A 144,179-nucleotide genomic window follows, 5' to 3' on the forward strand; every position below is an offset into this window, starting at 1 on the left:
ACTTCTTGTTAAATTGGTTGTCAGATGTGGCGACTCCATTCATCTTCAGGGGCAGATTTGGCCTCTTTGTTTCTTGTTGTAGATGCTCAGCATCTTTGGCCAGGTTGTCAGCATTTCGGGATTACCTGGGTGTAACGTTCCCAGAATAAAATCTTCCTAATTGCAGTTTTTACTGAGTTCACAGAGGAAAACTCACACACAACTGTAGCTTGATTTATTCTATTTTTAGCTCCTTTGACACACTTATGTGGTTGAGTTCATTTTACAAGTCTTGATATCAAACAGCGACACGCCCAGCAAATACTAAAAGCAGATTTCAAATTAAGATTTAATTTATAAAGAGATAAAAGCTGCCCAGACCAACCTTGACTTGCATGAAAAAGTGTTTTCTTCAGATCTCGTTTGCCTTGCTCCTGCTGAAAGAAAAAAAGAGTTCATATTTTTAAAAAAGCAAACGAAAAAAAACATCTAAATTACCCACAATGCTTTCTGAAAAATATTTTTTGGTCTGATGATACAAAAATAAGTTGTAAAACTATGCAGCATTTTGATTGACTTAAAATGGGTGATATATCATACAATATTTCATTTTTCATAGACTGCTTTGTCATGAATCACTTTAAAAACAAATGGACATCAACAGAGGGATGAGAAGTTGGGTGTTCCTGTTTTTATAGCCTAATTAGATCATTTCTTGTTTGATTAAAAAAGACATTACTTAAATGTTGCTGACGTACAAAGAGTAATAAAAGGAGATCACATCCAGAATAAAATGGAAATTTGTTCCCTCTTACACATAAAATGCCTAATTACCAAACTCCATCTCATATAAGAGATTTGATAGTTCCACTTCACACTGAACGTTCAAGTTTATAAAAGTACAGGGTGATTTTCAGTCACCTCTTTTGTAGAGCCGCGTACCAATGTTCACTTTTATGACTGGACTAACTTTTTTTTTTCTTTTCGATAAAGAATGTACTTAGTGTGCTTTTTCCCCCCCTGCATCTTTGTGTGTTTTGTTACAGGCCTGCTATCTGGTCAGAAGGCATTCCGGTTTCAACACATTGAATACTTAAAATATTTTTGCATGTGCGCTGCTCGTTTGAAACCTTCCAAAAGTTTTACACTGATTTATGCTCGACAGAGACTCCTCCACCGCTTCACTCCGGCGCTGTCCTTTCAGCAAGCAGAGCGCGGGAAAGAGAGATGAGTCCTGTCCTGAACCTTGTCCAAACTCTGCAGGTGGCCTCGATGAAGGGTATGCTTTTCTTTGTGTGTTTTTTTTCATCAAGGTCTGCCAGCTAGGCTATCCTGACAGTCCCATCCTCTGCCAAAATTCAAAGACTGAGAGAGAAAGAGAGGAGAAGAACAGAGGAGTCTCGTCTGGTCTTGCGATATATTTATGCAACTCTTTAGAGTAAAGAAGAAGAAAACTTAATTAGAAGAGAAAACGTGTGTGTATATGAGCAGCTTGAAAATCTTTACCCGACCATTCTGCGCTCTGTGCAGTAATAGAGCAACACCGGCAAAGGAAATGAAGGCCGTGACGCATTGTTTGGCGGCGTACTGTAGTGCTTACAAGTCTGGACAGGTTGTTCTATTGTTATTGATGCTCTTATTTGGGTGAACATAATTTAATTCCAAGAAACAGTATCACTCATTCATCACGTCGAGGGTTGACATTTCTATCAGGCTTATCGATGCACAGTCAAGTGAATTTAGCAAAGTGTAAAATCATACGCAGATGTAGATGGGCTGCCGTTGACGGAAAGTGATCATCTTGCATGTTGGAGGAAACGCGGAGCAGTCGCGTACACGAGTCGAACCGAAATGCGGCCGGGCTCTCACAGCCTACACGTATAATCTGCAGCCGGTTGTGGAGAAAAGCTGTTCAGAGCTTCATCATACCAAGTCACGTTTCGAGCCCGGCCGGTGGCCTCTGACCACAGCTGAATCAGTGGTGAACTTCTGGCTCAAATCACGGGCACCGAGGAGGAAATGTGACAGTTTGTTGCAAATGTTTCAAATTCTGCAAAGCGAGTGAAACCCAAAGCACCTTTTGGAGGTTTAAAAGTGAAGGTGAGAGCGCTGCTGAATCATTTTTCTCAGCCTCCGACAACGACGCATGGTTTGTGCTTCATCTTTGACTCAGTGGCTGTTTGATAAGTTCTGCAGGAGCCTTTTTTTTTTCTTTTTTTTGCCTGCTTGAGTGTGATAACAATTACAGGCCTGTCTGTGTTGCTACATATCAATTGCCTCTTATGGAAGCGAATGTCACATTTTCATTCTTCTATTGATCCCTGGAGGCGCCAGTGTTTGGGAGGGGTATATATCCATCTGGGCTTGCTGACAGGGATTGGAGACATGGGGTCTGTTAAAACCCTCAACTTTGGAAAAAGGGTGAAAACTCATGTAAATCAGGATGGGTCAAACTGACAAAATGCTATATATATATATATCTGGGGTTAGAATGAAATGAAGTGTTGTCATTTTCCTGTCACATGAAAAAGTCTGACTCAGCAACAAGCAGAGGGACCCAATTCCCCGTTGACTGCACAAACATATGAACAATAGAAAACGTGTTGAAGGCACAACTTGTGGATAGATTATGTTTTTTTGCTTCTGCATCTTTCCTTCCTGATGACACCCCAAAAACTGTCACAGCTCTGAAAGAAAACACCTGCAGAAAGTAAAATCCATCCACCCATCATCGTCTTCTGCTTATCCGATATCGGAGCAACAGGTCCAGCTAATTCTGGGGGGGAAAGTAAGCTCAATAAAAATAAATATAATATAATTCTACTCGTAATCAAAATATCAAGCATTGAGTAACTAAACGATCCTATGAACATGCACCTCAACATTTGCATGCGAGATCAAAACACATGAAGAAATATTTTGTTGAATGAAAGTTGGGTTGCCGACCACCTGCTATTCTTCTCTCTCAAGTTTGCATTTCATAGCACAATCAGTAGCTTTGCTTGTGGATATACTTTCAACCAGGAAGTTATTCAACACCATCGCCATCAACAGAAAGCTTAGTTTCACTTTTACATTTGTATTATAGAAGATAAAATGCTCTGCTACTGTATTTATTCTAATTATCGTGTCCTCTTAGATGGTGTACCAACATGGAAAATTGCTTTATCATTTACTGTGTTGCAATTTTTGTTTCATATTAAAAATGTGTATACTCGGGGTGCTGTGGTGGTGGTGGGGTTAAGCACAACCCACATATGGAGGCCTTAGTGCTCCATACGGCGTCGCAGGTTCGATTCCCGGCCTGATGACCTTTGCTGCATGTCTTCCCCTTTCCCCACCACTTTTCCCCTTTGACCTCTACTATGTGGAAACAGTACAACACTGACCCAGATGTTCCTGAAAACTCAGTCTGATACTTACAATGCTTGTTCATAATCACATTCCTTCTTCCTTTTTTTGTTTTGTTTGTTTCTTCCTTTGGTTCTTTCTCTTGTAGCTCTTTCTTTCTTTTCTCTTTCTCCCTTTTTTCAGGGCCGCCTTAAGTCAAGCTAAGTGAAAACATGGACTGAAGCAAGGTGCACCTGAGGGTGTTGCCCCTGGTCAGATCGCCCAATCAACAACTCCAGTGCCTCTTATAAGTTTTACTTCCATTTTGAACATGTGGGAAATCACCGATTCCCCCCACAAATGAAGCACCATGGTGATGCTCTGCAAAACTTTAATGCAGTCATTAAAATAAATAAATAATAGAAAAATAAAAACTTATAAAAAGAAAACATAAACTATACCTATAGACCATATGTCGTGGTCATTTCTTGGTAAAGTGATTGGATTCAGCTGTGAACTCCGAATCTAGCTTCTTATTTTTCATCCCCGGAAACTATAGTTCAAAACTAACTAGTCACGATCTTGGATGCTCCTCCGTCTTCCCGCCCGGTCCTGGACACAGAGCCCGGTGCTGATCGGACCTGACAGGGGGGTGAGGACAACTGAGAGCGGCGGCGCACCGGGGAAGTTGCACCGCCCCGGTTCAGGTAGCTGGACTGGAGCAGATAGAAGCTGAGATAGTGATTGAAAGTGATGGTAAAAGGATTTAGCCTCGGCATTAACACAGAGAGAGAGAGAGAGAGGGAAAGAGGGAGGGAGAGAGAGAGGAAGAGAGAGAGGGAGGGAGGGTGATATTTTCCATAAAGCCCTTTCCACCCCCCTCCCCTCCCTCTCTTTCTGCCCTTGAGCATCCGGGGTAAACCCGAAGCTTGTAAAGTGGGAACAGGAGGAGGAGGGACGGAGGAGGAGAGGGGGTGGGGGGCTGATCGGGGCGGGCTCAAGCCTTTCTTCAAACTCAATATTTTATACTTTTGATACTCCCTGACGGTGGAATTCATTCCTCTTTTCCCGGCCGATCCCAGATCTAGGACACCGCTGAGCCATCAGCGCGCAGACATCTACGGTGGGATAAAAGAAAGATCTGAAAATAGGAAGAAGAAAAAAAGTATCCGGCGGACCGCAAATAAGAATAAGAATAAGAATTTTATTTTATTTTTTTAAAGCAACAAACAGCGCGCAGGGCAGATTGATATCGGGAGTACAGTGAGGAGACGGCGGCGGGGAGCGAGTACAGTGGAGGATCGGAGGGGATTTATAGCGCTGACTGGCCTCAGAGAGACGCGTGCAAGAAGTAAGTGCTCTATCTGGTCAAGCATTTCGCAACACGGTGCGTTTACATTGCCGGACGTATGTGCACGCAAAACGGAGCACTGGGGGAGCGAGGGGTTGTGTGTCGGGAGTGGACAGACGGCCTCTTTGAGCTTTAATCTGAATCAGTCAGAAAGAAAAGGCAACGAGTCAATAAACAGTTTGTGTGCGGTGTGTGTGAGCAATGCTGCACTGTCGGGTGCATAACTGTGGAAACTGACACACCCCTGAATGATCGGTGCCGAGGGGGGAAAACCGCCCGGGCTACTTGTCAAGTGGACAAAGTCTGCGTGGGTCGGGATGTGCTGTTCGCGGACCGGACTTCTGTCACAAGGCGGGTGAGGGTCGGATTACAATCCTTGGAAATGACAACGGAAGCGTAATCTGTGGTCTCATTTATAAATGCGTGAGGGAGGGGAAATAAATTAGAGTTGAATTAAGTTTGGAGTTTCCGCTTAAAGTTGGTTGCGCTGTGAAATAAGAATAGCTGAGAGGTTTCTCTAATGCACCCGATGAACCTAAAAAATAATAACTTTCTGGCCCCCACGGAACCACAAAAGATATTCTTCCAACTCTGCATTTTGCACAAGCTCCAGTCAAATAATAATAGTGATGATAACGAGAATAATAAAAAAGGATGACCCAAATAGATGTTGAGTGGTACTTTTTACAGTGCAATCGTGGTTGCAACATCTGTAGCCCACTCTGCAGCACGAGAGGAATTACACGCACCGGACAGCAGCACGTGTTTTTACGCACAAGATTAAGGTGCACAGACAGGCGCCTTTTTGGCGGGTTTTACATGCCCAATAATTTTGAAGCGCGATGCACCGCAGGTTAGAGAGGACGACTTCAAGTTTAAACTCTCAGTGGAAACAAAGAAGTAGTGTGGCAAGTATGTGTGGTATGATGCATTTCGTTCATAAAAAAGTTTCTAGGCTGCACAACAAGCAGTGTCAGTAAATAATGTAATTCTATGCTGTTGGTTTTTTTTTTTTTAATTGAACTTTTCCTCTTACTGTCGTCGCAGCGCTCCAGATCTACAAGAGGAGTCCAGGCGGTCTGAGCCCCTTCAATGGATCTAGCCGGAGACGCAGCCGCTGCTTTTTCACCTTCCCCTCCCGGCGCCGCTGTTCCGCTGCAGGACCCCTCTCTCTGAAACATGGATTCCCGTGAGCATCTCCCACCCAACTCCCTACAACATTATGGTAAAAGTGCACACCGAGAGTCCTCTCAGTAACGGTATCCGCCCATCCGTTCCCGTGGAAACCAGCCGTCCCGAGCAACAAACCTCTTTACCTCTGTCTCTCTCTCTCGTCTCTCCCCCGGGGGACGTCAGTGCACTCAGTGTCAGGCGACGCTGAGTGAAAGTTGCGTATCTACCTGTCTCCTTTCACCTGAGGGATTCCAATCCAACGCTGAGAGGCGAGTCCTTTTAAAAGTCGCGCGGTGGTCAGGATGCTCACGTTCTCCCTGTGATCACCCCTCCATGCGCTTTACCTCTCCTCTGAGCCGTGTGGCCCCCTCACCCTGTGCCGGACCCTGCTCCATACGCCACTCCCCAGGCCTGCCATGCTCCTCCGGGCCGCGTTGTTGCTGCTGCTGCACTGTTTGGCCTCCGCCCTCGGCCAGTATAACATGTGCAAGTCACTGGTGAGCACGGACGAGGGCTCGGTGTGGGAACATTACGCATGCCAGCCCAGTCCCGCGTCCATGAAGGACTACATGCGGATCAAGGTGGATCCTCCCGGAATCACGTGTGGAAACCCACCCGAGAGGTTCTGCACTCTGGTAGGTTGAGTCACGCACCTGTGATTTTTATTATTTATTTTTCTCAGTGTATCAATAAGTGAAGGGTGCTGGTTCGTGGCAGAGTGCTTGAAAACTTTTATTCAGGTTGTGCCAGACAGGACTGAGATCACGTGAAGCTTGAAGGGGTGGCAGGAAAAGTGACAAGCGAGAAGTCAGAGCAAGATTGACACTTAAACGTTTGACCTTGAAAAGACAGTGACGTTTGCACCTAACATGAACTTTATGACCTTCAGTCAAACTCATATTTAGACTCATAGAAAGAGCCCCAAATTATTCTGGATGAAATGCAGATAGCAGGACCTTTCACTTCCAAGGACACTACAGGATGAGCTGAGGGAGAAGAAAAAACTCGTTAAAATGTCTCCTAAAGCCTGCAGGCCAGTCCTGGCTAATGAAGGTATAATAGTTTGAAATAAAGGTAATAAAGTCTCAATCATAAGAATGCAATTAGGTTTCTCTTCCTTTCTGTGCTCAATGAGAAGTTTTCTATCTGAGCTTTGACTCATGTCTTGACTCACTGTGTGTGAGAGACGAGATTTGTTTGTATTTTTTTTTCCCTTGACAATTGACCCGCTGTCACTGAACGTCCACTCACTGGCGATGACCGCTGCAGAAGGCGCCAGACGTGTCTCCACAGCCGTGACTCAAAATCTCACAAGCAGTGTTAGAACCGATGTGTAGGACTGTCTATGTCATGTTATATAATAATGCAATTCTGTTAACTGTCCATTTTTTTTCTAAGTTAGAAGATATTTGCTACTTTGGGAGAATTTTTACCTTCTTCTGGAATAGGCTGATAATTAACAGGTGAAGTCGTTTAAACAGGAACGGATAACGCGTACCTCGGATACCTAATGGTTAATGACTTGTTTTAGTAGCGGAAGGCGGCGTTGTTTTGAGTGAAACCTCTCCGCTTAAGAGATTAGATGGACCTGAGTGAGGCATGAGGTGAAGTGATGCCTGCTGCCATAACGTATTGACGTCTGCCCCCTAATGGCCCGGGCCTGGAAACTTCTATAACTATGTTTCTGAGTGAGCGATGATGAAATATTGATGCAGCCCTTAATGGGCTTCCTTACAAGGGTTGGCTGGCGACGCTTCATTCCAAGGATCCTGAGTGTGCTGCACAGCTGATGAGACAGAAAGAAAGAAGGGTGATGGAGGGCGGGACAGGAAGGAGTCTGGGCTTAGTCAGCACTTTCTTGTGGGATGGGATGGAAGCTTTACGGTGGAAAGTTCTGGTTCCCGTAAGGTCATTTGTGGTTGTGGGGATTGAAGCAGGTCCCAGACTGCTCTGATTAGGGGGTTTAGATAGTAAGGTTTACATGAGAAAGGAGGGCTGTCACCTTAATATTCCAAAATGCTCTGACTATATTTCTCAGAGAGGCTATTTTTTTCTGAAGTATAACCGTTCACTGTGCATGTGAGGGTTCCTTTGCCTCAAGTCTTCTGCAGCGTGACAAGTGTTCATTCGCTGACTGCTTCCATTAGAGACACCAAATTGGCATTGCCGATCATTTATTAATATGCACTAGGCCTGGACGATTATCAATAAAGACATTCTGAATATTCAAAAAGCTTCGAAACGCCTGACTTTTCCTATCACGCTATTGCTGCTGATTGTAGACATTTCATTTCAGTGCCACTGAAAGCGTCGGTGTGGCCAGCAACACCCTCACCTGTGCAGAATAATGCAGCAAGCCCCATCCCCCACTTGTTGCTAGGCACTGCTGGTTGAAAGAAGACTACTACATTTTCTACATTTTTAAACTTTCCACAGAAAAGAAAGTGAATTCAAATGTGGAATATTTCTGGATGTGACAAACAGGAATAATCATGGTATTTACTGAAATATTTTAAAGCTATGGCAGGGTGTTTAATCTCTTTTTGTGTTCTGTAAAAATGTAACATTTAGACCAAAGTCTATGCTATATTATGACAAATGTAACACTTGTAACGTCATGCAGATCTCTGGCTATTTTACTGCACACTGCTGGTCAGCTTGCTAAGTAAGAGTTCTAGACTTTTACACTAATAAGACAGTTTTAGCTGTTTAGAAACATTCCCATACTTGTGATATTTGTGCCACTCAATAAGGAGCAGAAAGGGAGAATGGTATTGTTTACTGTGTCACTGTGTGAGGTTCTATATAGTCCATTTAACAGAATGTGCTTATTATAACTATTAATTTCCTGTTTTAAATTTAAACAAAAAAAGGAAAACTTTTGTTTTGCTATTTCGTAGAAAAACCACAAAACGGTGGCATTTGCCTAATGTGCACATCGTGATTTATTTTAGGGAAGCATCTTTTTTTTCCCCCTTCTTTGCCATGTCTAGTTTTAGCAGCTACACAGAGAAGTCAGTATCATATCTAATTGGTTTACTTTTTCAGTCACTCATTCAGAAACGCCAGAAATCAAGAGTGAAATTCTTCTCACTTGGGAATATATATATATTTATATATATGAAAAAAGTCTTTACATCCCAACGCGCCAAGTCGTTCATCTATAAAAAGACTTGAGATAAGCTGCGGAAGATGCAAAGTACTTTTTTCCCCCCCTCCATCTCTCACCCTACAGAATGAGTGTTACTACACACTCTGGGAGAATTCACTTTTTTAAAGCATAGTGGTTTCCATTGCTTCCATCACTTTACAGTAAGTTTTGCTTCTTCCTGCTCTATAGGGATCTTTTTTTTCCCTACTCCATTCATCTAACTCGTTTCTTGGGAATGCAGTATCGTGTCTGCACAGCCAACGCAGCCAGCATCATGTTGGCTTCTTTCAACGTGACACGCTTCCAGCACTTTGAAAAAGATGCTACTGTCACCAATGCTGCATGAGGAGCTTCAGTAGTTTTTTTTTTAAAGTTTTTTCTCTTGTGTGTGTGTGTATCTTCATTGTATAATCTACTATAGGGTTTGTAGGGAGTGATGGAGCAAAGATATTCAAGGCAAGAATGCTGCAGATAGGCAGCTAATGATGAGAAAGAGGCGGGCCAGATCAAAGCTGAGGCATAAAGACGAAACCCTTCTACTGTCCCGCAAAGGCACTCACAGCGCCTGTCTTAAAAATGCTGCATTTAGAAGGGTTTGGTTTTTGTTTGTTGCTGTGGTGTTTTTTTTTTTTTTTTTTTTTTTTGGGTTTGAAACCAAACCTTCAGTCAGCCATCTCCCTTGGGTGGAGAACAGAGAGCAGTCGAATGCTAATGGGAATGTGCATGTGTCTCGGAATGTGGCATTAACAGGGACCGGTCAGGGTTTGAGAAACATGTGGACGGGTTGGCTGAGAGTGTGCGTTTAGTATGTCTAAAGGAAGACCCAAAAACAACAACCAAAAAAAAAAAAAAACACACACACACACATATACACCTTGCTGTTCCACAACACATTTGCCCATTTTAGAAGCTAGAAATCAGCCAGCTCTAAAAATAGACATGAGAGGAGAGAGGAGCCGCGCAGCAGCGGAAGGGGAGCATGCAGGAAGGGGAGAAAGATGGCAGCTGGTAGTGTGGATCAGTGCATCTCAGACTGGGCCCGTGGCCATAATTCAGGCTCACTGCATGGTGTAGCCTTGCCAGACCCGGATGGCCTGCCCTGCCCAGCAGTGGCCCATCAAGGCCACACGAGAGGACGGGGTGGGAGGGGGCATCTAAATCCAGCAGTGGGCCAAATCTTGATGAAGCTGCTTGGTGCAAATGATAGCCCAGGTGGCCAGTGTCCTGATAAAACTCGACTGGGGGTGAATACGGGAGCTGGTCTCACGCTGCAAGGCGTACAGTAATTGGCGAAGGGAACGGATAGTCGAGGAGAGCGGGCAGCGAGAGTGAATGTACAAACAACGAACATGGGGGAGGGTGCAGTGATGTAATGGTGTGGCTCGCTTTCCCATCAGGACACGGTTGAAAGTGATCTGAGAGTGTTTAGATGTGTTGGCAGAACGGGAGGATAGTTTTAAGTGAGATTTATCCTTCACTGAGGTGTTTCTAAGAGGGATTGGCCGCAGGCGCTTAAACAGCCTGAGGTGGACTTAGTAAACCACCTTATCAACCAACCAGGATCTCTGGACAGATACCTGTTTGAAGAGGAGGAAACATATGTAGGCGCTATGAAACAATTTGAGCATGATTACGAGTGTGAGGGATTCAGTAACGCAGACGGCCAACGCAAAGCAATTTTTATGAGCAGTTTGATATTTTTCTGCTCTAGATGTGGTCATAACTGTATGCTTAGCAAATAAATGCAAGGTTTCTTTTAAAAATCTTAGCTAGAAAAAAAAAACCTTGGTGCAACTTTTTGATTTGAAGTATTAAAAAGCCTTTGAAGGCTCTCATTATTTCTTCCACTTGAGATTTATTCTGTTCCAAAAGTCTTTTCATTATGTGGTTTATAAAAAAACATTGAACAAAGGAAAACCCAGATGTCTTTGGCTTCCTAAAAGCATTTGAATATACATATTTCTCAGAAACATCCTTGTTTTGTTTTGGTTTGAGTCAAAATCAGGAAATTTCCAACATGGCTCCAGATCAGGAACGTCAGAACTAGGCTTAGACTTTAAAGCTGAACAGGAGAGTATTTAAGATTCATTCTGAAAATTGAGAAAAATATTTTTGTTTTTCTGTCTTCACTATAAAAATAACTCCAGTTTAATTACGTTAAAACAGTCATGCAATAAGTATGTTTGAGTAATTTAGAAGCTGCTTTACTAAAGAAAGAAATATTTCCTGGATAACAAGTGACTGTCTTCCTTTTTCAAAAATGCTATTACTTTTAAACAAATTGCCTTCTTTTTACATTTTTTTTTACATTGGATAATATGGCTTACATGTAACATTTCACATCTCCATTTGGATTTAAAGTCTTTAAATGCTGAAAGATTTACCTATTGGTTTGTGTTATGTCTTAAAAATATATATTTTGTTTCAGAATAAAAAAATGAAAGTATCTGACTGCTATTTTAAAATAATAATAATAATAATAAAAAACTAGTCTTAAACTTCTGGAGATCCATCACAGGTCCACAAAGGGCGGCAACATGAGAGTCCTCAACCTACCCTGAAAAGATATGATTACAGGACTCAAAATTATTATTAAAGTGTAAGGATTAGGAAAAAAAATGTCAGAGGTTCAAAGTAGCAAAGAAATGAGGTGCAACTCCCTAGGTGAAGCAATGACAAACTTGAGGCTGTATGAGGTACTTTAATTAAACCTGGTGTCAGTCCAGTGACATCCTGTACAGCTGCTGTGCTTTACCAAGAGGAATAGTGTTATTCTTTAGGTTTGTTGCTCTTCCAAAATCTAGCAATAAAGAAATAACTTAATATTTTGTTACACAGTCCATATCTCAGTTGATATATATAAGGGGATAATAAAATCCCCTTTTCTTGCTCCTGCTTTGTGGTTGGCTTCAAATTGAAAAACATCAATAACATATAGCTGCTTTTCTCTGAATTCAGCTCTTAAGTGCTTACTGAGAAAACAGCAAGTGTTTTCTCTAAGAATGTGGTTCTCCCAATGAAGTGCATCTGCTGCAGTCTAAGTTAAGTTTTGAATTTTTGCTTTTTAAATAACATGTCCAGGTCCAACTGTGGGGACTTTAGCAAGATGAGTTCAGCTGCTGCTGCTTTGGAGCGGCATGATGTCTCTGCTCTGTCCTTCTCTCCTCTTCCTCCTCCTCCAGTCACACATGCCTACAGTAAACATTTCTTCTTCTTCTTTTTTTTTTTTTCCTTTTTCCTTGCGCACACACACCCCCACACACACACGCACAAACACACACACAAAGACATAAACAACACCTGCCCACGCAAACGCACACCTAAGATACATTTACACGCGCCGAGGAGCTGTTTGGTGACGGGGAAGGCATTTCACAAGAAACCAATAAACAGTGTTTCAGGTAATTAAAGCAAAAAAAATAAAAAAAAAAACCCTAGGACATTACGGTATGTGGTGTTTTATTCATAAATATACCAGCAGCATGCGAGAGTTTGGATAAATCGAGATAAAATGATGTCTGTTAAAAATAGCAAAATAAGTCAAAGGTGACATGCTGTTAATATGGAGTTAGAGATAAAGCATTTATTTAATTTTGATGCTAAAGCACTTATTTTATAGATGAAATAGAACAGGTACTGGAAGCATACCTTTAAGCACTCTGCCTGGTTAAGTCTTACCATCAAAGGATTTAGCACCTACTTATAGCACTATGATTACTTTTCCCCCTTGGCCTTTTAGTTTTTATTTGAGCGATTTTCACCAGAACTGTTGCCAGTTTCTCAAAACTCTCAAAGCTTTGGCCAGCTCAGGAATCACAGCTATTTTATGGAATTGTGTAAGGTTGTGGCAATACGTAGAATTAATTAAACTTTGATGGGGATGATAAATGCTTTGCTGCAAATGAAAGCGGAGAACACTTTGTTAATTTTTTTAAATACCTGCTAACAGTGAGTATTTATTGCTTTTGTTCAGACTAAACTGAAGTTGCGTCTTATTAATCTGTTCCTCTTTCACTTGTGCAGAACTTTTCACCTCAGCCATCTGTGATTCCTTTTTTTCTTATTTTCTCTTCCTGAATTCAAATAAAATCAAATTTTTTAAAGAGGATTGTCACTTAAAGCAATCACAGGGCAAAATATTGAATAAAATAAAATAAGTGTTAAAAAAGAAGAAAAAGAAATCCAGCACAGTCATGCAGCTCAGGGTTTGTATCTGCTTAGATGAATTTTTAACAACATTTCATTTATTTTATTTATGGTTGCCTGAACAAGTTAGGAGTTACTGTGCAGCTCTAAAGCAGAGGTGATCCCAGTCTTTTTGAACTAAATGTGCATCTACTTGAAAAAAAGTAAAATAAATTAGTGGGTGTTGGAGCATCAGACCAAAAACCAGAATTGTCCACTTCTGCTTACCAGCCACTTTCCTAAACTCCACATTTGTTTCATTTCAGTCCTTAAAAGATAGAGAACATCTGCAGTCACACTTTTATGGTACTTGAAGGGACTGTTTTCTTTTTTGTTAGGGATACCCAAATGTTTGTATTCGCCTCTATGCACGTGCAGATTTGTCAGGCAATATTCAGACGGAGAGGAACCACCATCGCCCTCCTTGAAAAAGAACTTCCAGCGTGACGGAAAGATGTCATAAGTGAAAAGCAATATCCCGTTCTCATCCCTTCTGTGGCCTTTTTAATGGGAAGGTCGTTCTGTTTGATGTTTCCTCAAAACATAATAAATTGTGTTGCGTGTGTGCCTGCCTTTATTCCCCTCGCCACCAATATAAGACAAAAACTTCTGAAAGTGGAAGGAGACGAGAGAGCAGGAGAGCACAGCGACATGTTTCGAGTGGAGAGAAATGAACAGGAAGGGCGATGAGAAGCAGGTGAAGAACAGTGATTTCCATGTAAATACATGTTGGTAAAGTGTTTTACCTGGAAAAATTAAAAATCTGTTTTTCACTTTTTTTGAAGTAATTAAGAGCAATAAGTCACATTGACAACATTCCTCTTGTAAGGTGATATTTAGGAAGCAGGAAAGCATTGTGTTTTTTCACACTCACAAGACGCTGTGTGGTAGAAAACGAATATTGTGAACATTATACCAATGATGTTACACCAGCCTTATGCTACAAAATTGGTGATGGTAGCATCATGCTATGAAATTGCTCTTCTTTGGCATGGTCAGGAAATTGGTCAGAGCCTAATTCAGTTCAAATGCTATAAACATTCACAAAACAAGGAGTAAACTACAGGGGTGGACAGGGCAGCAAGGCGAACAAATAACTGCAGCATAAAACACTGCTGTGCAAGATGGTGAGGACTAAAATGAATATAATGATATAAAAAATTTGGCTTTACAATAACTGAATATTGCAGGTGTCCAGCTCAACTTGAGTTAAAATCTGTGGTGTGTCTTTCAAAAAGATTTAAAAGTTGGGTGAGTCAGGGCAACTTTGATGTCCTTGATGGACATAGAGGTAGATGAAATGGTTTGAATAAAAGGACATTTAAGTGTCTGTGGGTGGAAACGACAAATTGAAATTATAGTGAAAGGTGGATGCAAAAAAAGGGGGGTTCGAATACTTTTCCTTATTGTCTTGGTTCCCATTGTTGTCCCGCGAGTCGAAACAAGGATTCCACTCGTCACTGGGGCATAATGGCAGCTGTTGTGGTGGAGGCAAGAGCCCAGTGAGGATAATTGCTGGAGGAGCTTAGAGACATGGGCCACCTGCTGCAGCATTAGGCCTGGATCACACAGAGACAGAACGTGTTTGCAGGAGTTTGTGACTGTACTTGCGCAGATATGCCAAGGAGCAGGGACAAAGCAGTGGCAGGCGGCGGAGGGGGATAAGGAGGACAAGGTGCACAAAAGGACTTAGGCATAACCTCGCGTAAAGCTCTTGCGGGGGATGAAAATCTTCCCGCCTCTATTATTGTACAGTGCGTATCACCTCTACTGTTGCTAATCCCGTAGGGCTCTGTGAGGTCAGAGCAAACTGACGAGCAGCAACATGCAGCTGTTTGACACAAGGGCTCCAACAAAGTGTAAGAAAAATCGCATGAACTTTTATTTCCATTGCTGCTGACGCGGCTTCGCCTGCGCACAAAGCCGCCACACAAAGGGCGACTCCTCTGTGGGAGTGCGAGGGCTAACCTGGAAGGAGTTCGCTCTGTATCTGGGACAGGATGACAGGGCGGTCATTTTCAATAGGATTTGTGGGGTCAAGGGTCATCTCCAGAACAACAGCGTTCTAATCTCCGCTTCCAAGTGTGTAAACATTTGTCTGGAGCGGGGTCGGGAGGCGCGCTAACATGAGCAGCTGGACCTCCAACAGGGCAGCCACTCGCGCTCCCAACATCCTCAGCAACTCGCCTCACCTGACTCTAATTGTCTGTTTGCAGTTGTTTGCGTGCACGGTAGATTATCATCCTAAGTGTGTTTGTGCTGACAGTGATCTCTATCCGAGTCGCTGCAATGGGGGTAATTGGGTTATCAGGTGGTAAACAACACTGTGATGTGGCTTCAGTGTGAAGCAAGATGTATCATCTGCAGTTCGTGGTGTATAGATAGTGTCGCTCCACAGCTGTGTCTTCACATGCATTATGAGCCCAGCTTTCCTCAGCACCACCTCAGCGTTTGCTTTTGTTTAGAGTTTTCCCGCTCTGCGCTGTCACCACAAATCAGATGATTTATAGCGATAGCCTCACAGGATTCCAACTTCTTCCTTTTCGGTGTTACTCCGCAAGAGTGGCTTTGAGTGACTGCTCACTTTCCCGCCGAGCAGCACCGACAGACGCTGCCCCTCACTGGCTCCGGATGTGAAAAAGTGAACGTCTGCAAAGAAGCAGTGACACATGATCTACGCTCGCACGGTGCATCAATATAATGCGGTATTGCTTTCACGTTAGAGCTTACATCATAAAGAAGAAACTGCTGTTTCATGTGATACTCCACCAAGATCTTTTGAAAATTGACCGCTCAGCCTCCGCGGAACTGAAAGGAGGCAATAAAAAGTTGAAATTCACAATAGTTGCAAAAAAAACAACAACAAAAAAACAAACAAAACACCCCTAAAGTTGTCCCTTTTCTGGCCATTCACACAACTTTTCTCCATCTGTCTGCTCAGCATGTAGGAATACTCACATTTCCATGCGAAACCTGCACTGCAAACAGATATCTGGAAGGCTCATTAGCGTGCGCTTTGGATTGAGCAGGTTAAAACGCCCTGCTGGTTTCTGCCGCCATTTAACCATCGATGATGTGAAAGGAAACGTTGCATCCACCTTTTAAAGGCCGCAGGGGGTTTGAGGTTGATGGTCAAAAAACAAATTTTGGTTGAAAATGTCGGCAGTCAATTGCAGCTTCATGAAATGAAAATTAACTTTGTTTGTACTTTTAGATTAATAGTGCATCAGATTGTGATCCAATATTTATCAAGCTGTAACTCACACATGATAAAATTGAACTTTTTTAGCTGATTTAATGACTTGTGGTGCTTTCTACGCTTTTTTCACACAGTCCAAAAAATATTTGACTAGCTTTTTCTACTTTTCTATGTCTCAAGTGTGCAACGTAACTTAAAGACAATACTTTCCCATATGTTCCATAAAGTTCCACTTCCCTCAAACATCAGGCAACATATCGGAAAAAAACATAAATTGTGTTAAAGGTTTGTTTGCAACAAGGGCGAACATTATGCACATTCCAAGCTTAGGGCCAGGACTTTAACACACTCTTTTTGATTAATTGATTATCAAAATTGTAACACAATTTTTATTTATTTCTTTGCATACAAAAGTTCTGCTAGAAGTACCTTTTGACAGCTATTAAACATTATTTTAAACAAATTTCTGCACAAATTCTGATGTGATATTGTAATCTCAAATGTCTTCTTTTCATTACATGGGAAATCATTGTAATTAACGAAAAAACAAGATTTGAAAGCATCAGTTTCTCTGTGTTCATATTCAGTCAGCTGGCTGCCCCTCCTCCACTTTACGTGATTTCTATAAAAAAAATGTAAAAGCCTGTGTCTCGGTGTATGGAAGGAAGCAAGAAGCCACACTGTTCCTTGGCAGCTGCCATGAACAGCCTTCTGAACTTCCTCCTCACTTAAGAGATCACTTCATAATTAGTGAGTCATAATAAAGCTGCTATTCTTTTAACTGCATATCAAAAGCAAACACTCTTAACTGCACTGCTGTCTAGCTGCCATTGTTTCTTCACTTGTCTCAAAGCTGATATTTCTTTGAATATTTGCAGGATAATTTGAACACTTCCTCCAGCTTGTCACTTTTTTTGTATGTTTTTTGTTTTGATATGCTCTACTGAGTCTGTGAATTTAATTGTTTATTTAAATATTTATCTGGACGTCTTTTTCCCCAGCCTACTAACGTTACTGTGTAAAAACTGCTTTTCAAGGTGGGCTTGTGACATTTTTATACATTGGAATTAGATGTAATCGTAATTTTTAGACAACAAAAAGAAGAACAAAAAGTGGAGAAAGAAAATGAAGAATGACATTTTATTTGCAAACTACTGTTATTGATCATAATGTAATAAAATTAAGATTGACCATTTATATCTCATGTGATGAAAGAGGAGGACAAATGACAACGTCAAAGAAAAAAAATATATTCTGGACCTAAACAAAACATGTAGGTGAAGTAAATACTTGAGAATTTAAAGTTCAGAAATATTAACATCAATACTCAATCATTTTATATGGATGAGTCAGTTCCTATGAAATGTATGAACTGACTCTTTCGACAGACAGCACGACTTTAATAAATAGGGGAGAAAATAATAACCCCTTTCAAAGTAATTAGTGCTTCCTGGGGGCATACAATGAGCCTTCTGTATGTAATACAAACCAAACAGAACCCGAGCTGAATTTAGCAAATTAAGCATCAAGAGAGATGAACGCAGATCTCTGGGAATTCTTTGTGCAAATATTTTGACTCCTGTTTTGAATGGATTGTCAGAAATCTGGCAGATAACAGTCTAGCTATGTGAACGCGAGAGCTAATCTGAGCCTTTGTGAGCGTTTCAGTCACAACCCCCTGTTAAGTGAATGTGCAACGTGTCACACTTCAATCATAAAAAAGTTGTTTTCGAAAATAATTTATTCGGTGATTATGTTTGTGACCGTAGCGGTTAGATTGCCATTTCGTAACAGCGTTCTGGCATTTCTACAGACTCGTTGCATTTTGGGGGTATGCAATTATGAGTGAGTGGCTGACGAAATAGTTTTCCATGTCGCACAAGAAGATCTCCAATCAGAGTAAAAGACATTTCTTACAGCGGGTGGAAAGAGGCTTGCGGGGCTCTGTGAATAATCCTGTTGACTTTTGCTTGTGTGGCAGGGCAGCAGTTTCAAAGTCTTGGCATCGGTGGAAGTGGAGGATCAATCCTCTAGAGTTAAAGTGCAGCAGCACTCTGCTGCCCATGCAAAGACGGTGATGATGCACCATCCCCCTGACCTTCACACTTCGTGTTGTGTTGTTTTGCAAGTTTACTTTTCAGAGCTCCCAAGTGTCTTGGCAGGGTCTGCCTCACTAAGACTTTTGTTTTTGTTTTGGTGGAAAAATGGGTTACTTTCTATTCTATTTTTGGACATTGTTAGAGCAAGGTCATATATCTAGTCACAGGTAGCATGGCCTTGGAGGAGAGAGTTACACCTAAAACATACCAAAGCATTTTGTACTTCAACTGAAAGTCATTTTAGTTTTTTTTTATAACTTTGTCACATAGGTGACACAGCTGAGTGCATAATGAGTCATTGCTTCCTGAAAACATCCTAACCTGCACTTCTTGTCAATAGCTTAATCGAAGTAGCACCAGAAGGTTTTGGTTATTTACTGACCTTTCTGCTTTGTCTGCATCTCTTTTGTAGGAGAACCCATATTTGTGCAGTGACGAGTGTGATGCCTCCAACCCAGACTTGGCTCACCCTCCTCAGCTGATGCAGGACCGTGAACGCACCGGCCTAATCACCTACTGGCAGACGGTGACCTGGGGTCGACATCCAGAGCCCCTACTCGCCAACATCACCATGTCTTGGAACAAGAGTCTGGAGCTCACAGACGACATCCAGATCACGTTTGAATATGGCCGTCCCACAATCATGGTGCTGGATAAGTCCATGGACCACGGGCGCTCCTGGCAACCCTACCAATTCTACGCCGACGACTGCCAAGACGCCTTCAACATGCAGCCCAGACGAGTGCGCGACCTCTCACCCACAAACCTGACACGGGTCATTTGCACTGAGCAGTACTCGCGCTGGGTCGGCTCCAAAAACGATAAGAACGTGAAGTTCGAGGTGAGGGAGCGCTTTGCTCTGTTTGCAGGCCCCCGGCTGCAGAACATGGACAACCTGTACACCCGCATGGAAAGTATGAAGGGACTGAGGGACTTCTTTACCTTCACCAACCTGAGGATGAGGCTGCTACGGCCTGCGCTCGGAGGCACCTATGTCCAGAGAGACAACCTGCTAAAGTACTTCTACGCAATCTCCAACATTGAGGTTCCTGCCAGGTGAGGAGTAACTGTTTTCTTGCTTGTTGCACCTTAACCATAACAGGTTCACACATTTAATCAAACAGAGTCTTATTATGTATCAAAAGCCGGCAAAAATGTTTTAGATATTTTAAATGGAATACAATTTAATGAGGAAGAAGATGGGGATGTTGCTGGTCATTTTGCCGTTTTGTACTTTTGCAGTTTGGTCCTAATAAGGCATGAAACAAATGACTGTGTAAAACGATTTCTTTTGTGTAAAAAAGTGTTTCTACATGCTGCAACTAGATGAACTGATGATCTGTGTGAAGATCAGTGACAACAGCCTGGTTGTCAATAAAATGCCCTTAACCATTCCATGGTGTTCAGGCGGGGCAATTTAGAGCCTACGGGTTTTTTTACTCTGTGCGCGGTCCGGCAGTGTCGCGCTGACCCTGTGTGCACTTTTGCAAGACTTTTTTTGGGTGGTTTCAGAAAGTGCTGGTTTGACAGGACACCTCTCTCTCCCCACTTTCCCGACTGTCCGATCATGACATTGTTGCACTCCTCCTGAGCGGCTTGCTACGACCACAGGAGGGTCGATCTTAAAATAACCTTTGAGATTGACAACTTGCATGGATGTGTTTTTGGTTTTCTCCTAAATCTCTTCAGATATATAAGAATTTATCAAAGATATATGTTTTATTACTTTGTAAGGGTGAATAGAATTTTTTGTGTGACCTGTCTTTGCTTTATGCTGTAGAAAATAGATAAATCTTGTTTGGTTGAGACTTGTTCAGCTCTCTGTCGCTGTCCCTCACACCCAAAGATACACGCACACACACACCCCATATTAATACTTGATTAAGGGAAGAAAGAAAGCTTGTAAGGTTACAGTGTTGCCGACTTAGCAGTTTCTTGCTGCTAGATTTAGGGTCTTTTCAGGCTCTTTTAGCTCACTCTTTAAATAGTTAAATAAGAGATTTGTTGTTAGAGGTATTTGGATGCCTTTGCAGACTAACAACAGCATCTTGTAAAACATTCAGTTGTAAAAGTATATAAAGGCTTTGCTTCTTTACCTAAGCTACAACAATAGCACTGTAAAAACCTTTGCCCATATAAACAGAAACTCTTCAGTGTAAGAGATATTTGATGAAACTCCTAGGGATTTTTTTTTTTTTTGACTCTTAAAAACTGATCAGTATCATTTAGAAACAAACGTTTCTAGTCTGATATTTGATTAAAATCACTGCAGTGCATTGGGGGGTTCTTCCGACAGTGATGGGTACTTTGTCCCAATCTTAGATTCCACAGAACAAAATGCTATAACAATAATTGGTTAAGAAAGCTGCTATCAAAGTGTCAGACAAACTGGTAAACAAAACTTTTTCATCCATTTACCTAACATACACAGCTGCTGTCTTCAACAAACTGCTGTATTTGTACTGTTAGGTTTTAGTTTATTGATTTGCCAGGCTGACATTTTTTGCTTTCTGTTTTTATAGGACTTATTGATCATTCGACCCATAATATGCATCAGGAAAAAAACTCTAAGATGATGTTTTTCGTCCACCCCATGAACTAATCCTTAGCTTAGATCATTGTGAAATGTATTAATTTCACATTCCCATCCTGAAGCCAGCCTCTTCAGCATGGCTGGCTTTATCAAGAGACTTCGATAAGAATCATTTAAAAATACTCTGATCAGATAGAAGATTAGGAAGGATTCATCCTGATGTTTCTAGTGAAGTAAGCTTGTTTCATGATGGAAACATTCAGAAAAAATGAATAAAAAACTACCAAAAACAACCCTTTTTTTTCCTTTACAGTTTGGTTTTACTAACTTCTGATAATCTTTAACGGCACTAAAGAGCAAAAAACTGCTGTTACCTTGCAGAACAATTACTCTTGGTTGATTCCAGTCATTTACTCTCACATCTGGTGAAATCAGACCAGTTACCACAACATATCTGTTTACTGTGCAGTAACCACTGCTTCCTTGCTGCACAGCGGATACAGTATGTGATTTGCTCTATTTCCTCCCATCTAGACGACCACTAGTTTGAATCTTGATCGGGGTGCTTGTGTGCAAAGTTTGAAAGTTCTCCTAGGTTTTTCACGCACTTTTAGCAATCCCTAAGCATGAATGTTTGGTAAACTGGAGATCCTTTAAATGGCTGTTAGGTTTTAATCTGTGTATGGATGATAAATTAGTATCTTTTCCTCTTGCCTGTGACCTTCTGGTGATTCTGAACAGGGTTAACTGGTGACAGGAAATGTATGGATGAATGGATGGTGTCTGAAAAGCTATGCTAACAGAAATAATCTATGCACTGCTAAAATTCCTGAAAAGCAAAGTACAAGTTAAAACACACAAAAGCAATTACATCTTACATCTCATTACACTTTAATCTTTTACAATGTATTACTAACTGTTTAATAAGCTCTTCATGAAATCAGTATCTAAAGCTCTGACATGAATTCAGAGGAGTTTGCTGATGTAGGGCATGATAAGATATACAAATGAGAAATACTAAGAATCTAGCGTATCAGTTTTGCACTTCAGTGAAAATAAAATCCATAAGAACATGGATTGCATTCAAACTCTGCAAGCTGTGCTGCTGGAACGTGCTAATATATATCTTTTTTTCTTGCAATCATACATGACAGGAAGCAAAAATCAGCTGGTGGTGAACATACCCTCTGGTTTTGACATGCACACACAGCAACCGTGATCAGAGGGCTCTCAGAATGACCCCACTCTCAGCATGAATCCGGGTGTGCCTGTCACTGAACAATGATTAATGACAAAAATAAAAGGCCTCGGTGGTCGAACGTAAACCCTGATCCACATTCTGCCAGGGGATCCGGAAACCCTTACATGGCAACTTTGTGACAGTGAACGATGTTACGGCGATCATGCACCTGCTTAGCATCAACAAGCCATCTCTTCCTCCTTTCAGAGTTATTATTCCAATCAATACGGCGCCGCTGACATTTGAATGGTATTTAACATCCTTGTTGGGACGGGTGTGCAGTGGGATGAATTTGTGTATGCAAGAGGACCTGTGTGTGCGTGACTTTCAGATTGCTGAGCAAGAAGGTGGAAAGAGGAAAATGAGCGTCTGAGTGGGGCGTTGACCGATGTCGGTGTCTGTAAATGCGTGTCTGCGTGTGAGGAAAAGGTGTGTGGAGTGTTTGATGAAGTCCTGAGTGGATGCTGACACAGCACACATATAGACACACACACACACACATATCCACAGACACACCAGCCTTCTGGCAGAGGGCCTGCAGGTATTGATCACAGACATTTTTCTGGCTCAGTGCAGAATCAGAGCGAGAGAGAGAGCAAGAGGTTATCAGCCCAATATTCAGGGGGGCAAACCTGAATCAAAACCCAAAATATATTGTAACCATCCACTGAAGCAATTTTGTTTTTGATTCTTGGCTGTATCCGCTATCATTATGTAATATTCAACCAGATGAAATGACCCGGGGCTGGAATTTATTGATTCCACCGTCATTTTTACTTGGTGATAGGAAACTGATTGATTTCAGTTTGATCTTCCTGGTTACTAGCCACTCAGAAAATTAAAAATTAGATTTTTCTTTTCAGATCGGTGGCGCTTACTGAAGGAACAAGACACACAGTAAACCACTTACAGAACAAGATCTGTCATAAATTAACACAGAAACCACAGATAATGTTCAAAGTGTGTGAAAAATGAGAAGACTAGATTTTCTATGACCTGTCCAGACATCGTTCCAGTTCATTCTGAATGCAACCGAGAGACTATCATCAAATACAAGGAAGGCTGAATGCTGCAAATAGTGCAGAAAAGTTGCTTAGTTTGTCTCTATTCTTTTTAGATTAGAACCTTTTCTGTGCACCATTTTGAATTTGTGAAAAATTCAAACTTAAGACAATAATTTTGTCATTGTTTAAAAATAAGACACCACATCTACTTCTACCATAAATTATTAAAAGATGACAGGAAGGCCAGAAAAGATGTGATGAATGAATGCCCTTCTCTTGTGTTCTTATATTACAGGTCTTAAATGAGAATATCTATTACCTCGGCAGGTTAAAAACTTTACAAAACTGGTCATTGTCTCTAATGAGCTTTTATTAACTTTTTTTTTTTTTCAAGAAAATTTGAAGAATTTGTGTTCTGGTGACAGCTGGTGATAATGTCAGCTTGCTCTAGATCTGATGACAAAGGACCCAAATTTAGCCCTGCGGAGAATGACTGAGGCCAGTCCGTCTTCCGCCCCAGCCACCCGCACCTCCCGTAACATTATCACCAATCAATAAGTTATTCTGGGCAGCCGGGAGGGGTATTAGGTGATGGCGGTGGAAGGGGTCCTCAACAGTACAGTACAATCAGGAGTGTCTGATGCTTACGGCTGGGAAATTGATTCTGGGGAGCGAGACGATTAGTCAATGCTCTCTGGACAAAAGGCTAAGCTATTTCATCTCGTCTCATCTGGCCTCAGTAACATATTGGGATTTCCAATGCTTAAAATTTGAATAATGAATATTCCACTATGCCTGCGCTCCATCGGGGACAGCACACTGAAATGGGTTTTATATGATCAGGACCGAGTGGCAGTGTACCGCAGGTCGCCACGGTAATGAGATATGCCAGCGTTATCGATGGATAGAGGGTTGTAGTCACTTCCTGGCCGTATTGTCTGTCCTCGGGCTTCTGGCTGAGACTCTTGGACTCAACCTGGTTAAAAGTAATTATTATTAGTTGACTGTTCTTAGTGGTCTGAATTGAGGCTCCACAGAGACGGCAAAACAAGCTTTTTTCCAATCAATCAGCACAAATGTTCCCTCTACAGGGATGTGTCCGGCCAAGATCTAGCAATACAGCAGGGCTGAATACTGCTGTATTATCAATATCTGTAGAACCCGATAAACCATTAGGTGCAAACGCAGGCAAGATTAGGTTGATGAGTGGGAGATTTGTTGACAAGATGAAAGCGTCGAGCAGGCTGGCTCTGAGAGGGCAGCCAAAGGTGGAGCAAGTGTTTGGAAGTGGACAAAGACAGAAGAAAGGTCAAACTCAGACCAATTCAGATTGGACCGAGTCAACAGAAAATGACTCAGCATCGCTCAGTTCTCTCAAGGTTAAACGGGATGTGCTGAAGCACTGGCTCCAGAATGAGCTCCAAGCAAAGGTGTTTCAGTTTTTAAAAGCCAAGGGAATTATGTTCATTTCGCAGGCTGGATTCAAACTGCAGATGAGGGTATTTCCATATCACCGCTGGACCATATGAAAGCTATCTCCGACCATCAAAAGATAGAGTAGCAAAGTCTCAGTTCTATCATCATTTACATCAGTGAAATGATATTCGCTGGGAAAGGCTCACTCATAAGTACGGCTCTCAAATTCTCCCTTATCCATTTGACCTCCATCTCTCCATGCCTGCACCCTTCGGTCCCATCTGTCCGGACTGCGGTGCAGACTATAGCAGCTCACTAGTCTGCATTATGGATTAGACAAAGGGTCATGGATCGGGCCACTTTTAATGAAATAAACAGCAAATCATATGGTGGGTCTTTATAATGGAATAAAGCAAAGGCTCCAAGCTCAGGAAGAGCCAACTAAGTGGATTAAGGCCAAGAGAGAGGAAAGGAGATGGAGCAGGATGAGGAGCTAGACAAAGTCTGCAAATTTTTTTTGTTTTGTTTTGTTTTACCCCCACCTTTCCAGGCTTGTAATCGCTGCAGCATCAAGTTCTCTTCTCCTCGACTTCTAAATTTGATTTGATTGGAGAAGATGGCATTTAAGAGAAGCCAAACAGTCTGAGTGTCTCTTACTGTGTTATGGCAGTTAGCTGAATCAGGTGTAAAGAGCAACAGTCAGCAAATGTGCCACATTACACCACTGATAATTCTTCCATTATGGCAGACGATGCCAGTCTGGTGCAAGCCAGGCAACGTTCATGAAAAAATATTCACAGAATGTCAAAAAGATTTATTTTTTTCCTTTGAGCAATATAGATTGTGTATTAAGATAATATGTTTTTCATATATTGACATCTGCTGAGTGCAGAAGAAAAGAAATACAAACAAGGCACTTTGTGAGTGACTCTGGACAGAGATTTGTGCTCTGTGTAATCTCAGAGTTAGAGAGCAGTCTCGGGTCAACCTGAAGTGGCACACTCATTGATGAATGCTCATTGATAAACTCATACCAGACAACTTGCTGCCTATTATAGAGAGTGCTGCGTTGAATTTATTTGTGTCAATTCAACGCTAATAAAACACCGTGCAAATTTCACAACTTTTATTTGAGGAATAATCTACTGGATTATTTAAAAATAGGCGGAACACCATCATTTGTACCATAGCAGCTAAATCACAAAGCAGTGCAGTGATTGGGCTCTGAAGGTTTAATCCCTAATTACACTCAGTACGCTCAGTCTTGCCTGAAAGCAACGACTAATTATTTTCCAGTGGTGTGAATTAGTCGAGGGCTGACCAGACGGGGAGCGAGGTATCCAAATATTATACCTTTTCAAAGTTTCTCTTTTTCTTTACAGGCATGTTGTTTCACTTGTTTATCCTCTGTGTGTCTGTGTTTCTCTCTGTGCTATTCTGGCCCCCTGCTGATTGAGCTAATGTGCTGAGAGGTTTAAGCTCTCCATCTCCTCACAAACTGGCACAGGAAACTTTCCATCAGTGTTCATCTTTGTTTGGGGCTTACACTCCAGACGTAAGCAGAGCCACTTTGTAGTACTTTATCCAGTGGTAATATTTTTTGCTTCCTTAAGCATATTAAACTTAGATATGAAATTTTGAAATATTCTAAAGCATCACTAGTACCATTTATAATTCTATATAATGATAACTGCTGGCCATTGGGATGTTAGTGCCGATATTCAGTCAGCAAGTCAGATCCACAACTTTGGCTCTGAACTACAGCAGCATCTGTTCATCTTCAAACTTCATTGTTGATTAATAAAAACATTCTTGGCAAATCTTCCCACTTTCGTTCATTTTGCACCAGTCCAAGAATTTCGCCCATCAGTCCATCTTATTATGGCTTCATGTTCAATTACTCAAACATTTCCATTATGCTGGTTGGAAACAAATGTTCAGATATAAAGATGGAATTCAACACATCCAACGATGGGTAGATTAAACTTTTCAAGCGACGTGTCACTTTAAAGTGCACTTGTACTTCGTACTTGTTCTAGCTGCCTCAACTACTTTAACCTTAACATTTCTTAAGACATCAGCAAAATAGTGTGAGATTCTCATGGTATGGAGTCCTTATGGAAAAAACTAGGGACATCCCTTAATATAAATGAATTAATCACAGAAAAAGTGCTGACACCATTAATCGCAACTTCTTCAGTTTTCTGTAATCTCTGGCTCAACACTGAGGTGGTGGTAACACACATGAAGTTTGCCGGACGGCGAGAAGATTTATTGGATGCCCCTCAAAACTGATCTTAAAGTATTATCACAATGGGAAACACTGAGGTGATATTTAATGAATACTAGATGTTAGAGATAACAGCCAATCACAGACGAGATGGTGGGTTTCAGAGCCAGAATAAGTCAACATTTCACATGACTGTTTAAGTTCACATAATTTGTTAAGTCATCCACTAAAGTTTGCTCAAAATAAAATAACTTGTCAAACATTGCTACTTGTTAAAACTGTAATCACTCACATGAAATATGAATTAATAATAGTATTGAAAGTTTCTGAGCTCCAACAGGAAGGCTGTCAACAGTGACCAACTGCTGCAAAGTGTCTGTGACAAACTCTAGATCCCACAGTGGAACTAAAACAATAAAACCAGCTTAAAAAAAAAAAAGATGTAGTCTCAAAAAGTCCACTACAGAGGCTCCTTTCATGCCAGCCCACAAAAATGAATGAAGCCTCTGTTCTGTTCAAAGGGATCCTGTAGAAACAGCAGCTTCTCTAGAGACCCATGCATGAGTGGATCTGCCAGGTTCACCTTCTGCTTATCACAACTCAGATGTTCACATGCTGCTCACTGTAAAAATGAAAAGAAAGCCAAACTGATTATGCACTTCTGGGCATTCCAGAACAAGTGGTTGTTATTAAAAAATAACTGATGTAAAATGTTCCTAATTTTGTTTTATAGGCTTTACTAAAGCAGCAAATTGTGTTGTCTAAGTGCAGCGTAATTATGACATGCAAATCTAATTTAGTTTTGAATTGTGGTTAAAATAATCTCAGGTAATAAATTTCAGGTAGCACAGGTGTGTATAAAATCATCTTTTTAATTGATTTTAGCATAATCTCACTCTTAAACTCCAATCTTTACCTTGACCAAGTTTCAAGGTAGAAAATGCTAATTTTTATTTTTTACAAACTTACTGCTGCCAGTAAGTACTCATGTTAGGACTTTGCACAATCCCACTTTGACAATAATGCAGCACTTAGTTTTCTGCTATAAACTCTGACAAGGTTCAAGTGCACAGTAATAATGATTTTGAATGTCTTTTTGCAAAATCTATTTATATTTATAACTTCAGGCTCCTCTTTTATGTGCTTGTCTTCAGCTCACCTGACCTAACCATTTCTCTGTTGCCTTATCACAGAGCATGAGGCGTTCTCAGCATACTTCACTCTTTGATTCACACCTGAATCATGTAAAATTGCTTGTTGTCGAAAAGTCCAAACTTCTGGTGACAGTCAGAGTTACGTTTGGCTGTCTTCACTTTTCCTTTTGCAATGGTCCAAGATCGGTTTAATTGTTGTTTCTTACATTTTGGTAGCTCAAAAACACTTTGGAGACTTATTTCCCTGCTTTAATGTCCTATTTGAGAACATGGCAACAGAAACAATGGTGTAATTCTTCTTATTTTTTTTTATTATTTTTTTTACAGTATTATGTTGATTACCAAGATGTCAGATACTGGCAAGTTTGGGCAAGTAGTTTTTTTGTTGTTGTAGCCCTTCCTGATTTGTAAAAATGAACATGCTCCTGTTTCCATGTTCTCCTGTCATTCCCATTTTGAAGAGTCTCTGAACCACATTACTTTCTTATCCCATGGAAACAAGAAGTCTGGCTGCACACAGCAGGTAGAACTGTTGCTTTGCATCGAGAACATCTTGGGTTCAGATCCCAGGATGTGTTGTTACATGGAGTTTGCATGTACTCCCTGTACATGTATGTTTTCTCTCCAGGTACTCCAGGTTCCTGTCACGGCCCAAACACGTGACTTGCTATGGTCTTTCTAAATCTACTGGAGATAGGCAACAAAAGCTTCAACCACACCTAATTTCCCCTAAAAGGGCAATGTATTGACAATTAATAACATAGCATATTTTTAGCAAATAAAAGTTTTCTTTCAGTTAGTATTTTTATTTTAGAAATGTTCAGACTGCCAAAAAAATAAAATAAATAAAATACTCTTCAGGGATTTTACCCATCTTTGCCATAGGTGCTGCATCTTCATAAGTTGAGGAATTACTCAAATCACACATGCAAACAAAGTAAAAGCTTAACATTTACGGCCATTTATTAATAATAAAAATAAACTGTTGCGGAAACATGCTGATTTAAACTTGCAAATCACCATTATATAACCCTTGTGCAGCAACACTGTTTCCTAAGGGAAGGACTAATTAGACCCTTAATGGCTTTCTGCTGCTAATCCTACTTGTACAAAGGTTTATCGTTTCAGTGGAAGCATGAATGAGATAGTGGAGAGTCTCTGTGACTTCTGGGCTTGCTCCACCGCTGCACAAGAGAACAAGGAACGGATGCCTGCTCTCTGCCCCCCACACTCACACCCCAGCTTTTTGGGGCCTTCAGGTTGTGTGCGCGTGTGTGTCTCAATGAGCTTGTTAGGGCGACTTTGACTTTGGAGACTGTCCCTCTATTTTTGAATTACCCCAAAGTTTTCTTTTTTCGTCCTTTGCAGACGGAAGGTGAACGGATGGGAGGTGTAAGCCTGGATAAAGGAGAGAAAAGAGCTGCAGGCAGATGATGGATTAATGCCTAGTTTCTGGGGACTAGCTGGGCTGTGTGATTTTGTGATGAATGATGTGCAGTGCGACGCTCTGTAAATATTATTCACCAGTTTACATGGCCACCATTTGCCCATCCACACAGCTGAAACCTTGTATCGTATTGAAGGAAAACTCCACTTTCTGTTTCATTACTGACGGACTTTGCTCTCTGCATGATTGGATACGGAACCTTGTGAAAGTATTCACACCTGTGGAACCTTTTCACAACTTGTCACATTATATTTAGTGATTTTATGTAAATAAATACAGGGCAACCATTTTAAAAAAAGGCTGTTTGTGGCTGTAAAAGTTTTGAGACAGGTTACTTTGTTACAATGAAAACAAAGTCCTCACTTAAATATTCTGTCACAAAACCTGAAAATTTCTCTGCATGGACCTCTTCATTTAACTGACTGAGAGTTATTCTGCAAAAAACAAATATTGGTCTCTAAAAGGAAACAGCATTGGAAGAATAAAACCTTGAAACTGCAACGAAAGACAGTTCTAGACAGTATTGACTCGGGCGAGCAGAATAGAAAATGCACATTAATACTTTTAGATTTTTATTCTTAAAACAATGTATAATTTAACTAGATTTCCTTCTATTTCACAGTGCTTTATGATAATCTGTCTCATAAAACTGCAACAAAAAAAAAATACATTGAAGTTTGTGATGGTAAAAAAAAAAGTTCAAGGTTCATAAATATTTTTGCAAGCTCCAGTGTAAATAAATACTTTATATGTTGGCTTCTGGACAGGAAAGCTTTTCCTTTGGCTCCTCCCACCTGGCTGAGGCTCCTCCCTCCTGAGTTATTTCCCTTTGAGGCAGCTCAGCCTTGGAAACAGATCACTTTTTAAATCATTCATGAGCAATCCCCGGAAAAGAAAGGCACGCAGAAAGCTGTGGAAACGCAATGAGGGATGCGTCATTGTTTCTTTCATATGCAATGATTTATGACACGACGGTTGTTACTGATTTGATAATCACAGTTTATTTCCTCTCAGAAAGGAAGAAAGTTATAGTCAGCAATTTTTGCCTTTTTTCCTTTCATTTCTTTTGTCTCTCAGATGATTTTTTATTTTTTTTTTGCTTCCCCACTCTCCTTGAAGACATTTCTCTTCTCCTCTTCCACCTTCCCTACTGCGTCACACCCATAAACATCCTTTTAAAAACACAAACACAGAAAATGAATAAAAGCGCTTGCACTGTGTCTTTCCTTACATCTGGTGAGGGGGGGAATCTCTTGATACCATAAGCGTGCTCTAAAGCTGAAAAAGCGCGCTGGGAATTGCAAGTGGGAGAACATGAGGTTCAGGGAGGGCGTCCTTGAAGAGATAGCTTGTTCTCAGTCAGCCACATTAATTAGCATAGCATTATTACAGGCCTGGTGTGATCAAAAACACACTGCCATCTTTACTGCTGAACTGTCTCTGTCATTGCAGCCATGTTGATGGGTACGGATAAACAACTCTTTAGCTGGGGCCTGAATGTGCCACATTGAGAAAAGGCTCATGTGTTTTAATGAGATGCACTCTGTCTCTTACTGTCAGCACTGTGTGGTTGATGCCTGAGACTTTCTCTTTTCACCAAAATCTGGTCCCATCATGGACCTCGGAGAGATGACAGACAGCAGCCTTCGAAGACGGCCAAACAAATCTGTCGTTGACACATCACCTCTACTCTAGTAGCTTATTTGTGAATAGTTAAGAACCGTGGCTCTCGTTGAGTTTCAGCACTTCCGGCTGTCGGTGAAGGTTGCCTGAAAAGTTGAGCTTCATGGGACATTTCATCCTTACGCTTTCAGTTTTTTGGAGCTTCACTCATGCATGCCACATCAGCAGATTTTGGTTTTTCTTTTTTCCACTGTTGTTTAATCAGATGTAAAATTTACTGCAAGCAGAGATGAAATTTAAAAACCACAGAAGTGAGAGGTGAATTTCTTGATACCATAAGCATAAGTGGTTACAGAAGAACCATTTAAGTAAAAATACTAGACGTGATTTTACTTTACTTTATATTCATAGACTAACACAAGTTAAAAAAAATATATATATTTATATTCGTACTTATACATACATATATGTACAATGAAAATGATAATCACAGTTTATTTCTTCTCAGAAAGAAAGTTATAATCAGTGATTTATGCCTTTTTTCCTTTAATTTCTTTTGTCTACACACCAATTGCTTTGCCATGAGTGAAATATGTCTCTGTATAAATATACTCCCTCCAAAGGGAGGTGCTATTCAAACAACTCAACTTTTAAGGTGCATTCAGTGACAGATAATGCAGTAGTAGTCTAAACAGCTTCAAAAATATGTTCATTTTGTTTTATTCACAAATATTACCATAGTCTGATTCAAAAAGTCCTAAATAAAACCTTGATTATTTTAAGGTGGTGTTACTGTTGGAAAATGTATCCAGGGATTTGTTCTACCTGATTACCCATACATAATTGGAAATGATCAAACTAAAACTCCACACAGTTTTTCCTCATAGCCTCTCTAAATTATAGTAAAATCCAAATATTTTCACAAATTTGAAAAATTATGTTTGTTGCTGAATGAAGAAAAAGCAAGTGATGTTCTTCTCTTGATCAGCTCATGTACAGAAAGCAAAATGGACAGAACTGTCACTTATAAACATGCAGAATAGAGATTTCTGTCTATATTTACATCTCTGCTCAACATTGATTAGTTGAAATATGTATAAACCTTGTTTCTGTTTGTAAAAAAAATGGCATTCTCAATTCTTTTTGGCATTTGGAGTGAGGCATGATACTTATGTTCTACAGTGATAATAATTACTTCAAAAGACAAGTGTGAAATCAATATGAGAAATATAAGTGTGAAAAAGAGCAATCTTTTTCTCAGTATCATTTTAGTATTTTCTAGATCTAGCTTTGGCTGATTTTTGGTGGGACATTAACAACCACTGCTTTTTGCAGAAACACCTTTTTTTTATAAATATGCATGTCTTTTTCTTAAAATTTGCCATTAAGTTGTTATAGCTGTCTGGGATGCCAATGTGGAGGGAATACAACAAACACAGTCAGGCGTCATTTTTTTGTATTTATCCACAGTTTCAAATAATTTACAACAAGTTGTAATTCTCATGATATCGACTTTATTTAAGGAGTAGAAATAACAGAAGAAAATATTTCTTCTGTAACTTTCTAATAAAAAAACAACAGAGGCGATTTCATTAGCTGTAAGATTACATAGCCCCTGAAGACAACAAAAAACTTTTGCAACACAAACAAAACCAGTGTAGAAGTTCCAGGAAAATAACAATTACTAAATAAGGTGCAAGTTCCTGTTACCCTTCATAGTGAAGCTAAACAAAGTCCTTGCTTTTTTTCTCTCTCTCTCTCTTCCTCAGCTCAGACCCTCAAGTTTTAGTCCTTGTGCTAATTGTCTTGCTAAGTGCACAAGTGGGTTTTGATGCTCTCCTTTTTGCCTTCCCCTCCTTCTTTCTTCGCCTCTCCCCTGGCCCTGCAGCTCATGTAGCTTTTCACCCGCTATGACTAATGATGTTCTCTCAGTCTCAAGGTTTTGGTAGGATAATTATATTAACCCTTGTCCTCTGAATGATCCCAAGTCGGTTCCTCCACCCCAGGCATCCCCCCCCCCCCCCCCCCCTCGTGGTTTCTTGGGAATTAAACTGTAACTTCAACAATGGATGTAAAAGAGCCATGAACACTATTGTATTCATGTGTGTGTATGTGTGTGTGGGGGGGAGTGTGGGTGTGTGTGTGTGTGTGTGTGTGTGTGCGTGCGTGTGTGTGTGTGTGTGTTTGTCTGCATGCATTTCACTGTACATTTTAGGGCCTTCCAGAAGATTTCACGCAAAAATGGTTTCGTCGTTCACACGAGGCAGACTGCAAATATGGCAATCACTGAAAGTATTTCACAGTCAAGGGCAACAGATCCAGGTGTGCTTGTGTCTTTAACTATTAATAATCTATAAAAAATACTCCATGACACATTAGAGGTTCAAAAGTGCATTGATTAATTTTTTATGGTGAGGGAAACAGACATCAGAGAAAAAGACAAAGCGATCCTGCGTGGTCTTTGATTCTCATCTAAAATGGTTGCTTTTCATTTCCTTCATTTCATCCTAATACATAAACAAGAAGTTGATATAGATAGCCCACAAACAGTTATATCACCCTTCAGGGGTTTAGATGCTCTGCGGGGGAACAGAGAACAGGAAGGATCTTCCAACGAACCCCATCCCGTCCCAAAGTTTCTGCCTCTTCATCACTTTTTTTATTCCTCCCTTTGCCTCCCGTCTCCCATTACTACTTTCTCCGCGTTCATATCTTAAATAAGAAAACATATAACAACCTCCTCTCTGCCCCCTCCCTCCATCTTACACCCAATTTCCTCTCACCCCAGGTGTTACTCTTTGTGAGAGTGTTCATTAAAACAAATTCAGCAGCAGTAAGGAGTCTGCAGGGAGGTAACATTCTAATATCAAGCACGGTTTTTATGGTGATTTCAGGACTTTTAGGGGAGGATGGACCGAGGCTGGGATCCTCTTCAGTGGAAGCGGCGTTAAAATGCATTGACGTGTCTGCCTCAATGAGACGGTGTCTGCAGCCTGTGTCATTATTCCCCTTGCAACGCGATTACAATTCATGCCGGGTCTATAATTATCACCCCGCCGCCCCCCAGCAGGGTGAGCCTTCACAGTGGTCATTTGCTTCTGGAGGTGCCTCCGTTAATGGGTGATACATTTCAGCAAAAATATATTTTAAGTACAACTTTTCATTAGCATCATGGGGTGGAATTGCTGACACGGTGCTTTTCACGCAGCGTCCCGCATCCCGCTGTAGTCTAAACGTGAACAAAGGCGGCCAGAAGAGAGAGTCAGATCCTTTCATTGGTCGTTTTCAACCTTAAAATGTCCATAGTGTGTATTTTACATGTAAAAGAGATGAATCTGGCAGTCAGGGGACCTTGGCGATATATGTAATTATAAATTACGACGTTAATAATGAACAAATGAAGATGCTTGTAAAACAGTAAAATGAAGTTACACTTTTGTAATCCTATATCTGTTTGGTACTGTTGTTACAACTTATTGAACTTATTGAAAAAAAACAATCTACAGCTCCAAAAACAGTTAAGAGACCACTTAAAATGATCAGTTTCTCTGATTTTACTTTTTATAGGTATATGTTTAAGTAAAATGAACATTGTTCTTTTATTCTATGAGCTACTGACAACATGTCTGAAATTCCAAGGCAAAATTTTAGTATTTATTTGCAGAAAATGAGAAATGGTCAAAATAGGAAAAAAAGATACTTTCAGACCTCAAATCATGCAAAGAAAACAAGTTCATATTTATTTAGAAACAACAATACTAATGTTTTAACTCAGGAAGAGTTCAGAAATCAAAATTTGGTGGAATAACCAAACATTGATTAGGTTTTTCCTCTCCACTGTCCCAACATGCGTGATTAGTGTGAGTGTTTGCTTTAAAATCAACAACACAATGTAATCAACTGTTGACTGTCACTATATTCTTCTCCAGGAGGTGTTCATGCCTCGAGCCATGGACTTGAGGCAATCGGCTGGATTTCCTTGAATAGAAAATATTTTAACCAATTGGAATAATAAAATTGAATTTGATGTGCTGTTTGATAACTAGGATCAATTAGAATGTACGCATGACTGAATTGAAGGGACTTTTTGGTAAAGTGCCTTGAGATAATGTATTGTGCATTAGCGTTATCTAAATAAACTGAATTAAATTGTATTGAACTTGCTCCAGCCGAATGTTTTCATCCAAAGCGCTTTTCTGAAACCGCAGACTAAGACTGGTGTGTTTACTCTTTGTGTTAATATGACTCTTTGATAGTTTGACTGATAACATGTATCAAGATGCACAAACAAAAAAAAAAAATTCTCTCTCGTTCTGAACTTTATGTTTTAGAGTGAAATCTAATTTAAACTGACGATACGGCTGCTTACCACTCTTTTGTAGATATTGAAACAACCCACAAAATATGACACATGACATGGACATGGAGAACAATAGCGGACAATAAAACCTCTCTTTCACTATGACTAAAAAAACATTAAAACCTTTAGGGCTAGCGTGTCTAATGTCAATCCTCAAGGGCCGGCATCCTGCATGTTTTTGTTCTCTCCCTGGTTTAACAGCCTTGGATCAAATGATGGCTTGTTAGCGGGCCTCTGCAGAACATTGACATGCTGAGGAGGCAGTAACTACCATCAGGGACAGAACGAAAACATGAAGGATACCGTCCCCGGAGGCCTGGCTTTGGAAACCACTGCTGTAAGGACAACACAGATTTGTTAGATCAGAAAAAAAAATGTGTGTCTATAGAGTCTATGATACAGTTTAACCAAATGTGCTCGTGAAAATAGACAAATTGTTGCAAATGGCTGAGTAAAATGCAGCTGCACTGCTCAGTAAGGGTTTATCTGACTAAATCAACATACTACAGCAACAGGTTTCATGGGTGGATTTTTGTTAGAGATGAAAATTTGTGATCTGATTAGGACATCCCTCATATAAAGCGACTGAATAGAGGAGAACATCTTGTTTTAGGTGGCAGTGAAAAGGATCAAAAGTATCTACTAATACCTCAGGTCCAAAGTAGGATACATTTTATTTTTGATTTTATGTACACATTGCATTATTATGGGCAGAGTATTATGCAAGAGCCCTAATTAATTCAAATGCATGCCTGGGTGGCTTGGTATCACTAGTGCATCTTATGGAAGAACACTTATATTGGGTGTTTAAGTCACGGTCCGACACTCATATGCATGAGGCGTCATCAAAAACACAAAATCCTACTCCCTGAGAGCAACATATTACTTCCCCCTGTAGTTTGAAAGGCCAGCAAAAACAGCACACAGCTGGCATGTAACCTACACCTGAACTGCTTCAATATATAGCTCTCTCGCTCTCAGCAGGCTCCGCTGCAATCATGAGAGTGGTCCTCTGAGGTCCGGATGGGGGAACAGGACGTGCCCCGGCTCCATTATTTACCTGTTTGGTCTTGTGCATACACTGCATACTTCAGAGAGCTGGATACCTCAAAGCAAGCCCCAGTTTGCCTGCCGCTCTTTACGTGACCCAACCCAGCCAATCACAGAGCCGCTCTCCGGTTGGAGCGCCAGCTCGACATGCAATAGCCATTTATTTTATGCCGTGTAAATAATTTACTTGTGAGCTTAGTCCCACAAAAGTCTCACTCCGTCCCTCCGTCTATCCCACATTAAAGTGCACGGTCACAGACTGAGGCACTTTCTTACTGAGAGCATGCTGCGCTAAAATAAAGAATTATCCCAAAAACACACCAGGGAGTTCACACATTCACCGTCCAGCATCAGCGCTGTACACACCGACTACAAAGACACGCAAGGTGTGGATAGCAAAGACAGTGAAGGTCATCCCTCCTCTCTGAATAATTTAGGATGTCTTTTTGCTTGACGCACCTCTCAATGTTTTATCCAGGGCCAAAAACATCCAGTAACCTCTTGACATTAAATATATTTAACAAGTAGAAGCACTGGGTTTGTGTGCGTCTGTCGTATTCAAAAGAATAGGAGACAAGTAGTTCTTTGAGGCCTGTTTTATGTTTGTAGACAGTCCTATAGAAAGTCGGAGGAAGAGAGGCTCAGTAGTTGCAGAGCCCCCTACTGCTAGAGAGTTGTAATGCAATGTAATAACTAAAAATAATCAATAAGAAGAGACTGTAAAGGATAAACAAATCATATTTTGCCTGCAAGAGCCGCAACAACATAAGTCTGACTGTTTCTAAGAAAACAAAAAAGTAGAAGAAAACACCGGGGTTTTTTTGGGGGGGGGGTTTGGGGGTCGTGTTGAATGCGGACAATAAGCTCTGACCAGATTCAGAGTTATTTAGGAGTGCTCTGGAGCAGCTTGTATGCAAAATCAACAGATGCTCCAATCACTATGCATTCTGGGTTTGGATCCCAGTGCAGTCTTAATAACGAGGCGGTTAACCCTGCGTGGGGGCATTCAAGCCAAAAATGGAACAGACAGCATCTCACTTTGAAATCTATTGCTTCATAGCAGAATAAAGAGGAAAAGAGAGTGTTGTATTAATATTATTTTTAATAACGAGTAGATAATGGGTATTTTCACTGTGCAAAGCCACAGTACCATCAGCTGTAGTCATGTATTTCTCCCAGCAACAGAACTTAAGCTTCTGGTGAGCCAGCGAGGAAGAGAAACAGCATAAGAGGGAAAGCTGTGATCAGACAGTATGATCCAGAGAGCACAGTGAGGCTTGTGAAGGGGCTTTGTTAACTCATTCACTGTTTACTTTTTGTTTGGTCAGATGCAGTACAGATTATCGCTGTATGAATTTAAACAGTGTTAGTGTTTTCTGATGCATCCATGAACAACAAAATACCGCTGTTATTTTACTTATTTTTTTATTGGTGTTCTTCTTTTTTTCAGATCATAGTTTTAGCCAGTCATGCAGTGGTTTTATGGGTAACTCAATGAAAGGACACCTTGTAAGGATGCATTTTTAACTGATCTTACCTGTATGGGTTAAAAACCGAGCAACAGGTGTTCACTGTGAAATTATGACCACTTTGCACTGCATGCTTCAATTCTTGGTGTGTGTTTGTGCTCTAATTATTAAGATTGTCTGTGTTCAAAGCAAAACCTAAGTTTACGAAGCACAGAAGACATTTATTTTTTTCTGTAGGTTGTAACTACACACATTGCATTAGAACGGAATGGTAAAATGCTGTGAGACAAACGATTAAAGAGTCATTTCAAAACAGAGAAGGAGTAAGCTGGTGTTAACTTTGCAGCAAATACTTCAAAACTCCTTAATGTAGCTGTAAGAGATGAGCAGAAATCATTTAATTCAGCACAGAAGAAGAATCCCTGGGTGACACAATATCTTCCCAGTGGAAGCGTCAGCATCTTGAACATTGTTAGCGAGGGAGTCAAATGTGAAATAACCACAGTAACATAAACTTAAAACTTTGGTATTATTTCTGGGTAGCTTTCATTGTATAAAAATACTTTCTTTTCGTTCCTCATTCTTGTACCAAACATGTCAGCTTTTAATATTCTGAAATATTATTGGAATAATATTCTTTCAAAGCAATTTTGTTTTAAAATTGTGTTGCTTTGTAGCAAATACAATTAGTTTGAAGTGTTAAAATGTTGCATATTTCCTATGTAATTACTTTTTCAGCTGTGAAATGCATTTAATTGTCGCCTAATTGTCATCCAGGAGGTATTTAAGCGGTCTGCACTGAAGGACAGACTAGTGTATATTAAAAATGCATCAAATTACACAATGTTTCAAACCTTTTTCAAAAATATTTTGAGAGATGTCTGCCTACAAAATTGCAAACTAATTTTTCCCATTTTTAGATCACACAGATGTTTTCACATGTAGAAGAAAACAACCTTAATGTTGACATCTTTTTTATCAATTTGAGCTTGGCTTTTAAATGCTGCAATTCTAACTGCTAATTGCAGTGTTGAAATGGGCATCTCAAACTCTGATTGGACTACAGCTTTCTCTACTCAATAGCAAAGTTTTTAAAAATGAAGAAATGGAAATTTATCCAAGGAATGTGTGTTTTTGTTGTTGTAATTGTTAAAAAAGAAAACCCAAAAAACAGTTGATATAGAGCTGCAAATCTCCTTGATTTGTTTTTGGGTAATGTGAAAGTCTTGAATGAGCTGACAAGACGGTGAGAAAAGTATTGGAAAGCAGTGCATTGTAATCCCTGCTCCCCACAATCCTGCAGAGCAGGTCAGTTATAGATTATCTGTTTGGTCTTGAGAGACAGAGAGAGAGAGAGTAGAAACGCAGATGAGAGGATGGATGGTGGTGAGAGACAGATAAAGACACTAGGCGTGGTGGAGAGGTGAGGGAACGTTTGAAGAGGCCCCTGTTCGGCCACGGACGGCTGCGCTCGAGGAAAATCGATCTTCTCCCTTCAGAGAAAGAAATTTATGAACCTGGAACATAAACGCAGTCATGTCCAATTAGCTGCTCTGAATTTACGAGTCGAGGCGAGGGGAGGAAGTAGGAGGAGGACATGGTGATAAAGACCTCAGTTTAAGCCAATAAGGCGTGGAGCTGGTCGTTGATCTCTTTTTTGTACAAACTCCCACCCTGCTCTTGGTGTCCTCTGTTGTGCTGCGGTCACACATAGTTTGCACACTCTTCTTTTTCCCAGATGGCCAATAAGATACTAATTGTTGGTCGCTAATAATGTGTTTTAGAAAATAATTAGCAGAACACCTTTAGCATAATCTTATTATTTCATTTGTTTTTTTTAATTATTATTTTGAAAGTAAAATAATAAATATTTCATACACTGTTAAAATTGCTGCATAAGTTCAATGTATTTCTAAAATCAAAAGCCCTTCATTTGCCAAACATTTCAAAACAAGTGAAATGCCAGGGACTTTTCTCTATAATCACATTGAAACCAATAAGGTATTTCAAGCTACTTTCATGTCATTCACAATATTTGTGCTGAAATTGAACTCGTGGTTTAAAAACATCTAAATTTCACAAACAACAAATATTTTCATCGCCATTGTTTGAGCAGCTTCCACCATACAGATGCAGCTAAACTAGATGTTTTTTTTTAAAAAGTCTAAATTTGCAAAGAGGAACAGATAAAAAAAAAGACATTTCAAAAAACATATATGACTTTATATGGTAAACGGCAAAAAAAAAAAAAAAAACAATTATTAAATGCTGTAATAAAGATTTTTTTCTTTCTTTCTAATATAGGAGAAGGAAGGTAACAATTTTGTGTTTTATGAATCTTATTTTTGACTTTTGGTGGAGCAGTGATATTGTATTGTTTGTATGTTCTTATTGCATTGCAGTGAAAATTGCCTTTCTTCCATCTCTCCAGTCAATTCTGCAGCATCTTCTAGTCTTTTTGGCATCCATAGTAAAAAAAGGGACAAGGATGCAAAAGGTAAACTTGAGGGAAAATGTAAATATTTCAGAAAAATCACAGCAAAACATTCTTTCAGACTTCCTATAGTTTAACTGGATTGCGGCGTGAACACAGCAGTCTGGGAGGGAGACTCAATTATACACCAAGGCTAGCAAACGGGGAGCAGTGGGAGAGAAGACAAAGACAAACAATGCATAAACATGCATAACTAATTCAAACCAAAACATATATGACTTTATATGACTAGAACAAAACAGTAAAAAACCAAACAACCTAACAACAAAACTATTTTAGCAGTTTAATAGAGAGGCAGATTCTTTAACATCAAGTCCCAGCAGCCTGATGGTTTGTTCCACTTCCTGGTTTACCTTTCAACCAGTCATCTCCCCCAGCCAGTCCTTCAAACTCAGCAAAACAAAATAGTTAAATAAATAGTCAGATAAACATAAGGTGTTTTACTAAATGTGTGCACCCATATTAGTAAACAACCTAATGTCATTACCACCACAAAAAAAGTGAAATAATAAATGTTTACACATAATAAATATAATATGTGAAAACATTTGAATAAATACTAACACTGGGGAAAAGATGGAGGAATTTTCACAGCAACATTTAAAAAATCTTTAAAAACCCTGATTAGTGTCAAACCAGGCTCATCTTGACAGGATGCAGATTGTAGCAGAAATACCCAAAACTCTGTTTTAGAGGACCTCAGCAAAAAGTGCCTCCATAACCATGTCAATCCAACCCGGTGTAATTTCCACATGATCCTCAGTATGAAATATTAGTCTTAGAAAAATGGATGGATGGATGGACATAAAAGATAGGCGGCCGTTCTGTCATCAGCCAACCCTAGTCTGGCTTTAAGCCTTTCTTTCCCTTTAAAAAGCCATAAGACTTTATGCCCATTAGACTCGACCTCCAGTGTTACTTGAGGTTGTGGAGCCTGTTGTGAGTGGGTTTTTTTTTTCCTCCAGAGGAAGGAGGCAGTTAAAAGTGTGGAATGGTCCGTCTCAGAAACGGTTGATCGACCTCAGAGCAGAGGGGGGAGACCTCCTGTTGGGTCAGAGTTGCATCAATACAATCTGTCATCACAGGTTAGAGCACACAAACACAGACCCTCCTCCAAGTTTCATCACTGCGAGCATGACGGCTGGCAGACTGTCATGTCTCTGACACGGCCGCCCTAATCTCTGTTGTACTGACTGCTCAGCCCTCCGTATCATCTAAATCCTTTCTATTCTCTCTTTAGACCTCTCTTCTCAAGCACATGTCCACAACCCAATTTACCCAAAGCACTGCTCAGTGAACACTTGTGCAACGAGCAAGAAGCAAAGGAACTAAAAGGCTGTGGCAACACAGACCGACACGGGCAAGTCGAAGACGGACATGAAAACTGAACGTATAGAGAAGAAAAAGACATTTTGGACAAAGTTCAGTAGGACTAGATGGAAGGAGGAAAACAAGTGAATGATTTTTGAGTCCCTGGCGAGCAACAGAGGAATGCACATAAGCTGCAGTGAAGAGACAGATAAAGCCCCATTAACTGATGCTTCCAGCTGCTTTTTTAGACTCTGCCACCACATGACTCTCCCCCTTGATGTTTGTTTATCTTTCTTGTTATTTATGCCCATAATTGCTGCATTTCTGCTGTCTAAATCAGGCATTCTCGAATCATTAAGTACTCCCAGACTTTAGGGGGGATGGACTAAGAAACACATCGCGACGGGCTGGAAGGAAGAAAAAGTCCAAAGCACAATATCAGTGGAGCCTATTATTGCAGCTAACAGTGGGTTATACCACATGCTTTTATGAACTTTACATGTTTTCAGACATACTTTCTTTCTTCACAACTATTATTGTTCTTTTTTTTATTCAACACCAAATGAGAAGGAAGGCCCCTTTCATTACGTGTTCCTTTATTACATGAGCAGAAATCACATCGTTTGCTATTAACACAGCATATAATTAGATTACAGAGATTGAATAAATCTCACTCAGTTTAAAGCACAGAGCCCGTTGGTCGAATCAAATACACATAACAAAAATGCACCCTTATTATTTTTTGTAAAACTGCGCACATTGGTTAGCTGAGCTAAGCTTGCTAAGTCAGCAGTCCTTTGTGAACAGAAATGCTGCTCTTCTACAATTTTTAGTAGCTCTTTTATCAGATCATATATATTTGCATATATATTATTGTAATATCCCAATTAATTGTTTGCATATTTGCCATGTCTTTCTGTGTCATTGAAATACACAACGTCCTTTAAAAATAACGTTCCAATTTTCCCTGCCTAACTAACTAGTTCAATTATTTCATGTATAATCTCATTTCAAAATAAGCCAAACTGTTTGATATGTTAAAAAAATTTACCCAGCACGAGCCTCTCTACTCTCACTTATCATGGAAAGCGCACATGAGCACCACTGCGACAAAAGCTTCACAATTATAACGTTAATGCCACATTAATTATCTAATAGTAACGTTTCCCAATTCCATGCAAAAGTGTGAATCGCTTTATTTACCTGGACATGCTTGTTTAAAATCTAAATGAATGACTGTGCTAAAGTAGCACACCTGGTGATGATGCAGCAGAACTCTGTGAATTCTCGTTTCCATTTTGAGTGGGGTGCTGCCACTTACGATTAACCCACTCTGCTCTGCTTCTTAAGCCTCAAACTAATGGCTGAAATATAGCAACAATGTCAGGAGCTTTGGTGGCTTTCTTTTGTCACAGAAGTTTGCCTTTATATTCAATGCCTCTCACTGAAGCAATGCGACTGTTTCTTTGACAAACATTGAGCAAGGCTAACATTTCTCTTCGGTTAAAATAAGGATTAATTAATGAGGAAGTTTTCTTTTTCACTGCCTGGTCTGAGTGAAATAAATGCGGAGAAACAGCCAACCTGAAGCATCGGGCCTGTTTGTTAGATTTTTCCTTCCTGTAATGAGGGTTTAGTCAGTAATAGCCGTGAAGCACAAACGCATGCAGCAGGTTACAGAGATGTCTCGGATGCGGTTTTCCCTTTTACCATCATATATTTTGCCTCTGGGGTATAATTGGACTTTCTCTCCACTCGTCGTCTTCTTGTGGTGTGTTCGCCATGACACCCACACCCTCTGCATGTGTGCTTGCATATGCATGCAAAAGACGAAACAACATGGGAAACAGAAAAAAGAAAAACAACTGCTGCCAGTTTCACAGAAACTGCGCAGAGCAGATTGATGAACAGAAGCACTGACCTGTAATTACCACAGCTAATTAAAACTGCAATTTATGAGTGGGTTCTAATGTAAAGAAGAATGAATATTCCTTTTGTTCTGAGAAAAAAAACTCCCCATTTTCACTTCCTCTCCTCTACCTTCGTCTAATCTGCTTGCTTCCTCCTGCCCTAAGTAACTAAAAACAATTCTGATGGATCCAGCTGTCCCATCTTAACTTCCTTCAGCTCATAGCTGCACTCCTGCTTTGATGACTTTGCAGCAACAGCCGACATCTTGCACATTAACATACGATTGTTCCCATGTATTATTTGTGCGCGGAGGGACTGGAAAGAGAGGCGGGGAAAATCCCAGAGCAAGCTGTCAAATGCAAGAGTGAGAGCAGCGAGACGCATAACTCTGAGAGTCGGAGTGTCACATCAGTCAAGCGGAAGGAGTGCGAGGCTGGAAGTACTTGTGGTCTTTATCGGTGGTGCTGCGAGGTTGAGGTCAGAATATCAGGTCAAGGGGATAACACGCCCGAGTGGGAGTCAGATGTCTCTAATTATTGGATCTTGCCAAATTATTCATCCCACTTGAACTTTTTTACTTTTTTGTCACATTTCATCTCTGGACTTTTATGCATTTTATGGGCTTTAGAAGAAAACAGTCCATAATTGAGAAGTGAGAGAACTGCAATACAATACATTTTTCCTTTCTTTTTTTTCCACAAATAAATGTTTAACCCTGTAAGACTTAAGTTTCAAATGGATATTTTTGCATATTTTAACTGTAAGCAGTTCTTTAAATGTTCTGTGAGTAAATATATTTGCCCATTTATCCACAACAACTGGTCTTTCAATATCTGGCAAGTAATTTTTCCAACTTACCATCTATTCAAGAGTGCCCCTCAGATTAATTTCCAACCCTGCTACGCCGGGGTTGAAATAACCATAATAACTCCAGATTGGCTGGAAAGGCCAAAGTCTCCCTTTTTAGAAACGATTGAAATTTCACAAATAGCGCAAAATGTGGCGGGATTACAATACTGCAAATTTGGCTGGATGGTCGCCGCTATGTTAGCTCTGGAAGGGTTAAAAAGTGTCAGTGGATGTATATCTTTTCAACTTGTTGAAGTGTTAATGTCGTGCCTTAAGTGGGGTTTGTCATATGTATAATGAGCCGGACATTCTAGTTCTTGTTGAATGAGAGCTAAAAAACACAAACTGCATCGCCCAACACCTAGGAAATCACTCTATTCTCCGGTATTGATTTAAGCTGCAACTCTTAGATCCTGCACTCAGCAGTGCTTCAACTTTCAAGATGAGACAGATGAGATTTATCAGCAAAGATGCAGGAGATGAAAAGCGGTGATATGTTCGCGGCTGTCAGTCACTCAGTGCAGGCATTAGTCACAACGCATCTGTTTTTGCCTGATCTGTTGCCTGTCATCTGCACTTGCAAACAAATGCATCCCAAATGCATGTAGTAAAACCACACACACACACACACACACACACACACGCACACACCTGTCTCATTTGACGCACATTCACTCTCTCATACAGAATGCTTTCTTCTTGAAAAAGAAATTTCCAATTTCACTCTTCCCTAAGTGGACAGCTCTTGTCCTTCAAAATGCAAGCAGGAAATGAGGCTTTGTTGGTGGATGGATTCTCCGTGGCATGTCCTGTCAGAGGGAGATGGAGGTGGAGGGCCGGGGGCGGAGGGCTCATTGGACCACCGTAAGCCTCGTGATCAGAGACACAATTTTTCCGTCAACTTAGATCTTGTTTTAAATTTCCCAAGTTTTGGCAATTGTTATTATGCACTTGTTGCAAAATCAGGCCTCAGTTTGATGGGCTTCTCACCACATCCGCCTTCGAAGAAAGAAAGGAAATGAACAAATATGGAAGAGCGCCGAAGATTAGTGCGAGGAGAGAAAATTGAAGCAGTCGTCTCTCCTCGAATACGGAGGCCATTCTTTGAATATTTGATGCAGACGGATAGGTGTTCACTCCAGTGGAACAAACTGGATTGGAGTCCAGTCGCTCAACTGGAAAAGGCTGTAATTTCCAGTCATACTTGCGGAGTGTCCTTAAGATCCTCATTTCCTTCATGGCAGAACTGTGGCGTGTGGATCTGCACACCTGGGTCCTCCCCCTCTGCCAAGGTCAAGTGTGCACCTCTGCTTTTGTAGACATTTGTGAAAAGTTTGCAAAGTAAATGAATTGGCAGTGTTTATGTAAAAATGTCTCATCAAATTCCAGCATAAAGGTCAAAGTATTTTGCTTCTAAGCCGTAAGGGAATCTAATAAAAGGAATGTTCACTGTTGTGTTGCATGTCTTGGACCTCATGTGGAAATCAGATTTGGACTACTCACATTTTATTTCGTAGATGCAAAAATGACAAAATCAGATACTGAAATGCCTGCATGCTTATTTACTGTTGACTGATTGACCTGTAAATCAGTAAAAGACATTCGATTAATAAATAAAAGAGCTAATTGCGAGAAAGTGCAGGTTGTTTTTTTACTTCATTCAGTGAGTGAAGTAAGAAAGGCTGCGAGTGAAATCAAGCAGAATCAGATGGAGTGGCAGCTGTACAAACTGAGAAAGCAAACATCAAAACAGCGAAAGGATGCTGCAGTTCTGTCGGTGACTTCTGAGGCAGAACTGAATATATTTGAGTCTGAAAAGTGACAGTTAACACAATGAACCAAAACATCAAAGCAGAAAATCTGAGGCCTCTGCACAAGAGGTGTGCCGCATAAAAATCTGTTATTTTTGTAGGTTTGTAGTTTTAACTGAGTAAACCGCTCAGATGTTTCTGCAAAACTAGCTGCAGTCGGATAACCAATGTCTTTCAATTTCAGGAATCTGTTTGGTTTTGCATCGTCTGTCTGTAGTTGCCCCCGATTTATTTATATTTTTATATTCCTCTGTAACTATCAGTAGGTCACAGTCTATGTTCTCACATGTGTCGACTGTTTTCTCTGATTCTTCTCCAAGGTGTAAGTGTAACCTCCATGCCTCCCAGTGCCTGCTGACTGAGGGGAACCTCCAGTGCCAGTGTGAACACAATACCACCGGGCAGGACTGCCAGCGATGCAAGAAGGGCTTCAAAGCCAAGTCCTGGAAAGCAGGTTCCTACCTGCCTGCACCAACTGGAACCCCCAACACCTGTACGTACCTGCTTCACGCATTGTGCTTATCCATTTTAGGGCGGAGGCGGTTCTGGTCAGATGTTTGTGTCCACACATCACGGGATAAAGCGGCATACATTTTGGGCTATTGATAGTTTATTTCAAGAGTTAGCATTTTCAGGGTGGAATGATTTTTAAACATAAAAATTGGGAACAAGGTATTTCTGAAGTTCAAATGATTGAACATTGTTGTACTCCGCATCAGTTGTACTACAGTAAGACAGACCGCAGCCCTCTGAAACAAAGTTCACAGTCTTGACTTAGAATTAATTTAAGCACCATTTGTTTCTGGTTCATTCAGCCTGTGAGAGAGCAAGATTTGAACCAGATATCATGAAGGATTCACATTCATTATTTTTGTCTCCTAAAATAATTTGATGTGTAAAGATTTTGAAGGACTTTTTTGCTCTGTATTGGACTGATGAAGGCGTTACTATGACTCTCAGGTCCTGAATGAAAAGTAGAAGCAGAAGAACAGGCTGAAAAGAAAGGACGGTTTGAAAGCTTACGAGGGCGCGAAGCTCTTTGGCGTTTCTGTGACCTCCTTGCAGAGAGCAGATCAGGGATGTGCAACAGCACAGCGGTGTGTGAGGAGGAAATCCTTTTGGAGAGAGTAACCAGGCACAGCAGCTAGCGATGATAAAATAATAATCTAGGGCAGCCCCTCCCCACTTTTCTGCTTTTACACTGCCACACTCTTTATGCAATAAGAGAAACACCAGCGGAGACGCACACACTTTTACATGCACCCACACTGCAGAAAATTGTCAGCTTCTCCTCCCTCATACCCCCCATTATGCTGTTGTTTCCAACTCACTTATATTAGTACTGACACACACCTTCAGACCTCACCCCTGGCCTTTTAAAACTCTTGGATCCCATTAGTGGCATTTAAAAATTTAAATGTTTGCAGCTTCTGCTTGGTTGCAATAGAAAGCAAAATGGCCATAACTTGAAAAAAACATAATGCATTAATCATTGCATGACTATATCTAAAGTTAGTTAAAAAAAAGAAGCTTTATTTGGAAAAAAAAATAAAATAATTAAAAAAGCAAATAAGATAGACACTTTGCTGGGGAGAACAAACATGAATCTGGGAAAGGGGAAAATATGGGATAAGTGGGAAGACAGCTCAGGTCCTGTAATTACTCCGGGACAGTGAGAGGTGGTCTTCTGCAACCCTTATTTTTCTTAGCAGCTTTCCCCCACCTGAGTCTGATAAATGAGCCAGAGTCAAGTCTTTAGGCAAATTGAATGCATAAATAAACAAGTTCTCATCTCCGCTTCCTTTTCTTATTCTCTTTCAGGTACAATTGCTGGTTCCCCCTCCGGTTCCAGTAAGTAATAATGCAAAGCGAAGCAGAAGATGTGCTACTGATTTCTGCCTCTCTTCCCTTCTCGCTTCTTATCCCTTTTCTGTTGCACTGAAATTTTGAAGTTAACCATCTTTCTTCTTTTTTTTTTTTTCATCTGCATCCCTTCTAAACTCCACCTCTCTCCCCTGTGATGTTCAGCTGGCTCTCTCCAGTTGCTCGTTTCTTTTTCTTTTTCTTTTTTTTTCTTTTACCCCACATCTCTACACTTGGTGAGCCCTTGGAGCTTCATTATTAATAGATCTATCTGTCGCCACTTCCTTTCATCACAGAACATCGCTCTAACCTGCACAGAAGGAATTCTTCCACATATCTGCTTTTTATATTTAGACTAATGACAGTTTGCCGCTGATGGATTGAAGGACGGAGGAACGAGAGGAGAGGAGGGGGGCTTGTGCATATGTCGGTGCATGGAGCAGCAAAACAGAGCAGCGAGAGAACAGAGGGAGCAATTGGAGATAAGGATGTGGGCATATGTTAGTTTGTTGTAATGCAGTGTGATTCAGGGTGAGGAGAGAGGGAAGGCAGGAATAAAAGGGAATTTGATTAGGGATTCTCTCTGTGGAGAGGCTCTCAGCCTCCGAGCTGTTAGACTGAAACTATCGGCAAAGTGGCAACTTCTACCCTGACAGCACTGGGCTTTCCTCCACATGGCCCGACACATGGCCCGACAGTAAGAGACGAGTGGATAAACGTAACAATCGGACCAGGCTTCAGAGCTCTACTCTAATGCGACCGCCTTTGACAATCAAGACACAACTGAATGATTTATTTGAGCAAATAATGGCGCTGATAAAATATTCTAGATGACTGTGTGGTGTTAGCTGTGGAGAACCAATTTCAAACTCACACAGATTCATTTTTAATTTGATGGCATAAAATGTGATTTTGTGTTTTGAAAAGAAACTGTCTCTGGGATTGCAATACCTGTTTTCCACCAGTAGATGTACAAAACGTCGGCGTTGATCAAATTTTTATTTTTTTTTTACCTTAATTTTTCATTTTCCTCTCACCCAATAACTTTTTTAACTTACTGTCCTCATCATGAGTTTGATGAGTCAACAACAGTGTTTTGGGGAATCTAGTGCAGAAAGTGAGAGTCGACTCATCATTTTCATTTTTAATAATCACAGGATATTCAATCCACGTGAATACATCACAGACAGTTTTCAAAAATATGGGCCATTCGTCCCCAAAACGTCAGTTGCGAACAGAGTAAAGCATCTCTGTTTTGCAAATTATCCCCATCGCTGCAGGACCGATCCGGCTTTTGTCAATGCATCATTTAATTTGTTGAAATTTGTAAAGTAAAAAAAAAAAAATCACCTCTTTACCTTCATGCTGTATTTCTTCTTTTCCTGGAAATGAAGATAGGAAACAGGGCGAGGATGACGTTGAGGCTCAAACTGAAGCAGCAGTCATCTCTGAAACTGAACGGTCGCCGGCCGTTACACACGAGCCTTTAAGTTCTCCTTTGGAAGGTGCGAAACATAGTTTAGCCATAGATAGTGATACCGAGTAGATTTTCCTTTTTACTGTAAAAAGAAGTAGCGGAAGCCTAACCCCATAATGTCACTTCAGTCCTGTGTAGTGTACACCATGCAGTAGACATGTAGTGCTAGTTACACCAACAGTTGCACACACTGCAGAAAGAAAATGTGTCTTTGTTATTTAGTCCTAAAACACCAAATCTACCTTTGCATGAAGGTCACACCAACAGAAGCCAAGTGCTTTTATGATTTTGCAACAATAAAATGCTTAAGGCTATTTTTTTCCTCTTAAGCTCCCCCTCTTTAAGATTCTGACACTTACTTCACCAATATTTCTTAAAGAAGTGCTTCAGTATTTTGGGAAACATTCGTCTCACTGTCAGAGAGCTGGAACAGATGATTGACAACGCTCTCATGTCTGTTCCTCAGATATGATGCAGCAGACAGCAGCTGTTTAGCTCATCCAGAGACCGAAAACAACAGAAAACAACAACCCTGGCCTATGAGACACCTTAGGTTAACCTTTCCTTGTTTGGCAGTCAATATGAAACATATTATGGAACATCTGAGGACATGTTTGTTGGCTTGGCACTGTGGAGAAATCATTGAGATTTCTCCTAGGAGTTGTTGTGCAGTTGTAGAGATTTGTAGAGATTTTGTTCAGATTATTAGAGTAAGTTAAAACTGGGTTAATATGTGAGCTTCAGAGGTTCTAAATGGACAATTTCAGTTCTTGGTCTATACTGACTAATATGATTAGCTTACGAAGAAATATGTTCTCAGTTTTGCACAAGTGACAGTGCCAGAAGTTTGAAAACACTCACGGCCATAAATGTCAAATAAAGGTGTTTTGTTTTTTTTAATTTTTTCTTAAGGTGAGATTATTACACCATTAATTTATCAATAAGAACTGACTTCACACATTTGAGTTTATTGTGAAGTTCCTCCGATCAACACAGGATCTTAATTATGTATGGCAGCTAAAAACTACTCCCATCCTCCTACCCTGTTAGTCTGGTTTATTGCATCTTGGGAAATTGCAGAGAAACTCCTATCTTTTGTAGCCATCAGTTTTCTCTTATCAGACATAGTAGTGCTCCTTTACATCATTTGGCTTCCTGGAAAAGACCTGGCTTTCAAGAATAGTCCATAAATTCACTTATTTTCCCATTTGGCACTATTCCAGGAATAACACGTTCAACTGCTTTATCAATTCCCAAACCAGTTTTGATCTGAGTTCGGGTATACCGTCCCGTTGAACCATCCAATCTCACCAGAACTTTCAACACACGCGTATGAAAAGAAATAGCTTTGGATGCTTCAAAACAATCTAAGTATATCAGGTTCACTGCTAACTAAGATTTTGGAGCACCATTCTTGTTGGGGGATGAAAAAGTGGCAAACTTATGGAATAAAAATCATCACACAAAATTTGAATCGTCTCTACTTCAATCAGACCAACAGGGAGGAGATTTGTTCAGCACATTTGATTCCAAATCTTCCACAAATCTCCCACTTTTTAATGGTTACAAGGCCTTTTATAGGATTTCACACCTTTTGGGGTGCATTACGATGTTTCGACCAATGATGTCCTCTCCTTCCACTTGGCTCATTTCATACTGGAGTTCCATGAACGAATCATCCACAGCTGGGAGATTCAAAGCTGTGTCATAGCTTCCATCACTTTAAGAGTTTCTGTCTCTGAAATTCACTCTGATGACTTTAAGCTGTGAAGAGTGAAAACATAAGGAGGCAAATTGATTAAGTGAACTGATTAGTTTTTGATTTGCCAGTGACTTGATACATCAACATATACACAGTAATGCACATACATTTTCGTAGCTAATATATGTAGTAAATTGTAATAATCTGCTCATTTAAGTTTGGGAGTAGGTAAAAAAAAAATAAATTAGTAGGTAGGTTTTCCAAAGTGGAAAGCTGAATTTCCTGTTTTGAAGTTTCTCTTTATTTGATAATGAAAGCACAGCGGAGTCTTAGGAGCCTCTTTTGGTGTCTGCATATATAAAAGCAACGCCCAGAACGAAGCCTACTGTAGAAAATTAAGAAATATCAGTCCAAAATATCTGACCACTTTAATAAGTGACATGAATTTTTCTCCTTCTGGATGTTTAAATGATGCAGTCACATTGTAGCAGAAACTTCCTACACATTTGTGACAAATCCAATGTGCGCTCCTGCAGACGTGCTTATAGACTCTGACAGTCGGGGTGTTTGTGTCAGTGCAGAAATCATACATAATTCATCCTCCAACTTACTGGAGGTCTTAGGCTGAACATTGACCGTTTCTCAGGCTATTTATATCCCGAACATTAATGTTAGATGTGGATTGTCCTGTCTTGAAAGCTGGGTTGTCAAAGTGTTGTGGATATTCAGACTTTATTTGTTCTGACTGACTGATCTGAAACAACCCCCGGAGAGACGAGAAAAGTTTCTGTCAGCTGCCTCGATGTATAGTAAAGTGGTCTTTAAAGCCCGTAAAGCCCAGCTTGCCTTCATACTAAATTAAAACCTGCCATCTTGGTGAGCAGCTGCACCTTTAATGCCGTGCCAAAACGGAAGTCAAAACGTGGGATGCGCTTGGATTTCCACATCAACGTGATGTCATCGGACTTTTTCTGCTCTTGAAGGAATCCATTAAGCGTGGGCGGTTTGAACGACGCAGCAGTTTTGTTGTTTGGCTGACATAAGGAGGAAACTCAAAACAGTTCAATGATTAGCAATGACTCAGGAGAATCTGACAGGAGTTTCAACTAAGGGCCTCGTGAGCCTTTGAAAGCTCATCACGAAGGACGTCGGCTTCCGACATCATGCACGTTCCAGTTAAACTTAAGTGAAATAGAAACATTTTCTGATCTTAAACTACCTAAAGAGTGTTTCGTTTTAAGTTGTATGCTTTTGCTGTACCTTTGCAACATTAATTCAAATATCACATATTGATTTTCTGATTCAGTACCTTTTTGTGTGGCGATTGCATGCACTGTGTGCTGTGCAATTATGGGTTTTTGATGGCATTTCCCCACAGTCAAAAACATGAGTCTTAGTTTAAGGAGCTTCTCTAGCTGCCCCTTATAGAAAACTTATGAAAACTAAGGTGTTTATTTGTACTCAGACCCCTTTACTCTGATATGCTCAAATAAAATCCAGGGCATCCTATTAGTTTCGGTTTGCAGGATAGGAAGTTTAGACTTTTCAGCCAAAATGCTCTTTTGGACAGAAGAGCTCCTGTATGAAACATTGTGGTGGCAGCATTATGCTGAGGGGTTTTCTTCAACAGGGATCACAAAACATTTGAACCAGAGGAGGTGTTTCATGACTCCAAACTCACAGCTGCAGCTACATTTAGACCGAAGCATATTAGTTTTCAGATAACCCAGTCAAAGTTCAGATCCAAATCCAATTGAGAATCTGGAAAATCTGGAAACTGATGTTCACAGACACCCCCAGTTAGACTCATATTGTGTAACAGACAAAATAAAAAGGTTTTTAAACATGGATATGTATGCTCAGAGAGTAAAAAAAAAAATGAAGCTAATTCTAGAAACATACATGCTACCAAATGCCTGTATTTAATATAAGTAGCTCAAAGGGTTCAGCTGTCCTTCTGGGACACCATAATGAAAAATCCCATTCAACAGTCAACTTGTACTGCTACCTTTTTAAAAATCATGGGCTTAGAGGAGTGTATTTAGGTTTTTAGCCTGACCCTGTTGTATGTAATCCCCATTTTTGTGTGTAGGTGTGAGTGCATGTGAGAGAGTGTGTGTGTGTGTGTGCATGTTTAGATTTATGGCAGGCATATGGTGCAGTTCAGTGGAACCCATAAATCATCTCCATCTCCTCTGTGTCCTCCCGGGGATCTGAGGTCTTAGGTCCCATTCTCACCAAGCACCCACCACTACTGTTTGCACATGCACACTCTACAACACACGCACACACACCAACACGCCAAGCTTTTATGCTGCTGTGCAGCTAAGGTGCTATGATGTCTATAAGTAGTTCACTTTACACCACTAATTATCTTAAATGAAAAAAAAAAACTTTCATTTCTCGTCTTTTATGAAGCTTCAAGGTATTTGACCAGAATGGAAAGTTAGAAAATAATTGTAGCATCATATTATGGATGGACATTATTTCATATCTTAATATTTTGTGGTTGGTTGGGAAGGAATAATGAAAAGCGAAGGGATTTGTTGTTTGTTTCATGTTATGACTGCTCCCTGCCCAGATGTATCTATGAAATCCTTACAGCAAACAGTATGTATTGGACAGCCATGTCATAGTACTCGCATTCTTTGTCTTATCTCTGCCCCAGTTACATCAGTGAGCACGCTCAGAGGATTAGCGATCTATTGGCAACAGAGTCTGATCCACCGGGCGCGCAGCTCATTGGTCAGTCTGGACAGATGGGTGGAGGCATGGTGAGGGGGGTTTCAGGTCATCATGACCCAATGCTTGAACCCTGTCATAAATCTACAAGCCCCGACCACATGACCTTCACGTGACCACCGTTTTATTTTTCATCCAAAATCTGGAACTTAACAAGAGCTTCAAAATGCACGGTCACGTGGTCAGGCACGTGCGGGAAAGTGTGCGAACACGGGCTGGCGTTCACGCTGCTCTCCTCAAATCCTTGAATTTTCACAAAACTCAACCTCGGCTCCGGTTATCGACTGATTGAACCATGGCTTGAAAATCATGTGACACATTAACAACATCCATGCTGTTTGACTTCCATTAAGATTTTGTGCAGATGCTAACAGATCCTGAATCACGATGGCTTCATTACTGCGAAGCCAAATCAGCGTCTCACACTCTTGTAACAAATGATGAGAATGCTAAGACTGACAAGTGACATTTAGGCATTATTTACACTTTCTTAGATGATTTTAGAAGCAGTGATAAATGATCTCATTATATGCAAATCCATTTGTGAAGAGGACACCTAGACGTGTGTAAGCACATGAACAGAGGGGATGCGTTTGGCGCCGTGTGTGTGCAGTAGGTGTGCGTGTGCTTGTGTGTGTGTGCCAGAAAGACTGTCATCATGGGACTGTTAGTGAGTCCATTTGGACAGATGGGTGCATTTCTACAGGATTATGATGGATATCAGTTCAGACTGTTGATGGCGTCCATGAGAAAGCAATGGTGCTGTCAGATGGATACGAACAAAACTTTTATTTTACCTTTTTCTGTACATGCAGAGGATTCGGACCTCAAAGGCCCCTATGCTGAGGTTGGAAACTCACTTTTGAGTTCTCTAAACCCTCATCATCTTGATAAAAGTGAAGGTAGGCACAGCGCATAGAACCTGCCCCAGATAATTTAGCTGTGCTTTAGTGTTTTTCTACTACAATAGATAATTGCACCCTCTAAAAATTGCTGGGTTAAAAATAACTTAATTTAGGTGGTAGAGTGGAGCTCAAAGTTATTCCTACACCTTACAGAGTCAGATTTAAGATCATTTTTATTTTTTACAAAGAATCTAAAGTATAGGGTGATGGGAAGAGGGCTTTTCATTCTTGAAAACTTGGAGCTTTTAAATATCGCCAGAACATTTAAAAAAGTGACCAGAGATAATAAGAAGGATTTTATTGCTTTGAAAACGATAAGCCAGCAGTTTTTGGTGTGTGTATGTGTGTGCGTGTGAGTTTTGTGATCTGCAGAAATATTAGTGAATGTAGAACATGTAACCTGCTTGCTCAATCGTTTTTTGCCCCGTCCTCTTAGTTTGCCCACTAGCCATTTGAGCTTTGTGTTCTGAAAACTTACGAAGAACAAAAAAACTTCCTGAAAGATTTTCAGGCATAAAATTATAGTGTTATCAAACACTCTTATAACCAGTGAGTAAGGTCACTTTTGTCTCTTCTCTCTTTCAAACCATGCAGCGTATTTAGTGTAGCAACTCCAATGTATGTACAAAACAGAATATGGTAGTAATTTAGAATTAATCTTTGTTATGTCAGTCCTGTAATGGAAGACGAGCGTCATTATCGGATTAGATTCTGTTACAGACGCCATTATCTAGATGCAACTTAAGTTACACGGTGTGAAGAGGAAATTCTTGATCGATCTGGCTGGCACTGACAGAAGAAACAAAAACTTCTGAGAAACGTCTATCCAAATTAACAACCAAAAAGAAAAACTGCAGTCATAAACAAATATTCTATGGTAATAAAGAGATATGATTAAAAAAAAGAGACACACATTTTTAGAATTGCTAATGATATGAGATGTGCTACCTTTAACAGAAAAAGAAATGTATTTTTTTAGCAGTATTTTTGAGATGAGAGAAATGTGGCATATGTAAAGTGCAAAATATTAAAGAAGTAAATAAAAACATAGATAAAGTAGTTCTGTATCTGAAAGCTTATTTGTGAGGACATATACGTTTGTATTTTCAATGACAAATACCTATCAATACAATCATTAAGTCAGTAGAAAACAGTGATGCCTCCTGAAAAAGAGAATGTACGGATACAAATGATGTTATTCATTGGTTCTCGGCATAGTGAGAATTTAAGCATAGACAGTCTAGTATATGACTGGGTAACAACGCAATGAATGATATTGTAATTTTTTTTATTTATAAACCAGGTCAACAATGGTCACACCCCCAAAACGCACAATGTTGGAAAGCTGAACAGTACTTCCAGCAGTGAAAGGGTCGTGGAACAGCTTTTGAATTTAGCCTATCTCAGCAGTGTGAAATCACACTTTCATTGTGCGTTCTCACTTTTTGCGTGTGTGTGTGCGCGAGTGTGAATTAGCAAAAGAAAAGCTCGGCTTTCTTCAGACAAACAATCTGAGGCAGCATCTCTTATGCTAATGCCTTAGCTTGCTCATTCCTCATTGCATTTACATTCTCTGTCCTCCTGCACCTGATTCAACAGACAGCAGAGCTCCGGCGCCAGAAAGCAGATTTACAGAGGGCTCAGTCCCTCAAACGCACCACGCGTTATCCACCCTCACTTCATCGGAGCCTCCGCTGGTACCGATGGGACAATCTGACACGCTTCCTGTCAGAACAGAGCTCCATCCTCCTTCGTTGTCGTCTCCGCAGGGGGAGAAGGGAGTTTCCCCGCCGAGGGAGTTCACTCGTTCAGAAACAGTCCCCGAGCTTTCACATCTGTCCCACCCTGTTCCAGAAGGTTCCTCTCATCACTCTGTCCCTAATCATCATCATCAGCATCATTACATAGAAGAGCCTACCGTAAAAGTTCAGCATCATTCAAGCCTAACTGATGGAGGTAAGGCACATCATTGACTAGATTAGTCAAAATCTGACTTGGGGGGTCATTTTCCAACCAGGCTGCTTTATTTTGGGATTATTTTCTATGTAATCCTGCATCATCTCACATGTCAGAGGGAATTGTTGAGTTCACTGAGATTTCCTTATTGAGGGTATGAGGCTGAGCGCGCGTACTGATGAGGGAAAGTTTAATGTGCGATATAGGGAAGTCTTTGAAGGAATGACTACAGTTGGCATTGTGTTTGCATCATTCAGAGACATTTAGGGGATTGAGGAACATCAGCCACAGGATCAGAGCCGAGAAAAGACACAAAGACAAAGCAGACAGAATCGGGGCAAAGCCCAACTTAACCTCACCTAGCTGCAGCACATTACAAACTACAGCGTCTCCAGCATTAATGTACAAACTCTGAAAGCATAAATAAAGACGTACTGTATTGTTAGAGGTAACTGTGTGTTGGTTTATGTATGATGTCAGCGTGCCTGCGAGGGGGCAGATGAAGAGCTTCATCACTGTCTATCCTTACAAAGCCCCACCGACTCTCTCACAGCCCTTCGCTTTCAGTCGCTGCAGAATGAGCAAGAACCTGGAATGCCTCGGCTGCCAACGTCTGATGTCAGACAGTTTTGGGGCTGAGCTGACTGAGATTAATACCGAGAATCATTCTGCCCCCGAGGCAGCGCAGGTTACCGAGATCAAATTCATTTACGCTCTCCGCTGCGCAACGGCAGCCCCCGAAACAACCCGTGATTCAGAATCCCGCTTCGCCACAGCGAGCGAGTGTGACAGATGTGTGAGAAGGCGGGTCTGGTTGGGCCAGAGGAGGACACAGTCAGAGGGACGTAGGCAGGGTAAACTTTGATGAGATGCAACGATGGCATGATGCCAGTTGTGTGAAACGGTTCTGGGTTCTGTGAGAACAGCAGCCGACGTCCTGTCTCACCGGAGCCCCAGGGAAAGTAGGGAAGAGAGAGAGAGAGAAGGAGGGGGGCGAAAGAGCGAGTGGGCGGGAGGTAGCCTGGAGGGGGATGCACCGCAGGGGAGCAGGATGCTTGCTGAATCCCCCCATCTGAAAAAGCACCCGCTCTAAACACCTCACGGGGGGAAACACAGATGGAGGCATGCAGCTCCGTAGTCTCTAGCAGGCCGGCAATCATTAGTCCCTCAATGATGTTCATGGTGTGGTCACTCACTTTGATTAGTTATTCACATTTTTGTTAGCAATCATCTCTTTGAGGAAGACTGTGGCAGTTTAACTTAATGAACCATGCTTTTATTGATGAAAATACCTGATCTACATTTAAATCTGGCCAGCAGCAGTCTGACCAAGAGTTTATATTGTATTTCATCTGATACAAAAAGAGTTATAACATATAGTGCATACACTATATGTACTGCGCTCTAATATCTAGTTACATGTCCTTTAGCAAGTAGCAAAGTAATAACACACTGCTTGTGTCTGTCAAGCGCAATTATTCTGGCTGGAAATTCGATCTGTCTTCTTACAAGAAAGGTAGAGTCCCATTAAATTTGCTGGTTTCCTGACATTTAAGCTTTGCTTTCAACCATTTCCAGTAGAGTCGAAGGTGAGGACACTACAGAAGTGCAATGATAGTCTGCTTTAGCAGTTCCAAAGCCATGTTCATGTGCATTTCAAATCATTGTCTTGTTGGAAAATTCAGTCGTATTCAACAGTCTTATCTGTTGAATTGAGCTGAATTTGAAAATCGTCTCTCTTCTGTATTTTACCCACTGATGTCTTTTACTGCACCAGTGTCATTGGCAGCAAAAACATTTCCAAGTCTTACCTTGACTCTTCCAAACACACATTTTATTCTTAGAAAAATGTTCTCTGAACACAGAGCAAGAAAGCATTTGATTTCAACATTTAGGCAGCTTCACGTTTCAGATGCGATAGAAGGTGTCTACTTTGGACAGATCTTTCTTTCATGATCACGATGCTGATGTCATACACCTCAGTTATATTTTTATACAGGCAAAAGCCGAGGCGGTTCCTGGATTGATCTTGAACATCATAATGAGTAAAAATGTGCCACAGCTGGGTGATTCAAAAGAATAATTACCTCAAGCACATATTGAAGCTGGTTTGGAATGGCTAAAGCTGGCTAATGTTAAGCTTTTTTAATTGTTCACCTCAGCCTTGTTGGAGATTTATGACTTTTGCTTGAAAGCAAAGGCTGTGCCAGGAAGCTACCACACAAGCTTTATTATTTCTGATAAGAAGAGTGGTCAAATATTCAGCCAGACATGTACCACAACCTTGTTAATTCCTAGGAAAAACTGTATAGTTTTTCAAAAAAATGTTATGAAAAAATGAAACTCGTTCACCTACTTTCTGTTTTGAAAAACCCTTAAAGTTCATGCCCTTGATGTGTTTCTGTAAACTTTAGACCTGCTCTGTATTAACTAAACTGGTTTCACATCTCTCCTTTTTTGTTGGACTCAATCTGTTAGCCCAAAAAGCATACAGTAGAGAATCTTGGGAACAATATAAAGCCCTGAAGGAGAAGTAGGCAGAGGCAATTAAAAATGTGTTACAATTGGTATGTGTGTGTGAGGTTAGCTGGTATTGATTGGAGATGTTTTGTTCTCATCTTGACACAGGAAAATACATCCGTGAGAAGGCGTTACTGTATCATAAGCCAGGTATTTTGTGCTTTGTCTCGGTATAGTTTGGATAAAAAAGGGGGAACGAACATTCAGACACATTTATGACGTTCACATAAAAGCGGGAGCGTGTTCTAACTTTTGCACCCAGTGTGAAAATGTAGCCATGAAGAAGCTGCTGAAGCCCCTCTGACTCTCTCAGCTCTCCCCCATCCCTCCCGAAGCCCAGGGCTGAGGCCCCCAAAGGGCCCATCCGCTATCTGACAGAGAGGGGGAGAGAGAGAGAAAGAAAGACAAGAAAAAAGAAAACTAGGTCTTAGCAGAAGGCAGGAAGACAATAGACTATCAGTAATCTTTAGCTGCTGCAGCATCAGCCTAATTATGAAGTTTGTATTGTTCAGGCTGCTGAGGAAATACCCCACAAGGTCTCTGTTCTAGTGTTGTTGATTATGACTGTGGTTCTTCAGTTTCCCACAAGTCTGTGCATGAGAGTCATGGACACAAGGCAACAAGCTCCACTGAGCATGAGCAAGACATGGAGGAAGAGGAGGACGAAGAGGAAACATCTAAAACGACAGGTATTTCACGTAAATGTAGAGGCAGACTTAACTCTCGTGCGCAAAATAAATTTTTTTATTATGGACGTTGACAGCTCAGAGTGAAAAATGGCCATATAAAAACTCAAGGTCAGATCTATATAAATTCATCTCTTCGCCGACAAAGTGGTCTGTCATTGAGGCAATTTTTGACACCAAGAGCATCATCATAGATTCACTTAGACAGCGACTGAAGCTGATGGGCTCAAAATGAAAACCAGACTTTTAGAGAAAAGGGGGAAAATAAATTTCACCTCCTTTTGAGGACCTTTGTGTAAACAGTGTTGCTCTGTGATAGGTGCCCACAGTCCACAGCCCCGACACGAGACTCACGGCCACAAACCGACAACTTTATCTGAACACGAAGGGCAGCGGAGAGAGGCGGAGGGACATGCAGAGGCTGAAGGTATCCATTTTGTTTGGATGTTAGTTCTTCAATCAGCCATAGCTTATTGTAATTGTGCAAACATTTGCTCTTAACGAGATTTAATTTTAACTGTGAAGCAGATCTATCAGCAAATCCCTGCATTTATAGCTGTTTGCATTGAACAAATTGAATATATAAGTTTCAACACAAAGGCCATTTTAATGTCTGCGCCAGTTTTATAATTATTAAACCCATTTCTAAAACTCTTTGGCTTTGTGTGCGGCTTCCTCCTTTGTCAATTCCCACTAGATTTTCACTAGTGATCAAGTCAGACAACCATGATATCCAGTCCAAAATCCTACATGAATTCTTCTGGAACTAAGGTTGTGGTGCATGTCTTGGAGTTTGGGTAGTGGTCCTTTTAGTGTTTATTGCGTGTGTTACTTTGGAAATGGAAGTCTTCCTGCCAGTCTTTCGATGTCAGTCAGTGGTTTTCTGACAACCTTCCTCCTCAGGAATCATGCAGGTAGCAGGTTTGTTTTTTAAGTTTGAGCTTGTGAACTGTGGGGGGCTTTGCTATCTTTTGTAGCTGTTTATTGTTCTTGTGCAAGGAGCTGATCTCTTCCTGAGAATCTCTTCCAAATTGGAAATGGTAAAGCATCATATGAACAATTCAGACGAGGTCGATTTAGAGGAAAATGTATGTTTTTGAGAACTCAAATGAGAGACCAAATGGCAATTTTAGCCTTTCCTACTGTTCAAAACATTCTACAGGAATATTTCAGGGATGTAGTCTTCCTCACCATCACATCATGCAGCAGTAGTTGTAAAGCTATCGTTTAATTGCAGACATAGGCCACATATTATGCCAGAATATAATACAGGCAAAGAGCAACGGCTAGATAGCAAATATTTGTATCTGGGAACCATAAATATATTGAAGCTGCAAATATTTTCCTATCAAGGGGACAATGTTTGCAGCTGATCTCAGGATAATTATGGAGAACTTAAAAAATAAGTGTCTGGTTTATTTGATGAGCTCTGGTTACAGCTTTCGGAGTCGTTGCCCAGACTGTTACAGAGGATCCATAACTTAACACTAAGTGGGGGCATAAATTGTGTTTGCTGCTATAAAAGTCATTAGAGCTGGCTACATGCAACGCCTTGTATTAGCGGCTCAGATAAGGCACTCCAGTGTTTGCTACCTCACATCATTATCACAAATCAGTTTGTACAGCTATTAAGATAAAAATCTATGTACTCTGGCATTCCACTTTACAGAAGTCATAAAATAATTAGCTCATTACCAAAGCAGGAGTTTTCTGCTGAGCTTATCGGATACGTTGTCCTTTTTCCATACAACGATCAACCAACTCCGGTTTTCTTAGATTGAATAATTTCCAGTTTAATCAATCATAAACCATTCAGAGGGAAAACTGCTGTCAGGCAACCAAGAAAATTAAAGAAACTTTTGAAATACAGTACATAGTCTTGAAATTTCCTTTGCTATTTCAGTTAACCTTGTGATTTTTCAGACCTCCACAAGTCTGAAGAGTATACACATGAAACTCAAAGCCACAAAATACCCTCACCTGCACATGGAGAGAAAGGGAAGCAAACAGAAAATCATGTTGAAATTAAAGGTATCTCTTCACATGTGCAGGCAATATTAACCTGGACATAACAGAACATTTTAATTCTTTATGCTTCTTATAATGATTCTGTTGTGTCAGACCCTCATGCATCTATGGGACACAAACATGAAACTCATGGACACTCGACAAAAACCTCCTCTGGGCACGTAAAAGACAGCATTGATACTGAGAAGACAGGTATTTATGAATCTGAGAATTAGTTTTAGTGATTAGCTCCGTAGACTTTCATGTTTGGTGAAAAACAATAGAAAATGTTTGAGATTTCGCTGAAAACCTTGGTTTGCCAGTTTCCCATATGACGGAGGGACATGTACATGAGGCTCATGCATCAGCCGGCCTGTCTGAACACGGTGAAGAGCAGCACACAAAGGCAAATCCTCACAAGACAGGTAACCAAATTTCTATGTTCACGTTCTGATCGGTTGTTCTGAGATTAGACCCTCAAGGTCACTGCTTGAGTGCGATAACATAAGACCAAAAGAAATCCTATCTAGGCAAATATTTGTAGCTTTTTTGGGGGGCGTGAGGGTTAAATTAATTGCCATTGTAGTTTGCAAATATTTACTTATATAACTGGCCTCAGAGACAGAAAAACTGAAAAAAATCACTTAAAATCACAATGCCCTAACTTAGAAAAAGCATTGGCAGCTTGATGGCTACTAAAAGAGCTGTTGATATTCGGCTCCCCAGACGGTTTTCCTCATTTTGGAAATAACAATCATGTCTTGATTATTTCCAATGAGTTAGAGGGACATGGACATGAGGTGCATGGCCACAGAGCAACTTTACCTGAACATGAAGAGGGAAAAAACACAAAGTCTCAAACAGGTATGTAATGCAGCAGCTCTGTAGTGTCACATGGATACATAATCTCTACCGTAGCAGTAGAAACCAATAGTGGTTAATTTCTCAACATGACCTCTAACAGTAGTAAATGACGCAATGACAGAATCAAGGCAGGAATGCATCTTAGTGTCTGCTTTCTTCCTGGCTTTGCTTACAACAATGGCATCTGTGATGTGACAGTTTCCCACATGTTTGAGGGACACTCACATCAACCCCATGGCCACAAAACACCCACTTCATCCCAGTCACATGGAGAGAAAGGCCATGAGCACGGGCATGAAGACATTAAAGGTATATTCTTGTTTTTAAGAGTTTTTCTCATTTTAAAGCTGTAACTCTGCTGTCTGTCTTGCCTTGCCTGTTGGTGGAACCAGAAACACATTTCTATGTGACTTCAGGTCTTAGGAAATTGTGATTCTGAAGTAAAATCGTATTTATTCATGAAGTGAGTGTATAGGTTTTTATGTGTGCCAGATGTAGATGCTAAGTGTGCATGCTAAGTATATGAATGGCAAAATAAGTTACTTTCTGTAGTGGGTTTTTATTGATTTTGTCCTACTTCACAACTTACATTGAAAGTTCAATCAGCTATAAACCGTTCATGAGTGCGCCCAAGTGGCCAAGTAACATCAGCTTATTCCAACAGAAAGTTAGTCTGTCTTGACAGAAACTTCAAGAATTTAGCATGCTGAGGTGAGTGAATCCTCAACAGGACAGACAGTGTTTGAAGAGAGTGTCATGAGATAAAATGTTATTGGGTTCAGAAATATCACTTTCAACAGTTTCATAACTTTGTCACATATTAATTTTAGATTCCATTTCTAAACTGTAGCGCTCCTACCACTAAATTTGTTGTCATAACCAAAATTAGAGAGTTAGCAATAAAATTTTAAAATGCATGACAGGCAGGTGGAGCCTGGTGATAGAGTGGATGTCCTTAAGCTTGCAGTCTTTGACAAAGTTATTGTAAAAATATATAGATGTGCTGCTTTTATAGTAATGATTGTGGTGTTTCAGCTCACAGCAGTCATGGAGAAAACATACATCAGGCTCATGGTCATGAAGCAGCATCTGAACACAGAGCAGAGGGTGAAAAATCCCCAGAAAGACAAGGTATCATTACAGGATGTAACATAAAGCTTAATGCCATCAATGAATGCTTGAACTCTAGTTTATTTCTGTGGTAATCAATGCAGAGTCAACAAAAATATTGACTTTGAAAGTCACAATGCTGTAAACATTAGAAGCTTTAAAAAAATGATTTGCTTAATTATCTCAATTTTCATAAAAATCTCAATGTTGCAGTCCTCCACAACCATGAGAACCACGGACACAAAACAAGCTCAGAGGAAAATAGGCAAGAGGAGACTAACAGCATAGGTATCTTGTTCACTTGTGGGGTTGGGGTTTGTTTATCATTTTATTCAAATTAAAGTTACCAGGGATTTTTTTTTTCCTCAAGAGAAATAACAATGAACAAACGGGTAGAAAGACACTGAAAGTTTGATGTGAGGACTAAAATGTAATTAGGAACTATTCAGAGTGTTTTATTTTTCTTATTTTGTTCTTTGCAATCTTGCTGCGTCAGACACACATGGGCACAACACCCAGGAACACATTAAACCAGCCGGTCACGGGCATGAGGAGCATCCACACAGAACAGCTGAAACCACAGGTATTAGCATGTAATTACAGATTGTTTCGATAAACAGACAACAAAAATGATCATTTGCATGTCCTGTCATTTTGGACAACTTAAATTCCACGGATGTTACTCGTGTGGTATTTTACGTCTGGAATAAAAGGTAACAATTATGCCGTGTGTTGCTAACGATGATGTTTATCAGTCTCCCATACATCTGAGCGACAGTTTCACGGAACGAAAGGTGAGGCAAAACATACAAAAAGAAAAGCCTTCTGTCACTGTGAACGATTCACAGGTAGAAAATCCGTCCTGTAGAAATTTTCTTACATCCCTGTAGTTTCACGTTTTCCATCTTAGTTTGTTTCACACACATACATTCACTTGGAGATCCTAACCTCTGTAGTATCCTGAGAACTCATACTCATTCAGCAATGTTAGCTCCACTCCAATGAAGTAGATGAGAAATGGAAACATAATTCTTCGTTCTTTTTAATGGATGACATTAGAATAATGTGTTGTGTTAGGCCATCACGCATCTGAGGAACAATCGCATGGGACTCTGAAGCATCAAACATCATCTCATCATGGAGAGGGCCACATAGAAACACAAGCTGGAAGGAAAGGTACCCTTATTAGTTGTAGTGGTTGGAAGTGCATTATGTGGGAGAACTGCATCGGGTGGCTTAAGTCGAAATGTGTGTAATGCTTGAAATGCAAGAGATATAAGTCACACATAATGTGTTTTATAAACTGGATCTTTCCTTCCTGACACAATGATTTGTGAGCTCATGCCAATAGCTTTTCCTTTATTTAATAGGAACTGTGATGATTTTCAAGAAAAAAATATTTGACTTGCTCACAAGCAAAAGTACATATACAATCTTCAAAAAATTTGTCCCTGAAAGAGATGGAGGAAAATCACTTTCCTTCCAGGGCTTCAATAGATTTACCTACAAGTTACACCTTGTAGAAATGTATGAAAGTAAAATTAATCTTTTATTATTATTATTTTTGTATTAACACTAAAATTGATGGGCCAGACCAGCACACATCTGAGGAACATGGACATGTAATTCAGAGCCAGACATTATCTCATCATGGAGAGGAGAGAAAAGGTAACACACTTCTATTATTAACAGAATAATAATGTTTTCTGAATGGATGCCCAAAGAAAAAAAAAACATCTTAAATATGTGTATTATTTTCATGATAGCTTTGTCGGCCCCCCACAAATCCGATGGACATGTTCATGAGACTCATGGCCATAAAACAGCAACAGATGAGCGAGGGCACAGTAATACACAAAAAGCAGGTATCTATTCAGTTTGTGATCTTGGCAGTGGTTTCTTTATATTAGAGTGTGTGTCTACTAGAAACAGAAAAAGTGAGTGTGAGTGTTTGCTGCCTATATTAATGAACATTATTGCATCAGTCTCCCAGATGCATGAGACGCTCGCACAAGGCCACAAAACAACATCCTCACCTGGACATGGAGAGGAGGGGCACGGACACAATATAATAGAAAGGACAGGTATACAGTATGGATGTAATAATCTTATGGCAATAATCTGAAGCTGGACTGATGAAAACATCAGAGAGAGAAAACAGCCAGCCACTTTTTTTTTGCTTTTTGCTACATCAGAACCACAAACTTTAACGTTTTTGGGGAGATTTCATGTGATGGTGCAACAGCAATTAGTGTGTAGCTGTGAACTAGAGGGAAAAGGAGACAGGTTTTTTGACAGTTTTTACAAATAAAAATATGAAATGTGCATAATGTGTTATATTTGCCCGTTCTTTGCGAATAAGCTCCGGATCAGCTGGGCTGAGATTTACGTATACTGGGTCACTCGGTATATGTAATGCACACCTTGCCAGACATGCCAGTTTAAGTGGTCAACTATGCATCCTTTTCCTTTCTCTGCATTTGTATGTGCTACTTTATGTAGGTCTGCTATTAAATAAATTCTATTAAATTCTCTAAAATACACAGAAGTTTGTGGTTGTAACAAAGTAAGAAAAAGCAGGAGATGTGTGAATAATTTCTCGAGACACTGCAAGTTTACCAAAATGATCTGAAATCTTAATTAGAAAATAGTAGCATACTTTTTTAAAATTAGGCGCTGTATGATTTTTAAATGATATATCACAATATCAGGAAAATAAATAAACAAAATGATGCCATTGGAACCTTAAAAGTGTAAGAAGGAAACACTTTGTTTATATTCTTAATATTAAATGATTTATTTCAGATCCCCTCAAGCCTAGTGGACACGTACATGATGCTCATGGTCACATACCAGCAACCCCACATGGGCATGGAGAAGAGGGGCATACACACACACACACTGAAAGGACAGGTACATGTTATAGAAAGCAGAGACATTTCAGTTGAAAACTCTAATGTCACTAATACTAAATATGTAAGTTTACAGAAAATAACTGAAATTTAAATGTGCAAAAGGTAGATATTTACTCGAGCATTTACTCGTAAGCTAAACGAAAACATGTATTTCAGATCCTCATGAGTCTCAGACTCACCATGGCCACAAATCCGCTACTTCACACGGAGCGACGGAGCACACACACACAAAAGTGGAAAGTACAGGTAAACTTTTAGAGGGATAGTCAGAAGTTTTTGTAAACTTCTTCAAAACATTGAGGTCATCCACATTTACAAAGCATGCCCCCAAAAGAGTCAAAAGCTGCAAAAAGCAGTTTTTTTTCATCTGGTATTTTATTGACAATTATTATTTCAGATGCTCATGTGTCTCACGCCCATGTACATCACAGTCAGAACCCGCCAGCCTCACAAGGACACGGAAAGACAGAGCACTCCCATAGACAAGTTGAAGTGATTCAAACTGCAGGTATAGTTGTTAGAGGGAGTAGATATTGTTCTCTTAGAATCAAATAATGTTTGATACATAACAGATACGTTTGTAAAATGGGGAGAAAATATAAGGACAATGCTGTGCAGACTTGTCTTTTTTTTTTTTGATAACACTTATTCCAGATCCTTCGGCGTCTCATGGACACGGACATGAGTCGGACACACACAGAAAAGCTCAAGTGACAGGTATATTTACCAGATTTAGTCCAAGATTGGGTCATAGACACATTATGTTGGTACATATGAAAAACAAAATGAAAGCTAACATCAATTAGAAACTGAGGAAAGATATTTTTAGAGTGTTTTCTTAGAGATCTTAATAAATCAAAATGTTAATCCAGGCCATGGCAAGTCCCACGGACATGAGACTCATGGTCACAGTTCAACAGCCTCGCATGGACACAGAGAGGAGGAGCACGCGCCCAGAAATGTTGAAATGACAGGTAGAACTGTCAGATACAGCATAATGCAAACGTATTCAAAGCCTTTGACCTCTTAATATATATTTTTGTAACATCACAACCAGAAACTTCAACATATGTCATTGGAGTTTGATGTGATAAACCAACATTCTGTGTTATTTGTGACGTGTTTGGAAAATAACCTGAAAAAGGTGGAGCAGATTTAGTTTTACGAAAAATGATGTGCGACCAATTGCAATTAGACATTGCATAATTGCTGAGCAGAGTCCACCTGTGAACAAGAAGAAATCTATTGTTGGTCCCTAGTCTCAGGCTTTATTTTAGAGTATCGGATCAAAAGGGGAGGAATGTAAATGTGCGCACATTTTTATTTCTAAAATCATAAATAATCTACTTCACGAGCATGTGCTACTTTTTTCTTGGTTTATCACATAAAATCCAAATGAGACGCATTTACATTTGTAACTGCAAGTTGACAAAATGTTGAAAAAAACCTTGAGACATATGAATACCTTTGCAACACAGTATGTTGTGGTAGTTTCATACAACAAGCACAAAAGTAAAAAAAAAATAAAAATAAAATAAAAAAAGCTACAAAAACGAATGCACAAAAACAACTAGTGATGTACAACAGATGTTTATTTGTAACCTCAATATTGATTCCAGATGCTTCCAAGTCCCATGGACATGGACATGATACTCAAGGCCACAAATCAGAGCATGGAGAGAGACGGCATAGCCCAGGTACCTCTTGGTTGTGTATCAATATTCTAGATAGAGTGTAGCATAGCATAGAATAGAATAATTCCTCATTACTTACATTTGGAATCTCCTAATAATAATAATAATAATAAGTGTTGTTTCTGGTTGTGAAGACCCTCATAAGTCTGAAGGACATGCCCACAAATCCACATCATTTGTACATCAGATGGAAAGTGGAGGGCACAGGGAAACAGGTATCTCTCTTTACATGCTGTGGAAGAGATCTTCCTATAAATCAACGTAAGAGCTTTACTTACATCTCTGCTGATAATGGCATTTCAGTCGCACATGGTTCTGAGGAGCACGCACACAGCACTCACGGCCACAAAGCACCAATCCCATCACGGCATGGGGAGGACAGGGAGGACGCTCACAACCACAGGAGGGCTGAAAATGAAGGTACTTCGATTTTATGCAGTCATTGCGACGCGCTCGTAGATTTACAGTAGCTATGAATACTACATTACATGTGAGGCAGCGCAAGCGGAGTAGATAAACATTTACAACAAATTAGGCTTGGCAGCTCACGCTGAGAGGGAAAATGCATCGAAACTTATCTCTTCAACTGAATAATTACCTGTCAGTCAACATGAGCAATACTGCTAAATCTTGATCTGGTCGTAATAGTAGTGCCATATTATTTTATGAAAGGCTTTTAGTGATGTTGAAGGCAGGAAGTAAGAAAAAAAAACCTGCACGGTATACAAAGTAAAGATCAAATATGCAGTTTCACTCTAATCAGAGTGTTGTAAGCATTTGGTATTGGCTTTTTATTATCATTATTATTGATGTCAATAATTTTTTACTCAAAAATCTGTGAATGATGCTGACTTTGTAGTAGTGTTTGTACTATGGTGTCATGAAAAGTATTTGCCCACTTACAGATTTATTTCAGTTTATATTTTTTCCTCACACTTAAATGTTTGAGATCGACAAACAAAGAAAAAAAGAAAATTGTATAATTATGATTTCATTTATCGTGGTATAAGCTATTCAAACCTACCTTGCCCTTTGTGGGAAGGTATTTGCCTCCGAAACCCAATAGCTACGTTAATTACCAAGGAGTCATTTACTCCACTGTCAAGGAGTTTTGGCTCCCTGCTCTCAGGAAAAATGTTATAATTTAGCCACGTTGCAAGTGTGACCAGTCTATTCAAGTTTATGCTGCAGTCATAGTCTAGACTTTTCAATTTTTATTTTCTAAGTGTTTCAAAGGTGGACTTTATGGTGTGATTCAGATCAATGACCCAGCTTAAAGCCCCAAACTGGACAGACATTTCCCTTCAGGTTTTCTATTGTGGTAGAGAGCAAAAGTCATGGTTACTTATACAGTAAGTCAGCAACATTATGCCAGCATTTAACTCATTTGAATGCTGGTGTGTAATATTTTGCCAAAAGTCCTGGGGGTCATTAGGTGTAACAATTTCCACACTGATGGATGTCAGAGATTTTTTTTTTTTTTCATTTGTTGTTGGATTTATTTAGCTTCAAGCACGATGACTTGCTCAGCAAATTTTTCAGCCTGTTTAATGGTGTCAAATAATTTTTTTTTGAATCTGGCAGTAATAAAGTGTCTGTGTCCCCAATAAAGTTAAAACTTAAAAACTGACAACAACAACAACAAAAAAAAGAAGTAATTAACAAAGGAGCAAATTATTTTCACAGCATTGTATGTCACTTGGTAAACCACTCATTTAAACCATGCTGAGCAAACATAAATTGATTTTTCGAGTTGTGGATCGTTTGTAGAGCACAGTATCATTGCAAACCACGGGAGAGGAGGAGGTGGTCACGGGACCATAAGACATGGTGTTCGGAAAGAAGACGACGAGGACAAAGAAAGAGGGAAAAAGAAAGGTAGAATCCTGCATTGATGTGGTCGCACAGCGGTTCCTAACTGGTTGTACATATTGATTACACAGTTACGCAGCTGAGGCAGGCTTATGGGATTGCCAAAGCAGAGCTTATTGTTTTTCTGCAACTATTTGTTAGCAGTATTTGTGCTGAAGTGAGGCTTGCTGCCCTGCTTACGGTCTCGGAGTTCTGTTTCTTATCGTCCCTTGAATGCGGACGCATAAAAACACATGTAATGAGTTGTTAGCGTGAAGAAATTCTTGAAACATCTCAATCTCAATTTTGATGCCTTCCTGTCAACACCCAAGAAACTTCAAACCAGTTCCACGCTGGTTTCCTACTTTTTAGTTTGTTTCAGAATAACAATTTACACAAATTACCACTTGTGAACACATCGCCTTTTCAGCCACATCAAAACATACTTGTAACTAGAAAACAACACAAAACATTTCTCTGTCAATGAATTTTGTTTCAATTATGTCCAACCAGTAAAGAACTCTGCAGTAGTTGTAGAGTCTATCAGCTTTGCAGAACAATTTCAACCCATTTTCTCACAAAGACTTAGGTTTTAATCCCAGACACCTAATCTATTAGATTCCTCTTTAGACTCCAGTGTTGTTCTGATACTGTCCTCTAGGCTATGCAGACTCCAGCTGTGAGAATGTAAAGTGCAGTAGAAGACTGTGGCATGGTGGATGACATGAATCTTAAACAAAGGTTCCTTGATTTCCCCAAAGGGCTTCTGAAACTCTTGATCTCAGGAGAGCCTCAGGTCAAACAGTTACTCGGGATCGTATATGACAATTTTAAAGGTAAGAGGTCGATTTTTTTGGCAGCGGGTCCAAAGAACCGGACAGAAGGATTGTATCTCAATGCACCTTCTGGATTCTTTGGTGTAAAAGTGGAACATTTGTAGAAAAATTCCTTCGCCTTGCTCCGTCTTTTTCATCTGACCCTCTTTGTTCATTCCTTCCCTCTGCGCCTGCTCCCCTCTCATGGCTGTGTTCATTTTGTGTTCATGATTAAGGTAAGAAGTTGCACTTTGTGTTCCTGCTGCTGTTCAAACACCTGCTGGTTGTTCACGTTTCTTTTTCTCCTCTGAAAAGGACTCTTGTTTGGAAAATATGCAATTGTTGCTATAAACTCACAATAGTCAGTCCGGACGGTTTTCCTCTTTCTCTCACTGTGACCTTTCACTGTTAACCATTCGCAACTGATAAATACCAATAAACCAGCATCTTGACTCATAACACTAATTTGAGGAAGAATGTCCCATTCCCTTTCCAGTCTGGAAAGTAATTGGCCATTTATATTTAATTAGGCAGGTCTCCCCTACTGCTTGCACGATTCCCTCAGTGCTGAGAGAGGCACTTTATGGTTCTCCTTGTGTTGGCTTCCTTAAACCGGCTCATTAATATTTTAGCTGGCATCATCAGCCGAACAATAATAAAATAATAATGTGACGGCTGATTAAACAGCTAAATTCCGACTTTTTAATGTGCATTTAAATGTGTATTTGCATAAACATGCCCGGTAAACGCCTCTTTAGAGGACAGTGATGCCTTGCAGCACACTACTGCAGCCAACTTCTAAAGCTTAATAAAAGCTTAATTAGGAAGCGGCCTCAGCCAAGATAATCAGCGAGAGTGGAGCAACACCGCTGCACCGCCTCTGCACAATGCAGACACCTCTGCACAATGCAGACACCTCTGCTCCTAATATCATTAATCTCTCTCTGAAGAGAAATTATTCCAATCATGGCACAATTTTCCTTTCTTGTTTTGTTGTTGCTGTCGTTTTTTTTGGGGGGGGGGAGGGGTTTCGGCTAGTGTTGCTGGGACAGACTGGCGACCTGCACAGGGTGTACTCTGCCTCTCGCCCAGATACAGCTGCAAATAAGCACTGCGATTGTGACACTGGCGCTACCTCAAAGTCGAGAACCTGCCTCAAAAAGCAGCTGCATAAACACTAACTTTAAATAATCCATAGGCTAATCTACTATTTAATAATAGCATGCTGAATTATAGCAGTGCACAAACACACACAATGTATTTTTACCTATCATTCTATGCAACATGTCTTTATTGCCAAAGTTATAAATGTTGTATTCATATTAGCTCTTCGTTTTTCGACTATTTCACCTCAGCTGCATTGTTCAAACAACTATAGGTTTAGTGAAAGTTGTTGGAGTCATATTGAATTGAAAATGAAGCATCAGATCAGAATACAGTGCTAAAAATAAATAAATAAATAAATATTAGTTTGAACAACAGCTTAATCAATGTGAAGCGGTACATTGCACAGATTCATGCAAATGTTTCAGTGCTCCATAATAAACTCAAGCCAATCATTTACAGGAAGATTTACCATCTGCTGCACATGTGCCGATAATAATACTAAAAAAAAAAACTATTCCAGTTAAATATATATTATATTAACCACACCATGTTTTCATTAAGATGATAATTAATAAAGCCTTAATTTTGATCATTCTCTAGCCTTCATGACCACTGGATCTGTCATATTCCTAAAAGTGATCACAAAGTTGTTATTCCACGCATGAACGACCCATGGGTTTGATTTTAAGGAGAACAGGCTTGCTGAGGAGAACTGCCCCAAATGCATCTTATTTAAATTTCAGCTAGTTTTATCTATCTCGTTTTATTGCTGCGCTCTCAACTGGACCCATCACGCTAATGAGGGTCAGGCTGATTTCGCAAGTTTCTGCTTCAGGTCCAGAAACAGCGACTGTATCCTTCACTTCCGACTCCCCAGTTTATGATTTTGCGGCTTGTAATCGAATCACCTGGTAACGTAATTAAATTCCCTGGCAGAATTAACATGCCTGAACCTACAAGAGATTAAATGCAGGAACACAAACACTCGCCCGCAGAAACACACAGGATGGAGGAATTCCCCTCAGTAATCAGTGCAGCACACCGAAGCCGACTCAGCAAACCTGCGAGTAGTGTGCTAATGGAGAGGGAGTGGTTTGTCTTTATGGAGCCAATATAGAGTGAGAGATGCACCCCATAAAACACAAGCAGAGCAGTTTATTCTTCAAACTGACACCTAACCCTGTCTGATGAATTGGTTAGAGCGGATCAGTTTGCACTTCTTCCTGCCACCCTTGATAAAATCCCTCCTCTCTCCCCATTTTGGTTATTTACACCTTGAAGTCTAAATATGAACCTGTTTTACTTGGGAACTAAACTGAAATGTGTCTCGTTTCATCCAGACTGTGAGTGCTACGGCCACTCCAACCGCTGCAGCTACATCGACTACCTGAACATCGTCACTTGTGTCAGCTGCAAGCACAACACCAGAGGCCAGAACTGCCAACACTGCAGACTGGGCTACTTCCGCAACGCCTCTGCCGAACTGGATGATGAGAACGTCTGCATCGGTCAGTCTGCTGGGAGTTGATGAGAGTGTGCGGAGGGGAGGGGGTCAGATCAACGTGTGTGCGTTGGTGTGTGTGTGTGTGGGGGGGGGGTGGGGTGTGTGTGTGTGTGTGTGTGTCAATATAGCAGCACAGTGGGATTTTTTTTCTCTGTCTAATAGAGGAGCACGTAAAAGGATGCTACTTTGAAAATTAACACAATTACTCATATAATGTGGTTTTAAGCTGAGGAATAACTGAGCATTATTGTGGATGAAGGATTAAATTTGAATGTGCAAGAACAAACAAAAAAAAATAACCATTCATACAATAAAACATATGACATTATCTAAACATATGAAAATGATCTCAAATTGAACTGGACTGTTATGAATGTTGACATTTTTTTTTTTAACTATTTAGCATGACTTTGTACTGGAGTCTAAGTACTGGAGTTGTGCAAGACATGCAGTAAGTTACATTTTGGGTAGCAGTAACTCCCATAGCAAAGGCTCCTGCTGACGTTTGTCATCTGCTGCCAGTAAACTTTACAGAGTCTGTAAATTAATGTCGGCACAAACCCAGCTGTTTTGCGAAGGCCTCAGATCTTTAATGGTAAATGTTTGTGAACGAGCAGCATCTTAAAACAAAGGACCACATCAGGCAGCTCAGGGGTAAAGTTGGGGAAATGTTTCAAGAAGGCCGAGGATACAGAACCGTTAATTTTGTCCAAAAGAACAAATATTCTGAAAAGGGGGAGCATCAATTAGGGGAGAAACCAAGAGACCCACAATGCTGGTGAATTGCTACAGAAAATTTGTAAGCAGTTTTCCACAAGCTATGTAGGAAACACAACTAAAATATGAAAGAAGTTGTTCTAAAAATGCAAACACTTTGACCCATGTGCAAAATGTGATGTGGTGGAGGAAGCTGACATCCTTCCCACAGAATAAAAAAACATGGTGGTGTTGACATTATGCTTTGTGGAAGCTTTCTTTTAGCTAAACATCTAAACATACAGATCTATTATGAAGTAGTTTGGATTAGGGCTGCCAAACTCCAGTCCTCGAGGTTTCCTGCTGTTTCCAGATGCATCTCTCATCCAACATCTGGATCAAGCTGAATTGGCCCTTCAGCATGTAGTCAAGTGCTACAGAGTCCTGCTAATGACCAAATTCTTCCATAGGTGACTGACACCCATGGTTTACATCAAAGCATATTCACGGGTTAAAATGGCCTTGACTTGGAATCTGCCAAAAGACTTGAATATGGATGTTTACATCCAATCTGACTGAGCCTCAGCGACTTTAGAAATGAGGACCATCTTTGATAATCAGGCTCTAAAAGTTCAAACATGGGAGAGGCAGACCCCTAAAGACTTGCAGCTGTACTTTTAGTGAAAGGTGATTCCACACAGTATTGACCATGGGGTGGAGGCTGAGTACAAATACATTTAACGTTTTGCTGATTTCTTTTATAAAGCATTTCAGAAATCCTTCATCCATGTCCTTTCTGCACCACAGTTACTCTACTTGGAATCGGTTTCAATGAAATACACAAATATTTATGGCTGTAATGGAAATAATGTAAAATATTCCCTTTATTTTCCTTTTTTTTTCTTTTTGAAAGGCGCTCTGTTTTCTACAGAACATTGTTTCCAAATTAGCCCTCATTTCCCCTTGGGAAAGTCTTTCTGACCACATTAATATATTTTCTAAGTTACAAATGAATTTAACTCATCTTTTCCATTTCAATTTGAGATATACAGGACATTATAAATAAAATTGATTATTACGGTAATTATTATCTTATTTTATCAAGCAGCTGTTGACTCGACCAATGTGGACTATGCGCCTCAGCGCAGCGTCAGCGCTGTGATTTTAAGTGGCCTACCACTTCAGATCTGATTTGCTCTCATTTCCACTTGCTTCCACTTTGTTTAAATGCCACTATGTTAAATGTTAAATATTTAGTAGCAAAGAAATTTCATGCCTGGACTTATTGCAGAAGAGTAGTTAGGGTAAGTATATGATTAAAAGAGTTGAGAGTTCAGCATGAATTATAGTGAATGTGTGCTGACGCCAGTCGTAGATGTGACATAAAGAATTAAAAGTATATTGAATGCTGAAATCCACGAGTTGTGTAGACTCCAACAGGAAATAAAACAAGCGTGCTTCTCTTCTTTTTATTCTCTTTCAATCAGAGCAGAGCCAGCACAACAATATGTACAGGAACTGACAAGAGATTCCCATGTTCTGGAGATAAAACTTTGTGTTTTAGGCCAGTTGCCTTTGCACCCTGAAGCAAGACGGACTACAATATGAATGGTGCAAACAGCCTCAGGCACCCTTCAAGCTGAAACTCAACATTGTAAATTACCATCATATCTGCTATGCTGAAGAGTGGGACAAGAACAATGAGGGGCATGACCGGTTTAAAACGTGTAAATATTTACTATTGCACATTTGTGTACACTTGCCGTTTATCTGCATACAGCGACGGCTGTTTTTTTGTGAAGCGTTCCTGTTGGGGAACAATCTGTTTGCATAGCTGTGGAGGTGAAATCTGGTGTTGATTTTAAGCCATCTGTAGGTGAACGGCAGGAGGCTGGAGGGTGAACTCACCACAGTCAGAGCACACACAGTTCCTGGCCTTAGAGTCAGCACAAATAAGACCCCATCAGCTCATCTGCCCGCACAGTGGCACACCGAGCACGGCCAAAGACATCCACGGTCTCTAGAGCAAAGAACATCATCTGAAAAGCTTGATTAATATACTCAATAATCACTGCTTACAGAACTGAAATACTGAAATATTAATCACTTTCCTGCTTATTTGTTTGTTTGTTTTTTTCAATATTGACTTTTATGTTTTTTACATTTTTTATAATAACTTCATTTGCAAGTTTAGCTCTGTCCAGCTTATCAATTCAAAGTCTGGAAATGGTCACAGTTTTGAATTCAGGCTCATTAAAGCAGTGCTTGGAACTTTTATTTTGAAAAAAGGAAGGAAGAAGTTATTGAGTCCGTCTGTTGTTTTGATGAGATTGACAATTAAAGATTGTTGGGTGATTGCATTCAGTTACAAGAGCATCAAGGCCTGTTCCCTATTTTAGTTATTAGTGATTAAAATGACCTGAAGTACTGTGAGAGTACTGCAGAAAACTACAAATGATAGTAAAGGAGCTTCCTGTTGGCACCAAAGTAAAATGAGTCTTAGCACTATTTGACAGTTGTATTTCAACAAAATGATTAAGGATTTTTTTTATCTTAGAACAAGGAATTTTTAAGTTTTTGTGGCATTAGAACAAAGTTACAATTAGAGTGATAAGTGTTGGAACGGCAACAGCACACATGAAGATTATTTTTATTCTAATAGCAATATTAGAATAAAAATATTCTTGTGGATATCTAGAGTATCCACTATTTTGTGGATACTCTAGATATCCACAAAATAGTGCTGGATTTTTAGTTAAACAATCATTTTATATCATCTTCATGAACCTATTTCCTATATATTTGTTTCTTAGGTTGTTAATTAATTATCACTCCACTCCTGGGCAGCCATTATTGAATCTGAACCCACGTTATTGAATTGTGGGTCAGGTTGGGACTTCCAATTTTACAAATCAAAGATACGACTTCAGCAGGTGATCGTTTCTGATTTTCCCAGCTTGCAAATTACAAATTCTGACTTTATGATGAAGAAATTGCTTTCACCTTGTGGTCAAGAGATGATTTGTACAGGTGATATATTTAAGGCTCTTTGTATTCCTTTGACTTCTGTCGAAGCTGCAAAACTGTTTTCCTGTTTCTTGCAGCGTATACCGGTTCGTAAGATCTGGCCCATAAGATCTTCAAATTCTGAGAAAGTCAGAATCATATTCTGAACAAACTGGTAAATAATGCAGCATAAAAAGGGGGACTTTTTGCATCTCTGCCAGCTTTTGAAAATAGCACCACATTTCTGACACTTACTTTTGAAATCAGACGTGATCAAAAAGCTTGCGCCTCCGCGTGGCTGAAGGGTTGTCATCAGCGTCTGAAATAAATACTTTCCGACTTAAAAGGACACCTGTCATTTTGATGTTTTTTTTTTTGCTCTGAATGTGAAGAAAGTCAAAGCAAATTCTTCAAGGCGGCGATATCCGTGCTGTTCTCTGGAAGGAAGCATGTGACAAGTTTGCGGAAAGCTCGTTAATTTAACCTCAAGTAGACCTTCAGTCAGTTTGTGTACTCATGCTGTAGACACTAACAGGAAAAAGTTGTTATGAAGCACATGGTTCGGTCCAGAGAGCTAAAAATATCTGCAAATATTACAAAAGAGCTGGTGGATGAGGCTTTTGCATCAGATATCTCGCAGGTGGTAAAAATGGGGTGAAACTGCAATAATTAGCCGAGAGAAAAGGATTACACTTAAGATCTGAATCTCTGCAACACTGCCTGCCATATCTGCACTCTGAAGACGCTCTGCTCTCCCTGCCGGGTTGTGAATCTGATTTGAAATGTGAAATGTATTGATTTATTTGGCAGGGAAAATGCACACACTTTATTCAACATTTTTGTAAGTGCACCAGACTAAGCTTCCCGTTATCCATCTGCTGTCCCTGAACAAATTACGAATTTGTTTTGCTAAGAAAAAAGGTGAAACAAATCAAGGTTAAACTGACTTAACTGTATAAATTCAGTAAAAACAATATAGTAAATATAAAACAATGGAAACTATTATAAAAAGGATGGGAAGTTTTTTTTTGTTTGACTTTTTTACATTTTCTCCACAAACACCCAATGTGTTCTAACTGATGGAGAAACATGAAGTAGAAAAATGTGGTTTCAAATTTAGGAGAAAACCAAGCAGAAGCTGCACAGGAGGAAACATAGAGCAGCGGAGGTTTTCTTAAATAGACCATAGAAATCATTAGGGTATGCTTGGTATATTCTGCAGAGTATGAGAAATATCACGCGTGAAGCAGAATCTCAGCCGGAGGTGACTGCCTGAAACAAGTCAGAGATCGGTGATGCTTAAAGCAGAGTCATGTTATTTAGCAAAGTTCTGATCTTTAACAATCTCAAAATGAAAAAAGTATGGCCCGATTTTAAATTTTGAGGGAAGAGAAGCATCCTAGAGGCTAATGGTAAAACTACAGGAGATGCAAAGCTGTTAGATATGTTGCCTAAAGAACATTATAAATACTTTTCCTTCTACTTCAAAATTGTGCACTACTTTGTTGGACTTTCCCTCAAATTCCTATGAAAACACAATAAAGTTTGTAGTTATACGGTCTAAAATGTTGCAAAACTATGTCATAATGTCAGTGAACAAGGAAGAAAAATGCACGTCCTCTAGTGCGGGGGTGTCAAATTTGTTTTCATTTTGGAATCATAAATGTCCCCAAAGGGCCTGTTGTGGCAGAGATTATTGACAAAACCCATTAGAAAACTGTTAAAATATTAATAAATTGCTGTCTTTTCAATCAATAATTCTTGGATAAATAAATAATATGAAACATTTTCAAACTGATGTTATTTGGCAGCATGCATGCAGATAAAAACCACTTTGATTTGTTTGATGTAAAATCATATTTAAGCGCACAACTGTTTGAAGGTTGTTTTCATGTGTCCTTCAGGAGCCCAGAGGGCCACATGAAAAACCTTGGCGATCGTAGTTAGCCTCCCTGGGCCTTCAGTTTGACACGTTCGGCAAACAAATGCTACCGCTAACAAGTCAAATCTTTATCTCTTAAATTTCCTGTGCCTTTCCTCAGAGTGTAACTGCAACCAGCTGGGCTCCATCCACGACCGGTGTAACGGCACGGGCTTCTGTCAGTGTAAAGACGGCGCGGCGGGGCCCAAGTGTGACGACTGCCTGCCGGGATACTACTGGAAACAAGGATGTTACCGTGAGTGCGAGCAGGACGGGATGGGGGGGCGGCGTGGGATGTTGCAGCCTTTCTGGGACCTTTTCGAGTGCACTGGCCACTTAACTCGTGGCCGCTCCCAATGTTTTCTTTACACACAGGGGAATAGATCATGTAGCTCATTAGAGGCATCAGCTGCTTTTTAAACTGATGACCCTGTCACACCTTAACCCCATTACAGAGAATCGTCTTCCTCTCCCATCTACCATCCAGTCGGGTGCCTCAGTCTTGCATATTTATATACACTAAAAAGACAGACATGGATGCACCCCGCCTTTGGTTTATTAATAATAATAAATGTGAAAATATATACAGTGTATTTACCAGTGTTTGTTTAAAGTTAAATATTAAATACATCAAAGCAAAACTAATTGTTTCTTCTGTAAAGGAAGAAAAAAAAAATCATCTCTGGCCACAGAAGCCAAATCCTCCTTTTCTTTGCGAACATTTTTAGGTCAGGTATTTTTAAATATCCAACTGCTGTTGTCTGTGCTCTCACTAATGCCTTTTATAGCACTTTAATGACGCGCCAAGTCTCTCGGATCATTACTTAACAAATTCCACATGTGCATATTTTATGTGTTTATTTATTTCTTTATTTATTCTGCTGGGTGTGACAAAACAGTTTTGACTCGACCCCGGGAAAGTGCAACCTCAAAGAAAACTGGAAGGGCTGCAAAAACAAGGCGAAAACTAAAAAAGCAGGTGTTACTTTTTCGCGTCCCCAAGGAAAGAACTGGAGCATTTATCTTGCCCTTTTTCCTTCTTTCCTTCCTTCCTTCCTTCCCTCGCCGTCCTTCCCGTTTTGTTCTCTCCGCTCTGAACTCTGCTCTTCCTGTTCTATCCCCTGTTCCCGATCAAACTGACCCTCCTTCCCTTCAACTTTCTTTTTTTTATCTTTACCCCCCTCTCCTCTCCTCACCTCTGCTCACAGCTAACGTTTGCGACGAGGAGATGCTGCTGTGCCAGAACGGAGGAACGTGCTACATGAACCAGAAGTGCGTCTGTCCTCCAGAGTTCAAAGGGGTCTTGTGCCAACAGTCCCGCTGCGAAGCGGGCAAGGACTGCAACGGCACCTCTTCGCCGCGCCTCTCCGCGGCCGCCCTGCTGCTCTGCACTCTAAGCTACCTGCTGGCCACGTTATCACACCACTGAGCCACGAAAAGACGCACCCACCTCCCCGCCTCCTCCTACCTGCCCACCCTTCAGACACTTGGAGTGTGTGCACATGGAAGGGGAACCGGAACATGAGGTGGAGGAGGGCATGTCTGGTCAGGGGCCCCCCCACGCCCAAGCCCTCCTGTAACAGCACTCAAACATGCACACACTCTCACCAAAAACACTACCTAAGCCCTCGCAAAGCACACGTATATACACACACCTCACAGGACTGTTACGACACCGAGTGTGTGTGCTCAGGTGTGGGGAATGGACGAGCAGAGAAACAAACGCCTCAGAAAAGCGATGCAGTCAAAGGGGAAGAAAATGATACCAACCACTGTTCCCTTTATTCCTCAGCTGGAGCAATGTGCATCAAACCAAAAAGCATAAAAAAGTAACACTTAAATCACCACTGTTTCACTTCAAAGGGAATGGCTGTTGTAACCACCGAGGTCTATTTTTTATTTTTTTTTATTCATTTCTTTTTTCCGTTTCCTTCTTCTTGGTTGAGCAAAAGATCTCTCATCTGTTAGACTGACTGACAGAAAATGCGTGCGCGCGTGCACGCGTGTGTGTGCGTGTTTCGTGTGTGTTTTGTGTTTTGTGAAGAGCAGAGTAAATGTGAGCACGTGAAGGGGTGTGTGGGTGTGTGTGTGTGTGTGGTCAGACTCGTCGACTTGACAGACGGGTCAGAATGAGCTTGATTAATTCTGCTGCTGCGGCCTGCATAGTATATTAACCAAGTTTCATTTCTCCTCAGACGATGAGACTTGATTTTACATTTATTCTATTTCTGCTTCATTTTTACTTTGAATTGTACCGTCAGTCATTTTATCTAAACGCGCCCACTAGAAGTCGCTGATATTATACATATTATATGATATCCAGGGATGAGGGGTTATGAGTAAAATACAAAAAAAGAAGAAGAAAGAGAAATTAGTCACTATTATGGTTGTTGTAGGAATGAGTGATTGTTGCCACGCTTAACGAGATTTAATCTTCACACAGTATTCAGGAAGCAGAGTTTACCAACTTTCAACTAATCAGAGGTCTAAAGAAAAGAGGGAAAATGTAAAACCACGTATCAATTATATGACATTATTTGAATATTTTTTGTAGAAATTATTTTTGTTTGAAGTTACAATAAATTATAAAAAAAAATACATTCAAAACTATTCCTAATGTGCATTTTATTACACTGATTGTAAAGCTTACAGTAAATATGACTGTTATTTGCCTTCTTGGTTGTATTTTATTTCTTGGTTGTATTTTATTTTATTTCGTTCACGCCAGAGTTTGTGTTAACAACATGTCTATCCTGTTCTTCAGCCGGATATTTACAGGATCCACACATGAAGTTTATATTTAAAAAAAAAAAAAATCAATGCGAAATCTGTCTCTTAATTCTCTTAAACTAAGATACACCAAAGAGACATATAATGCAGTTCAGCTAGTGTTTGTACACACATCCACTCAGCATGATGCTGCTACAATCCAGGGTGTTCTGAAGATTTACCTATCTGATTACATCACCTCCTTTTACATGCTGTACCTCCTACATGGCATGTGACAGACTTTAAATGCTACTTCTTACGAGAAAAACATTTTTGTTGCCACTCTTTCCCAATAAAAAATCCAATTTGAGGTTTTCAGGATTAATGGGAATCAGAGCCTTCCACATCTGCACCTCCTCCAGAGTTACTAGGGGCCTTTAGCAGCTTCTTTAATTGTCGCCTAGCAGATTTATTTATACTGTAATTACTCCATGTAGTAAATAGGCGATTGCAAATGCAATTTGTTGCACTGAATTTTATTTCGTGCATTAAATGGGACTGACTAGAAATGCTGGCCACTTTTCTGATGTGTTTATCTTTAAAAAGTGCAAAGTCTATGTTTTTCACTACTTCTGTTTTACAGTTATGCGCGGCTGTCTGTTGGGCTATTTCATAAAAATCCTAATGAGATGCATGAAAGACAAAATCAAGAACTATGCGAATTCTAACTTCTGTAAGATGCTGCATAATGGAGGAAATTTTCATAACATAAATCATGGAGATGGTCATCTGACATTAAATTCCTCATAAGGTTGTTGATACATTTTGCAAACAGAAAAAACAGTCAAGTTACAAAGAGCATAGAAAGATATTTATATATAAAATAATTAAGATAAAGCACACATGTTGGAGATAAAGCCAAGACTAAATTTGCAAGAAACAGAGATGTTGGTAGCTCTTATACCTCTCTGTCTGATTGATGTATTTGCAGTTCTGTGTTTCGGCCTTATCTCTTCTGAGCCGCAACGGTCGCATGAACGGACTCATGGAAGCGAACAAGCTTAGCAACCTGGGAATAATCCACATGCACTAAATAAAGGAAGTACAAGGATCTGGTTGATCTTGAACCAATCATTAGGATGGTTCTCAAATTTGAAACTGTAGAGCAAACACGACATTTCAAAATAATTTGAGAAAATCCTACAAAGATTCACCATCCTGCAGCAAACTTTGATCCAGGGTTTTAACCAATACAACTCAGGGTGTGACCTTGACACCAAGTCAGAATTTGCATTTCTACATGTTAAGCTAAATAACTTGGACCGACTGATTGCTGATTTCCTGTTTGTCTGGAAGAAAGTTGATCAAAACCACTTTAAAACATTACAAGAAAATCCTGCTGCTTGGAGCAACAACTTTGGCACAAAACACCACATGGAAAAGATGCACATGAACTGAAATAAAACTAACATGTTTTGTTATTTGTATTTTGAAAATTGGGTAACATAAATCATGAAATAATGTTAGCTGGGTCTTTTTTTGCAATATTAAGGAACACATTGCACACATGATGATGATGATGATGATGATGAATGCCTGTGGTGGTAAAATTAATCACCTGATTTCTTTCTTGTTCAACCACTTGGACTATTTCTCCACTTAGATGTCATCTTTACAGTTTTCACTTCTTTTTACAGCTTATTGTTCTATGTTATGATAACAAAGGTAAACATTAATACATTTATGGTTCATAAGTTTAGAAAATCTGCAGTGAAAATAAGGAAGTAAAATATATTTCACTGCAAATGATTAAATATAACGCAGCAAAGCTGTTTGGAACACTTTGCTAAAAAAATAAGAACTAAAGTGTAAAAACAAATTCAAACTTTATTGACTATAAAACTGACAGCTGTGTCACAGTTTGCAGTACTAAATGAATATTCAGACCCACCTAATTAAAAATGAGGCTACATTTTGTTGCCACTTTAAAGATGAACCATAACATTAAATATGAATGAGAGTAAACTGTAATCCACAGTTACCCATCGCCCCCTCCTTATTCCAGATCAGACTAACTGAGAATATCAAAAGAAGAAAAACATATTTCACTTGTTTATGGAGAGTGACTTTGGGCCAAAATAAACGCAAACAGACTCTCATGCATCCACTGATGTCTATTTAAGTGAAACGATGAGAAACGTGACCAAGGTGCCAACATATTAACATTAACCTGAGTCTATTAAAAGTAGTCGACACAAAGTGCTGCTGACGTTGAAGTCCTGGGAAGAGATATTAGAGCACAGCGACCTAAGTTCGTCTTTGTCTTCCTGCAGCCACCTGACTGTGACTCCAAGTTTGGAAAAATAATGTCTCTATTTGTCCATGTCATCTTTGTACCATTTCCCCAGCTGTGCCCTGGCCTTCTGTTTGGATTATTTGTAGATTTCACATGGGTCCACTAAGCCTCTACATCTGATTGCCCTAAAATGTCCTCCTTTTCTCCCCCCAACACTTCTACCTTCTTTTGTTTTCCAGATGCACTCGCCAGTTACTTCTCTCATATTGTGCCCAGGGGCCTCTGTCAGTCATATTTTGTGCAGTATACCATCTCTGCACATGACCTGATTTCTCTTCCAGGGGTGTGATTTTCTCTGGGTTTTTTTTTTTTTTCATAACTGGTCTTCTGTTTTATCTTCATAAAAAAAGGCAGAGAAAGAAAACCTGTCTTGACATAACGCCTGTGGAAAAAACGCCAGACAGAGCACCTTATGTTTTTTTGGGAAAGGTCGAGTTTTTTCAGTATGAAGTCCTGCCTCGTCTGATCGGCTACAGCTCCCCAGATCAATCATCTCATCCAGCTTGTGTCAGGAAATCACAGCAGGCAAACAGCAATTACTTATCCAATAGCAGGAGTGCATAGACACTTACAAATAGTGTACAATGGAAAAACATCTAATGAGTCCTGTGTGGGAAAGATTTAACATATGCTCCTGTGGATCCATAACTAACTTCAGTCATCACCTTTCTATTACAAAGTACTTCACTGAGAGCAGCATTCGTAACAAAACATGCAATTTGTATATTTTTTATTCAGGTTCATGCAATATTGTTAGTACTGCATAAGAAATGAGTAATTTGAAAAAAAATTTAAAAAGTGTTCTTGTTAGTTTTTTTATGTTTTCCTTGGTCTGTATGCTTAAGTATCAGTTTCTTTGCCCTTGGATATCCCACCTGACATTCATTTTCATTTGAAATACTTATTGCTATGCAGATACCTTCAGCTGTCATTTCAGAGAATATCCAAGTGACATTTTCAATAACTTGTGTAATCTTTGACATTTTTAGCAGGAAAAATGTTTTTTTTTTTTTTTAATGTAATTAACTGGTAAGATCATTAGAAAGAGCTTCAGTGGTGGTGGGGTTCCATCAGATGCTTCATCTGTGAGAGAAACACAGCTAAATACATACCGTAAGCTCTGAGACAACAGCAGTACGCCACAAATAACAGTGAAAAGCACAGCTAAAAGCAAACAATTCCTGCAGTCTCCTTAACTAGACAAGGTGAAATACAGAAGGAGATTAAAGTGCATCATCTATAAAAAGAGAACATAAAGGTCTTGGCTGTGAAACGTGTCACAGGTAGAGAAGGCCAGATACAACATCCATGAAGAGAATACAGATAGAAAGGATAAATCCATGATTGGAGAGCAGTAGGAGAAAGTTTGTCCACCAGCACCTTAGGCCAACATAGCTACAGAAATAGCTCAGGGACATTTTAAGCCTTTCTAAGTTTTTGCCAAAAAGGAAAGTTCTACTCTTTTTGAATTGATAAGAATGAACTCCATAAAATGTTTTCATAGGTTTTCATGAAAAACTGAAAGCTCCTGCAAAGCAGAAGCACATATAGTCTACAAGTGTAGAGTATATCTCTATCTAAAACTCTCCAATAAAATCTTCTTTGTAAAACAAGATAGCATGTGAACATAACTTTCCACGCTATGCCAAAGATTCTCAATTGAGTTTAAGTCTGACCTGCTCATCCTAACACGTAAATGTATGATACCGAAAGCTTAGGATATATATTTTTAAAAATGTACCCACCACCTTAAATTTCTCCAGAACTTTCTCCTGGACCTGTTTGCTATGCTCCCTCGTCTTCAAAATGCTACTTGTTCATTTTCTCTTAAAACATGCTGAGGCCTTCACAGAAGAGCTTGTGGTTAAATTAAACACAGGTTGACTTTATTTACTAAATAAGTGGCTAACAAGGCAATTGATTTCACTGGAGGTATCAGAGTAAATAGACTAAATACCAATGCACTCTACTATTTTTATAATAGTTAAAAGGAAAAGCATCAGAAATGTAATTTAATTTTCCTTCCACTTCACAGTTACACACTCCTTCAATACTACTTTAATAGACCATCTATTACATAAAACCCTTAAAATACAATGACGCCTGTGGTTGTAAAGTGGCAAAATGTAATAATAAAAGCCAGGTTGTTATAAATGCTTGCGGACGGCTGCCACATGCGTCTTTTCTTTTATATTTCCCAAAGGAAAGAGAATAAGAAGTGTGGCAGAGGACTTTGGGCTCACCACATGCAGCGTCGCCTTAGCAATTGTTTCACATTTCTTCCACCCAGCAGCAGTAAACTACTGCAGCTCTGTAGAGTCAGGCCCCCTTCTCATTATCAGTGTCAGTTTCTGTTGGTATCACAGCTAGTTAGCTCACTTCTGTCAATAATGGCTCTTTAAAAAAAACAAAAAAACATTTAATTTAAAACATTTACCAGTGCCTCTTCTTCTGTGTCTTTTTCTTTTTTTTTTTTCATTTGCAGCCTCTGCCTTGATGTCGGATGTTAGAAACTTAAGTGAGTTTATTTGTAAAGTTTTTTTTCTGCTGACTTCTGGCATTACCTTGAACAAATCCACTCAAAGATCTGAAGCTTCCTGTACATCCCATTCCCGACCCAGTTAAAGAAAAAAAGATATTCAGCTTTCTGTTTCTTGTCACATCTCTGGTGGCCTTTTGGCCCGCTGTGCGAATGGCCCATCTGGCATTAAACTGAATTTCCAGATTGCCAATCCGAGTCTGGTAGCGAAGCCTGTGAACTTGTGAAAATCGCTGCTTAAGAGTGTGAGAACATGCATAAATCATTTGCCGATCACTGGGGCGCTACCTATGCGCATGCAACAGTTGGTGTTAAATGTTTGACACTGATTGGTGAGCGCTACATGTATTTTCACAACATGGTGGCTCTCTAAAATGTCCATAAAGGCTCCCAAAAGTGGAAGACACCTCACAATGATCCCAGTAAAAAAGACAAAAATTTGTGGGTTTTATGGGGCGAAACATGAAGAAGTTAAGGGAGACACAGTGTATTCTCAGGAAATTGGAACAAATAGAGGGGAAATTTGTCATGCAGCAAAAAATATATATATATCTTGTAAAACTAGTTCTGCAGTTATTGGGTCAAACAACAAAAAGAACCACAACAAAAAGTGCTGTCACTGAAATATTCATTCAAACCTGGGCATGCGTTGAACTAAAACTCCTGACCCAGAGTATAAAACTCGCAGCCCTTCAGACAAAATAAGTTGTACAAAGTTGCATCAGGCTGTTTGAAGCATTTTATCTTGTGGTGTGGAACAGAGTGATCTAATGTCAGCTTTTCTTAATGCCTGCCCTCTTGACATCTTCTGATGTTGGCCGCAAAATAAATAAATAAATAAATAAAAAAATCAAAGAGATAAACAGTACAACATCTAGGAAATAATATCTGTTGATATTGTAGGTTGGGTTATTAGGCTGAAGACAAGAAGATTATAAGTTGGCTTCAGCAGCTGCAAGATGTTGGTGTTGCAGTTGTACACTTATCGCAGTAATATTATTTTTTGTTCACACATCTAATATCTACTTCATTTCACAGGCTCATTTCAGACAGAGTACCTAAAAGCACACTTAAGAAACTGCCTTTCTTCACTTCATTCCACTAAAAACATTACTTTAGTAAAAGGAAATAACTAATATGAATTTAATTGGGCTTCAATTAGTTTGAAAACTGCTTCTTATATTTTCTAGTTTTAGGACATTGAGATTTGTTTGATGCTCTGATCATTTAGACAAAAAACCGCAAACTAAATACATCAGAAAGGGAGCAAACGCTTTCTCACAGCACTCCTCATTGATTTCATTTCATTTTCATGTTTCATTTATATTACGTCTAACGAAACTTGTTTGCACTGAGCCATTCCGTGGAAATTTTCAGAGTGGGACAGTAATAAGTACAGGTGGCTTTTATACTTGAATTTATTGCATAATATGCTACATTTTTGTCACTTACAATGAACAATAGGCAATGTTCCATTACTAAACAGTCAAACTTTGTAGAATCTGAGTTATAGATGAGATAATCTTCTATACATATATTTATTCAGTAACTTCTGAATAAAGAAACCACTCGATTGTTCTGCATATGTCACATTCTGCTTGAGCATTAAGAGTGACAAGCCTTGAGTTTGCACACTTTGCTGAATACGCGGGTGAAGATGCCTACAATGGAACTGAGTTTGGCTGTGCCCCATTTCCTCTTCCATGTGCCTCGCTGTGCCTTAAGCACACCCTTCTAAAGCACCTGCGCGCCATATTTCAAATACGCTGGCATGTGTCTGAAAAACGGCTGCCGCTATGCAGTATGTAACCCTCAAAATGCCTGCACTCGAGGCACAAAAAAAAAAAAAAAAAGGAACCTGCAACAATTCACATAGGCTGTCGGATGTAGTGCAGCAGAGGGGCTGTGTGATCAGGGGAGCTGGGGCTGCTGCCCTTTCTGTGATGCTCCTGCAAATATACGGCACTGTTTAGATTCAAGATTCCACATAAAATTGGGTACGTAAAACTGATTCTAATGGCAACTTTCTGAGTGCAGCTCTGTCTTACTCCGAGTTTGAATCTTCACATTTTCCAACCACTTTGTGTGCCTCACAGTTGGTCCCCTGAAGGACTTGGTTTGCGCTCTTGCTTTTGCTTTGAAATATTCTACGGTGCTTTTAGGCATGTCGAGGTGCTTTCAGGTGGTAAACTCAGTTTGTTTTGAAGTAATGTCTCTGCCATCTGATCTGTCTAAATATTTCAGACAGGAAGAGAAAGGAGACAATATACTTTTTGTCATATTTAACAATAAGTTTATTTTAGCATTTCATCGGCTCATGCTATTAGCACCATGACACAGCACCACAGTTTTATTCAGTTCGTCTGTTATTGTGTATCTGTTGCTATCAAGAAAAGAAAAGAAAAGAAATTCAGTGCTGTCATAAAATCCGGCCTTGCATGAAAAGTTAAGCATGACTATTTTGCATTATGTCACTGATACATCTGGTGTGTCTGTTAGCCAATGACATGCCAAAATCACAGGTGCGAGGTGAATCCATCTGCAGATTGGACAGTTTTATTCATAGGGAAAAAAAGTCTGACTGTCACTTCTAACAGTCAGTCAGTGCACCTCCAGATGGCTTTCACAAATAGAGCATTTTTGACTCTGAGCTTCCACTTTCAGAATAACATTATGAGAATCTGATCAAGAGGACAGTTCAGTGAACCTAAACAACTAAATACATTCAGAACTCACCTATAAGTGAATAGAAAACGTCTGTATAGTTTAATTTTAGCAGAAATGCAGCTGCTCTACGGAGAGCTCAGAGGTGTCTGTCAAGTAAATTATTCAAACTTTCAACATTTCACAAAGTATTACTCAGTCGATAATCTGAAAAACTAAAACCGCTGCAAACCTATACTGAGATTTTGCCGTCCAACTAAACTGAGAGTATTAATCAGAGAAGCAGTCAAGAGGCCCTTTTTAATTGCGCCCCAACTCTGGCCTTTATAGAAGGGTGGCAAGAAGAAAAACAATGTTGAGAGAAAGCATATGCAGTTTGCCATAAGCCATGTAGTGGTGAAAGAAAATGTGGAACAAGATGCTGTACGTTGATGAAATTAAGAAATCCTGACCTAAATGATATTGGAAGCTTGTGGTGGACTTTGGAAACTTTGAAAATTACAGGTGCTCTTTGCAAAACCTGAACTGTTTTGCAAAGAAGAATGGACAAAGGTGGGAGAGACATAAATTACATGCTGTTTCAACTGTAGGGAAATGTGGTTCTACAAGGTGTGGAGTCATTTATTCATTAGAAAGAAAGAAATAAAAAAATTAAAAAAAACGGAGCACTGCTATTGCAAGGCCTAGCTAACGCCATCTGATGAATTGACATATTAGCAGGTAGAGCCAGCACTGGGTGTTCTGCATGAGAAACGTCGCAGATCATTTTAACCGGCAGCACAATATGGGGTAGTCTTCCTTCTGAGAGAAACATCCAATGATCCATAAAGCCTGTCAAAAGGCCATGAAAATAAATTAACTCACTTATTTGTGGCTGGATTGCATCTTTTGTCATTTACAATATTTAGCAGCCCCCCCCACCCCGCCCGCTCTGCAACCACAGAAAAGATGGGGGGAAAAAAAATGTCCTGGTAAAAAAAAAAGAATGATGTGATTTTGTTTTATTTATTTTGCTTTGAATATTTCAGAAAGCCCCTTCAAGTTGCTCACTTTTTTTTTCTAGCACACTCTGTTAAGCAGCCCATTTCCATCTCTTTTGCAGTCTCCACTCTCGTATGCAGCAGTCAGCTCGCCATTTCTTTGTGGATGGCGGAACACTGTCAGCTTCTGTCATACGTCTAAACGTCCCAATGAAAGCTGCAGTTGTGTATTTGCTGGATGCTGATGCAACATTGGCTCTCAGCATGCCTCCGAGCAGGAAGACCTCTGCTTTGCATTCGAATCTGACTTTGAAATGTTGTTAACCATTGTTCGTTCTGACAAGGACACATGTTTCTGGAACCAATCAGAGGGCAATCCGTCCGAGAGTTCTTCAAACAGTTCGTCCCAAAAGATAAAAACCGAAAGTGTAGTCAAAGCACCACCTCGTTATTGCTTCTCAGTTTGGATTTGACGCACAGTATAAAGATATGATGTGATAAGGACATAATGAAAGGCACACAAATATTGCGTAGCTCAGTATTTCAATATTTGGGTTGAGGAAGTCTTAAAACTTTCAGGACAAGACCCTGTTCATTGCAACCAAAGAAATGCAAGGCCTGCAGGGACATCTGCTATCAGGCTCATTTAGTAGTAATGCCTAGCTTCAACAAAATTTTGCCAAAGGCACTTCAACGCAGAAATGAGACAGAAAAGGAGTCAATAAAGTCGGTTTAGAAAGAGCCAAAAAAAAAAAAAAAAAAAACGTGCTCAACAATTTCCAGGCAGATAGCGCAGCAGGGACTCTGCAGGGGGCTAATACCAGAACGTGCAAGATTCAGTTACATTTTGTTTATTTATCTCTCACCAATTCAAAAGAGAACAAGATGGCCATTTTCAATCCAATCATATGGAATAGAGTTAGTCAAATACACTCTAATAAGATTTTTATGCAGAGTAGAAAGTACAGTTCAGTCCTATTTGTTTAACACAAAACAAATGCATTTAGTTGGTCATATAATGTCAAATGGGGGTCTTTTTATTTAAGGAGCACTTTGTCGTGTAGCCAAAACACAAAGTACTCAAAAAGCAATCGATCAAATGTATGCCAAAAATGCTAAGCTAAGTAAGTAGAGGATATAATATTAATTTAGTTGTTTGTTTGATGGGGATTGATAGAAGAAACATAGATCAAAGCAATCTGAATTTGTCAGAGACAGCAAGATGGACCTAGGGCTAAATGAAAAGTTAAGATCAACAGTTTGATGAAGCACATTTCCCAATGTAAATGCAATGAGAAAAACCTAAAAACTAATAAAATAAAAAAGACACATTGTGGTGTGAAAAGATTATGACAATGTATTGCGCTTTTGTTCTAACATTTAGATATTTTGATATCAATTTCACCAGGGAAATTTTATTACATGGACACCAAACACAGCCTGGAAAAGAACCTCGAATCAACTGTGCAACATGGAGGTGGAGGTGGCATGGTTCGGGAATGCTTTGCTATTGAACAACCTGGCCAGCTCGCCATCATAGAATCCACTATGAATTATTCAGCGTATGAGAAAATGTCAGGTCATCTGCATGTGATTTAAACTGAAGAAGAATTGGGCCTTGCAACATGACAATTACCCAAAACATATTTGTAAATCCACCATGGCCATGAGAATCAGCAAAAGAACGTCCTTGTCCTTGTGAAAGCCTGGACCTTGATCTCATTAAAATGCTGATGGGCGACTTGAAGCCGGGTTTACATGCAGGAAACCCCTCAAACTTATCACAGCTGAAAGCAAGGAGTGAAGCTTTTCTCAGATTCAGGTCAGAGACAGCAAGATGGATCTAACTTAATTTAATTTAAGGCAACATGTTCTATCAAGTCACTGAATCCCATCTAATAAGTGAACATGTCCAACAGTAAGGAAACCATTTCATTTTACCAGTAAGAGACTTTAAGCTGTACAAGCCTCAGTTGCAAAAAACTCTTCCGGAAGGCCTGAGCTGCTGGTGCTTTCCACGGAAAGGAAAAGAAACAGAGAGGACACGAAGTTAATGCTAGACATGGTTTCATCAATGGCTTCATTCAGGGGAAAAAAATGAAGACATTATTCTGGCTCTGAGCCAGAATAATAAAGAACAAGATGCATGGATATCAGAACATTAAAGTGTCACACAGCTCTAATTATATTTGTATTTTCCTTTTATAATAAATGTAAAAAAATAAGCAGAATTTCAAGAAATTTGTGTTGAAGTTTATTCATCTGGTTTTTACTATGCACATCGTTTTTCTTTTTTTGCTTTGTAGTTTTCTTCCTGTAACAACAACTGTAAGGTTTCTTCTGCAATTTCTACAACTGTAGAGTAAAAGCACAACATTTTTTTTTTTTGAAAAAACAAAAAAAAAAAAAAAAAACCAGAATACCCAGCTAGGTGAAGAGCCTGCCAGATACCCAAAGAGAGTATCAGTGATTTCAGTCGAGGACCTGGCGGAAGTGTTTGGTAAGTGTGTCTGAAGCGGAAGCTGAGGATAACAGCGTTTCTTGTGTACCGTGTGTGTCCTGCCAGCAGGCAGCCTCTGGGTTGCCTAAGTGTACCATCTGTGGCCAGGTCTGCCATGCTATCACACCTTGTACCACTGCCACGGATGAGGACGTGTTTGAGCGAATGACTTCATGCTTTCCCTGCCAGAGCGCAGCATAGTCAGAGGAGCCAAGAGGAAGTGGCGTCATTTGTTTTTCTGCATCCAGCTCGTTGCAAGAGGAACGAGGAACAAATGGCTACACTGATGGTTTCATCTGAATTTTTTAAAAACTCTTTGAGGCATGATTTGCAGAAAATTTGTCATCTCCTGCCCCTCCGCCCTGCTGGTCACAGTAAGAATATGAATTCATTTTTGTTTGTGGAACTCAGGCCACACAAATGATCTAAAAAGTCCTGCCAGGTTTTCTGCAACTCTGCCAAAAAAATAAATAAATAAATTAAGACAGTACCAGATTTATGTATTTTCAACTGGAAAAAGAAACCCAGGTGTAACCTTTCTCACATACATCTTGTTGCATTTACACAAAATGGAAATAGAGACAAGCTGCTTCTGCCTCAAACGTCCCACCCTGCTGTGACAGAACCCCCAAAGTAAGAACATTGATGCATCTGATTGTAGATTTAAAATATTTTTAGAGCTTTACAGAGCACCTTTCATGTTCGCATAATTCAAACGATGGATGACCTGATCAGAATTTATTCGTAGCTGATACCGGTTCAGGTTATCCCCAGTTGGACGCCCAGCCTGATGCTGCATTCAAATCAACCTATCCACAGTGTCATGACAAAGTATATGTCCTTTAGATTTTTTATCTTTTTTCTTTTTTTTTTTGTTCTTCATTTTTAAAATGTTCGGGTCAAAATAATTTTAATATCAGAAAAAAGCAACCTGAGTAAAAAAAAAAAAAGTTTCCAATGATTTATCATTTCTGAAGAGAGTGGCTGGATGGTAGCACAGTTGGTGTGCATTTTAAGCATGAAGTCACTGTAGCTCAACTGGATTAAGTTTGGACTTTGCCTAGGCCACTCCAACACTTCCTTTTGAGACATTCTTAAATGTGCCTCAGATCGTTTCCTGCTGAATAATCCAAGTACACTTCGGTTTAATGTCTTGAACTGACAGGCAAGAATTGAAGCTCAGGATTTTCCAACAGAGAGCAGAATTTAAGATTCTGTTGATTACAGTAAGATGTTAAGTTCCTTAAGTAGTAGCTGCAGAACATCACACCACCCCCAACATGTTTATCAATAGCCGTATGTTTATAAAAATAATTATAATTTGAATTTACACATGAAATTAACTTCTTCAGTCATCTCAGAGCTCGCTCCTATAGCTGATGTTTTAGGCAGCATTGCATCCTAAGTGCTATCTGTTTTGAAAAAAACCTTTAGTGCTTTGGAACGTGACGTCATTGCTCTAGACGTCACGTAATGAGCGCCATCTTCAGGGGCCATAAAGGTAACCAACAAAAACGACTGTCTCACAGTTATTTTGAATCTAAGTTACTTAAAATTATTAAGCAATGGTACAAACTTGCTATGTTGTTGGATGTAATGTCAGATCACAGGACCGAAACGGTAAAAAGATGGAAAACGGAATTTCGTTTCACTGTTTTCCTGCCTGTGATCAACACGAGGGGGCTAAGATATCAGAGCTAACAAAAAGGAGTCGAATGGTCTGGGGATCAGTGGCGAGACGTCCTGATATTACGTTCTCCAACATCCCAAGATATCTACAAGTTTGCTCCAGACTTGAGAAACCTCATCAACAGATGTGTTTTTCAACACATTTGTTATATTATAGTTGATGATGAAAAGCTACAATTTTGAAATGTCATAGATTTCTCTATTATGGTCAAAAAACTGAAAATAAATGTTGACAAAAAAAAACATACTAATATGTCATGTCACATTTTCAAAGCTCAATGACTATTAGAAAGGTATGGTAAGGTATTTTTATTTATCTAGTACATTTTCTCCAACAAGGCAATTCAAAGTGCCTTATGTGAGTTAGAAGGAAATGCAACAAAACAACAAATCAAAGAAAACAACAAATCAAAGAAAAGAGCAAAAGAAGAAAAAAGAAAACAAAAAAGTATTGGCTCATCTTTAAAAATAAGTGGTCTGTGACTACTAGGGATTTCTCTGGATTCCTGTTTTGATAAGGTTGCTCTAAGATAATGAGCAGTTTCTCTAGATAGGATATATTTTCTCTGGATTCTAAGTTTGTTCTAGAGAAAAGTAAAAGTATTTTATACTGCATACTGGCTCCCCATGTTTAGTAAGAATTTGAATTTATAAACTAGTAGGGGTTTCTCTGGATTCATGACTTGATAAAACCAAATATGGGTTTTCCATGTTTGGTAAGATCAGTGAGGCATAAAAGTATGTGTTGGTAGATGATCCTAAATGCTGATCTACGGTAATGAGTACTTTCATTTGACGAGAAAGGAGTTAAAATAAAATAAGAAAAAGTCGCTGCAGAGAAGGTTTTTGGTACGAGCCAACATGCATGACACTGTCAGCTGAAGAAATCAGAACTGCATGTGGACTGAGCTATCACAGGGATCAGGGCTGTCCATTGCTGCACACTTTGCACCGTGTTCCATCAACTAAACACAAACCCTGACAAGAAGCGCCGCAGAAAAACGTCACTGTTTAAGCCGGTTACTTGTTCTCTGAAACCGCACGTAATGACAGGAAAAATGTGCTGCAACCACATACTGTGTGAGTATTGTGAACAAGATGTTTTGTAGTCACATCTGGAAAAGTGTGGATTTCTGCATCTACTTGAGACAAAAGCCTTTCCTCAGAACTCGACATTCTTGTTGTCAAAGTGAGAGAGGTCCAAGAACCTTCTTAGCTGGACTACAGAATCTCTTGGCTCTGACAGGGGGTATTTTTTATTTTTCATTTTCTGGAAAGACTACAGTCGGTGAAGCGTTTCACAGATCTCTAATGTGTGGGAGAGTGGCCAGATGGCAGAAGACGGCAGCTTTGAGTTTGCAGAAAGACACCGAGAGGCTCTAAGTGCACGATGCAAAAGACTGTTGTCTGACTGGATGAATGCTGAGGAGCCGCAAGACATTTTTAGAGCATTTTCCTGGAAATTATTATAAAATGAATGATTATTATTATTATTATTATTAAATCACTGAAGCTATGGTAACAAGTTGATGTTCAAAGATCTGCAAAATATATATACATATAAGGAAATTTATTAAAATAACATTAAAATGTCCAGATATTTGTTTTTAAAAGCAACTACACAAAAGTGGCCCTTAGTGCAATCGGATAAGGTTGAAAAATGGACTGTTAAACAAAAATTAAATAGCCAGAGGAGTGGAAAAGAAAAATTAAATATAATTAATAAGTTAATAGACACGGATATGTGTATTTGTGATCTTTTATGGTTTTATCACAGATGTCCAACAACTATTGAAAATCTGGACCCTGTAGACTTACTGTAAGTTTTCCACTGTAATTTATCACACTTGACCTTATAATCAAATATGGCTGCCATGAGTTTAGAATAAATTTTTTGTACTTTTGGATGTTGATCATTTTTTTACCACGCATAAAACGTCGACTGACATTTTTAAGCATGATCCATTAGCATCTGAATTCATAAAATGTATGGAACTATATCACAACTTGCTTTTTGCTGACAGGAACTGGAGCATGGTTAAACTGAGATTGAAACTGCAGACAGCGTTTCTAGGACTTTTAGGCTTCTTTCTTTGCATTAAAGGAGGTTGTCTTTAATTGATGTTAAAACTGTTTTCTAACATTAAAGTTAGAAAACAATTTAAAACAGGAAAATTTGTGCAGAGGAAAGTACTTTTTTCTGTGATATTTTTTCTTAGAACTGCCTATGACTGTGTCAAAAATAACTCAGGTTATTGGTTCAGAAGTCATCAACGTGTTATTAACAAAAAACTGTTTATATGTCTACATTTAGACGTTCAAAGTCTTTTGCTCGAGAGCAAAACAAACTATGAAATGTGGCATCTGAGGGTGAAGCATCGCCATTCCTTTTAAGACTCAACAGATGAACGAACAGGTGACAAAATATGAAAACATTAAGGGGGCTTATAAGCATTTCATTCAGACTGGGAGGATTAGAACGACGAGACAGGCCAGAGAACATCTAGAGATCCGAGCTGTAATCCAGAGCCTGATGTCCTCCTGATTCTAGGTGTCCAAACCAAAAACTACATGTGCAATGAGAGGTTCACTTCACCTGGGGCTTCCTGCAGAGTTTTATTGGGGCCCGCAGAAACATATTGGCCCCTCACAATATATATATCAAAACGTGCGGCTTGATCCCGGCATTGGAGCTATTACTTTTGTTGGCATTTCGAGTAACCGTTAACAAAAAACGAGCCAAAATCAAGTCAAAACAAAACACTAACTGACACAAAACAGTCAGTTTCACTCAAAATAGACACAGATTTTTGTCTCTCCCTCTGAGCTGCTCTTTAGAACTACAGTGATGGCAAAATGTCAGAATTACAAACATGGTGGAGCAACTGCTATAAACTCATTGCATCTCTGAATGGCGCTGTCTATATCATCTAGTGGCGGTAAGAGCAACCACTATCATGCTTTCATCTCGTTTTACACCAGATGTGAGGAAAGGCACACTTTCCATTAAGTCTGCATCACCTTGATGGGGATTTTTGTTGGCATACTTTATGTAATCTTAAACTTTCTATTGATGTGATTTCCTCATCATGGTTTTTTATCCCTGAATAAAATAAATGTTTTTTGTATTAACTCAGGCTATCTACTGTATTTCTTGGTATTAGCATTTGTTTAATGATCAGAATCCTTAAAGTGTGACAGAAAAGCAAAAGCGGATGAAATATGTGGTGTAAAAAAAAAAAACACTATTTCATATGTTAACAATAGAAATGCCTGCATCAAAATATGCCCTCAATTTTCTTTTAGTCTTTTTCGGTAAGAATCAAAACGGAGAGCACAACTGATTCATCAGTATTGCCGTCCTCTCAGCCATAAACCTTCCTCCCTAATGTGCAAGCATTTGTATGTGTAGGTGTTCAGACATCTTTAATCCTCAAACAGGAATTATGCCTCCATTTATATTTATGGACGGATTTGAAGTCTCTGCAGTGTTATTGTAATAAATCTGCGAATGTAATCTTTGACCCGAAAGAAAATTGATAAAGTGGAAATGGAAAACAGGATGTTATGTTTTCTTTTTGATCCTAGTAATATAAATTACAGAAGGAGAAGCAATAGGAAAAACACAGTGACATCATCACCATAGACAAACTTCTATTTTTTTATTTTTTTTTTCATTTTTTATATTTTTTACACGTTTCAGTGGAATTTAAACAATTGTAATTTACATTTCCGAAATCTCTCGCTGGTTCACTTTTCTCATGTGTTACACACAGAATGAAACTCACTAATGTACAAGCATGACGGTGTCATTTTTTATGAAACTAACCTCAAAAGCTTAAGACGTCTTTACAGCTTGAACATAGATTAATATTCCATTGATATTTGATGTTCTCCTCAGTTTGTCTTTGGTGTCTATTGATGTTATTAGACCAATGCAAAAATAATAATATACACATAAGTATGTCTTGCTATGCTTAGGTATTTTTTTGTCTCAGTTGATTATGTATTTGTGACGGTGTGGATAAAGAAGCAGAACTGGTTCATCTAAAGAAAGTCTAAATACATTGTAAGTTATAATTATTGCAGAAATCTTTCCTGATTATTGACTCTTCATAAATAAGTTGTTCATTGCGAACAACTCATTTGTTTGCAATGAACAAATAAGTTCATTGTAAAATAGTTGTCGTTTATTAGTTTTTGAAGGCATCTATTTTAAATTTGTGATAATCAAAGTCATCGCCCAGTCATCAAAGTCAAAGGTCTGGACTTTGCACTAATTGGCTTGACCTCTTGTTGTGTTAGGTCCAGCCTATTGGTTGGACCTAATTGGCCAATCAATTGGTCAATATTCACCCCCAATTTAAAGAAGAAGAATGTTTATGCAAACATTTAATTTATCTTATATATTTGATTATTTTGGAGAAATCAGTTTTCCTTTTGTAATAGCTTTCTGCTGCTTGGTTCAGGTGCAAAAATATGACATAATAAATCTTACAGTGGCTTTTAAAGTGTTGGAGAACCTTAGTTTAGCAAATGATTCTATCATTCAGATGCTTAAAAGTTTGGTGTGTATTCAGCTGTGTTTGCCTTTCTTTTCAAATGCTGTTTGGTCAGGCTTAGACAAGTGGGTGTTAACTTTTGCTTCTATTCACTGTTTGTGTTAGACGAAGACTGGAAAACCACATGTGTGACTTTTCAGAGTTGGTGCAGCCAGATTTTACCAAAAACAAACTACCAAAGAGCTTAAGTCTTCCTCCTCTCGTTCCACCAGTATGAGGGGAGGAAGCCTTTTCATGTCCATGACACCCACATTTGATTTCAGCAAACATGTTTAGTCCCATAATCTGACAAAATACGTTCTGTGTGTTTTATATTTTGTGTCATAACAAACACAAAGTTTGTAGTTTTACTGGAATTTTTTTTTAGGTAATTTAAGGCCAAGTAACGACACATTAACGTTTTAACGGGTAAAGTTCTGAAAAATGTGGCATACAATTGTATTCAGCTGACTTACCCTTTATGTAATAACGTCAAAGTTTGAAAATATATATTAAAAAAAATAGAGACCAGAAAATGAGGTGATGAAAAAGTTACAAAGTTACCATTTTTTACTCTCTTCTGTTTCATATGTCATGAGTTAGAAATAGGTTTGGCGACTGCAGCGGTCCTAAGAATTGCAAAATTGACCAAAATCCCTCTTGGAGGCAAATTTCCAGCTACCGTCAAACTAAATTTCTAGCTTTACTAGGTTTAGAAGCCCAGTGGCTCCTCAACTTATGAGGCAGAAATGCAAATCTGACTGAAAAATCAGAACCCAGTATAAGACAATGTTGTCTTCTGAGTAGTTGCAGGGATTTCCAGGTGTTTAAAACACAGATGTTGCTGTTTGCATTTAAAATATAAATAGTCCCGAGCCAGACAGAACAGTATGAGAGCACTGTTTTTCTATTCCATTACAATATTAAAATTGGCCCAGCACGTGCTGTGTAAAAATAGAAAAAAAAAAGAAAAAACGTTTTCACCAGCTGGTCCAGGTTCAGGACCCAACACTATGTTTTTCTCACAGTTTTTTGTTTGTTTGTGTTTGTTTGTTTCCTTCTGCATCTAAATAAAGACAAAGTCATTTATGAAGGTGAAAGAACTGAAACAAACAACCTCAGAAATCAAAGCTTTTAGATCCAACATTGATTTTTGGATCTGAAAACAGCTTGATGTGGAAAGCAGCTTTAACTGCATTTATCCCCCGAACAGAAGTCAGTTCACAACACAGGACCTAAACTTGGTCAACAATAGCAAATGTAGAAGTAAGTTATATTGTGAATGCGCATCTACGATTGCGTTAGTTTTGTAATCATTCTGTGCATTCAATGTCTCTCCTTTTACATGTGTTTTTTTTTTTGTTTGTTTGTTTTTTAATGAATTCCCACCTCTGGAGTAGATTGGGGGCTGTTTAATTTTCTTATTGGGTTTCTGTTAATAAAAAAAATACTTAACAAAACAAACTTCTGAGCCAGGTAGTGTAGAAAAACTGAAGTGCATACATTATTTCCTTAAAAGTATAATCAAATTAGAAGAAACAAAATAAGACTCCTATTTGCCACAGAGCAAGTTTTGACCTTTAACAGGGATTCCTGTCCTTGAAGCAATGCCTCTAACTTGTGCTGCCAGGTCAGGTTGTGCTGCCCCCAAGTGGAAACACTATGACAAGACAAGGATTACTAAGTGAACACAGTAAGTGTGGTTCCCTCTATTTTTCCATTCAGATTTTACCCAATCAGTTTATTTGGGCAACGTCTCATCTCCTTCTGATTGTCTCAGTATGTGTCATTTATTTAGTCATTTTTTAATCATATGTTTTACACACTGGCAATTATGTAGGCTCCCATTTAGGCATCTTGACTAAATCAGTCGTTGAGACAGAAAATCAGACGTTCCTGAGGTGCAAAACACAAATGGATTATGACAAATCTCATGAGCCCTGATAACTGACAGGTTTACAGCTGACATTACACACATTTCACCATGCATATAATGTAATCCCAAGCACTAATTATGTCATTAAATCAGAATCTGACATTTATCAAGAAACTGTGAGCACACCACAAAAGCAGCCTCTTTCACCTTTTTTCTTTAATAAAAATTAAACACAATCAATAAGTTATATCACTTATTAGCACCCTCGGAGTGTTTTTTTTTTGTTGTTGTTTGTTTTCTACAGTTTTTTGGGACACATTTTCACACTATTTCATGAATTTAAAAGTGTTTCTGTAAAACACATCCAAAGGTGGGCCTTAGATTAACTCAAAGGACGTGATTTAAACCGGAGGCTTACATAATTATCCCATCTGAATAACGTTACTCTAAGTTAACTTCTGAAATCAAAGAATGTGCAAAAAATATATATAGATTTCTCTCATCTGTCATATATGAAATATCTTACAATTTTAGCCTTTGAACAATAGCTAATGCAAAGTTGATGTAAAGCACTGCAAGGTAAAATTTGCTTTGTTATGCTTAGATTCTCTCCTGTCCTTCTGTTCTCAAACTGTGTGAGACGTGAAGGGACACAGTCCTGTGTGTGTTTATTCAAAATGTGAATAACTTACCTGAAGCGCCAGGATCAGACAGACTATTGATCCCACTAATCCACCCATTTATGTACATTATTTATTCACAATGTGAATTTCTTTTGCGTTACTAGTATAAAAGATATTGCAGAACACGATAAGTAAATATGACACGGTGGCTAAGATACTTATCTGAGGATCCTTGTGGTGGTTGGTGTTTTATGTTTCAGCAGACCCAAAAAAAGAAATATGAAGGCGGCTGTTGGAGCACGTATTATGGCACTGCCCATACATTTGTTAAAGCAACAGTACAATCTGTGCAAACATTTTGTTTGGGGTGAAAATTGTGCCTCCACAGCCTCTAATTATAACACGCTACTCAGTGTTTCGAAATCTGTTGGCAGCAAGGATACAAATCACTTCATTAAACATAATTACATAATTGAACTGTTCACACATTTTTTCTTTTTTTTTTTTTACATTTATTTTAATCCTAATTAGTGAATGTATAAACTTTTTTTTTCTTATTTCTCTTCACTTAAGTGTTGGACCTGCTGAGTGAAGATTTAATGCCGTGCTTTCAGTTTTCAGTCAAAGATAAAGGTACTAAATATTTTGTGCTCTCACATCTGTCATGTACAAAATTATGATTCAATAAAACTGACTTGCTATGTTTTCTTCAAAAAGTATTAAAATAATTCTTATTTCTATGCAAATGTACGTGACGCTTCAATGCTGTTTGAAGACATTCAGAAAGAGATAATTATGTTGTTTGTATTTCCATTGGTGATATGCATTGCATTTGGTGACGCGATCACTGACAGTGTGAGATAATCGCGGTACAGGCGCATTAACAGAGATGTGAGAAGGCTGCCATCTAGTGGCCGTCATTAATCCTTACAGACACCGAGTGCTTTCTGGCGTCACATTTTCCCCTGATCTATGATTTAAACGTATCATAAAAAGAATGTATTATTCTATTAATAATATTTTTACGTATGGTCAGAAGCAAAATCTAATTTCTGGGGAAGCAAAGTTTTACAGGGGACTAGTAGACAACAACTATTAACCCCCTGAGCTCCTCATGTATTTCTTGTTAATCTTGAATCATTTCATCAAGTCTGGGTTTTTTTTTTCTGTCATAATTCCTTGGATTCTGTAAACAGTCTGGTGTGCACAACAGAAGAGGTTTTTTTTTTTTTGCTGATCTGACAAACAGGCTGACCTTTCTGTTTGATAAACAGAAGTTGACCTTTTCACTGAGCTAACGCCTGTCGCCATTTTTTGTTGTTGCAGAAACTCCCAATTTAACATTTGCCTGCAAATTGGAAATCAGATGAAAACCCCATTTTTGACTCAAACAATATTCATAGTACGCTAACCACACCATCTGGGTACTGTCACATTGGTGCAACGCAAACAAAAACAGGAACAATATCCATTTTTAGATGATTATGTTTGGAGCCTTTCAGTTTCAAAGTTAAGAGTATACAACTAATCAGATTGCTGTATTCATGGCTTTTCTTGCCAGTGCAGAGCAGCAAACAGTGCAGCATATCTTATAAAGAAATTATCCACAAAGCAGACAATGTGTTTTAGTTACTTCTTGTGGATAAATAATAATACCTTGGGTTACCTCGGTACACGTCTATTGTTTGCTGACATTAGACGGTGCAGTACAGAATAACTCTAAAAGCTACCCAGCCAGCACACCTAGGTGGGCCCCATATGGGATATAAGTGGGCAGGCAATATGGGTCCCAAAAGGGTTTGTCCACGGTTTCCATGGTGGCCCCACATGGGTTTGCCCAAGTAGATTTCAATGGGTGCTAACTGGGTTTTCAGTGGGTCCCACATGGTTAACTTACATGAGGCCCATCTGTGGCCCACTAGGGTGCTGTCAAGAATATTTACGTGGGTCCCTATTGGGTCTGAACTGGGCTAGAATATGGGTACCAAGTGGGTTTGTCCACGGTTTCCATGGTGGCCCCACATGGGTTTGCCCAAGTAAATTTTTATGGGTGCTAACTGGGTTTTCAGTGGGGCCCATGTGGTTAACTCACATGAGGCCCATCTGTGGCCCACTAGGGTGCTGTCAGGAATATTTACCTGGGTCCCAATTGGGTCTGAACTGGGCTAGAATATGGGTACCAAGTGGGTTTGTCCACGGTTTCCATGGTGGCCCCACATGGGTTTGCCCAAGTAGATTTCAATGGGTGCTAACTGGGTTTTCAGTGGGGCCCATGTGGTTAACTCACATGAGGCCCATCTGTGGCCCATTAGGGTGCTGTCAAGAACATTTACGTGGGTCCCTATTGGGTCTGAACTGGGCTAGAATATGGGTACCAAGTGGGTTTGTCCACGGTTTCCATGGTGGCCCCACATGGGTTTGCCCAGGTTGATTTCAATGGGTGCTAACTGGGTTTTCAGTGGGTCCCACATGGTTAACTCACATGAGGCCCATCTGTGGCCCACTAGGGTGCTGTCAAGAACATTTACGTGGGTCCCTATTGGGTCTGAACTGGGCTAGAATATGGGTACCAAGTGGGTTTGTCCACGGTTTCCATGGTGGCCCCACATGGGTTTGCCCAAGTAAATTTTTATGGGTGCTAACTGGGTTTTCAGTGGGGCCCATGTGGTTAACTTACATGAGGCTCATCTGTGGCCCACTAGGGTGCTGTCAAGAATATTTACCTGGGTCCCAATTGGGTCTGAACTGGGCTAGAATATGGGTAACAAGTGGGTTTGTCCACGGTTTCCATGGTGGCCCCACATGGGTTTGCCCAGGTTGATTTCAATGGGTGCTGACTGGGTTTTCAGTGGGGCCCATGTGGTTAACTCACATGGTGGCCCCACATGGGCCCACCCTAGTGGGCCCATCTGTGGCCCACTAGGGTGCTGTCAGGAATATTTACCTGGGTCCCAATTGGGTCTGAACTGGGCTAGAATATGGGTAACAAGTGGGTTTGTCCACGGTTTCCATGGTGGCCCCACATGGGTTTGCCCAGGTTGATTTCAATGGGTGCTAACTGGGCTTTCAGTAGGGCCCATGTGGTTAACTCACATGGTGGCCCCACATGGGCCCACCCTAGTGGGCCCATCTGTGGCCCACTAGGGTGCTGTCAGGAATATTTACCTGGGTCCCAATTGGGTCTGAACTGGGCTAGAATATGGGTAACAAGTGGGTTTGTCCACGGTTTCCATGGTGGCCCCACATGGGTTTGCCCAAGTAGATTTCAATGGGTGCTAACTGGGCTTTCAGCGGGACCCAGATGCCTTAATCCTGTAGGAACAATTCTCATCTAACCTGGATGTGAATTACATTCATAGATATGCAATCTTGATCAACAATCCAAAGTCCAGCTTAAAACGTGTTCAAAAAAAAATAAAAAAAAAGAGATGAAAAATTTATTTTGCTCAAGGCTTTTATTTAGTAATTTAAAATATTGTCAGGAGTTATTTTTTACCTCACTACAGCAATTATTAGAACTTCATTAATACTCAGGGAATGGTGCCACAAAAAGAAATCTGCAATTATTCACGACATCTTTGAAAATAACAGAAGCTAGTTTACTATAACAAACTTATAAACAGATCTATAAATATATATCTATAGATGCACACAAATAAAGACACCTACATATTTTCCTACAGGTCTATAAATGTATACATCTAAATACTATCTATATAACTTTATACACGTATATTCACATTGATACACACAATGTGAATATACACACCTATATAGATCTTTCACAATACATTTTTGTTAAACATTTTTAAAAATAACCTACATGCCATATGCATGCTTAAATTTGAAATCTCTCATACTTTACTGAAACTGTCCATCTTGAAAGACCTCCCCAACCTGAGTTTGAACTGGCAGTCTCTCTAGTCTATTTCCACTTCCACTCGGGCTCCAGTAAACCACTTCGAGAGTCTTTGCTGTATGCTTGTGTGATTCTGTAGATGGATAATTTCTTTTAAGTCCCCTGAAATAACAAGCAAAGGTAGAAATTGTATTAGTGTTTCATTTTAGCACAATGTAACATTCATGAGATTTGCATCTCCCCCTTCATGGGGCAAAAATGCTTGCAGAAATATGCCATAATCAAAAGGACTCTTGAGTCATCATTATTATGTACAGAAACTATATTCTTACTGTAAATTTAAAATATATCCATCTATATAAATCAACTACTAGGTTCTATCGTGGTTTTGTGGTTATTTTAATATTGTTTGAAATGCAAACAATATTACCTTCAAATTTTTAAGTTCTTAACAACAGTGAAAGAATACTGTTCAAATAAAACCAAAAATTGAAGACTCAATTTTTAACCTAAAAACATTACTAAAAATAACAAACAAAAGCATAAAACAACCAAAATAAATTAACATATGTTTAAGAAAGAAAAGTGAAAAAAAAAAGTTACTCTGACAATAAAAACTGATATTTACCATACAAAACATCAAAGAGACGCAGGTCCAAGAGCTTGTTTCCAATGTTGGCCAAAAAGGTTGAACTGGACTTCCAGTTCATGGGACATGAGGAATCGCACAGCTGGTTGTATTGTGTCATCTAAGGATGCTCCTCCAATTTCTGTAGCCATGGCAACCTTAAGTACAATGACAATAACAGGACAACATTTTGTTTTTGTTCATCAGTTTGTCTTTATATCACTCTTATGTGCTTAATTTCACTAACATATTAATCTACCTTTTTCAAATCATTATAAAGTGATCTTCACACGCTGATCCTCTTGAAGCCTGCAAAAATATATATTTTATTAGTGCAATATAACATTTAGACTTTTCAAAAAAATAAAAAATTAAGGCAAAACAGCCTTTGTATGGATTAACTACTGAAGCCTTATATTGTAAACACTGAACAGTTTTGCAATTATCCTAATTTCTTTGTTAACGTGACAGGACTAAGACAGTAGTATTACTCTTAAGAGAAGTTTAGAAAATCACTATAAATGTAACTAATAAAGCCTAAAACATTGCACATATAAAAAAATTAGAGCTACAATTAAATATAAGTACATTTCACATAACTGCTAGCTAAATATTGCAAAAATATCAAAAAGAATTTCTTCATCTTTCAATATTTGTTTCAGGCTTGGCCACTGATTGACATGATGGGTTTCAATTTACGGACCCACATGCAGTAACCACACGTTGGATAGGGATGAGTGAGTGATTTATTTACAACAGGACAAAATAAAATCTATTTCCCGGACATCAGCGGAAGGGTGAGGACCACTCGACCAGGTTGGCCTGAAACGAGAACTTAGTTATGACGGGCTTAGAATGAGTGATCGGAGGGGAAACAGGAACAGGCTTACTTCGGTGCGGGTCTTTCGAGGCGTGGGTGTGAGATGCCAGGTTCCTGAGAGAGGGTGTGCAGCGGTTCCGAAGGTAAATGCGAGGTGGGAATGGAAGAGAGCTGGAAGCTCGAAGGGTGGAGTGGAGGCAGTGGAATCGGCGGAGCGAGCAGGCAGGTATTCACTGGTGAGTTCTCGAATGAGGCGACAAAACCCCTAGGATCGAACAAACACAGAGACCAGGTGACTTCTAGTAGACACAGAAACGTTCTCAGAAAACTGTTCACAACAGGAGAGGCCAGAGTGACTACCGGTGTATGCAACCATCTAGCATACACCAGTAGAATCTTCAGTCAATCTAGCGTAGACTGAAGATTCTGCTGCTCCTCCACCTGTGCCAAGCTCCACGGGCTCCTCACAAAGATCCTCGCTGAAATAAGATGCGACACTCACATACACACACAGGAACCCTGACACTGATGACTACTCTAGACCAACACAATAGCGGCAGATTGAAATAAACTCTGACATAACAAAACGCTTTAAAGTGTCACACAACAATTAAAAAAGAATTTAAAAATATGAACTACAATGCCTTCATCCTATTTACAAAAAACCTTTTAGGCCCAATATACTGAAACCACATGGGCCCCATATAGTGTTCCCATTTCTGTCCCATGCCCAGTTAGCCCACGTTAATGCTGAATTGGGCCCATACATTTAACCCAATTGAGCCAACAATATGAGTCCCATTTCGGTTAACCTTTTGAGCCTCACGCAGTTGGCCCAGATAAAACCCATGCCCTCTTATCATTACCTATATAGGCCAAAGCTAAACGATTCAATGCAGTTTTATTGAAAAAAACGACAATAATAATCTTGCATGGGTCCCAGCCAAACCAGCCTGAATCCATACATGAGACCCACCCATGCATGCTGATGTGACTGTGAGAAAGATTATTAAAAGCCCAAGTACATAGAATGAAAGCACAATAGTTACTCTTTTTAAATCATACAAATGGTTTTATTGTGTCCAGACACCTCTGCTAGCAACATAGATTCTTCAGTGAACCGATTTCATTCTGCCTCGTTGGCGCTCAAATGAACCAATGGCAGCTCAACAAATAGAATGGCGGCGGTATTTGAAAATGGTTTGGCCCACAACGCTGCGTTTGAAATCGGTCTGCACTAAAATCTGCTTATTGTGTGTAGCTGTGTGTGTTAGCAATATCAGAAAAAGTATCACCCTAAAGAAAAGCAAAAATAACAATAACAATTAAGTCTCTTTTGGGATACTGTCGTCCGATTTGTTACGAGCAACAATTTTTTTAAAAGCGATTTAAAATCTCTCCCTAAAATTTGGTACTAGGTAAAACAGAAGAAATGTACTTACAGATTCTTTCGTAGATCAGCCAACAGGCAGACTCCGCGCCAACGGACTGATGAAGAGAACAGGCTTGATTTTGAAACCGCATATCCATCCGCGGGTCATTTTACGTTTTCCAAGAAACACAAGATTAATTTTTGAGAGTGCTACATCGGTTTAACAAATGTAAAACCGATGTAGCAAAAGTTCTCAATGTAAATAAATACATTTCGTTGTCCTCCTTATTCAAATATGTTTTGGAACTATTTTCTTCAGTGGATGTGTAAAGTGCCTACCGGTGCTTCAATTCACCAACCTTTATTGGCAACGGTGCATCAGAGCAAACAATGAACAAAAAGGTAATTGGAACCAAATGAATCATTAACAGAAATGTTACGTTTTTTTATTATTTTTTTTATTTATACTGATGACTTGGAAAATGTTTGCAAATATATGAAAAACAGATGCTCAAAATTTTACTCTTGTCTCTCACTTGCTAATGAGTTTTGTTTATTTTCTAAACATGTGATACTTTTCACAATGGTCTGATCTGAACTATTTGTCCAAATAAAAATTTAAATCTTGCTGCGAACAGGCTGCAGTAAACTCTATGGATGTCTAAACATCCAATTGATAAAAAATAATAATAAAAATAAAAAAAAAAGTTATTATTATTAAAAATAAAACAAGGACTAAAGCTCAACCATGACCACTCTGTGCTTAATTTTGAGTAAGCACCAGAATATGAGTTTACGTATATATTTCAAACAGATTATTTCAAAAAATGTTTTAAGACATTCAGATTGCAATAATAAAATGAAAAAAAAGTTAGGGGTTCAAAGTGTAGCAAGAGCAATACTGAACTGGCTTTTGCTTTGACATACAGTGAAAAGTTTGAAAGTGACAGGGTAACCACATTGTCGATTAAAATGTTCTACAATTTTGTCCCATTTAGACCATGAAAAAAAGTACTAGGGGCTACATTTTCCTGCCCAGGTCCAACCCATGTATGGTTAGCCCATGCTCATGTCATGTTAGTTTAATGTGGACAGCCCACATTGGGCTTCTCATGTGGGGCCCATGATACTGAAACCACATGGGCCCCAAATAGTGTTGCCCATTTCTGTCCCATTTCCAGTTAGCCCACATTGTTGCTGAATAGGGCCCATACATTTAGCCCAAATGGGCCAGCCCATAGGGGTCCCATTTTAGTTAACCATATGTGTCCCATGAGGTTTGCCCAGATAAAACCCATGACCACTCATTACCCATATGGCCTACTACAAACCCAAGGGGGGCCCACTCATGCGTACTGGCTTGGAGACTGGACTGGACTGTTCTAGCATAAAAAATAACATGAAAAATGTTAAGGGTTCAAAGTGTGGCTAGAGCAATACTGAACTGGTTTAAAAAATAAAGCATTGTAGAATTATTTTAAATGTTTTAATATCCTGGTCCTCTGGAAGCCTAGTGTTTGTAAATGAGCCAGGCATAGATATCACACAGTGAACATGTTTTAGGTTCAAAACATTAGGAAGACATGGATGTTCTGTTCTATCAGCAAAATATATCCTTGGGTGATCTCCAAGACGAGGTCACCTTCGTCCCGGAGACCTCGACAATGGTCAAGGTCACCAACCTTTACTATCGTCGAGGTTTCCTACAAGGAAAAAATTAAATTCTACAATTTACCTTACATCAACTCCATTAGAGGCCAGCTGAGTAACAATTGCCTTGGCAAAGACTATAAAGCTGACATCTCGGGTAATTCTTTCCAAGTTTTGAGAATCTTGCTCTTGCAGCTTTTGCTTTGACATACAGTCAAAATTTTGAAAGTGACAGGTTAACTACAGGGGTTGGACAATGAAACTGAAACACCTGGTTTTAGACCACAATAACTTATTAGCGTGGTGTAGGGCCTCCTTTTGAGGCCAATACAGCGTCAATTCGTCTTGGACAAGTATGGGGCCAAGGGAATGCCATGATATGGCAGCCCACACCATCAATGATCCACCCCCATGTTTCACTCTGGCATACAACAGTCTGGCTGGAATGCATCTTTGGGGCTTCTCCACACCGTAACTCTCCCGGATGTGGGGAAAACAGTAAAGGTAGACTCATCAGAGAACAATACATGTTTCACATTGTCCACAGCACAAGATTTTCGCTCCTTGCACCATTGAAACCGACGTTTGGCATTGATACGAGTGACCAAAAGTTTGGCTATAGCAGCCCGGCTGTGTATATTGACCATGTGGAGCCCGACGGACAGTTTTGGTGGAAACAGGAGAGTTGAGGTGCACATTTAATTCTACCGTGATTTGGGCACCGTGGTTTTATGTTTTTGGGATACAATCCGGGTTAGCACCCAAACATCTCTTTAAGACAGCTTCGTCTTGCATCCACAGTTAATCCTGTTAGATGTGGTTCGTCATTCTTGGTGGTATGCTGACATTACCCTGGATACTGTGGCTCTTGATACATCACAAAGACTTGCTGTCTTGGTGAACAATTTGCCCTCTTTTGAACTCCAGTATGTCCCAAATAATGTTATGTGCATTGCAATATTTGAGCAAAACTGTGCTCTTACCCTGCTAATTGGACCTTCACACTCTGCTCTTACTGTTGCAATGTGCAATTCATGAAGATTGGCCACCAGGCTAGTCCAATTCAGGCATGAAACCTCCCACACTAAAATGAGAGGTGTTCAGTTTCATTGTCCAACCCCTGTACATTGTTCTACAATTTTGTCTCATTTAGCCCACTTAAAAAAGGACTGGGGTCTACATATCCACGCCCAGGTCCAACCTGGGCGTGGATATGTACTGACCACACTGAACCCACAGTGGGTTCAGTGTGGTCAGCCCACATGGTCTCCCCATGTTGGGGCCCATGACATGAGCCCATGCTGATGTCATGTGGGTTCAGTGTGGTCTGCCCACATGGTCTCCCCATGTTGGGCCCATGATACTGAAACCACATGGGCCCCACATAGTTTTGCCCAGTTCTATCCATTCCCAGTTAGCCCACTTAAAAAAGGACTGGGGCCTACATATCCACACCCAGGTCTAACCCATATATGGTCAGCCATGCTGATGTCATGTGGGTTCAATGTGGTCTGCCCACATGGGCTTCCATGTTGGCCCATGATACTGAAACCACATGGGCCCCATATACTGTTGCCCAGTACTATCCCATTCCCAGATAGCCCACTTAAAAAAGGACTGGGGCCCACATATCCACACCCAGGTCTAACACATATATGGTCAGCCCATGCTGATGTCATGTGGGTTCAATGTGGTCTGCCCACATGGGCTTCCCATGTTGGGCCCATGATACTGAAACCACATGGGCCCCATATAGTGTTGCCCAGTACTATCCCATTCCCAGATAGCCCACTTAAAAAAGGACTGGGGCCCACATATCCACACCCATGTCTAACCCATATATGGTCAGCCCATGCTGATGTCATGTGGGTTCAATGTGGTCTGCCCACATGGGCTTCCCATGTTGGGCCCATGATACTGAAACCACATGGGCCCCATATAGTGTTGCCCAGTACTATCCCATTCCCAGATAGCCCACCTAGTTGCTGAATAGGGCCCATGCATTTAGCCCATATGGGCCAGCCCATATGGGTCTCATTTTAGGTTAACCATATGTGTCCCATGCAGTTCGCCCAGATAAAACCCATGCCCACTCATTACCCATGTAGCCCACATCAACACAAGTGGGGCCCACTCATGCGTGCTGGGCTGGGTAGTTTCTAATTTACAGAAACTGTATTTTTTTGCCAGTCTTTAAGCGGCAAACAAAACACCAACATACAGCTCAGAGCGCCGTAAAAAATCGGAATTACACATCTACTTGTTAATCAAACTGGGGCAGTGATTTCATTAGCAATTTAATTTGCTCCACAGAGATCTAATTATGGTGAATATCAGAAGGTGAACAGCTTACTTCTCAAACAAAATATTAATCTAGGATTAATTATCCTTTTGGAAGAAAATGGACGTAAACACACCCGACACCCATTTAGTTTTTTTGTCTGACAGGATGACTTTTAGATCAACACTGATTCAGTAAAACAGATCAATATTATGTCTGCGATTCAAGCTAAAATTAATCCACCTTACGTGCATTACATGGGAATAACTGACAACTTTATGAATAAATGAAACCAAGTTCAGAGCTGACTGACAAACGGGGGAAAAAAAGGATAAAGTAGATGGTTTGAAGCACTTTTGAAGCTACAGTAAAAGTGAAAAATCTGCCTTCATGAGGATAAGACCTAAAATCTTCCAGATGTACCTAAATTTCCTTTTGATCTAATTTTCTTGGGCAAAACATACTTGTAGTGATTGGACTAGGACACCAAAACTTGCTTTGACCCATGGACCTACAACCCTTTAAATACAGCCGTGCAATTTTTATTTACCAATTTTCTCACAGAGTTCTAGTAATTTTTTTTTAACAGTATCACAAGCAAATATATTGAAGTCTGACTCAAAAATGTAATATAAGGTTTCAAAATTCTGAAAACATTGGCTTTTAAAAATAGCGCATCCAAGCTAAACGTAGGACAAATATGGATAGGGTAGTAGAAATTAAATGGAAAGAATTTAGAATAGATCAGAAAAATAGAACTGGGTTGGGTTCTGAACAGGCTATGTGACGCCTGTCATATAGTGAAAAAGTGAAATAACAAAGGAAAAGCTAATTTAAATATGGCAGGAGCAGAGGTCCAGTTCAGCACATTTCTCCTAAAAACCATTAATTTACCACATAAATGCACAGTCTTTGAGATACCTTTCTCTTAGGTTTAGTAGCCAGAGGGAAGAAAAAAAATTTAGCCGAAGCAAATACTGCCAAAAGAAGTTGAATGTAGTTCACCATTAATCTCTATGCAAAGTTGTCTGCCACATGCAAACATTTGTGGTTGAGCTGCGACTTGACTGATTCAGTATGGTGTGTTAGAGTAGTCATAGCATTCGTTGAGACTAGTAATTCAATACAAATGCATTGTCATCACCTTTTTATTCATAAAACATTTTTAAAACCATGCATAACTTTTTTTTTCTCCATATCAGAATTAGCATTAAATTGCCTGTTTGTGGCAGAATTTTTCAAAGGACATATTTTCTCCAATACCACAAATTTACAGCAAGAGAGCACCAAAACAGAGATGGAAGTCCTTATTCTTTGACTAGACATTAAAAAAAAAAAAAGTTCTCAATCTTGATGGCTTCTACTGTTCATAGAGTTCAGAGTTCAAATGCTGTTTTAAATTAAAGCTTTTTTTTTTTTTTTTTTTGGCATTTTGGTCCCAATTTTCTTTCAGCAATTTGAAACACAACCTGGTTTTTACTATCCTTGCAGCATGTATTTTTTCCCCCAAATTTATTTATAGTTTTTTATAAATTATACTTTGCAGGTGGGGGAGCAGCACATGCATTATTTCTGCTGTTAAAATCAAACCAACTGCCAATAATATCCATATACAAAAAGTTAAAAAATGTTTGCAAAAGGATAGAAAACTATATCAAAGTAGCACACTGAACTCATCTCTTGTACATAAACACTTTTATTCATCCTGATAGAGGTTACACATGAAAAAAAAAATTCTAAGAGAACTACTTCCCTTTGTGAAGCTAATGATATGACTGTTTTAATCAGCTTCAGATCCCCATTTGACAGCTTTCAACATTAGCTGCCGTAGGCTGTGAGGAAAAAGCATAATCACATGCTACAACTGACCTGAGGCGTGTTTTTAAATCTTTCTTCAAAAAAAAAAAAAGCAAAACATATCCCCCATCATCAGTTATGATTAAACACTAGGTGATAAGGAATGTTATTTTGGAAATGCAGATAAGAAAAATTCTCTGCAGCAGCAGAACACAAGACAAGAAATGGAATATAAAAAAACAGAAAAAAAAAAAAAAGAAAACCGACCCCCTGAACTTTGCTCCCAGGTTGCTACTGTATATGAGGCAAAAAATAAAATAGAAATAAAATTCACTCCAAAGTAGCCTTAACACCAAGATAAACTCAAAACTCGCTGCTGCGATTCAGTCTCACAAACGTCAGACAAAAAAAAAAAAATGCAAACAGAAACTACATTTGTGGTAATCAATATTACAGAAGGTACATCAAGATTTACAGTGCCTGCAGATCAGCTTTGGAGCCTAATATTAGGACTGAGTCAAAGACACAAAGCAAAGACTTGTGAGGAAAAACAAGGGGAGAATCTTAACATTTAACTAGTGTTAGTCCTTAACTTGCAAATTTCACAAAGTGCAAATTTTCATTTATATTACATAATGACCAATTTCAGAAATTGCTCATTTTCTGTTGTAGAAGAATGAAAAATGGTTAATTCCACAAACTACCAATAGAGCTGTAACCAGCCACCCCTCCCCACTTACTAACCCGTTATCCAATGTAAAAGTAAAAAAAAAAAAAAAAAAAATGAATGACTAAATACATGCTGTTATGACGCTCATCAATATGCTTGTAACTTGATCAAAGCCTCCATTTTGGCTCTTCGAATCTCTTATAGTAAACTGTTACTGTCAGCGTGCGTTTCATAGTTAAAATATATTAATCTATCATTAAATAGTATGCCTCTTGCACAGTCTTGCATGCACTGAAGAGCTTTTTGGGCAAGCTGTACAAGAGGGGAAGGCATGTGGACGGACGTGCTCAGGCTCCGGGATCTCTTTCTCTACCTGGTGTACGTTTTTTTTTTTTTTGTTTTTTTTTTGCCCAACATTCCTTGCAGCCAAGTCAGTCCAAAAGATGATTCTCCAGTGTTTTTTGTTGTTGTTTACTTAGCTTCTGTTTGTGTGAGTGTATGAGAATGTCTAATCTGTCTGTGTGTGTGTGTGTTTGTGTGCGTGAAGTGTGGGCCTAAACTGAGGTTTCACAAAGTGCTCTGCAGATCACTGAAGTTTTGTTCCAAGCTTTCGTTGTCTGTTTCTGAAAGAAAAGAAATGAATATAGTTTATGTTTTTATAAGTTTCCAGGTAAATGACGCAGACACATTTTAAGGACAATCATTTTAAATTGCCCGTTTGAAACATGACATCTACTCTGACAGAACCTTACCTTGCCTCTGATCTGGTCACTGTATACTCAAACCATAAGATGTTGGGAATCAAGCTTGTGTCTCGCACCAGGAAGTACTCTGATATCGGCCTGTTGAAGGTAACAAAGTCAAAAGGACATTATATTAAGTGATCAAATGATCCAACTCCTCTTGCAGCTGATTAGTTGATCAAACATGCCATATGAAAGGAGAATTAAAAAATTCACGTACCATGCTGCAATTTTGGGGAATAAAGGTGTCAGCACCTCTTGTGTGAAAAAGAACCAGAAAATGGCCATTGTACTGCCAGTCACTGCCCCATAGAAAACCTGACTCCAGGTGTGATACAACAAGTAAACCCTGGAGATGACAGAAGGAGGGTTTCATAAGAAGAAAAAAAAAATCCTTCTACATTATTAATGTTGTTGGAAAAGAGGCAGTTTGGCTATGAGAAAATGTTACCAGACAGAGATACATTTTAAACCATTTTTTTCCTTGTATACCTCAGTCACTACTGACAGGACACTTACAAACATGATATGCAAATTTGCAGGAATGATCAAATAACACCATTACGTAATCACATGCTACACTATAAAACACTATCTGCTGTAAGATTCACTCAAATTGGGAAGTTTAGCAAAACCAATGCAGCCCGTTTTTATTTATTCAGACATTTTGGTGGACTCATAACTGAGAAGTTGAGGTTGTCAGATGAGTTAGATATGCCACACAATAAAAAGGCACATTGGTTTCAACAAAAGTACGTTTAAAAATAAAAAACATCTACTTTTGAATATTCCATTCTCAGCTGTCCCTTACGCTCATTTTATATTGTGTAAAAAATACTCCAAGTTTGAAATTAAATAATGGATTTCTACAGTTTTCAGGCTTCGAATATGGAACAAGAGGGACAGAAAGGAAGTAGGACACCAAGAATGAGAGTGGATCCCAGGAATATTAAGAAAACTATGTCATACTTTTCTTTTCCTACTCAGTCCATCCCTGAAATACACTGAAATCATGATAAACACATTTATTTATAATGTAACATCAATGATACAACTTTCAACAGTTAAAAGGAAATTCTCACTATACTAAACAGGGAGGCAATCTTTAGCAACATACATACTCCCTCAACATAACGGGACTTTGTTTCACAAAATGTGAAACAATTTGCATAGAAATGTGATTTCCATGCAAATAAACCTAGACAAAAAAAAAAAAAGCTATTACTGTAGGGAAAGTAGTTTGGTGAAAGGGACAGATTTTATAGTAACAACGAACAGAAAAGGTTTGATATATTAAGACTAAAAATAAAAATACTAAAACATGGATGAACAGTATCTAAAAATATTTCTGGAACTAACAGGAGCTATGAAGCATGAAACAAGTGATCACGGTTAGTTTTCTGGCATACATTTACTGTGCAAGGCCGCATGGTCGGTAATTTTTGCGCTGCACATAAACATCTGCTGAGTCCATCCTTAGGGAAATGATGAAATTTATGTCACAGTGACCCATCAGCAGATGTGAAAGCCAAATGATTTGTATCTCGTTTCCTATTTAAAACCCCCTCGTTAGATTTGCTCTTGACTCAATAAACAGAGACTTCAGAGGGACGTTCGATAAACACTTCATATCTTTAAGACAAAAATATTCAACGTCACAAGAAAATACTATGTCAATAATTACAACAATAACTTGTTCATGTTATTCCCTTTTCGCATTAAATATCCTAGAGATTTAGAGGAAGAAGATGACGGGAGAAGATGCTTACCTGCTGTATGAGACGGACGACGCCATGCCCAGCAGGATGATTGACAGGACGTGCCTCCACAGCAGGTCCACACATCGAGCATTGTTTGTCTGATGCATTCTGAAAATGATCACTACACACAATTATATCCTTCCTCTTGTTAAAGTAAACAAATGATTAAAAAAATGTTGTCAGTACTTCAAATAATGACACATACCCTCTCAAATAAACAAAATCAAAAAAGTTCAATAAAAAAACAAAAAAGTGCCAAGGTGAGTAATTGTGCATCATACAATGTTGGTGAATACTGAATTTTAACGATACTGGGTTGACAATTAGATTAATCCTAAATTACTGAGCTCAGTCACATGACCTTTAAACCCAGCCCAAAATGCAGAGACAAACAAACTTACCTTAAATAAAGAAAAAGAAAGAAGTAAACAACGAAGAACCAGATAAGCTGGGAATGATTCGAGGGCATGCCGTACTCGGCATAAACGGTTGTATGAGCTCCTAGAGGAAGAACATAAGAAAAATAATGCAATATTCAAAGTTTCTGCAACCATTGAGCTTCTTGAAAATATATATTACAAAAAGAGTTTTTAACAACATACTATGTATTGCAGATTTATGCAAGATCCCAGAACAAAGCAAGAAGATCTTGGAACAAAAGCTAAAATCTAATCTGAAATATAAAAATAATGTACAGAGTAGCAAATCCCAGAGTAAGCAGCTCATTGAACTTTATGTCTTGGTGAATTCAGCCCCTCACAAAAAAATGCATATTAGTATCACGATGACACCTAAAATCTTTCAAAGCAGGAATGTCTTAAGGCTCAGGGGTTTGTTAAAGAACAACAACAAAAACAGTAGCATGGTGGCAGCATGGTTACGATTAGAGTAGATGGGAAGATTGATGGTGCTAAATAAAGGACAATCCTGTAAGACAACTTGTTGAGACTGGAAACTAGAGCAAAAGTTCAGCTTTCAGAGAGACAATGACTGTAAACACACAACCAGAGTCACAATTGAATGATTTATATTAAACTATGTCAACAAGGTAAAATGTCCCAGTTAAAGTCCTAACCAAATACCAACTGATAATGTCAAAGAAAACCGATTTAGTAAAATATTGAAAACAAAAATAAATCACTTAGTTATTTTTATTTACAAGAAATATTGAAAATGACATTTTCCTTTCACTTAATGTATGCAGTTTTAAGCTCTTTCCCCATTGTTTGTAGTTCTGACAAGATGTGAGAAAAAAATTTTTTGGAATACTTTCCTAAGGCACTGTACACAAATCCTATCCGTTTAATCGCAACAATAAAAAAAAAGAAAACCTGAATACTGCTGGGGGTTAATACTTAAATGTCATCAGAACAAAATCGTCTCATCACGTACATCATTCATAAGTAACATGATGTTTTGCCAGGTCCTGGCAAAGAAAAATAAGAAAAACTTGTTCCCTCACTTACCTGCACAAGGGCGCGGCTCTCTGAGAATGTGCTTGAGAACCCAGTTCACTCCTTCATTTAGAAGGACTCCAGTGAAGAAGGAAATCTGTAAAAAGAGGGGAGAACCCAGTCAGCATATGAGGGCTCTCATACTTCTGCTCTGCTTCTTAACACATCTGTTCAGGTACCTGAGAGACCCATTACCACCTTCACAGCAAATATGAACACTACTTACCGTGTGCAGTTCCCGTTTAAACACTATGAGAGTGACAAAGCCCACAAGAATAGCTACGGGTAGGAGGCTGATGTAGGCCAGCAGTTTTCCCGTGAGATCCCCTGAAACAGAATTAATAAGAACTGATAGTCAGGACAAAAAAAAAAAAAAAAAAAAACACACAATTAAACATTCGTAAGGTCCAGTACTACCTGAACCTGAATAGTGAACAGAGACCAGGTAAGACGCGCATTAAGTTTTTATTAAAGAAACTCGGGGAAATCATTTTAATTCAGGTGAATTGTAGCTGTTTATATCTTTTAATACAAGGCCATGGAGCTTTATACGTTAGCAGCAGTCCTGGTAATAATGCTATACGTGAAAATGGCTAATAGCTCCCAGCATAGCTGTAACTTGTATGCTTAAATCAGAAATATTGTAGTGCTGTCAAACATATGTTACAGAGGACTGCAAATACATTTTAATTTACGAAGGGGAAAGCAAAGCTCATGTTAAGAGAGCTAGCAAGTAAGCTAGCCGTCATTGTGAGCACTGTTACAAACTGCGCATGCGGAGATGTCTCACAATTTCGCAGCCCCCGGTGTGCCGGGTGTTGACCAAAGGCTCACAATCTGACAGCTACTGAAGGCTGTGTCCATTCACTAGCCAACAAACCCGCTCACGCTGCTTGGAAATTTTCAAAAGCGACGAACGTAGTCGATACACAAACACTCTGAGTTTTACGTACCCTCGGGAAACTCTACGTGTGTCACTGATATTGCCTGCCATCGAGGTGGTGCCGAGCACTGCTCTTCCAACGCCATCTTACCCGGACACAACCGGGGCAGTTTAGTGCCACGCCCCAAAAACAGATCCACCCAATGAGGGGACGAGCCGTGTGTTCAAATATATCCCGGCAGCGATGGATCTGTCCAATCACCGCCTCGGTCCGGTTAAGAGAATTATTGAATGGAAAAAAATGTAATGGGGAAAAAAAAAAATCACTTGGCAACTTGGTTCACTCATTCAAAAACTAAAATAATAGAAAAAAAGTATTAGGTATTTTACGACATATAATTTGGAAATTATATGTCGTATAATTGGCTACTGACACATTAAATATTCTTGCAAAAAACAGAATAACTATTCAAAGAATGAAATACATAGGTGTGCATCACTATACGTGAACTAGAAAATCATTGAAGCTGGAAGGGAAATAATACTTGAACTTCAAACTGAGTGTTTTTATCTCATTAAAATAATGTTTTCCAGTGACATTGAATTTGATACAGTTTGTCTTATTTGAGAATCCAGCATAAAAAAAACCTAATAAATCATAGCATTATAACATAAATATATGGCTGGATAAAAAAATTAAATAAACAGAAAGATGAAATTGCACACATGCAGAACAGCTGAGCTTCTTATGCTAAACTACAACCAGAAACAACACAGCTTAAAAATGTTCACCATTGCAAAAAATATTCATCTGCCTTTATAATTAATATTTTGTGAAATATAATACTATAATATTAATATAGTATGAAATAGAGACTTTTCAAGACATCACAAGAACCCAGTAAAAAAAGATGCTGTTGCTCAGCTGAGTACATTTAGTTTTAGGACATCCAGTGGTCTGGCACTTAAGAGTTTAGGATTTACCTTAGAAAAAAAGCATCCATGTGAACATCAAACTTTGGATTAAAGTGTGTATAATGGATAGTAATCACCATCCAAACTTATTAAAACATAAATTTTCAATAAACTCACTTGTATTTGTTGCACTTTTTTAAAATGTAAAGGCAATGTTGCTTCCAACTTTAATGCGAAATGTAACAAGGTATCAAAAGTAAAGCCAAGTAACACCAATTTAATAACAAAAAATAAGTTTTAATACGGAGGATGTAAATCAGTTTACAGACAGTGCAATACAACAATAGAAAAGACAAAAGGCATGAATGTAGACACATGTAATGTAGAATACATTAGTCGGGGTTGGGGGCGTAATAAACATTTTGGCCTTCTGAAACCCTCTTTAAAGTTTAAAATCATCTAAACATTCCAGCCCATGCATAAATTGTAATTCAAATATTTTTTTATTTTTTTTCTAATTAGAACTTAAAATATCCAAGAAATCAGGTTGAGCTTGGGTCTACATGTTCAATGCTATGCTGATGCATTTTAAAGAACTTACACTGTGAACATGCAAAAGCAGTTCATTTGTTCAGAAAAGGGGAAGGGAAAGAAAACTCTCCGTAATGCATACAAGTTATACAATAAAAGCATTTCATCTCAGATCATATCGCGCAAAGCAAAACTAAAACAATTTCAAGATGGGCACTTCAACAAAACCTTGTGATTGTGCAAAATTTTTGTCATAATATACTTTTTTCTTTTAAGATAATTTTGCTAGACTGTACAGCAGCTATATGCTCCATTTTATACATACAAGTCATGTGTTGCAATAAATAATCTGACAATTTGTACATGGGAACTCTCACACAGATGTTTACGAAAAGAAATATTCTCTACCTCATCTTCCTGCTAAAGTGCATATTGGTTAAAAACGCAAAGCTGCAAACCAAAACATTTACTGCAGAAATGCCTCGCCCATTTGGAGCTCTGGTTCAAGTCAGACTGCTGTCCAATAAAAGCAACAGTACAGACGATGCGCAGTCAGAATAGTACAAGAGGATTAACAGCGTTTCTCAGCCATAAATTTAGGAAGTGCATCAGAACAACTGCAGGGTTTGGATCATCACTGCCACAAAACAGAAGTAATAACATCAAAGAGCTATTGGTCTGATAAATTACTGAAATAAAATTGTAACCAGATGGAAACTTAATCGCTGCACTTCCAGCAATTCGAATAAATATAGATATTTGATGATCTATTTAATGAAGTCAATTTAATATCTGAACTATAATGTGCCTCCATTTTTACAATAGTAGCACTAGTAGTAAAGGATTACACAAGAAAGGTTAATTTAGTGAGGCAGTTTGTTGCCCAATTTGGCTTTCTGTGACCCAGAAAACTTTGGGGCTTCCATCAGTGCACTTAGGTAAGCTACAACTCTGTCCTTCACTTACGAGCCTTCATGACACCAGAGTCATTCTACCATTTGGCACCATCTCAGTTTAATGTGTGCGTTGCAGTGATTTGAGGGTGTGTTTGCAGTTAGTATAATTTCTCGGAGGGTTTGAACTTGTAAGATGTTCTTGACTAAATGTAGCACACAAAGAGACAAACATTGATGCAGTTAAACCCAATTGCAGAAAATCTAATTTAGGATTCCAAAAGTATACTTTCCAATACTTGGTGCTATTGTTAAATATTTTAACACTTTAAACTTTGTCTCTTAACATATTCCATTTAGAAGACTAAAGATACTCTCAAGGGGTACTGTTTGATACCAATCGAACACTGACAATGAAATTGCAAAGTTCCACTGTAGGATTTCACAAAACTTTTTTTTAAAGCACATGCAAGAAGATAACTAACTTTGAATTTGTTTTTATGTGGGGACAGTGACATTACAAGAAGCAGAAGAACTGAGTTGATCAATTCTTCTGAAACATTTCAAGTTGCACCGAGCTGCATGGAGTGTTAACTTTGCACATTTGAGTCCAAGTTTGAGAGAAATGACTGATTCTACCATGGGTCTCGCCTGCACCGGTCCTTTTTACAGCTTCCGTGTTTCATTGTTACCAAATTTTCCTGAAATCCATAAAAGCGTTCTGACATAAGGCTCAAACTGTTTTGCTGTAGCTGGATAGAGTGGTAGCATTTACCTTTGAAGAGGGAATTTGATTAAAAACACACCTGAGGTTGAACAGATAAATAGGTGTAAATAAAGGAACTTGGATCAGGCAACTTGAGTGATGTCACTAGGGGCATTATGCATGGGAGCTCGTTTTTGAGAGGGCAGATTTTATCTTAAGTAAAAATCACATAACTAAACAACAAAAATACCCGACACAACACATTCTATAAATGATAAGCTATATCTAAACCGATTTAACAAAAAGCTTGGTCAGCAGCTTTAAAACTGAACATAATCTAAAAATTCAATCATGTTGATTGTACATTTGTCGAAAAATTTGTCACAAATCGTGTTACATGACAAATTTTTTTGGATGCCATTTTCAGTTTTTCTCTGATTTGAAACTTATGCTTTATGCTTGTATTTAGTTGTCATTGTATGGCAGTCCGCAAAAGGAATAATCAATTCAAATTCAAACTAAAAGCCAAATCAGATTGTGAAATACCAGTTTTAGATTATTTGTTCAAAACCCCATCTCAGATATGTCTCAGTGTTATTCAGCTCAATGGAACTCCTGGAATAAAGGATGATTTAGGGACAATTAAGGTGACGGCCATCTTGCCTCAATAACCATAAGCAGCAGCGATTTCATTAAGAAATGACCTTCAATTTTTCACATAAAATACAAAAGCACGTTCTCTCTTTGCTCGTCAGAGTGAAGGCAGGTATTCAGCCCGAACCCACAGGTGATGAACACAGTTCTCAGAAGAATTTCATTTGGGTCACTAGAAGGCAAAGTCCTCTTGTGTTAGAAGTGTTTGTCAGCCGTGTTTTCACCAAGTATCTGAATCACCCCAGGCAGAGGTAGAGGCAGGAACAAGTCCTCACACGTCTGTGATAATTTGATTACAGTCGTCAGTCTGGATACTCAGCAAAGCGGCAACACAAGGGACAGGAGGAATCCAGGACCCAGACGCTCTCCTTCATTAGCAGGAACAAGGAGACCTGGTGAAATAAATCCGATGACATGTAGTTGTGTTTAAGAGCACAGATGGAGAAAGGGATGAATAATTGACTGAATAATGCTGGTTCTCAGTGCATAACAGAACAAGGGCTCGGTGCAGAAATCAACACGGAGTTCAGACTCTTTGTCAAAGCGCTTCATGACACTTTGTTGGTCCCGTAGGAGCCCTCAGCGTCTCTGGGCATAGCTCCGTTGAGCTCCAACAGACTGTCGATTCCCAGATAGCCCAGTAGGATCTCACTTCTGCGGTGGGAAAGTTTCAGGATGTCCTCAGCCAAGCACTGCTCGGAGGTGAAGCGGACCTTATCGTGGTCGAACATATCTTTGAGGTACTGCACTATTTGTTGCTGCAGGTAAAAATGAGAGAAGATGACATACTTTTTATATCATAATAAGAAACTTACACATCAGATTTCTGTAGCTCCTGGGGAGCTGCGAGAAGACAACTCAGTTACTTCAAGAAAATCGAGCTGCACTTTTGTGAAGCAATTCGTCTGATAAAGAACCAAATTTACATGTTTTATTGACATCTAGTGGCAGAAAGGCAAACTGCAACCATCTGAATTACCTTAGGATTTTTGAAGTGAGGTTCGAAACGGTTAATATCTCAGCTGCAGTAAATAACTTTCATCTAGAACTGGGTGAACTCAAAATGGAGGTGATAGTTATATGATTTTCTCTGGTCTATTACAAGTTTGAATCAGTATTTAGTGCCTTGATTTCTTGTTTGGGTGGATTTCTGAATTTAAGACACCAAGAAAGTCTTCTACTTCAGTATAGATATGAACTTTTTGATACTTTTAAAAGGTACAAAAACTTTAAGAATCTTGAACTATCACGTTCAGTGTTAAGGACTGACATTGAAAAGCTGTTGTCTTTATAGGCAAGTATATGTCTGATTTTCAGTTACTCATCATAAATCATAAATTCTAAATACAAAAAGTTTCAAAGTGGGAACTTTGCTTGAAAGTTTCTTTACTTGAAAATTAAATTTCAAAATTTCATTTTGAATTTTTTTTGTCTTGTCTGTGTATGCTCTGCTCTCACCTTGAAAATTGTGCAAACCTCACTCAGGTGCTGCCTTGGTCCCAAAAACCCAAAAGCTAAAACTGGGCTCACGTGTTCTGATATGGCATAAAAGTGGGCGATAAACCCATCGGGAACCTACGGAGTGCAGTTAGGACAAGTATTTAGAAATCTACATCAATAATAAAAAGAAGGCAGCGAAAAGATTTGGATCAGTTAGGCTCACCATAAGAAGTCGCCTTTTAGCTTTCAACACTGACCAGCAGGCGGTCGCCAGAGCCTGAGAGGAAGAAGAAAACATCCCTTAAGAGAAATTGTCAGAAAATGCATGCTGATGGTAAATGTGCTTCAGAATATAAGTGTGGAAATTAACCGTTTCTTTGAAGCTGTCAGACAGCCAGCGGTTCCTCAGAACGGCTAACACAGAGGAGGGCGGGCTCTCCAAGTCCTCGAATGCATCCATCAGAATAAAGTCCAAAACTATGTCAAAAAAGTTCATACACACCACCTGCGGCGACCAAAGAACCCAACGGTATTTAGCTATTTCAGGTAGAACATTTTAAATGATCAGAGTAACATGAGCACTCACCCCTCGACCCTCCAGCTCCATTTTTGTAATGGGCCACGTTTCTTCTCTCTGGGTGTAAAGCAGCATGTCTTCGTAGCTCTCCAGGAAGGCTTTGGGACTCTGGGTCACCACATAAATGTATAAAATATTTAGATCTCTTTAAAAAATAGAAACAAAGCAGGTTAATTTATCCATATCAAAGTTAATTTATTCACTCATACCTTGTTAGCCTTAACCATTAACCCTGCCACCATCTGTTTCCCTGTCTCCATAAAAAACGTGCGGTGAGTTTCATCTAATAACAAGACCTGTACAAAAAAGAAAAACATGAAATATTACAGTTAGTAACTTAGTTGGATGCGATACATAAATATTATCTACATTTTTATGTTGCTGCAATTACAACTGTGCTTGTTGGCCAAAAGGTCTGAACCTGAGCTCCTACTGGGCTCCTTGGTTTTCATGACCATGCAACTGGTTACACTGGATTTGATTTTATTCTGGTGTTCAAAGACATCATTTTTGTGGTTCTGATATATTTTTTCTGTTTAAAAAATTCTATCAGTTTTTTTTTAAACAGAAATTAAAGCAGACATTAATACAATTCTGATGAATGGCTCAAAGTCAAACTGAGATCTAAAATGATTCTAAATTATAAAATTTTCCTCTAGCTACCAGTTTATTAACGTCATCTAAAATTTGGAACATTCAGTCACTGATAGCATTTATCCCACTTTACAATGACATTTTAAATAAATAATGCACTTCAAATAAACACTTCATATCTCTAGCTGTACAGTTGTTCACAAAAAAGTACGTGAAGACTCTTGGTTTTATCTATTTTAGCAAGTAGGACACACTAGGTGATTCTTTTGTCCTGGTAGCTTTAGTCAGGACTTGGCTCAAGGAAAGAAACCTGAGGAGGCTCCTGTCTGCAGGTGCACTAACAGACAAGGAGTAGAATAATTATAATAATGACTCCTGTGCGCAGGAACATACCTGGAATGCTTGTCTCACACAGTGAAGCTTGGAGAGGAAATCCTGGTCACTGTAGCATTCAAGTAATTCAGACCTGGCAAAAAGACAGAGGAAGAGTGAATTTCAGACTGTTGTTTGGAGGAAAACAAGTTACATTTTCCTTTTTTTAACCACTTGAGGGGAGTAGGATGTGACAAAGAAATGAAATATTCAAACGCTCAGCTTATGAAGGAAAGTTTGGAGCTCTTTTAGTGGAAAATCTAAAGTAATTTAACATTTACTGCAGAACAGGTGAGGGTAACTGCATAGGAATAATTTGACGTAATTTATTACAGAAATAGGGACCAAAAATATTCTTACTTCTACAAAATAAATAATCTACAATGGTTACCTTAAAGTCCTGTACTTCACTCTGCCTTCCTGCACCAGAGACAAGGCTTCTTCATACAGAGCCGCTGGCTTCATTGGTGGGTAGATCTCATTTAAAGTTATATTTTCAAACAGCTGCACAGAAAAAATTGTTTATAGAAATTATTTTTTAATTACAAGAATGGAGAACATGACAGCATTTCTTGGTGTCATATACAAACAGCATGTCGTGCTAACAAGAGCTTAAAAAAACTTTTTTTGTCAATTCTTTTTTTAATTACTCTTTATTTTTTTGTATAAAAACAGGTTTAAGTGCAAGTTTGCGTTTCGAGTGCACATGCCGACACACAGACAAGACGACTTTCACTTGTTGAGGAGAGCGGCTCACCTCTGCAGCAGAGAAAAACGAGTCATCAGACGAAACAGAAGCCGCATCCTCGTTTTGCAGCCGGTGGAAACTCTCTACGCGAGGCAAGATCAGAGTTCCTTCGCTCTCTGAAAACGGACAGACAGAGAGCGAAGAACACAACAATATGGGTAACCAAGAATTAAAACTGCAGTTAACTTTTCAGATCCTGATTTCATTGATGATGTCAAACACAGTTATTTTGAATTTTTGAAAAGTACATCTTGAAGCTGGTTACCAAAGTCGGCTAGCACGCTCTCCGCTGGGATGCTGCCGCCAAAATCCTCTTGCAGGTTGTACGCCCTGTGCAGGAGTGTCTCCAGCTTCTCTGCAAACAGTTTATTACGACCTTCGTTCTAGAAGCAAGATGGAAAATAAGATTTTTTTTTTTTTTTTATGGTATCATGAAAAAAGGTTTTATACAATTCATGTTCCACACCAAATCTGGCAATGCTTCACTGAGGAAAGGAAAATATAAAACAATCCAGAAATATAACTAATTCAAAAGAGCCACAAGTGTTTAAAACATGGTTTTCTAGCAGCAATGGTTACCGTGAGAAAGTCTCCACATGCCGCTCCCTGCAGAGCAAGGCTGCTGTTACTGGAGGCCGAGTTGCCCTGGTGACGAATGTTTAAGGCTTGTTCCCACTTTCGCAGTGCTTCATCAAACAGCTCCATCCCTACAGAGCGAGAATCAAAAAAAAAAAAATAAAATCTGTTTTACAACAAAGCATGTTTAAGTATTACCTGCTTCACAGATGCGATACACACATCTAAAGGACAAAACCCGGCACCGCTGTGGACTTTCTTATCCACGACGGATCAAATGAGAAGCGCTTCTAGTGGTAAACTGGGGTACCAGTGCAAACTGGTTATGAACTAATTACTTACATATGCATTACTAATGTCCCTGTAACTCACGATGTCTGTCACGTGACCAGAGTTTGACTTTAAGTTTTCAACAAACCGCATTGGACTGGAGAGGAAATTAGTCACATCATGCAAATAAAAGGTGCCCATTATTCACATTTTGATTTGAACGTGTTGGTTTACAAGAGCTGCGACAGACTGGCGACCTGTCCAGGGTGACCCCGCCTCTCGCCCGGAAAGCAGCTGGAGATAGGCACCAGCAACTCCCAACCCCGCTAGGGATAAGGGTGAACAGAAAATGGATGGATGGGTTTACAAGAGCCAAAAGCCAACATGGTTTTGTCCGGTGAGTCTCTGAGGCCTTAATCAAAAGATGTAGGTGGAATTTCACTGCAGACAAAATGTGCTTGGATCGTTCTGGGTTAACATGTGGTCATTCGTTGGATTTTTACTTTTCATCTGAGTGTCAGCGAAATAATTCTTGAATGAAATTGCGCTGCTGTATTTTTTTATACCCTTGGTGTTTTGAGTTATTAGTCTGCTTTCACTTTTAAGGTTGTTTTCCTGTATGTGTTCTGATACTTTACAATTTTTGTCCACAATTTTACCAATTCCCCACATAAACATAGGCATTTTCCAAACATGTTTGATTCTTTCCACAGAATATCCCAAGTTTCTGAAGACAGTTTTGCAGGAAAGAGAAATGATATTTTAACAGTTTGGTTTCTTATCATTTTGTTTTGTCTCTAGTCAAAAGCAAAACTAACAAGCTCAACACAGAACATTATGTATCCAGTCCCTGAAGACAGTTTTTCTTTGCACAGACTAAGCAATGTCTAGGTGCTAAGACAGCACTTTTTTTCTGTGCTGCAAAGACAAAAAATGGTGACATCCAAGCACTGGTCCTCGTTTAGAGGGAAACATAAAAATATAAATTGAAACATCAGCATAACATCAGCTCTTTACGTTCCTGCCGAGTGGCATAAAGAGTGTTATGTTTCTCCCACTGAAAGGTTATTGTGGCAAGCTCCAACATGGTAGAAGAAAATGATTGAGAAATGAGATGCAAACAGCAAAAAAATAAATAAAGGAAAAAAAAATCAACCCTCAACCCAGTGAATGCATCAACAAATTCTTTGAACCTTCGAGATAATTTTGTTTATATACTAGGAATATAACTTTTTATGACTCTAATCTATCAAAAAACAAAGCAGAGAATAACTTTCAAGGTTCATGAATATCACATGACAACGCACCCATCAAATACAGGTTCTCTGCATTAGCATCCTCCACTGCTCCTGATTCTTCCACCACAGGCTGCGCCTCCCATGGAGTGGAGGGGTTAATCGGCTGATTAGGAGAGTTTGGGACTCGAGTCTGTGTCAGAACAAACCACACAGACATATAGACGTCAAACACACAGGCGAAAAATGGGAGAAAAGAAAAAAAAGACATGCAAACGGTGGAAAAACCATGAAGTATGAAACTAACAGATGCCAAGCTGTGTGAGGAACTTGAGTGTTTACTGGGAGCCAGCGAGGAAATGCCACTCATGGTGTCATTGCTCCGAGAGCTGGGGCTCATCACCTGGCGGCTGGTAATGGGGCCTGTTGCAAACAGGATGTGACAGATGCTGAAAGGACGTTACCAAACAGCTGCAAGTTACAGTTACAAAACTCCCACTATTAGTTTTTGTTGCAAACCTCTCTTCAGAGATGAAGGTCTTCCTGTCTTCAGCAGAGCCTCGGGTATTCCCACGGTCTTCGGGCCCTCCTTCACATGGTCTGCCTGTTTCCTTTTCCTGCCTCTTCTTTTCAGCTGGTGAGCGGTCAGGGCCAGCGCTACGCTTCCGAGTGCCGTCGCAAACAGCACCTTCTTCAGGCTCGGGGAAAGCTTCAGCTGAGAAAAAATTGACTGAAAGCAGGAAGGATGGAGAGAAACGGCAGACTTCAGGAATTGTATTCATTGTCACGACTAAAAAGGAAAAGATTGAAAAATAAAAATCTTGGTTTCAGCCCTTTTATTGTGACAGACATAAATAGAATTAAACACCCAGTGAGTTGCCTTAGGAAATCATCTTATCAGTGAAGACAGTCCAACTGTATGTACGTAATCTCAGCATAAACACAGCTGTATGGTGACGGCCCCAGGCATTTGCTGGATGACATTACTGAACAAGCAGCATCTTAAAGCTAATGCAAAATGTGACAAAAGAAAAATCAAAGTGGCTTGAAAACATCTGTGAGTAAGTGTAACAGTTATCACCAAAGGCATTACCTGTCCAAATGCGGAGTAGAGAAAGACCGGTATCTCTGCCACAGTCATGGCCAAAGCCTGGGCGACAGACATCCCGTCTGGTTGTCTCAGTGACATTTCAAGAGTCCCTCACATCCACCAAATGTACGGTTTCCTTTCTGCTCTCAGACCAGCCAACACTCAGCTCGCTGATCACACTCTCTGCTGTCATCCACCCCTGGATCTGTACCTGACAACAGACACAACAACACGTGAGACACAATTTGTGTTCAAATGGACATGACAGCAGTGGTGTGATACTTTCATAGATCGTAAAATACAGTTTTAAAAAATCTAGAGAACATCGACAGATGCCACTTAAAACTCATTCAAAAATAATCGATAAAAGTTGCATTTGAGCCGACATTTATAGGCGTAACATCATGTGAGCTGAATGACATGTCAATGAGGGATTTGAGCCATTTGACGCAGGAGTTTTGGAGAACGAATGCATTGAGAAGTTCCAAGATAGGAGATCTTGAGGAATGGACTTGGACACTGCTGCAGGTATTGATTAGCATGGCAAAAGCATTAGGGAACCAATTGATTTCCTATTTGGTCAAGAACAACACTTTAAGGCCACAGTAATTATTCTGAGTGATGTTCAGTTTAGAAACAGAGGATAAAAGACAATGTTTATATATGTTTTGCAGATGATACAACCACAACCAGCAAAGCACACGTATGATGTAGAGACCCAGACTAATCTGTGACTTTAAGCAATAGCTGTCAGTTTAGCACTACATATTGTGGATCCTCCTCTATTTGTAGGAGGATTTCCATTTTATTAGGACCTCCACGTATTGATCCATTCTGATGCATGTGAAATGGCTCAATCCATTGCTAAATAATATCAGATACAGGGTACAAATACATACACTTATAACTAGATTCTTTGCTTCATGGCAAACAACAAGTGATTTGATTCAAGCTCAGGAAATCAAGCTTGGATTTAAAAGCAGAGCAACTTGAGAAGAAACGAGCTTCTTCCCCAGCCATCAACACTGATAGTGCAGACAGCGCGACAGCCTGCACTTATTAATCTGGAGCTACTTCCAGTGTCCCCGTCTTCAGATAAAAGCTGCCGTTTTTAACCAAATAGCGAAAAGTATGAACAAATCACAGAACGGTTCCGCATTCGGATGCTTAAAAATGAGATTGAAACTAAAATCAAGACACAAATATCAGAAAACGATACTTAAATATCATCATGAATTTCTACATAAAATACACAACAAGACTAAACTCTGGGTTAAAATAAGAAACTGTTAAACCCAGGGTGAAATCAGTTGGGGACAGCTCTGAAATGTCCACTATGCTAACATTAGCTAGCTCATTTCGCTGGCCTCGACCATCGGTCAGTTCCCCTCACGGCATCAGGGAATGACTCGGTCGATGGAGCTCTGAACTGACACCTCGCAGGTGTCAGCAGCAACCAAAGTACAGTAACACTGACCAACAACTAATAACATAATCCCTCTCCGACACCAACATACCGTCAGCATCCAAGACGTCAGAGAAGGGCATCCCTAAGTCACCGTCAGTGAAGGCAGCACGGCATTGTTTCAGGGCGGGACTCTGACAATACACGGATGTTTGACACGCCCTTCGGCCAATCGGAGGAGGATAGTTGTGGATGCACCTTTACTTAGCGAATAGTAAAAAGGAAGGGAGGGACACAGACTACTGGAGCCAATCAACTTGCAGGTGTTTTGTTGCAAGTCTAACGATGCAGAAAATGATAACAGATCGAATTTTCCTTTACTCTTCCGTACGCAACAGCATTTTTTAAACTTTATTGTCCTGACATTCAACACAAATATTTATTTATTGATAATGTTTTCGTGTGTTTTTTTAACCCATACTTAAACACATTACTTATCTATTGAAATGAAGTCAGTCGAAGTCAAAAATGTTTGTAAAGGTTATTAAAATATATGAGATGCAAAATATAGAATTATTTAAATAAAAACACATGGAACTTTTCATATACTCAATATGCACCGTTTAACAACACAGCTAAGTGACAGAGTAACTAAGTTTGTATATATTTTGAGTATTGACGGTTAAAATAAAGGTGAAAGACCTTCAACCCACCAGACTAGTATTTGAAAAACATTGGCATCAATTTATTCTACACATTTAAATTTTACACACAGTCATTAAAGGTAGCAGAAAGCCACTGCCTGTTAGTGCACGGCCGAAATAAGCGCGGTTGTAACATTTGCTTCCGATTTTGTCAATCATATTTCAGAATAAAAACATGTTTACTTCCCGAAACCGTAGCAGACGTCGTTGGAGTGAAAATTTATGAATATGTATGCATTTCCACACAGATGAAAAACACTTCTGCTAAATATAAAATGAAAATAAATGCAGTATTTACCTTCGAAATCGATTTGAAATTTTTAATTTGAAAAGAAATTCCGGTTGCGGTTTTTTTCGTCTGAAATCACAGCGCTCTTACAAAAGTAGTTGGGCAGATCTTTGCCAGGCCTACACAAGAAGAAAAACTATTATAGGAGAGTTATACATACAAACACAGGTAAATAAGAACAACAAATCTGTTCTCTGCCGGAGGATGAAATGTAAAGTTATGACTACTGGAAAATGAACCTAAACTCCACTGCACGGGCTACAGGAAACTTCCTGATACAAAAATCCCTCATCACCATGATTCCGAGTTGTATTTCTCACCCCTTGGAGTTACGCAAAGTCTGAGCTTTCTGGATGGAGAATGTGTTACGGCTACGGAATAATTTACTCCTGCTTTTGAGACATGTGCACAGAAGAATGTAGGGCAGCAGCTTTCAGACATAAGCTGCTGCTCCTCCATATGCGGCCGAAGCAGATTCTTCGCCTGTGGTTCTCCATGTTCACCCTGACCCTCCTGCTGCTGTTCTGGTTTGGAGTGTCGATCACACGGGACAGTTCTTCACCTGCCACACAAAACTCATCACTCAGGGGCTACAGCAGGGTCAGCCTGCAGAGACAGACCAAGGTGAGGCGGGTGATGATCCAAGACAAGAAGGCCCACATAAAACTCTCATTCATGAGCCTGTTGGGACAAGTTGAACTGATATAATCAGCTAAAAAATTTAAAAAAAAAATTTAACTTTCTGTATATGCTGAAATATCTGTGAAAAAGATATGTTTTGATGCTATGTAGGTAATTGCATTTTGTTTAATTTTTTTTTATAGATTAACTTTTTAATTCGTATACTAAAGTCACTAGTCTTAAAAGTTGAAATGTTTTTTTTTTTTAAAAAAACGCACATGAAAAATGATTTGATGTGCTGCTGAGTGCAAAAACCTCACAATTTCTCCACACTTTTATAACTCATTATTAAGCCTTTATTCAAAGCTTGAGAAAGTTGGCTGTTGGGACCCCACTGGGAGTCGCAGATCAAAAAAATTGTGCAGTTGAGATATACTCTAAAAATCAAAGTAAATAACAAAAATTGTAATGGTAAGAACACATTTTTGCTATAATTGTTGGAAGAGATGCAAAACGTAAGTTTTTGAAATGGATAAAACTGTAATTAATTAGCTCTTTATGTTGTGTTGCCTCTGAGGTTATGCTTGCAAAACAATTGCCAGGGATGAAAAGTTTAATCCACTGTAATGATTAAACTTGATTAAAGTGATTAAATGGTCAAAAATTATTAAGTTATACTGCATTTGAACAATACATTGCTATTTATGAAAACTTGGTCAGTTAACACAGTCATTTCTCACTCTTTTAGACGCTCAGGCTAAGTTATAGTTTAATGCCAAACAGAATTCACTGTGTATATATATGTGAATATATATATATATACAAAATTTTATATATATACACACAGACATAATCTATTGTCTTTTGTTGATTTGATCAGTTGATTCTGGCTGAGGTGTAACAATGTCTAAATCTGTCTTATCTTCTCTCTGCAGTTTCTGGATGTTCACTATAGCCACTGTGCCGTGGTCTCCAGCTCCGGTCAGATGCTCGGCACCGGTGCTGGAGATGAAATTGACCGAACGGGATGTGTGATCCGCATGAACAATGCCCCCACCAGAGGGTACGAGAAAGACGTCGGGAACCGTACCACCATTCGGGTTGTGTCTCACACCAGTGTTCCTCTACTGGTAGAAAACCAGCGGTATTACTTCAAGCAGTCCACCGATACGATTTATGTATTTTGGGGCCCCAAAAGGAACATGAGGCAAGATGGAGGAGGAATTATTTTCAATGTTCTGCTGAAGCTGGCCGTTAAGTACCCGAAATTGAACATGTATGTCATGACCCAAGACAAGATTGAGTACTGTGACAAAGTGTTTCAGAATGAAACTGGAAAAAACAGGTGGGTTTAGTTTCTCAGCTGAGTAAGCAATAAATGTTAAAATTATCAAAATGAATAAAATGTTAAGGATTACAAACCACATTTATCAGAGTTCCTAAAACACTTTTTCATAGATTTAAGTAGCAAAAAAAGAGGGTTTTAATAAACTGAACATTCTAAGTACTGCACACTAAGCAACAACTACTGTAGACTATGACAAAGGTTCAGATATCTAACACATATCTGTTTACTTCACGAGAAGTTTCTCATCTCATTCCCCAACTAACTAGACATAGTTATGAGTTACTTCAGTGCCTAACTAATGATTATTAATTTTTCTCCTTTTGAAAAACATTTGCTCCAGGTGAGGCTCAAATTCAGAACCTCAGCAACGCTTTGCAGTTTACTGTCTTATAGTAAACTGACCATTGCGCCACTGGAGCCTGTGAAAGTTACAGAAAAATGAACAGATTTATGTGACAGAGCATTCTTCGTCCCATTCACCAGGTTTTGTCATCAGGACTTCACAACTATTTCCATTTTGGACAGAGCTCAGCCACGTGCCAAAGAGCCAATATGATAATGTGACTGTTTTCTGACAAAAACAAATACTCCAGGTGAGGCTTGAACTCGCAACCTTTGCATCATTTAGCAGGTCACTGTCTTATAAGTACCGTGCACTGTCCAATTGCACCACTGGAGCCTGCACAAAGTGTTCAAATGTCTGAAAGATATCTGTTCATCTGATAAGCCATTCCTTATGGCATTCGCCATTTTTTATCATCAGATGAATTACTATTGTCATTTTGGACAGAGCTCAGCCATTTGGTAAAGACCCAAAATAAAAAAGTGACTGTTTATATTGTCACTTTACAATGATAATTTTTGCTAAACATTTGCTCCAGGTGAGGTTTGAACTCACAACCTCAGCATTGCTTTTCAGGTTACTGTCTTATAAGTACTGCGCGCTGACCGATTGCGCCACTGGAGCCTGGAAGCATGGTTCAAATCCACAAAATTTACCTCTTTGACCGGCTATTGCTATGGACAAGTCTAGAATAAAACAGAGAGAATTGAAAATAAGATCTATAATTTTCTTTACTTCAGGTTGAATCTTAAATTATATCTATGCTCAACATTAGCTTTTAATGAATTATTAGTAATTTTTTGTAGAGTTTTTTCCAACTATTGAAAAAGATGTGCTCCAGGTGAGGCTTGAACTCACAACCTCAGCATTGCTCTTCAGGTTACTGTCTTATAAGTACTGTGCGCTGACCGATTGCGCCACTGGAGCGTGGAGGTATGGATCAAATCCACAAAATTTACCTCTTTGACCGGCTATTGCTATGGACAAGTCTAGAATAAAACAGAGAGAATTGATAATAATATCTATAATTTGCTTTACTTCAGGTTAAATTATATCTATGCTAAACATTAGCTTTTAATGAATTATTAGTATTTTTTTGTAGAGTTTTTTCTACTATTGAAAAAGATGTGCTCCAGGTGAGGTTTGAACTCACAACCTCAGCATTGCTCTTCAGATTACTGTCTTATAAGTACTGCGCGCTGACCGATTGCGCCACTGGAGCCTGGAAGCATGGTTCAAATACACAAAATTTGCCTCTTTGACCGGCTATTGCTATAGACAAGTCTAGAAAAAAACAGAGAGAATTGATAATAAAATGTAAAATTTTCTTTACTTCAGGTTAAACCCTAACAAATTATTTTTATGCTAAACATTAGCATTTAGTTTTGGATGAATTATTAGTAATTTCTCGTGGAGTTTTTTTTCTCCTGTTGAAAAAGATGTGCTCCAGGTGAGGCTTGAACTCACAACCTCAGCATTGCTTTTCAGATTACTGTTTTATAAGTACTGCGCGCTGACCGATTGCGCCACTAGAGCCTGTGAAGAAGATTTAAATATCGAATACATATCTGTTTATATGTGATGAGAAATTTATCCCATTCAATGTGTTCTTTCATTCAGGCTTCAAAGCTGTTGCCATTATGGACACAGCTCAGCCAAGAATTCACCAACAAAAGTTCACTGGGAACTCCAGTGATCACACCAATCTCTAGCTGACATTGTTATTGCAATTTAAATACTATCACAAAGCAAAATATCTGCTGGTCAGTAATTAATAGGATTTTTCATTTAGGGGCTACTTTTTTGTAACCACCCACAGGTTACTCAGGAGAAAGTTTAGGACAATCTTAATTCAGCTAAAGTTAAAAATTGTGTTTTTGTCTTTTGTAGAACTCAAATGAGTCACAAGTTTAGCATCAACGTTATTGATACTGTATTCAGTCAGTGTACAAACTCTCAATGGCTTTATTGTCTTTATTTCTTTTGTTTAGAATGAAAACTGGAGCATTTCTCAGCACTGGATTTTTCACGATGATCCTTGCTATGGATATGTGTGACAGGATCAGTGTCTATGGAATGATTGATGATAGCTACTGTAGGTAAGTTTGTGATGTTTTTTTAAGTAGTCTGTATAATTTTCATGTTCAGCATCCTCCAAAAATGATTGGCCTGTTTATGATGTATACAAGACCTTAAAAATGGATGTTATGGAGACTATTGCTACCTCTACCCATAGCCCTATCCTGTATTACTTGTGCTAAGTTGTAGATATTAAGATTCCCTTCTGACCAATGGGAGCCAAGAGTGAAGCTGATTATTATTATTATAAATTTTCTTCCATCCAAATAACGCTGCATGACTAAATAACTATTGATGTTCTATTGACGGCGTCATTTTCTGTGCTAAAAATGGAATAAAAATACTAAATGTAACAAAACTGATACAAAAGATATGCTATTCTATGCAGTTGCTTAAAATAGCAAGAATGATATTGAATAGTTATTTTTTGAGGATTTTCTTTTTAACCATCAACATGCATCAAAATGGGCATTACTGTGGTTCTGTTCTTGTACTGTGAGTAACACCACGGTTCTCTTTTGACTTTTTTTCTTGACATGGTGAGAACTAAAAATTCTTTTTTGAAGATTGACTAAGAAAAATTGGTCTTTAAACCATATAAAATTTCTATGATTCATATCATTATGTTTTCCTGGGATACAAACAAGATATTTGCATCCCATAAAAACATAACTGTGGAAAAAAAACAATATCTAATCTGTAGTAACAGATCAGGCTTGAGACTCTGGCAAATGGCAAAGAGCAAAATCTTTCTTTCAGTCGTTTGCAAACGGAGAACACACAGTAACCACAGCACAACAGCTGTACCTACAATGAGTTCTGATTTGGAGCTGCAAGCTCTCACAATATATAGGACTCTCTATACAATGTGGTCACTCACTGGCCCAGAGCCAATTCCAGTCGAACAGGTTAATGCACAGTCACTCTTAACAGGGTATAGAGAGAATGCAACATCCATTCCTAGGGTAAGTTAATTGTTCAGATGATAAACATCTTTGTTCAAAAATAGGTGCATTTCCAAAAATCAGGTTTACTAATGGAACAATTTTGCATAACAAGAACATTATCAGACTTTGTACGTTCACTCAGCACGTAGCCTTAGCTTGTGACATTTTAATGGAGGAATGTGTTAAGCCTTAGGGTTTATTCCATCTCACTACAATTACCTAACCTGTTTATTGTTATCTGTTAAGAAACACTGGCGCCTGATTTTAGTTACTGACAACCTACTGAAACTTTTCCAAGGAGAGGTCAAAAGGAAACCTATCTAACTGATTCTTTAAAGACTCCTTGACCTACATGGTTTAAACAGACTAAACAATACTAGTGTTAAATGACTAAAGAAATAAATAAAATTCTCAAAAGAAACAATAACACAATTTTTACTTCACAATAACATTATGAATTCTTAATTTTAAAAAATCTCCTCTACACCTTGTTGAAGTATGATAAAAGTAATGTTAAGGTGGAACCATCGATTTTCTTAAGTGTGTTCAATTAATTAATGTGTTCAAACTGAAGGATGGATTTTTATGTTTTTCAGCCTTATGTCATGCTTCTACAGTAAATTCTGACCTAAATGTTGAGTTTTTCTCATCCTCACAGCCGAGCCAATCACAGCGACGCTCCTTACCATTACTATGAGCAAAAGGGGTTCAGTGAGTGCAGGATGTATACATACCACGAGTTCACACAGCGTGGAGGACACCGCTTCATCACTGAGAAGGCCATCTATGCCAAATGGGCAACACAGCACAATATACAGTTCAAACATCCTGCATGGAAACTCTGAGAAATGGCGCCCTCATCTCAGATATGTAAGTATCTCAGATATTGATGTTCAAAGACTTTTGTTTTGTTGTTCTTGCTGTAACATTTTTGTGTGCTTGAGTGCACGTGCGTGTGTGAGAAAAAAGTGTTTAGCTGGGCAAAGGGCAGTCATGTCTTTTTCATATATTTGTCACGTGCCTTCATTTTAACACTTACTCTACTTATTTTTTACCTTGAGCTGAAATCTATCAGATTCTTCGAAAGCTACAATAGAGTTTGCAACTTTACGGAGAGGATCTGCAATTGTAATCGTTTCTTTTCAATGTTAGATACGGATGAATTAAGTTTTAATTATTCAAGATATCAAACATTGCGATTACGGAACTCTAGGAAAAAATTACGAGTTTCATTATTGCTTGTCTATTGTTCTTTCTTTGCGCTTGCTCACTACAAGAAACTGTTTTCTTCGCAAACAGTTTCTTGCAAAAGTTTCCATACCAATTGAACTATTTCATAAATTGTCAAATTACAACAACAAACTCCAAAGCTTGTTCTTAGGATTGTATACAGTCAACCAACACAAAGTACTTGAAACTCTGACGTTAAATAAACAGGACCTGCTTTTTTTGTGTGTTTGTTTATTTTCTTTATCAAATAAAAAATATATTTATATAAAACACATTTGTGTTTAAGCAAGTTTACTCTAACAGCCTATATAAAATCCAGTGCAACAAACTTATTTGAAAACTCACATTGATATCTGAAGGATCTGTAGAGACCAACAGCAACCAAAGAGCCAGTAGGAAAGGCTGGAGCAGAAATCCTAGTTTCACTTGTCAGATTGTAATTTGTAAAAATGCTATTACATTCCATTTTTGCTTGGTCATTACTTTGTGTTGATCTATCACTTCTACAACAATACACTGCCCTCTAGGAATGTAAGATGCACAAGTTCATGGAACATGAATGCTTTTATAAGGCTTCCATTTTCTTTTCACAAAAACTTGAGAATAAATCCCGAAATTGTTTTTGCAAAGTTTTATGCACTGTCATCCATTTAATTTTTTTTCTCTCATTGTATCCATTTTTGCAGTTCATCCATATTTCCAATATGCCTGGTTGCAGCCTTTAAATGCTGTTGACGCCCCCATCAGCATGTTACTGAACCCTGAGTTAATGCCTGGCGTGTTGAACGTGTGTAACAGAGCTGGCACTGTTTCAATATATTTTTTCATTTTTTTCAAGCAAGTAAATAAAATTTATGCTGCCTGGTTAAATGAGTAAACTTTATATGGCCACCCTTTCAGGTACATATTGTTTGTGATTAATTCCAAAGACTATTCTAATATTTTCATTGAAAGCATTTTACTTAAAGATACACCAGGAATGTGAATTATTGAAATGATGGTGTCTTGTTTATTGTGTCTGAACTGTTTATCTGCTGCAAAGCAACAAAAAAAAGAAGAACTTGAACAGTTGAAGAATGTTTCATCTTAAATAAATCTCATGTCAAACACACCCAGTTTGTGTTGAGTTTTAATGCTGTACGGATGCTGAAATGATGGTGACTTTTTTTTTTCCACGGAAGTGATAGCCCCAGTTTCCACTGAAATCTGTTTTGTACTTCATTCACCACAAATTAATTTTCCTTGCAAATGTGGGACCATTTATGGCCAGTAAACAGCACGGCATAAAAATAACTATTCCAACACACAAAGAAGAAATCAAATTCAATATCGCTTTGTTGCTGAGCACGAAACTAGGTCCTGTCCTTTTTTTTCCTGCCTTGCACACTCGGTGCTTCAGTTCAGCAAGTAAGACAAATAAACAATTCCCATATATTAAGAATCACATTTTAAGAAAATGCTCTACTTCCAAAAGAGTGTAAGTTTGTTGCTTCGCCGCGTGCTGCAGTGAGGAAGGAAGCCGTGACGTCAGCACGTGGCGCAGGAAAAATGGGGTCCAAGAAGGAGGAGGGAGACATCAAACAGCATGCCGCTATGACAAGGTAAGCCCCGGTTTAACGCTCGAGCATGTTAATAGCATTACACGCTCGTGGGGAGTTAGTGGTCCTCTAAGCTCCACTGTGTGTTTGGGAAGCGAACGGCGAAAGGAACCTTTTTTAAGAGCGGGCGACGAGCGGCTGCGCAAGATGGTGTTTCACTGTCTAAATGTTTACACTGAATGTCCGGTCCGTTAGTCCTGGGTAATGTAAAAAAAAAAACAAAATAAAAAAAACACCAAGCGGTTCTCCGTTGAGAGTCGTGCTGTAAGTCCAAACAGATGACCCACTTTTGCACGAAACGCGCTGCAATTCAATGTGATTTGATGGACGTGCGTCTGTTGCTGGCAGGTATAATGACAGACCGTGACGGGGGCCGCGTCTTCAGTGCTGATCGGAAAACATGGGGCTCAGGATCAGTGCCAAGGTAAGCAGCTGAGGGTGTGGCACCGCACACCTCCAACTCGACATTATCGCCAGGTCGTGGTGACTGAAATATGACAGTCTGGGTAGAGGCTGGTGAATTGTAACAGCAAGTCTTTAGAAATGGTACTTAATGAGCTGAGGTCCCCTCTGCTTTAAGTGCTGGTGAAAAGGTTTTCAGAACAAAATGAACCGATGAAGAAAACTCGGCTAAAAATATCAGCAGGTCAACCTGATACTCAAGTTGAGTTGAGTATCAGGGGGTTTCATTACACTGCATTCAATAGTTACTTAATTAAAATGCCGAAGGTTTTCAATCAGCGTAAAACTAAAGAATTCATTAGTTGTCACACAAACATTTATTGATATTTAGTATATTTGTTATTTAGTATGCCAAACAGGGTGGGCACATGCAGTTAAACAAGAAAGTCGTCATCATTTCCTGTGAAAATAATTAAACTGTCTTTTGGCAGAGTTTGTCAGCTTTGCAGTAACATGTCATGGGCACTTTCTGTTTTATTATGTTTTATCCTTCCAAAAAATGTCTGCGCACATTTCATTAAGATTAATTGTCTAATTTATCTTAATTTATCTTAAATTGTCAAGTACTAACAATATTTTCTGGACAGGCCTCTGCTCAACCCAATCCTATTCAGCCCAATCCTTAATGCACCATAACCACAGACTCAGTTTTAGCTTTGTTTCTGTCCCCAAAGGACAACCGGTTTTACAGTAACTATAAAAGAAAAAGCTGTTTTAAAAAATAGACATATATTTGAAGGCCTAAAATGGAGGGACCATGCAGTGTGTGGAAATGTCTGAAGGAGTCCGAGCAAAGAAGGGAACATGCAGACAGCGTGTAGTCAGTTACTGCAAACATCAACATAAACCGAGTATGACTCCTCCCTCAACCCTGTGCTAAGTCAAACAGGGAAATGGCTGAAAAGAGAGAAAAATGCCAGAGCCAGACCAAAGAAACTGGAACTCAGAGCTTAACGGAAAGAGCGTCCATCATTCCGGTCAACTCTAATGAGAAGAATTTGGAAAAACTCCTTTTCCATGGCACTCACAAAGAGAAAACTTTTTCAGGTAAGCCGTAGATGTACTATTTGAGCTCAATCAGTTAGTCAGAATACAACATTTAGTCATTTTACAGTTGGCAAATGTGACTGGAAACCAACCAACCAAATGGAAGAATTTAAAACAAACAAACAGATTCCTACTCGGTAAACTAGTTAAACAGTAGCTCTCCTCCTTACCGTTTGGTTGAAATCAATCCGTGAAATTACATGTTGGAAAAAAAACTGGTTCAACTTGCAACAACCAGCAATAAAGCAATAAACCGTCTGTTTATTGCTCGCTCATCCTTAATGTGCTTCTTTGGATTTTTACGAGTGGGTTAAAATATTGCAGAAAATTGTTTGTTTTACAGATATCAAATACCTATTGGCTGTTATGTTTCAAGTACTACAAAACTATATTTTGCCTGTTGTATGGAGTGTTGATGCATTGAAAGCCGACACCTGACTCGACTGGTACAGACCAGCATGCTAAAGGTCAAAGAGAGTGTTTAAAGTACGAGAAAAACCAGATGGTTTTAGATAGTAACCAAGGCTGCACAGTTTTAACCCCCGCACCCAGTCCCATGTACTCATGTTTATGAACCAGATATAAGGCATGGCTACAGTGTAAGCCGTCATGTGCTTCTTTTATTAGAAACAAGTATGTGATCCCGCCTCTAAAACAAGTTACAATATTTTCAGAAAGAAAGTGCTATCAATAAGGCATTTATAAAACCTCTAAAATAGCATATCAGGAAGTGGGGGGGGGGGGGGAGAAATAAAAGATAAAAATCCCTTTTGAGTTTGACAACCAAACATGTTTGAAACTGGTATCCAAATGTACCATCTGTTGCTTTTGGATATTTGCAGAAAATGAATCCAATGGCAACTTACTCAATGTGTAATAGAAATAATTATGTGCAAACACGTAGGAGACCCACCAAAAAAGTTACAAAGAAAGGCACTTTGGCGAGATGATGGCAAAGCTGAATTTTGACTTGCATTTGAAAACACAATGTGTATTAAAAGAAACTTTTTCTTTTCTTATTTTCTAGTGTGCCATACTTTTCAGATTTTTGTGACATGTGAAAGTGTACAAAGTGAATTAAAAAAGGAGAGAACGGTGCGTTTGCTGCCTCATATTTATCCTTTCGCTGTTATTTACACTGCAGGGTCAACAGAGCCACATGATGGTGATCTTCTTCGCCGTCTTCATCTTGACCACACTCCTCATCCTCTATGGCTCCAACAACAGCAATGATAACATCTACATCCCCTTTCACGTGGACATCCATCACGCCGTCAAGACTACAGACCTCAAGAAGTTAGCTGGTAGAGATGGCTACATGCCAGTTTTTGGTAACAAGGTAAGCTGCTCAACAGGTTATCAGCTGGGGTTTTAGGGGATTTGTGGAATGCTACAAAGGTT

General features: G+C 39.3%; 5 protein-coding genes, 1 long non-coding RNA gene and 4 other non-coding genes across 22 annotated transcripts in view; 3 read left to right on the forward strand and 7 right to left on the reverse strand.

Annotated features, from left to right (window-relative positions):
* Positions 1–4,310: 4,310 nt before the first annotated feature.
* On the forward strand, positions 4,311–82,530 carry ntng2b (netrin g2b). 10 transcript variants are annotated; one of them, XM_055052547.1, is made up of 37 exons: positions 4,311–4,432; positions 4,533–4,660; positions 5,708–6,468; positions 18,880–19,523; positions 46,690–46,862; positions 48,191–48,220; positions 49,627–49,737; positions 54,969–55,055; positions 56,658–57,014; positions 60,113–60,223; positions 60,540–60,647; positions 62,144–62,251; positions 62,342–62,440; positions 62,551–62,652; positions 63,011–63,091; positions 63,290–63,400; positions 64,127–64,222; positions 64,415–64,489; positions 64,698–64,784; positions 64,957–64,995; positions 65,279–65,377; positions 65,795–65,869; positions 65,968–66,066; positions 66,187–66,285; positions 67,007–67,114; positions 67,273–67,362; positions 67,514–67,624; positions 67,771–67,833; positions 67,989–68,090; positions 68,736–68,813; positions 68,945–69,025; positions 69,114–69,230; positions 70,581–70,688; positions 71,423–71,497; positions 73,924–74,091; positions 79,832–79,966; positions 80,919–82,530. In XM_055052547.1, exons 3-37 carry the CDS (start codon positions 6,250–6,252, stop codon positions 81,137–81,139), a joined length of 4,467 nt encoding a protein of 1,488 aa, XP_054908522.1. In that variant the 5' UTR covers positions 4,311–4,432; positions 4,533–4,660; positions 5,708–6,249; the 3' UTR covers positions 81,140–82,530. The 10 variants fall into 10 exon arrangements, with proteins under 10 accessions (XP_054908522.1, XP_054908527.1, XP_054908525.1 ...); XM_055052548.1 differs by lacking the exons at positions 4,311–4,432; positions 4,533–4,660 and adding an exon at positions 4,667–5,015; XM_055052549.1 differs by lacking the exons at positions 4,311–4,432; positions 4,533–4,660 and adding an exon at positions 5,497–5,572.
* A 23,093-nt stretch (positions 82,531–105,623) lies between these two features.
* LOC129374248 (uncharacterized) lies at positions 105,624–109,275 on the reverse strand. Of its 2 annotated transcripts, XR_008607479.1 has the most exons (5): positions 108,937–109,275; positions 107,565–107,973; positions 106,934–106,983; positions 106,675–106,832; positions 105,624–106,208 (listed from the first exon to the last, which is right to left on the reverse strand). It is a non-coding gene; the product is annotated as an uncharacterized LOC129374248 (long non-coding RNA). The 2 variants fall into 2 exon arrangements; XR_008607478.1 differs by lacking the exon at positions 108,937–109,275 and having other exon boundaries at positions 107,565–108,076.
* A 5,200-nt stretch (positions 109,276–114,475) lies between these two features.
* On the reverse strand, positions 114,476–120,287 carry dolpp1 (dolichyldiphosphatase 1). Its single transcript, XM_055052565.1, has 8 exons — positions 120,175–120,287; positions 119,448–119,548; positions 119,234–119,318; positions 118,169–118,268; positions 117,777–117,875; positions 116,228–116,356; positions 116,017–116,106; positions 114,476–115,887 (listed from the first exon to the last, which is right to left on the reverse strand). Exons 1-8 carry the CDS (start codon positions 120,248–120,250, stop codon positions 115,851–115,853), a joined length of 717 nt encoding a protein of 238 aa, XP_054908540.1. The 5' UTR covers positions 120,251–120,287; the 3' UTR covers positions 114,476–115,850.
* A 1,008-nt stretch (positions 120,288–121,295) lies between these two features.
* miga2 (mitoguardin 2) lies at positions 121,296–143,077 on the reverse strand. 2 transcript variants are annotated; one of them, XM_055052558.1, is made up of 16 exons: positions 142,949–143,077; positions 130,709–130,916; positions 130,135–130,345; positions 129,923–130,038; positions 129,688–129,808; positions 128,114–128,241; positions 127,800–127,917; positions 127,544–127,650; positions 127,178–127,290; positions 126,808–126,880; positions 126,030–126,116; positions 125,830–125,928; positions 125,614–125,748; positions 125,467–125,520; positions 125,262–125,378; positions 121,296–124,561 (listed from the first exon to the last, which is right to left on the reverse strand). In XM_055052558.1, the coding sequence occupies exons 2-16, from the start codon at positions 130,802–130,804 to the stop codon at positions 124,352–124,354; spliced, it is 1,785 nt and encodes a 594-aa protein (XP_054908533.1). In that variant the 5' UTR covers positions 130,805–130,916; positions 142,949–143,077; the 3' UTR covers positions 121,296–124,351. The 2 variants fall into 2 exon arrangements, with proteins under 2 accessions (XP_054908533.1, XP_054908532.1); XM_055052557.1 differs by lacking the exon at positions 142,949–143,077 and adding an exon at positions 132,223–132,485.
* On the forward strand, positions 132,738–140,782 carry st6galnac4 (ST6 (alpha-N-acetyl-neuraminyl-2,3-beta-galactosyl-1,3)-N-acetylgalactosaminide alpha-2,6-sialyltransferase 4). The gene is made up of 5 exons (XM_055052564.1): positions 132,738–133,727; positions 134,660–135,069; positions 137,407–137,514; positions 139,100–139,311; positions 140,358–140,782. Exons 1-4 carry the CDS (start codon positions 133,506–133,508, stop codon positions 139,284–139,286), a joined length of 927 nt encoding a protein of 308 aa, XP_054908539.1. The 5' UTR covers positions 132,738–133,505; the 3' UTR covers positions 139,287–139,311; positions 140,358–140,782.
* On the reverse strand, positions 135,946–136,039 carry trnai-uau (transfer RNA isoleucine (anticodon UAU)). The gene is made up of 2 exons: positions 136,002–136,039; positions 135,946–135,981 (listed from the first exon to the last, which is right to left on the reverse strand). It is a non-coding gene; the product is annotated as a tRNA-Ile (tRNA).
* trnai-uau (transfer RNA isoleucine (anticodon UAU)) lies at positions 136,249–136,342 on the reverse strand. Its single transcript has 2 exons — positions 136,305–136,342; positions 136,249–136,284 (listed from the first exon to the last, which is right to left on the reverse strand). It is a non-coding gene; the product is annotated as a tRNA-Ile (tRNA).
* On the reverse strand, positions 136,544–136,637 carry trnai-uau (transfer RNA isoleucine (anticodon UAU)). Its single transcript has 2 exons — positions 136,600–136,637; positions 136,544–136,579 (listed from the first exon to the last, which is right to left on the reverse strand). It is a non-coding gene; the product is annotated as a tRNA-Ile (tRNA).
* trnai-uau (transfer RNA isoleucine (anticodon UAU)) lies at positions 136,858–136,951 on the reverse strand. Its single transcript has 2 exons — positions 136,914–136,951; positions 136,858–136,893 (listed from the first exon to the last, which is right to left on the reverse strand). It is a non-coding gene; the product is annotated as a tRNA-Ile (tRNA).
* Positions 141,175–144,179, forward strand: part of st6galnac6 (ST6 (alpha-N-acetyl-neuraminyl-2,3-beta-galactosyl-1,3)-N-acetylgalactosaminide alpha-2,6-sialyltransferase 6) — an 8,238-nt gene continuing 5,233 nt past the window's right edge. The window contains exons 1-3 of one of the 2 annotated variants that reach the window (XM_055052562.1): positions 141,175–141,272; positions 141,618–141,693; positions 143,923–144,117. In XM_055052562.1, the coding sequence (XP_054908537.1) occupies positions 141,670–141,693; positions 143,923–144,117 (219 nt within the window). In that variant the 5' untranslated portion in view covers positions 141,175–141,272; positions 141,618–141,669. Of the gene's footprint in view, positions 141,273–141,300; positions 141,534–141,617; positions 141,694–143,922; positions 144,118–144,179 lie in introns of those variants that run through there. The other variant, XM_055052563.1, reaches the window with a different exon arrangement.

This window comes from Poeciliopsis prolifica, unplaced genomic scaffold (assembly GCF_027474105.1).
Source record: "Poeciliopsis prolifica strain line A6 unplaced genomic scaffold, Auburn_PproV2 SCAFFOLD035, whole genome shotgun sequence".
Taxonomy (NCBI): Eukaryota; Metazoa; Chordata; class Actinopteri; order Cyprinodontiformes; family Poeciliidae; genus Poeciliopsis; species Poeciliopsis prolifica.

Coding starts and splice junctions, on each gene's coding strand:
- miga2 (XM_055052558.1), bottom strand. CDS start 130,804: ATGTCACTGAGACAACCAGACGGGATGTCTGTCGCCCAGGCTTTGGCC. Junction 130,346..130,708: donor TCTACTCCGCATTTGGACAG/GTAATGCCTTTG, acceptor TCCTGCTTTCAG/TCAATTTTTTCTCAGCTGAA. Junction 124,562..125,261: donor AGGTTTGCACAATTTTCAAG/GTGAGAGCAGAG, acceptor TTTTACCTGCAG/CAACAAATAGTGCAGTACCT.
- st6galnac4 (XM_055052564.1), top strand. CDS start 133,506: ATGTGCACAGAAGAATGTAGGGCAGCAGCTTTCAGACATAAGCTGCTG. Junction 133,728..134,659: donor GCCTGCAGAGACAGACCAAG/GTGAGGCGGGTG, acceptor TTCTCTCTGCAG/TTTCTGGATGTTCACTATAG. Junction 137,515..139,099: donor ATTGATGATAGCTACTGTAG/GTAAGTTTGTGA, acceptor TCATCCTCACAG/CCGAGCCAATCACAGCGACG.
- ntng2b (XM_055052547.1), top strand. CDS start 6,250: ATGCTCCTCCGGGCCGCGTTGTTGCTGCTGCTGCACTGTTTGGCCTCC. Junction 70,689..71,422: donor AGAAAGAGGGAAAAAGAAAG/GTAGAATCCTGC, acceptor ATTTCCCCAAAG/GGCTTCTGAAACTCTTGATC. Junction 79,967..80,918: donor CTGGAAACAAGGATGTTACC/GTGAGTGCGAGC, acceptor CTCTGCTCACAG/CTAACGTTTGCGACGAGGAG.
- dolpp1 (XM_055052565.1), bottom strand. CDS start 120,250: ATGGCGTTGGAAGAGCAGTGCTCGGCACCACCTCGATGGCAGGCAATA. Junction 118,269..119,233: donor AGAGCCGCGCCCTTGTGCAG/GTAAGTGAGGGA, acceptor TTCTTCCTCTAG/GAGCTCATACAACCGTTTAT. Junction 116,357..117,776: donor TCGTCCGTCTCATACAGCAG/GTAAGCATCTTC, acceptor TGTCATCTCCAG/GGTTTACTTGTTGTATCACA.